The sequence below is a fragment of the Piliocolobus tephrosceles genome, chromosome 13, assembly GCF_002776525.5.
Source record: "Piliocolobus tephrosceles isolate RC106 chromosome 13, ASM277652v3, whole genome shotgun sequence".
Taxonomy (NCBI): domain Eukaryota; kingdom Metazoa; phylum Chordata; class Mammalia; order Primates; family Cercopithecidae; genus Piliocolobus; species Piliocolobus tephrosceles.
In genome coordinates, this window is record NC_045446.1 from 103,560,527 (window position 1) to 103,691,136 (window position 130,610).

At 41.9% G+C, this 130,610-nt stretch overlaps 2 protein-coding genes, 1 non-coding gene and 1 pseudogene across 15 annotated transcripts in view; 2 read left to right on the top strand and 2 right to left on the bottom strand.

Moving 5' to 3' along the window:
• Positions 1 to 9,333: 9,333 nt before the first annotated feature.
• USP28 (ubiquitin specific peptidase 28) lies at positions 9,334 to 89,698 on the bottom strand. 13 transcript variants are annotated; one of them, XM_023208268.1, is made up of 26 exons: positions 88,647 to 88,924; positions 68,037 to 68,114; positions 66,314 to 66,446; positions 55,786 to 55,891; positions 54,725 to 54,884; positions 48,414 to 48,500; positions 47,234 to 47,371; positions 45,747 to 45,820; positions 44,685 to 44,761; positions 43,028 to 43,176; positions 41,049 to 41,176; positions 37,324 to 37,419; positions 29,644 to 29,823; positions 27,180 to 27,388; positions 25,785 to 25,855; positions 23,876 to 24,104; positions 20,552 to 20,743; positions 19,476 to 19,615; positions 19,129 to 19,314; positions 17,677 to 17,772; positions 16,080 to 16,258; positions 15,882 to 15,960; positions 15,017 to 15,096; positions 14,382 to 14,505; positions 12,704 to 12,899; positions 9,334 to 10,898 (listed from the first exon to the last, which is right to left on the bottom strand). In XM_023208268.1, exons 1-26 carry the CDS (start codon positions 88,734 to 88,736, stop codon positions 10,723 to 10,725), a joined length of 3,453 nt encoding a protein of 1,150 aa, XP_023064036.1. In that variant the 5' UTR covers positions 88,737 to 88,924; the 3' UTR covers positions 9,334 to 10,722. The 13 variants fall into 13 exon arrangements, with proteins under 13 accessions (XP_023064036.1, XP_023064026.1, XP_023064025.1 ...); XM_023208258.2 differs by lacking the exons at positions 17,677 to 17,772; positions 19,129 to 19,314; positions 88,647 to 88,924 and adding an exon at positions 89,571 to 89,692; XM_023208257.1 differs by lacking the exons at positions 17,677 to 17,772; positions 19,129 to 19,314; positions 88,647 to 88,924 and adding an exon at positions 89,571 to 89,690 and having other exon boundaries at positions 44,685 to 44,764.
• On the top strand, positions 73,757 to 73,851 carry LOC111540372 (annotated as a pseudogene).
• Positions 79,685 to 79,744, bottom strand: LOC111540379. Its single transcript, XR_002730964.1, has one exon. It is a non-coding gene; the product is annotated as a U7 small nuclear RNA (small nuclear RNA).
• Positions 89,699 to 115,099: 25,401 nt separating the features above from the next.
• Positions 115,100 to 130,610, top strand: part of HTR3B (5-hydroxytryptamine receptor 3B) — a 39,405-nt gene continuing 23,894 nt past the window's right edge. The window contains exons 1-2 of the mRNA XM_023208053.1: positions 115,100 to 115,408; positions 119,709 to 119,869. Coding sequence (XP_023063821.1) covers positions 115,357 to 115,408; positions 119,709 to 119,869 — 213 coding nt within the window. The 5' untranslated portion in view covers positions 115,100 to 115,356. The remainder of the gene's footprint in view (positions 115,409 to 119,708; positions 119,870 to 130,610) is intronic.

Here is a 130,610-nt window from a genome sequence, read left to right on the forward strand (position 1 = left end):
TTACTGCTGGTCTGGGAACCACTGGCTGAGGCCTGAACTAAGGACAGGGGAGAAGCACTGAAACGAATGAGAGTGAATTTAGATTGAGACTAGCCTGGGCTCTTTCATACATGAAAATCATTCTGTTTTCCTACTCATACATGACAATAAACGTTCAAGATCTTTTAGATGCTATCAAGGAGAAAGAATGGGAAAGATCATTTTGAAAGTAATAGTGGGCCAGGCGCAGTGGCTCACACCTGTAATCCCAGCACTTTGGGAGGCCAAGGCAGGCAGATCACGAGGTCAAGAGATCGAGACCATCCTGGCCAACATGATGAAACCCTGTCGCTACTAAAAATACAAAAATTAGCTGGACTTGGTGGCAGACACCTGTAGTCCCAGCTACTTAGGAGGCTGAGGCAGGAGAATCGCTTGAACCCAGGAGGCAGAGGTTGCAGTGAGCTGAGCTAACACCACTGCACTCACTCCAGCCTGGGCGAGAGAGGAGGAAGAAGGGAGGAGGAGGAGGAGGAGGAGGAGAAGAAGAAGAAAGTAATAGTAAAAACAAAAACAAAGCTGTCAACTCACCATGTCCTATCAATCAAGTTCAGGTCAAGTTCAGGCCATTCAATAAGATGACTAAAGAAAAATATATCTAAAACAGGATGAGTCGATCTGGATTTTTTTTTTTTTTTTTTTTTTTTTTTAAGAGACAGGGTCTCACTCTGATGCCTAGTTGGAATGTAGTCATGCGATCATAGCTCACTGCAATCTTGAGCTCCTGGACTCAAGCGATCCTCCTGCCTCATCCTGTGATGTAGCTCAAACTACAAGCATGCACCATCACGCTCAGCCCAATCAGATCTGAAATACTGCAATTTTTGTATGAAGCATAAGCCCCAATCCCCTCAATAACACTGTCTTCTGTCACACTGGCTAGTATGAACACATCCACTTGCCAGAGGCCCATAACTCCCCGGATATCTTGATAATACACCCCAATTATTTAAAACCCACGTGTAGGCCCTATGACCACGTGTAGGTCAGGATAACCCTTAAAATTCTTGCCCAGATGATGAATTTCCCTGTGAGAACTGCATTTGCATCTGCATCTTTACACTGAGTCATTTCTATGTCTATTCTCTTCTTTAACCCTTAAAACACAGCCCCCAGGTAAATATTTTCGTTTTATAGATCAGAAAGAAAGGTTCAGCCAGTATTTGAACTCAGATCTGTCAGATTCCAATGTCACTGTTCTTTTCATGGAACCACATCTTATAAGACATACTGATTCAGTAATGACTTATCAGGAAAGCTGTAGAACTGCTTAACCTATAATGAGCTCTGGCTATTCCATAAGTAGAGACAGTCGAGATGACTTTGTGAATGACAATACTACTTTCAAGTCATCACTAGGGATTCTGCCTTGGCTGTTAAAATCTAAGTGCTAATTTGGGAAGATCATCTTCACCATGCAGTGAAACATCTAGCCCATCACCAGGACTCTAGATAGAAAACCAACCATCCCTCTATGAATTCTACTCATATCAGGACCAGCAAATATTTAATTTTGAGAGCTCACTATTGGCATTCCTGGGTACCACTTTTGTGCCAGCTTATCAATTCCAAGTCATCTAAATTCTTCAGATGGTTTCTAACCTCTACTTGTACTCAAAGTTAATATTCCTGCTCATTAATTATCATAATTTCTTGTCCTGCTGGGATAGCAGGGACAACCCAGGCTTATCTTCTTTTGAAAAGGAAAGAGGCCAGCTTTGTGCCTTGTTGGACCCATTCCTGGAATAGATTCTATTGTCCTGTCTATAAATGGCAATCAGATAACACAACAAGGAGATTGAGGGGTCATCATAAGTGGCCAACAACTTAATGGGCAATGAAGCAATCAAAGGTGCTGTTTTGCTTTGAGACAGAGTCTCACTCTGTCCCGACTAGAGTGCAGTGTTGTGATCTCAGCTCACTGCAGCCTCTGCCCTCCCAGGTTCAAGCGATTCTCCTGCCTCAGCCTCCCAAGTACTGGGATTACAGGCGCCCACTACCACACCTGGCTAATTTTTGTATTTTTAGTAGAGATGGGGTTTCACTGTGATGGCCAGACTGGTCTTGAACTCCTGACCTCAAGTGACCCACCCGACTCAGCCTCCCAAAGTGATGGGATTACAGGCGTGAGCCACCACACACAACCGAGGGTGCTAAAAGGAAGACATGGTAACATCCTTAAAATCTCTTAACTCTCACCTATGCTTGTGTACCTTTACTATACACAGACACACACACACACATCTCTCTTAAGCCAGTTCTACTCAGACTTATAGTAAATCAATGTGTCAGTTTATTGTTCAACAACTTAAAAAGAAGGTAGAGAATTTTTTTAAAGGTTCAGGAAAAAGCAATGTAATGATTGATTAGCTCAGAACTCCAACTTATGAGAAAACCTTAAGGAACTGATGAGTTTTTGGTAATTAAAGGAAAGGCTAACTGTACAGAAAATTATATATATATATTTCTATATCGCCACTAGAGTCAAGTTTAAAATGATGAATGTGCAGAAGATAAAAAGTATTAATTTAAAAGGTATGTAATCTTTTTTTTTTTTTTTTTTTTGAGATGGAGCCTTGCTCTATTGCCCAGGCTGGAGTGCAGTGGCGTGATCTCGGCTCACTGCAACCTCTGCCCCTCCAGGTTTAAGCAATTCTCTGCCTCAGCCTCGGAGTAGCTGGGATTACAGGTGCGTGCCACCATGCCCAGCTAATTTTTTTGTATTTTTAGTAGAGACGGGGTATCACCATCTTGGCCAGGCTGGTCTTGAACTCCTGACCTCGTGATCCACCTGCCTCGGCCTCCCAAAGTGCTGGGATTACAGGTGTGAGCCACTGCGCCCGGCCGGTATATAACCTTTAATCTATCATTGAAGGAGGTTCTACAGACCTTTTGTAAAACCAGAGTGTTGATAATGTAAAATCCGTTTTTTGTTTTCGTGTGTGTGTGTGTTTTTTTAGTAGGTATAAAAGTTCTATAGGCCAGGTATACTGGCTCATGCCTATAGTCCCAGCTTTTTAGGAGGCTGAAGCGGGAGGATCGCTTGAGCCCAGGAGGTCGACGCTGTAGTGAGCCATGACCATGCCACTGCATTCCAGCCTGGGTGACAGAGTGAGACAGTTTGAGAAAAGAAAAAAGTTATATGAATGAGTAGCTCTCAGCTGTGACTGTATATCAGAATCACCTGTGATACTTTCTAAACCATAAAAGCGTCAATGGCCCAGCCCAAGTCTAACAGCTCAGTGTCTATAGGGTTGAGGCCTTGGCAGCTGTGGTTTTTAAAGTGACACAGCTGATTCTGAATTGGAAGCCAAGGTTAACAACCACCACTGAAGAGTTTTTTATTAAAAATGCAGGAAAAAGGGCTGGGCGTGGTGGCTCACGCCTATAATCCCAGCACTCTGGGAAGCTGAGGCAGGTGGATCACGAGGTGAAGAGATCGAGACCATCCTGGCCAACCTGGTGAAACCCTGTCTCTACTAAAAATACAAAAATTAGCTGGGCGTGGTGGCATACGCCTGTAGTCCCAGCTACTCAGGAGACTGAGGCAGAAGAATCGCCTGAACCAGGGAGTTGAAGGTTGCAGTGAGTTGAGATCATGCCACTGCACTCCAGCCTGGGCGACAGAGCGAGACTCTGTCTCAATAATAATAATAATTTTAAAAAGCAGGAAAAAAAAACTTACAAAAGGCAAAAATAAACAAAGCTAATAATTACTTGAAAAGACTAATTAATAAACCCCTGAAAAGACTGACTGCAAAATACTGAAAGCAAAAAAGATACAAATCACCCAGTATCAGTAACAAAAGACAGATATTACTATACAGACCCTAATTAGAAATAAAAAGTCGGCCGGGTGTGGTGGCTTATGCCTGTAATCCCAGCATTGTGGGAGACCGAGGCGGGCAGATCACGAGGTCAACAGATCGAGACCATCCTGGCCAACATGGTGAAACTCTGTCTCTATTAAAAATACAAAAATTCACTGGGAATAGTGGTGCGCACCTGTAGTCCCAGCTGCTTAGGAGGCTGAGGCAGAAGAATCGCTGGAACCTGGGAGGCAGAGGTTGCAATGAGCCAAGACTGCAACACTGCACAATAAATAAATAAATAGTTACAAGATAAAATTATGAACTTCCTGTAAATAAAATTTTAATTTTAGATAAAATGGACACACTTCTAATAATTTTCCGAAACTGATACAAATAAGCAACCAGAAAGATCTGAAAACCCCACATATCTGAAAGAAACTACATCTATAATTAAAAGCATTCCCACAAACCAAAATGACAATTCCAGGCTCAGATGGCTTCAACAATGAATTCTTCCAATCAAGGAAGAAATAACCCTATTTTACCCACACTATTCCAGAGCACAGAAAACGAGACCACTTGCCAATGCATTCAATAAGGCCAGAATAATCTTGACACCAACACCTTAACAAGCACATTATAAGAAATGAAAATACAAGGTCAATCTGTCTTATGAATATTCATGCAAAAATCCACCTACATATAAGAAATATCATGGTCAAATTTACCTTATTCTGACAACACATGGCTAGTTTAACATTGGAGATCAAGAAATGTAATTCACACATTAACAGAACAAAGAACGAGACCTATGTAATCATTTTGATATACATACAAGCATTTGATAAAAATTCATGCTTAAAAAAAACTCAGCAAACTAGTAACAGAAGGAATCTTTTTCTACCTAGTAAGTGAAATTTACAACAAACCTACAGCATACTTTATGGTGAAATATTGAACTCCCCCCACCACCAGATAGTAGGGGACAAAGATGCCCACTTTTCACCATCTATATATTCAGCATCGTACCAAAGGTCCTAGTAAGTGTAATCAGGCAAGAAACATAAATAAAAATTGTAAGAATTTGAAATAAAAGTCATCATTCACAGATTACCTAATTATGTATAAAAACATCTTCTGAAGTCTATAAACTACTAAACATCAATTCACTTCTAGATATGAGAATAAAAATGCAATCTGAAAAATGACATTTACCAGAATGTCAAAACATAAAAAAACCCAGGCATAAATCCTTTGGAAGAGGTGGAAGACCTTTATATAAAAATTAAGAAAAAGCTTTAAAAAATAAGATACACCGGCCGGGTGCGGTGGCTCACGCCTGTAATCCCAGCACTTTGCGAGGCTGAGGCGGGCGGATCACAAGGTCAGGAGATTGAGACCATCCTGGCTAACCCTGTGAAACCCCGTCTCTACTAAAAATACAAAAAATTAGCCGGGCGCGGTGGCGGGCGCCTGTGGTCCCAGCTACTCCGGAGGCTGAGGCAGGAGAATGGCGTGAACCCGGGAGGCGGAGCTTGCAGTGAGCCGAGATCGCGCCAATGCACTCCAGCCTGGGCGACAGAGCGATACGCCATCTCAAAAAAACAACAACAAAAAAATAAGATACACCATGCAGATGTCAGTTTTTCCCAAATTATCTCGTCACTGTAAACTTAATAAAAAATAGCTGGAGATTTGTATGTGCACGTATGAAACTAACAAAATGATCCTAAAATGTATGCCAAAATGCAAAGGATCAAGAATAGCCAAGAGGCCAGCCTCAGTGGCTCAACGCCTGTAATCCTAGCACTTTGGGAGGCCTAGCTGGGAGGATCACTTGAGCCCAGGAGTTCAAGACCAGCCTGGGCAACATAGTAAGACCCCCATCTCTACAAAAAATACAAAAATTAACCAGGTGTTGTGGCAAGCTACTGTTGTCCCAGCTACTCAAGAGGCCTAGGTGTATCACTTGAATCTGGGAGGTCGAGGCTGCAGTGAACCATGATCACACCACTGCACTCCAGCCTGGGTGACGAGACCCTGTTCAAACAAACAAAAAATGAAGAGCCAACACAATCTTGAAGTACAAAACTGGAGGGAAGTTGTTTTACCAGAAATCAAGAAATAAAGACTTGTTACAAAGCTATACTAATTAAGAAAGTGTGAAGGCCGGGTACAGTGGCTCACGCCCGTAATCTTAGCACTTTGGGAGGCCAAGGTGGGCAGATCACCTGAGGTCAGGAGTTCAAGACCAGCCTGACCAGAATGGCAAAACCCCATCTCTACTAAAAATACAAAAATTGGCAAGGTGTAGTGGAGTGTGCCTGTAGTCCCAACTACTTGAGTAGGCTGAGGCAGGAGAATCACTTGAACCCTAAGGCAGAGCTCACAGTGAGCTGAGATCACATCCTGCACTCCAGCCTAGGTGACAGAGCAAGACTCTGCCTCGAAAAAAAAAAAAGTGTGATATTTGTACAAGCAGACAAATAGGATAATGGAACAGGCAAAAGAGCCCAGAAACAGAACCCTGTGAACACACCTGATATATGACAAAACTAGTAGCATTGCAAGGCACTGAAAAATGGACGATACTTTCAATAAACAGGGCTTTGTCAATCAACTATCAAAGGTGAAACTTGCCTTGGCATGGTGGCTCACACCTGTAATCCTAGCACTTTGGGAGGCCGAGGCGGGCAGATCACCTGAGGTCAGGAGTTCAAGACCAGCCTAGCCAACATGGTGAAACCCCGTCTCTACTAAAAATACAAAAAGTTGCTGGGCATAGTGGCGTGTGCCTATAATCCCAGCTACCTGGGAGACTGAGGCAGGAGAATCGCTGGAACCCAGGAGGCAAAGGCTGCAGTGAGCCGAGATTGTGTCACTGCACTCCAGCCTGGGCGACAGAGTGAGACTCTGTCTCAAAAAAAACAAAAAAGGTGAAACTTCCCAAAGGTAATGGAATATCTTTATGACCTTGGGTAATAATTTAAAGAGGACATTATAAACACTAACCATGAAAGAAAAGATGAATACATTCAAATATATTGATATCAAAAACTTATTTTCATCAAGACACCAAGAGTGAAAAGCCAGAGTGGAAGAAGATACATGCAATGCATACAACCAATAAGGACTCCATAGCTAGAAGATATAAAGAACTCCTATAAATCAATAGGTTAGAGACAATAAATCCAACAACAAAAATGAACAAAAGACCTAAATAGGTATTTTACAAAAAAACAATGACCAAAGGCCAGTAAGTACATAGAGAAGCTCGATGTTAGTATTCAGGAAGTGCACACCGAAACCACGAGATTATCACTGTGCACTTTCCTGAATGGCTACAATTAAAAATACTGATAAAACCAAATGTTGACAAGCATATGGAGCAACTGGAACTCATAAATCGATGGTGGGATCAAACTGGTATTACCATTTTGGCTACATGACCTGGTAATTTTACTTGTAGTTATACACCAACAGAAATGGATTCATGTGTGCAACAAGACATGTACAATGAATGTTCTTGGTAGGATTGTGCATTAGCAGCCAAAAATGGGGAGCTCAAAGGACAATAAATGGTGAATATGGTCATACAATGAAATCCAATAAACTGAGCAAGGAAAATGAATAAACAGCTACATGACTTCTGACACCATCCCTTCTATCCTACCTTTGCTACATTCCCAGCACTCCACTTGATCCTTGTCTCTTATTCACTAAATTGTTTTGTTATATGTTATCTACCTCATATGTTCTTGAAGTGGATAGGGTAAAGATGAGTTAGTATGCCTGCTAGTTCTTAAAGGAGCTAACAAATCCAAACAGAAGATGATTGCAATTCCAGTTAACCCAGTCTAAATCCAGTCTCAAGAGAATTTATGCTGAGATGAGGTATCCTGCTCAAACCCTTGAATCATTTTGGGTAAGGGTCACATCGGTTTCTTCTTCCCCATATCCTTATTCTTCTCAAGCTTTTAAAAAGGTAAAAACCAGGCCAGACACAGTGGCTCATGCCTGTAATCCCAGCACTTTGGGAGGCCAAGGCGAAGGGATCGCTTGAGCCCAGGAGTTTGAGACCTGCCTGGGCAACACAGCAAAACCCCATCTCCACTAAAAATACAAAAATTAGCGGGGTGTGATGGTGCACACCTGTAGTCTCAGTTACTTGGGAGGTTGAGGTGGAAGGATCATTTGAGCCCAGGAGGCGGAGGTTGCAGTGAGCTGAGACTATGCCACTCACTCCAGCCTGGGGGATAGAGTGAGACCCTGTCTGAAAAGAAAAAAAAAAAAAAGAAGAAGCTTAGCCTGACAGCTGTGAAAAAAACAAACAAACCAGTCTGAGACCTTAGTTTGTGGAGGCCTTTGGTTGTACCTAAAGGTAGCTGGCTACTGTTAGGAGTAAGAAACTATTCATCGTTCTCAGGACTCCCACTGGTGGATCCAAATGATACAGACTACTCAGCACCACACACTCCAAATGTCCACCTGTTCCTTTCTTGGCCAACTGTAGATTCCCAATAGCTGACCAGGAAATAACTACTGTGAAGAAGACACAAAATATTTTACATGACTACCAAGGGCAGTTGAGCAGTTGTTAAAAGCACAGGCTATGAAGTCAGACACACCAAGGATTAGTGTGTTAGTTCTACCACTTACAAGATCTATGACCTTGGATAAATCATGGTCCCTATCGTCATCCCAGGGTTAAGTAAAATAATTTAACTGAAGCACTGCACACAGGACTCAATATTGACAGGGATTAAAAAGTGAAAGGCAAATGGTGGTACACAGAACGTTAAACTGTAAAAGGTAATCAGTAAGAAAACTGATGAACTTCCCATGAAACAAATCTTTGCAACGAGTTTTAAAACACTAAAGCACCTCTGAGTATCTGTAAAACATGGCCTACCATTAATCAAAGTACAGTTTGATCCTTGAAAAACATAGGCTTGAACTACATGAGTCCACTTACATGAGGTTTTTTTCAACCAAACGCAGATCGAAAATAAGAGCATTCACAGGATGTGAAAACCCAAGCGTATGGAGGGTCAACTTTTCCTATATGTAGGTTCTGCAAAGCCAACTACAGAATTTGAGTATGCATGGATTTTGGTATATGCAGGGGTCCTGGAAGCAATTGCCAGTGTCTGCTGAGGGATGACTATATAAGAAACTCCATTTTAAGAAAACTGCTGTTTTTGCATTCTAAAATTTGACAAATTACAAAGTAGATGAGCTTACATGCAATGCAAATAGCCAATGAGATTAAAAAGTATCACTTACCAATAGGTGCTGCTCAAGAATTGACTGTTGCCTTTTATTTCAAACACTGGCACTTCAGTCCCCATCAAGTTTATCAATCCTTTAATCTACTTTTTGGTTTTAAAGAAGAAAAATTGGAACAAGACAAATACCAAGTACGTCCATTTCCCAAATGGAAAATACATATTTAAATAAAGACCATACTGCACACCAAAGGTAAAACAAATACTTTTATTGCACATTTATAAAATCTGCATAGTTGTATCAAGAGTTCTTCCCTTTCATGATTCCATTAATCTTTAAAATTTGGTTAAAACACAATATCCAATCAGAAGCCTTTTAAAAATGATCAGTGGGAAGTATTTTTCTCTACATATACATATATATAGTTTTGCATATGTATGCTGCTTTTTTCTTTCTTTCGTTTTTTTTTTTTTTTTTTTTTTTTTTAAACAAACCAATATCCCTTACTTTTAAGGGCAAAAAAGAAGGCCGGGTATGGTGGCTCATCCGCAATCCCAGACTTTGGGAGGCTGAGGCAGGCAGATCACTTGAGGCCAGGAGTTAGAGATCAGCCTGGCCAATATGGTGAAACCCCATCTCTACTAAAAATACAAAAATTAGCCAGGTGTGGTGGTGCACACCTGTAATTCCAGCTATTCGGGAGAGACTGAGGCACGAGAATCACTTGAGCCCAGGAGATGGGAGTTTGCAGTGAGCTGAGATTGCGCCACTGAACGCCAGCCTGGGCGACACAGTGAGACTGTCTCAGAAAAAAAAAAAAAAAAAGCAAAAAAGAGGAGGTGATCCAAAACAGTCTTTGGGCCAGCAGAAGCCTTATCAACTGTTTCTGACAATTTTTAGGTATTGGAAAATTTTACCTAAATGCCTAACAACTATTAATGCATGATCTTCAGTCAAATTACACAATGCTGTTCTGTCTAAAGTCCTTAATGCTTTCCTTTCTTTCACTGAGGACTGAGTATGAGGTTTTCTGGTTTATTTAAAAGACAGAAAAGAAAGGAGAGAGACAGGTCTCTTTTGACTTTTCAACATCTTACTGCCATGTGATCTTATATTCTACCCACATATAAAAGGGCGCAGTTCATCAGCAACCCATTTTGTCATCTCCTGTCAAGAGCCAGGCAAGGTTTGTATTTCTAATCTCTTACAGTTAAGAATTTTTAAATGTCATCTGTATTTGATAAAATAACTAGTAGATGTTCATCTGGTTCAGGTTCTCATGAATCATTCTTCTATTCTGCTGTCCAAAATATTTATGCCTGAAGGACAATTTTAAAGGTGGCAAGAGGCTTAGAAAAGCCTAACCATTGTTGTAGGTACAAGGCATTTCAGGTCTTCTGGCGTAATTCAACACCTTAATACACTGCTTTCTGCCTTTTCTAGTGAAATAGCTTTTATAATTTTGTACCTAAAAAGTGCAATTTTATTTTCAATCCTTCTTTACACATGCAGCATGGTTGGGGTCTGAATCGGAATCTTATGTGCCCACCTAATGCTCTTCCCAAGGTGAGCACTGTGACAACGAACTTCTGTGCAAGAGGCAGGCAGCCAGAAACCAAAATGGCCTTGAACATGTGGGAGCTTATTTCACTGTCACAGTTGAAACTCCTTGAATTGACTCCATGACAGCTGCAAATCGGCTACATAGGTCATAGGGAGAATTGGGTCGAATAGTTGGAGGCTCCTTCAAGACGATGATTTCTGCAGAAGGATCTAAAAGTCTGGGTAGAAACTCCCCTAGGCACAGCTGCAGATTTTCTGTGGAGGGAAAACAGATGGTTACATATACAGCTAAACAGATCTCTGAGTAAAGGTGAACAAGCCTGAAAGGCCTTCTATTAGCCCCTTACCTAACCTCAAACGTCAAAGCATTATCCTGGCCAGCTACTAATAAATGATTATTCCTTCAGGCCAAACCAGGAGCAAAGGCAAATAAACCAAACTTTAGCTCACTGCTTTAGGCCACCTGATGCTGGCAAAATAACACTATATAATTACTTAATTATGAAAGGGTCTTCTAACCAATTGTCTTCTTAAAATACAAGGAAGTAGATATGATACTCTAATACAGATATGATGGCAATATTTTCTTTCAAATGTTTACAATATATCCATGTATACACACGGTTTTAAATCAGGGGTGTACAATCTTTTGGCTTCCCTGGGCCACACATGAACCTCACTAACAATGGCTGACGAGCTTAAAAAAAAAAAAACTCATAATGCTTTAAGAAAGTTTACAAATTTGTCTTGGGCTTCAGGTTGGAGTCTAAATAAAAACTGAAGACAGTAAAGGGAAAGACATAGGAACTAGCTATTACAGAATTTTAAAATAAATACTATCAACTTAAACACTTGAACAAGTCAATGGAATATATATATATATATTTTTTAAGATAGGGTCTCACTCCATTGCCCAAGCTGGAGTGCAGTAGTATGATCTCGGGTCACTGTAGCCTCGGCCTCCCAGACTCATGCAATCCTCTCACCTCAGGCTCCTGAGTAGCTAGGACTACAGGTGCATACCACTATACCCAGCTAAGTTTTCATTTTTTGTAGAGGCAGGTTCTCACTATGTTGCCCAGGCTGGTCTCAAACTCCTGGGCTCAAGTGAGCCACCCACCTCGGCCTCCCAAAGTGCTGGGATTACAGGCGTTAGCCACTGTGCCCAGCCCCATCAATAGAATATCTTTATGTCAGTGAGAAACTAACAAAGAGGATTCATATCAGAATATATACCAATTTTCCAAGTCTACTGAACTCACCTAAAAACAACCAGCTTTAGGTTCCCTCCTCAAGAGGCTTTAAACAAGCAAGGATATTCCACTAACAAACTAATTTTGAAGTCATCATAGTTAATATGTTATATAACTTCAAGCCACAGAAAAATTTAGTAAAGGCTCCCTCCCATAACCATACTCTGCATGAATTTTTTTTTTTTTTTTAATGGAGTCTCATTCCATGGCCCAGGCTGGATTGCACTGGTGCTATCTCGGCTCACTGCAAACTCCGCCGCCCAGGTTCACGTCATTCTCCTGCCTCAGCCTCCCGAGTAGCTGGGATTACAGGCGCCCACCACCACACCTGGTTAATTTTTATATTTTTAGTAGAGACGGGGTTTCGCCTTGTTGGCCAGACTTGGTCTTGAACTCCTGGCCTCAAGTGATCTGCCCACCTCGGTCTCTCAAAGTGCTGGGATTACAGGTGTGAGCCACTGTGCCCAGTCAGATTTTGATTTTTCAATTATAAAAGAGTTCATCTTTTGGCACATGAGAGAGTAATGGAAGTCTGACATTCCTGGAGAGCAGTGACTTTTTTCAAACCAGGCTTGCTGGCTGCCCATGGAGGTGATTTGGCAGTCATGGGGAAGCTAAAGGGAGGTTAAGAGCGGCAGAGGCCTAGGCTCCCCCTCTTGTTTCAATAGAGCAGAACCATTTTTAATTTACTTATATGCTAAAAGGTTCCAATTCCTTAAAAAGGTTGGCAACCAGTGCTATCAAGTGAGAACACTGCAATTTCTAGAATTCTCAAAACCTTACAATACTATTAGCAAGAGCATATACCTGCAATATCTTGCCCAAGGTAAGAGCACCAATGGTTTCTCATGACCTCAATGGCATCCAGGTCATCCTTGGAAATGTCATTATTAATGATAAGGTGAATGCAGGGGATGATCAGTTCATTCATCACATTAATGCCCTCAGTTACAGAGTGATCATCATTTGTTTCAAAGAGAGAAGCTGCTTTGGCATTCAGCTCCTACAGATAAAAGGTAGAATTAGGTGGGGAAAAGTCTGAAAAAGATAAATATCTCTTTCATAACAGCCTAAACAAGAGGTTCCCAAACTTTACTGCACATTGGATGTACTTAGGGATCTTTAAAAACTACTGATGCCTGGTTCCCACTCCTGATATGCGGATTTAATGAGTGTTCAGATGACCGGGACACTGGGATTTTATGAAAGCTCCCAAAGTGATTCTAGTGCAGCAAAGTTTATAACCCACTGGCCTAAACTTGTAAGTCAAGGTCATGCTTAACACCTGTTTCAACCAAAGACCTGTTCACTGGTTCTCTATCTCCTCTGAGCATCAGAATCACCTGCAGAAGACACACTGCTGCCCAGGGTCCTTCTCAGGGATTCTGGTTTAATTGTCTAGGGAGAGGCCTGAGCTTCACGACTGTCTGCAAGCTCCCTATATGATTCTGATGCACACTAGGGGTTGGGATAATGGAAAGAGTCTAAATCCCTATTACTGCATTACTTCAGAAGCTGAGTAGGATATTCAAAATGTCAATCTATTTGGCAACTTAAAATATAAAAACATGGCTCTAATAAAATTCAGATCCATCAAATCAACAAGATCCCTTTTCAGTTTCAAAGTGGCCCTGCCACACCTATAATTAATACAGATGTCAAAGTATAAATCAGAAAATAAAGCTATTGAGTGTATGTCATGACTTAATCTCACCCATCCAGTATGAACAAGGTCAAGGCAGTGGTAGAAACATTGCCCTGACTTCTGTGAAGGGCAAATTTGCTGGGTACTGGTGAAAACACACACAAGCCCACAGTCTGAAGGCAGGCCACCTCTTTACAGCTCTCTGAAGGACACACATCACATAAACCCCTGGGGAGGCAAGGGGATGTAGGTCTGCCTTTCCATGTAGTTATACAGTGCAAATCAGGCCAGGAGAGTTAGTTTTCACTAGTATATGACAATGATGTTATCAAAACAGCAGGACCAATTCTTACAGTTCCTACCTTTATTTTTAAAAAATAGACTGTCTTAGAAGTCACTAAAACTTTCACCTACCAACTTAAACATGAACATGGAAAAAATGCTGCATTCCTTCCACACACATTTATTACATGCTTCCTACATGACAGGCACAGAGGAAATGGCTGAGTGAGAAAAGGATCTGTGCTCAAGTAATTTACAACCTAGTAGGAAAGCAATGTGATAAAATCTATAATGCAGGCATACATGAAGGGCACACAGAGGGATGAGTGATTCTCACCTTAACTTCTATCAGTTATCATTGAAGAAGAATGACATTCACTAAAAGTAACTGAAAAAACCTGTTCCAATGTAAAACTGTTCATGAGAATTTGGGCAGGGGGCGGGGAGGAATCTACAACCTGCTGAAGATATTCTGTTTTGAAAGCCGTATCTTTTCCTGGCTTCAAGGAGCAGAGGTAAACAACAAAAAAATCTTAAGGCTTTACAAACAGTACAAACCAGAAGGCATTTTCTTCGGTATAGAGCAATCACGGATTCCTTGACCCCCCGGCGGGGCCCCTTCATCAGCAGGGCGGCATTGCTCTGGTAGGCATACACCAGGTAGGAAAGTGCCTCTTGGTACCTTAGAAAAATGGGAGAAAAACAACAGCTGAGTGCTCTTTTACCAAAAGCTAGGGCTTAGACCTCACTTTTCCCCATTTCAAGAATCTACTTGGCTGCAATTATGAAAAAGTGAAGGGCCAAAGACTGTAGCCAGTCTCAGCTCTTCTACAAATTGGCCTAGCCATCCAAAGCAAATCATGAAACTTCCCTCAGTTTTTCCCATCTCTAAAACAAGGAGTGCTCACTAGGGTCCATGTCAACTCAAAAATTCATTTTCTGAGTTCATCTTCATTGATCACAAAGACAGTCTGGCACAATATATCTCTCAGCTAATACATCTCATTATGTGAAGGATGAAAAACCATGTGTGATGTTTAGAGCAAAACCGAAGCACTGGAAGAGAAGAGGCACACTAGTGTATGTGACAAGGGAGGTTATGCCTGGCTGTGACTCTTTAGTATTCCCAGGTAGGCATCTACAGAGAACAGCATCCTGACTGATAACCTTGGTAAAATAAAAGGCCAACATACTTTCCTTTTTGATAGAGTTCTAGGCCTGTTAGTAGATACACAGACACTTTTCGGAACAAACTATAATCTTCATGCCACTTCTGAAAAAGAATGACTACTATTAATAATAATGATCATAATAAATTGTTCGTGTCCTTTCCATCTAAGTTTTAGATTCATTACAAATATTTACTGAGCACATTTGGCTAGCCACAAAAATAACAAACAAAAGCTTTCAGATAAAAACCTACTCAACATTTAATATAAAAGTCTACCATTGACATTAATTTTCAATGTTCTGTTCCTTTCACTTGAGTAACAGAAGTACTTATTTCCTACGAGCTTTGGATTTTATCCTAACAGCTATGCCAAAGATATTCAGCTCTAACTTAAGTGAATGACCTCTTTAGGACTGGTAAAACCATCCAGATACTGAAAATATGGAAGGACACAGACATTTCTAGTCATACAGAGCAATGTTCAAGTTCAGTAAGTGTGGTGAATACACCTTGGGTGGTACATAACATTGTTTTACATAGGATGCGATTGAAAACATGTGTAGCTATGTATTTTAATGCATATTTTTAAAAATGTATCATTTAAAACAAACCAAAAGCATGATTTCAAGAATTTTACTGCCTAGGACAAGGCTAAAATAGGTATTTAAGGGAAGTGCTGATTCACTCTAACTGAAGAATGAAAATAAAGAGACCTACTATACTGAGGGCAAGAAAATATCATTTATCCATTCTTTACTACGATTTTTGGGGGAAAGTGGGAGAACAAGTCAGTTCATGATAGCACAAAATCGTTCATTTTGCCTCAGGTACCATTTACCTCAGGAATTAATGTTTTTGCTCTATAGACTTAAAAGAAAAGACTTTACCTTGTACTCTTCCATATTCATGTCATCTGGACCAATTTCCTTCAGTTTCGCTTGAGCCACCTTCATAATGCTGATTGATCTGTGTGGGACAAAGTTCAGAAAGCAATGAAAGGGCACAGGGCAAAACTTCCCCACCAGAGGAGTCGGTCTAGCCTGAGCCAGACCAAGGAGGGATTCACCTGAATATTCTCTTCTCACCTTTCATCATAGCTAAGATTTTTATCTGCAAACTGTTCCAGTAGGGTTCGTTCTACTACCCTTTTGGGTGCTTCATTTTGGAAAAAGTAGACAAGGACATGTTGAAGTCGAGGATCACTGTGAGAGGTGGGGGTCTCTTTGGCAAGCTGATAAAGCCTGGAGTATTCTTCGTGGAATGCCTATTAAGGGCAGAATCAATAGTTAGAAAATAGTGTGCTGTGGGCTTCTGCACTCAGAAACTGATGCCTTAGGAGCTAGGCAGTCTCTTAACTCTAAAAAAAGCAACTATGGAATCTTTAAGTTTCTTGCATTTCATAAGGGATGAAACTCTTTTAGCATTCTGGCACCAAAAGCATACTGTACTTTTTTTTTTTGTATGTGAGACAGGGTCTCACTTTGTCACCCAGGCTGGAGTGCAGAGGCATGATCACAGCTCACTGCAGCCCTGAACTCCTGGGCTCAGGTGATCCTCCCACCTCAGCCTCCCAAGTAGCTGGGACTACAGGCATACATCACCACGCACAGTTAATTTTTGTATTTTTTATAGAGATGGGGTTTCGCCATGTTGCCCAGGCTGGTCTTGAACTCCTGAGCTCAAGCAATCCACCCACCTTGGCCTCCCAAAGTGCTAGCATTACAGGCAATGAGCCACTGCGCCCAGCCTGCGGTACTCTTAAGAAACTCAGTTTTCTCATGAAGTTCTCAGAAAAACAAATATTTGGTTTTAATTTTTATAAAAGGAAGATCCTTGCGTGTCAATGACTTAAACTTTAAGCATCTATACAAATGCAATTTTACTCAAGTATTTTAAAAAACATGGCCTGCTTTGTTATGGCCTCAAAATCACAAAGGCACAATCTAACTCAGTGTTACTAACAGACAATTCCTAACAACAACGAAAAGCCCTCTAGGCTAGGTGTCACAGAGAATGCTACTGCTAGCCAAGGCTGGGTTAGGGTCAAGAGAAGAGAAGCGAACAGCTTGTTCATCAGTTGGACAGGAAAGGGAGTTTCATATCTCACTTCACAGAAGACTTTTTTTTATTTTTTGGAGACAGGGTCCCACTCTGTCACCCAGACTGGAATGTAGTGGCACAATCATGGTTCACTGCAGCCTTGAACACCTGGGCTTAAGTGATCCTCCTGCCTTAGCCTCCAAATTAGCTGGGACTACAGGCATGTGCTACCATGCCCCAGCTAATTTAAAAAAAAAAATTCCTTAGTAGAGATGGGGGGGGTCTCACTATGTTGACCAGGCTGGTTTTGAACTCCTAGCTTCAAGCAAGCCTCCTCCTGGGCCTCCCAAAGTGCTTAATTACAGGTGTGAGCCACTGTGCCGAGTCCTTTTTTTTTTTTTTTTAAGAGATGGGATCTCGTTATGTTGCCCAGGCTGGAGTGCAGTGGTGCAATCACAGTACATTTCAGCCTCCAACTCCTGGGCTCAAGTGAGCCTCTACTTCAGCTTCCTGAGTAGCTGGGACTACATGCACACACCACCACACCCAGCCTTAATCCCATTTTTTCCCTTCTTATAGAATTATTTCCCCAATATTATGATGCCTGTGTTGCAAGAATTAGAATTTTAAAAACAGAGATACCTTAATCAGCCCTGCTTCAGACCCATCTCGGTCAAAGGTCTGACGGGCTTTAGCTATGGCCAGGATGACCCCTTGCATGGCAGGGCTCAGCATCACCTACCACAAGGGGGCACAAAACACAGAGAGAAAGGAGAGAAAAAAGGTTCAGCAGAAGACTGTATGAAAGTAGGCTGAACAGAGTGCTAAAGGGCAGTAGAGCAGTGTGCTCTTTGGCCAACATGTATTGCAAGCTGTTTCACACACCCATTCCTATGTGCACCCACCGCCTCTGTCCTTCTATATAATATCAACACCCTGCCCAAGACAAGCTATTCCTACACTATATGTTCTAATTTAGTGGGATGAAGAAAGATGTATGCCTAAAATATCTCCCAATATGGCACTGCTGAAGAATTAAGTTATAGTTCTCAGAGGGGAGGTGTCTAAGGTCAGAATTCCAATTTAGTTCTGTACTTTGGGTGTATATCTTACACACACAAATACTTTAGTTTTACTAGGATGAACAATACATTTAAAAGAGTCTGGAAACTAGGGACTATAAAAATATGACTCCATAAAGTGAAAACTTTTCAAGGATTTTTTTTTGCGGGGGTGGGGAGACAGACTTTCGCTCTGTCACCTAGGCTGGAGTGCAATGGTGTGATCTCAGCTCACTGAAACCTCCACCTCCTGGATTCAAGTGGTTCTCCTGCCTCAGCCTCCCAAGTAGCTGGGATTACAGGTGCACACCACCACACCCAGTTAATTTTTGTATTTTTAGTAGACAGGTTTCACCATGTTGGCCAGGCTGGTCTTGAACTCCTGACCTCAAGTGATCCACCCACCTTGGCCTCCCAAAGGGCTGGGATTACAGGCGTGCGCCTCCATGCCCAGCCTTGTCAATGATTTTTTTTTTTTTTAAATACCCCACAGGAAAAAAATAGAAATCTGAGAGAGACAGAATTCATTACTGTTTACGTGCAGTGCAATTGAAGAGGAGACAGACAACAAATAACTTGGGGTTCTCTAGCTTCTTCCTAAAGCTTTAGAATTAAAAACAACTTTAATCCACATTTGTTCAGCTCACTGGACAACTGAAAAATTTATATCTGGAAGTAAAATAATAGACTAATATCCAGAAAAAAAAGATTCCCTACTTTAAATTAGAAGGCGATCTTTCATCCATAATACCAAAAATAGAGGTAAATTTTACTTTTCTGAGCAATCTAGACTCTGCAGTGGCCCCATTAAGTATAAGCCTGGGTAGATACACATATGCTAGGAGTGCTATACAATAGAAACACAGCTATCTTTTAAATAATGGTAACTAAGGTTAAAACCAAATAGCCTTTCTTGACAATCATTTGTTGCAATGAGAAAATATCAGCTATTGGCAGATACCTTAAAACAATCACAAGCGAAGGAAATATAAGACTGACAACAAATAGCTAAATCCTGCACTCATCTCTGTACCTCCTCATCATATCCATCTGCATCAGATCTAACCAGAATCCTTCCCACACTGGGAATCTCGACTTCAGAGACCTCAGAATTAGGCTGGGCAGTAGACTCTGCATCATTAGCCTTTGGGGGCTGTTCTGACTGCTCTGCAAGGTTTGTTTCCTGGGGCATGGGCTTCTTGGGTTCAGTTTCTTTAAGCTGTGGCAGCAGAGTTGGGAGAAAGAGTAAGAAAAAACAGGAGAAATAAAAAGGGGTTGGTTAAATGCAGCAGAGACACAGAATAACAGAAATGTGAGGAAACTGGCCATTGCTGCGGAAAGCCCGGCCCTCCTGAACTTGGACTTCCCAGTCATTCTCACCTCACTCAGTGCCGCTTCTACACCGCTCTTCTCATAGGCACGGGCTGTGTTTGCAATAGCCTGGGCAGTTTGCTCCTTTACAATCACAGCATGCTCAGATGACAAGCAGCGAACACCATGAGAAGAGGCTACTGAAGGCTCTGATAAAGAATTGTACAAAGGTCTTAGCATCTGACGATAAATAGTCTAGAACGCTCAGATAAAAAGCAAGCAAAATGGATACAGTTTAATATACAACCCTGTTAACATAGCTTTTTACAAAGCCTATGCAGATTTTCCCTAGAAATTAATAACTATAAGAAATGGCTACTTCAGCAAGAACTCTGATAAAGTCTGCAAATTTTGAACCCACAGATGAGTCTGTAAAATTTAATGCACTCCCAACTTTGTCACATTTGTACATATTAACAAAACTTTTTTTTTTTTTTTTTTTTTGAGACGGAGTCTCGCTCTGTCGCCCGGGCTGGAGTGCAGTGGCCAGATCTCAGCTCACTGCAAGCTCCGCCTCCTGGGTTCACGCCATTCTCCTGCCTCAGCCTCCGGAGTAGCTGGGACTACAGGCGCCTGCCACCTCGCCTGGCTAGTTTTTTGTATTTTTTTTTAGTAGAGACGGGGTTTCACCATGTTAGCCAGGATGGTCTCGATCTCCTGACCTCGTGATCCACCCGTCTCAGCCTCCCAAAGTGCTGGGATTACAGGCTTGAGCTACCACGCCCGGCCTCATTAACAAAACTTTCTACAAACAAGCATCTTTCAGGAAGATCACCTTTGGAGAATGGTTTTCATAAAGCCTACCTATTAATCCTATCATAGTTTCTCCCATAACCTGGGAAATAAGCAAAACTATATATACAGTGAAGGTCACAGGTAGTCTTTCTGATACTGCTTCTGTTCATCAGAAATCACATTTTAATGCCACAATTCATTCCATCAGGTTGTACCTGGCATACCAACTGTATATGAAATATACTGTGAAGACTGTGGCATCACCTAGCCAGCTGAAGGGTATAGGGCTGGCTAGGGGAGTACAGCATGAGACGTTACTGGATCACTGGCATAAATGCATTCTCAGATACCTTGCGATGTAGAGAAGTCCTGTGATGAGGAGTTGGTGGAGGACTCCATTTGAGGGATTTTGCAAGACTGCTCTTCTTCCCACTCCTCTACTTCCTGCTCAAACCGCCAGTTATCCTCCTGAATGTAATGCTTGAGTTCTACAGATAGGGCTTCTACTTCTGACATTTGATCTGATTCATTAGGGGCTGCCTCTGAGGAAAAGCAAAGATAAAATTAAAAGATCACAAGGAAACAAAGATCACAAGGAACCAAAACATCCTTTTTAGAAAAGAAGAAAGCAGTGTATTTCATCTTTATCCTACTCCTAACTAAAAACACATACACATATAATCCATCAGAAATGCAGGCTGAGTAACTCTTATCCAAAATGCTTGGGACTAGAAGTGTTTGGGATTTCAAAGTTTTTTTCAGATTTTAGAAAATCTGCACCATTAGTTACAGTTGAGCATCCCAAATCCGAAAATCCAACATCTGAAATTCAAAATGCTCCAATGAGCATTCCCTTTCAGTATCATGTAATAAAAAAGGCTTATAAAATTTTGTGGATTTTGGAGCATTTGGGATTTTGGATATTCACATGTGGCATGCTCAACCTGTATGGACAAAGTAAGGGCAACAATCGATAACAGTGCATGACATTTAGTAGGCACTCATTAAACATCTGCTAAGTGAATGAATAACACAGAATTAAAGATATGGAAAGTGGGCCGGGTGCAGTGGCTCATGCCTGTAATCCCAGCACTTTGAGAGGCCAAGGCAGGCAGATCACTTGAGGTAGGAGTTCAAGACCAGCCTGGCCAACATGGTGAAATCCTGTCGCTACTTAAAAAAAATAACAAAAATTAGCCAAGTATGGTGGCACATGCCTATAATCCCAGGTACTCAGGAGGCTGACATGGGAGAATCGCTTGAACCCGGGAGGCAGAGGTTGCAGTAAGCTGAGGTTGCATCACTGCACTCCAGCCTGGGAGAGACAGTGAGACTCCATCTCAAAAAAAAAAAAAAAAAAAAAAAAGAAGATTTGGAAACTGGTCACTGTCAATCACTGGATATACCAATCATTTCAGGGAAATTCAGAAAATCATTAGAGTCAATAAAAATTTCAAGCTAAACAGTTTTATCAATTTAACCACTGCATTTGGTTGATAAGAATGTCCATTTCAAAAAGGTTAGAGATGAATTTCAAGACATTTATACCATTAATTTTCACACAATTAAGTACTCTGAGAAAGCAATTTGATACAATGGTGAAATGGTCAATAATACCTGGCTTTAATGGCAAGGATATCAATGACATATTAAATTTCACTTTCTAACCCCGTGACCAAAACAATAATAATTTTTAAAAAGCCTATAGCAGATTAACACATTCACATACTGGTTGCCTTAGTCAGCCTTTTCACTAGGCAAATGACAGTTTCCACTTGTTTGTTTCTATAATATAAAAATAAACCATGCATGCAATAACAAGGCTCCTATATACCACCAATAGCTAGTATATTCAAGCAGCTATTCATTCCTTCACAGCATAAATACACAATTGTGACAATCACTTACTGTTCAATGATCATTCTCTCCATTCCCTAATCCTCAACCACACTAGCAAATCAGAAAGATAACATGCTATCTGGACAGAACATCTTACGTGTTTGTTTTTTTGAGACAGAGTCTCACTCTGTTGCCCAAGCTGGGTGCAGTGGCATGATCTCAGCTCACTGCAACCTTTGCCTCCCAGGTTCAAGGGATTCTCCTGCCTCAGTCTCCCTGGTAGCTGGAATTACAGGTGTACACAACCATGCCCGGCTAATTTTTGTATTTTTAGTAGACACAGGGTTTTACCATGTTGGCCAGGTAGGTCTTCAACTCCTGGCCTCAAGGGATCTGCGTGCCTCAGCCTCCCAAAGGGCTGGAATTACAGGCATGAGCCACTATACCCGGCCAACACTTTTATTCTTAACCTGTAAAAATAATGGTGTGAGTCACCATGCCAGGGCGATGTTTCCTTACTTATGCAACACAGTGAAGTCTGAATACTAAAAACAAAAGCTTTCTATTATCTCACTTGTAAAATGTTCATCATAAGACCTCTCATAAAGGATGTGAAAGAAAGAATAATGTAAATTGAAAACACCACAGAATTTGGAGAATTGTATTTGAATCTTGGGACTGCCATTTATTTACTGACTATGTGATTAGTCAACTTTAGAACCTCTTGGAACCTGTTATCCAGCTGGAAAATGAAGATAACAACATTTTCTAACTCCTTCCCTCCTTTTTACAGTTGTAAGTTCTTAGAGAAACAAAAGTTTGAAAGCATGCTTTAAGGAGTAAAGTACCAATATAAATGATAATTAGTATTGCTCTTTGCATGAGCAGTAGTACTATGAAAATTGTTACACTATTCAGGCAAATACACCTGTAAAATTTAGTTACTCTGGGCCAGGCTCAGTGGCCCACAACTCTAACCCCAGCACTTTGAGAGGCTGAAGCGGGTGGATCACCTGAGGTCAGGAGTTCAAGACCAGCCTGGCCAAGCTGGTGAAATAACATTTCTACTAAAAATACAAAAATTAGCTGGGCGTGGTGGTGGGCACCTGTAATTCCAGCTACTTGTGAGACTGAGGCAGGAGAACCACTTGAACCCGGCAGGCAGAGGCAGCAGTGAGCCGAGACTGTGCCACTGCACTCCAGGCTGGGCAACAGAGCAAGACTCTGTCTCAAAAAAAGAAAGAAAAAATTTAGTTATTCTCTAAAGGGTACAAAATATATGTACTATCAGCACCATAAGATGGGGCAAGAAAAAAAAATATTTCACTAAAAACACAACAACAACTAGAGAATTAAAGTCTATCTACGGGAGGAAAGTTGAGTAAATTTTAAAAATATGTATATTCCACACAATGAATTATTACATAGTTGTTAAACAGAATGAGTAGATCCTTTTTCTAAAAATATAGAGATTGCTAAATACTCAATTAATGAAAAAGGTTCAGAGTTGAATGGAAAAATAATCCCTTTAGGGAAAGCGGGGAGGGGCAGACACAGATAAATAGAATCTAGCATATGTATACAATGTGTCTTGAAGACTATATAAGAAACCTAACATTGTATACTTGCTGGGGAGTGGGACCTGTGGTCAAGGAAAGAAGTAGTAAAGCAAACTTGTTTTTCCTTTTCATTCCCTTTTATACTGTCTATATTTTTAAAATGTATTACTATATAATAGTAAGTTGTAAATTTTTTAAAAAGCAGTACAAGACTGTTCTTCTCCCTGAGCAGTACAGATTTTCCCCAATCTATAGATTCTGCCAAGATATTTTTACCTGCATTGAAGTAGGGTAGTTTGTCATTAATGTACATCAGACAGTAAGCACTAACATTTCTCAGGCCCCCATAGGAATCTCTTTCAACTTCTTCCCAGGAAGATTCAGTAACAGAGATGTCATTGTACTTGAGCCAGCTCTGTCGGGGTTGATTATAGATATAGGCCCAATAGTGTCCAGCATTTGCTTGTCCTTCATGAACAAGAACTGCATGCAAGCGATAAGGCACCTGTAAGTCAGAATGTACATTCTCCAGTCAGGTGAAGCAAAGTAATCTGATAAAGTTTAGGTTATTAAGAAATAACTACTTATGATGTGATTAATGTGGAGTTCATATTAAAACATCTTGTGGATTCAAGATGAAGTCAACAAAAACACAGCCTTGGAATTGATCAATTATGTCTCAGTTCCCAAATCTTGAAAACCAGATCGTTGAACTATATGACCTCTCTGAAGACTCTTTCAACTCTAAACTCCTCAGATCTAAAACCAAATATAACCTAAACATATGCATCCTTCTAATTCAAAACCCTGTTTATCTAAAAATAGAATCACCTTGACCACTCACACTGAAAGTGCTTAGCATATTTGGGACCTAAAAAGGTTAGCAGCTATTTTGTTCCAAGCCTATTTTATTTGGCACCAAAATTTAAGTTAACATATTTAACTCAGCCACATGCTTCTCAGAGTTAAGTGATCACTGATCGATAGTATCTGGAGTGAAGATCCTTTTAATGACATACTTATTTGTTACAAAATTTGAAAAGCACATTTGTATATTTCCAATATGGGGAAAATAAAGCAATGCTTAAATGCTAACTAAATACTGGTAAAAGAGATGAAAGTCGTCACAGAATCAAATTAAATTTACACTTACTTTGACCTATTTTAATTACTGGTGAAGATTTTTGAATTAATACAAAAGAAAAAATGGTGAAACCTGAGTTTTACACGGTGCATTCCTGTTAAGCAATGGGACTGTGCCTCAATGCAATTCTAGAAACAGGGTTCTCCTGCTACAGTCATTCTGCCCATTCCATTCATTCACACAGAAGACACTGAAAGTCCATGCCCCTAACTAGAATAGGTTCAGAGACACTCCTGGAGGCTCTCTTCCCCTCCATTCCCAGAATTTATTCTAACAAAAATTTCTGTGGATAGTAAGAAGTTCTGTCCTCTCTTTTGAAATTTATTATTATAGAAATAAAGCTTGAAAGCATGTTGTTAAATGAAAGATCTTGAAGAATCATGGAACTTTCATAAAGAAAGGATAACTGTTCTCTAGTTCAGTTTTTCCCACTGTACTACTTAAAGTACCATTTTGTGAGTAATTTTTATTAGTATCTGACAGCAAACCTTTCTAAAATATGAAAAAATTCCACGGGCAGAATTCAAACAAGTATGTGTTAGGTCCTGTTGTTGATAAAAGGTATACTGCTTTCTTTAGCCTAAAATAAGGCCGGGCGCGGTGGCTCAAGCCTGTAATCCCAGCACTTTGGGAGGCCGAGACGGGCGGATCATGAGGTCAGGAGATCGAGACCATCCTGGCTAACACGGTGAAACCCCGTCTCTACTAAAAATACAAAAAACTAGCTGGGCGAGGTGGTGGACGCCTGTAGTCCCAGCTACTCCGGAGGCTGAGGCAGGAGAATGGCGTGAACCCGGGAGGCGGAGCTTGCAGTGAGCTGAGATCCCGCCACTGCACTCCAGCCCAGGAGACACAGCAAGACTCCGTCTCAAAAAAAAAAAAAAATAAAGAAAGAAACACAACAACATCAATTTCTATCTTAAGTTTATTCTTGTATCTTAGGGGAATTCCCATTGGGTTTAAAAGAAAACTATCAAATTTTATTTTTGTATCTACCATTAGCACATGCCTTGACTACTTTCCCATCAATTTTCATTCTACCTGACGAAGGAGAGGATCGCAGTACATCTGTTCAATAGTCTGAGTAGTACTTGCAATACAATTCTTTAAATCTGTTTGGAAAAAGAAAAAAGCTTCATTAAAATGATCTCATTCTATGTCACACAGGCTACTTCAACTAAGCAAAGAATATTGCTAGGGTCCTAATTATTTCAGCTTCCCTCTAGGAACCACGAAGCAGTATACAGTTTTAAAGCAGCTAACTTTAAGCCTAACTTTAGGTTATGTTTATGTCCTAATGATTTCAGCTTCCCTCTAGGAACCACACAGTATACAGTTTTGAAGCAGCTAACTTTAAACCTAACTTTAGGTTATTAAGGCTTTTAGTTCAATATAATTATATTAAGGTTTTAAAAAATTATTTTTTATAATTGGCACCACAATTTCTAAAAGAGTAAGCTGTTTAGGAAAAGATTTTAATGGGTCACTTGGCTGTAAAATGTATGTCTCAGACAGGATCTGAAATGAGAAAGCAGAACAAAGGGTAAGGTTAAATTTCTCTGAATAGGAATCTGGGAAGAATCTGGAATTTCCATCATCTTTTTGTTCCCTAGACAAAAGGAGAAAGGAAGGGGGCTAGTCTGAGCAATATGGGCAATGAGGTCAAAGGGCTTTTTAAGAATACAATGCTGAATAATCCAATTTTACATTGTGCGTACTGCTCAAATACTCTGCCTCATTAACCTTCAGTAAAAGCATGCTTCATATAGAAAAGACTGAAGAGTAGAAGTCCAGCAAAGCTAAATGTTAAATCTGGGTCAACTTAAGCTAGAGTTCAGATAAACTACCACAGAGATAGAAATCAGCAGATGCAGAAAAATCTCAGCAAAGTTGATCATTTCCCAGAAATTTTGAGGGGGAGATCCTTCCACATCTGTATAATAGGGGTGTGTGAGCCAAGCTTACAGGGCACTAAAAGTGCAAAAGAAGTCACAATTACCATGTCAAAATTCAAAAGCACGGGCCAGGTGTGGTGGCTCACACCTGTAGTTCCAGCAATTTGGGAAGCCAAGGCGGGCAGATCAGTTTAGGTCAGTAGTTTAAGACCAGCCTGACCAACATGGTGCAACCCCGTCTCTACTAAAGAAAAAAAAAAAAACATCAGCCAGGTGTGGTGGTACATGCCTATAATCCCAGCTACTTGGGAGGCTGAGGCATGAAAATCGCCTGAACCCAGGAGGCGGAGGTTGCAGAGAGCTGAGATTGCACCACTGCACTCCAGCCTGGGTGACAGAGCGAGACTCCATCTGAGGGGGGGTGGGGGGGAATTCTGTAGCATGTACAGTAATGTCAGGAAGTGCACCAAGGTGCTTAACCTCCAAACAGTCAAAAAACAGAAAAGGCAAAGAGTAACTGACAAGTTTTAAAAGAGCCAACCTTGTATATCTTGTTCAATCTCACTCCTCCACCTCTGAAGACAGGTCTTAACAAAGTTTATCTCCTCATCTGTGACTGTTCGTGGAGCTGGCTGTGCAGGCATTTCCATGGAAGACCGAGAAGATGTCAGTGGTTTAGACTTGTGTAGAGAATCTTCAGGAGCGGAAAAGGTACTTTCAACATCCAGAGAAGAGTTTTCTGTACTTGTACTGAGGAAGACAAAAATCACGCTCAGATGATAATTTCCAAAAGATACCTTGGCCTAAATTATGTACTTTGGAAAGCAAGATGCTATATGAAAAAGTACAGGTATTCAGTGAGCATTAACCCTGTAAAGGTACGGAGCCAAGCTTTTTCTCTAAATACATCATCTCATGTACCACAACTGGCCTGTGAGGCAGATACTATTCTATCTCTATTTTGCCAACTGCAAGCCTAAGGTTTAAAGAAATTAAGCAACATGCCCAAGTTCACCAAGGTACAAGGTAATGAAAAGGAATCCAAAGCCAGTTCGGCCAGAGTCTTTAGCTCATGTTCTCTGACCACTGATTATTCCTTCTCATGAGGATGGGAAGAGAAGGAAAATAGAAGACTAGGCCTGCAAGAATCAAAGAATCAACTACAGAGTTTACAAGATGAAGCTAACTAAAGTGACACTATCCATCCAGGAACAAAATATACAGAAGCAAGAAAAAGGAAGCATCAGCTGAATATACAACTCATAGGAATACACACTAGGTGACATCTTGGGGAGTTCTGAGAGAAGGGCTTCAAGTCAAACAATCCTAGCTCTCCTACTTTAGCTAAATACCCAAGGAAAAGAGTACTTAGCCTCAGGTAAATAATATCTCAACTACAAAATATAAACGTTAAATTCTTTATGTCTTTATTGTAAACTAACAGAGAATAAAGCATACAAAGTAAATGCTAATTTCTCTATTAACCTATTGTCAGAGTAAAACTGCAGGTCGACAAACCAGCAGGAATATAAAATAAGTTTCTAACTGTAGTTAGGTTTCTCTTTTACACCAAAGCTCAAGAATATAAACTTCCTTTACTTTTTTTACTTTAAAAAAAAAACTCACTCCTGCCGGGCGCGGTGGCTCACGCCTGTAATCCCAGCACTTTGGGAGGCTGAGGCGGCTGGATCACAAGGTCAAGAGATCAAGACCATCCTGGCCAACATGGTGAAATCCCGTCTCTACTAAAAATACAAAAATCAGCGCACCTGTAGTCCCAGCTACTCAGGAGGCTGAGACAGGAGAATCGCATGAACCCAGAAGGCGGAGGTTGCAGTGAGCTGAGATCACGCCACTGCACTCCAGCCTGGCGATGGAGTGAGACTCCATCTCAAAAAAACAAAAACAAAAAACCCTCACTTCCTCTTCACTCTCTCACATGCACAAAATAATGGAGGAAATCTCTTTTTCCTAAGGTCCATATTTATGGAAAAATACGCCCAACAAGAGAATAGATATCTCAGTTTCAGAGGAGATTACACACATACACCTCCCTGTAATTTTTAAATCTAATACCAAGCACTATTATTTTAGTTGATTAAATAGCCTGCCAAACCACTTTTTAAAAATTAAAACTATTTACATTTCATAATGTACATAAAAAGATTCTATTTTTTAAAAAAGTGAAAAGTGAAAGAGCAGCCCCACTCCTATCCCCAGACTCATGTCACTCCTTAAAAGATAATCATTCTTGACATTTGGCATGTTCTATCCAAATAAGCATTTCTATGCATACATGGATGAATAAATATTAATACGTGGGGGAGGGGAGGATTGTTGGGGAGAATAGTTAAGATTTTTTGACAAAAAAGTCTAACTTTTTATTGAGTATTAGTGTTTTTATTAGTCAGGTAACACATATCAAATGTCTCAGCTACGTTTCATAGCTCCTCGAGGCAATAAAGATTGTTGCGCATGGCTGGATGGAATAAAATCAGAGGGCTCCTGTGACTTTCCCTCCCTCTGTCTTTACTAGAGAAGCCCCTCTAGGCTGTCCTCTTATTTCCATCCAGTTCTTTTTCAAGTATTAATTTTCTATTCAGGAATAAGCCTCCGTTTCCTTGATGTTTCCTAGTCATGCATATTTCAAGTGTGGGAGCATGAGATGTTTTGGAAGAGCAGGGCTTGAAGTTTCCTTTGAGAAAGGCCTTTAATGGCAGCTAGCTTGTAGTTTAAAATAAAGCATCACTGAGTGGAGCCTGAACACTATGCTGAACAGTTCGAGAAGCCTCTGAAATAACCCAACCATCCTATGGATAAGACAAATGCACTGGTGGGCCCACTCCCACCCAAGTGATAGTCAGCAAAACCCTTCCCTTTAAGACAAAGAGGTCACAGCTCCTGTGCTCTTATAGGTAAGTGTGAATCAGGTATAAAGATGGTGCATAGTTTAAATTATACCAGAAAAAACAATACATAGCATTAAAAAAAATTGTTTTCATTACCTTTCCTTGGATGTCTGGTCAGAAACCGGGCAGTGCACTGAAGAAAGTGGTAATGTCATGTGTGTGTCACTTTCAGGTGGACAGCTTTCTGAGGCAGGTTTTGTACTAGCAAATTCAATAACATATTTCAGCATGTCCGGGAGCGGGAACCGAGTTGGGCCTGAGCCATATTTCACATACCTAAGAGGCAAAGACATTGGTACTCTACTGCCCGAGTCTGTTTTGTATTTTAAGAGTCGCTGACAAAAGATCTGTTTAGCACACGGAGTCAATGGAAAGGCTTATTCCTAGAGGTTATACAATATTTAACAGGGTCCTCAATCTATAGGGTAAATATTCCCTAATTACAAAAGTAAAAATTGCCAACAATCTGAAGTTGTATATCTGGCAGGAAACATTTCGAATGGGCTCCCATTCAAAGTCATGCCGGTTACACTTTCTCATGAAGTCATATTACATTTAGGCTTTGATCATTTATTTATTTTTTGTTTTCATTTTGAGACAGAGTCTCCCTCTGTCGCCCAGGCTGGAGTACAGTGGCACGATCTCGGCTCACTGCAAGCTCCGCCTCCCGGGTTCATGCCATTCTCCTGCCTCAGCCTCCTGAGTAGCCGCCCGGCTACTGTTTTTGTATTTTTAGTAGAGACAGGGGTTCACTGTGTTAGCTAGGATGGTCTTGATCTCCTGACCTCGTGATCCATCTGCCTCAGCCTCCCAAAGTGCCAGGATTACAGGCGTGAGCCACCGTGCTGGGCTTTTCAATTTATTTTTGAGATGGAGTCTCGCTCTGTGGCCCACGTGGGAGTACAGTGGTACAATCTCAGCTCACTGCAACCTCTGCCTCCCAGGTTCAAGCAATTCTTCTGCTTCAGCCTCCTAAGTAGCTGGAATTACAGGTGCCTGTCACCTCATCCACCTAATTTTTGTATTTTTAGTAGAGAGAGGGTCTCACCATATTGGCCAGGCTGGTTTCAAACTCCTGACCTCAAGTAATCCACCTGCCTTGGCCTCCCAAAGTGCTGGTATTACAGGTGTGAGCCACCATGCCTGGCCAGCTTTGGTCATAAAAATAAATTGTTTCTTAAAGGAAAAGAAATGTATTACTAGTACCCAAATCTGAAAATAATTTTAGTGAACTAGTATCCAAGGTTTTTTTCTTTGCCGCCCTTTAGATTAACTACTTTACAATCAAGAAATGAAAGAAAGCAAGCCAAAAATAGGAAGTAGGTGTTGATAAAGGCCAGAGTTTAAGAAAGTGACAAATCTTTCCTCTGCAGGGTCCAAAGTACCCTATTAGTCATATACTGATTCAATGGCATGGGCCAGGCATAAATTACTGAAGATTTCTTTAGAGGGAGTAAACAATAAATACCAAATACTCTGCCATTACTAGAACATTATGTTAAACTCAGTAAAGAGATTTAGTTTAATGAACTTTAGAGTTCATTAAAGTAGAGAGTCTAAATGGTATGATAATCAACCTGACCTGTTGATACAGGTAACCCTACAATTCTGGGATTCCATTTTACAAGGGAAGAGGGTCACGTCACATTTTTCTTCTCTAAATAAAGTGAAATACAGAAACAGGTACAAAATTTAGAGAAAGAACACCATCTATTTCTATATTTAAAAAAATTATAAAATGAAAGTGGAAAATAAAGCACAATGCAACTCAAAGTCAACTACATGTTAGAGGGTAGACAGCAAAGGCACTTCATCTTCACTAATTTAAAGAAGAAAGAAAATTCAAATCTGCTAACTACGCAGAGTCACAGCTTTCATTTAAAAGGATCTTGGCTGGGCACAGCATCTCATGCCTGTAATCCCAACACGTTCAGAGGCTGAAGCAGGAGGATCACTTGAGGTCAGGAGGCTGGCCTGGGCAACACAGTGAGACCCTGTCTCTGTTTTTTAATTAAAAAAAATAAAAAATAAAAGGATCTCAAATGTATAAAAGTAGAAGAACCTTAAGAACTGTTTTATCCCTTCAGATCTATCTCCTTGCCTTCATTTCTCCCATTATCAGCTTATGTAAACTCTGATCTTTCAAATTTCATGACTTTTTTTTTGAGACAGAGTCCCCTTCTGTCGCTCAGGCTGGAATGCGGTGGTGCTATCTCGGCTCACTGCAAACTCCGTCTCCTGGGTTCATGCCATTCTCCTGCCTCAGCCTCCTGAGGAGCTGGGACTCTCACCACATCTAGCTAATTTTTTTGTATTTTTAGTAGAGATGGGGTTTCACCGTGTGAGCCAGGATAGTCTCGATCTCCTGACCTCATGATCCGCCCGCCTCAGCCTCCCAAAGTGCTGGGATTACAGGCATGAGTCACTGCACCTGGCAACTTTTAAGTCATCATTTTACAACTTTAATTCTTCCCAGGTTTGCTGCATTTTAATAGAATACTTACATTAAATCCCAGGAAAATTTTTTCTTTAAGAAACTTATCTTCAATTTTATGACATCATAATTCTCAGCTGGGCATGGTGACTCATGCCTGTAATCCCAGTACTTGGGGAGGCCAAGGTGGGTGGATGGCTTGAGGCCAAGGAGTTCAAGACCAGCCTGGGCAACATGACAAAACCCTGTCTCCACAAAAAACGAAAAAAATTAGCTAGGCATGATGGCACACTCCTGTAGTCCCAGCTCCTTAGGAGGCTGAGGCAGGAGGATTGCTTGAGCCTGGGAGGTTGAGACTGCAGTGAGCCAAGATCAAGCCACTGTGCTCCATCTACTGAATTCCTTTACACAACTTTCAGGACCAACTACTTCATACTATGTACACCTCTATCAGTTTAGTAGAATCAGAGCAAAGTGGTTTAAAAAAAAAGATGTCTATACTACATACAAGAATTAAATTTTCAAAAATATATCAAGGTTATCTTAAAGAAGAAGAAATAGTGAGCATTTTTATTTTTATTTTTGAAACAGAGTCTCATTTTGCCACCCAGGCTGGAGTGTAATGGCACAATCTCGGCTCACTGCAACCTCTGCCTCCTGGGTTCAAGCGATTGTCCTGCCTCAGCCTCCCAAGTAGCTGGGACTACAGGCATGTGGTGCCATGCCCAGCTAATTTTTATATTTTTAGTAGAGATGGGGTTTTGCTATGTCGGCCAGGCTGGTCTCGAACTCCTGATCGCAAGTGATCGACCCATCCCAGCCTCCCAAAGTGCTGGGATTACAGGCGTGAGCCACTGTGCCCAGCCAACATTTTTATTCTTAAACTGTAAAAGTAATGCATGTACCTGGTATGAAAATTCAAATACAAAAAAGTATAAAACAGACCATAAAAGTCATCTACCTCCATCTCAGTTCTACTACCTGACGGTATCCATTAACAGTTTCTTTTATATTTTCCCAGGACTGTGTCACACATATACAAGCAAATATGTATAACCTTAAAAAAAAAATCTGAAATTTACAATCATTTTATTTTTTCCATTATAAAAATGTATCAAGGGAATAATCAGAGTTTTTAGGGGCTTGGTTTACCAAGATAAAGACTAAAACCTTTTTTTTTTTTTTTGGAGACAGAGTTTCGCTCTTGTTGCCCAGGCTGGGGTGCAATGGCATGATCTCGGCTCACTGCAACCTCCACCTCCCGGGTTCAAGTGATTCTCCTGCCTCCGCCTCCCGAGTAGCTAGGATTACAGGCATGTGCTACCACGCTTGGCTAATTTTGCATTTTTAGTAGAGACGGGGTTTCACCATGTTGGTCAGGCTGGTCTGGAACTCCTGATCTCAAGTGATCCACTGTGCTTGGCCAGACTAAAAACCATTAGCCCATTTATGCCTAGTGTTCCATTACTGGAATGCTAAGCTTGTGGGAGTTATTTATATCCTACTGCTCAAGGTCATCGCCAAGGTCTTATTTTTCACACACAAAAAATTGCAGCCTCCAGCGTAAATGAGTTAGAAACACTTTACAAATTCTATTTTTTTATTTTTCATTTTTGTTTTGAGACAGAGTCTCACTCTGTCGCCCAGGCTGGAGTGCAGTGGCACAATCTCAGCTCACTGCAAGCTCCGCCTCCCGGGTTAACACCATTCTCCTGCCTCAGCCTCCTGTGTAGCTGGGACTACAGGCGCCCACCACCACACCCGGCTAATTTTTTGTATTTTAGTAGAGACGGGGTTTCACCTTGTTAGCCAGGATGGTCTCGATCTCCTGCCCTCATGATCCGCTCACCTCGGCCTACCAAAGTGCTGGGATCACAGGTGTGAGCCACCACACCGGGCCTTACAAATTCCTTTTTAACCTACCAACTGGGACCTACATGAAATAAATCCTCTATTACCTTAGGAAAGAGACTGCTTTCCTAAATCAGAAAAGCTGATTTCCAAGCTACTGTCTTACCTCCACTGCCTTAGAACCCTAAGGAGAACTAAACCTCACCTGCGATGGCACCTCTGGCAGTCAAGTAGGAAGAACGAGCAATGTCCTGAAACAGGCTAGATGCAGACTGTGATCCAAAAGCACAGGCTGTGTTAGGAATGGGACCACATAATTTATTATCAAACAAGGATACTTCTGAGAGTGAAAGAAGGTGCTGTTAATTATTCAAGAAGAAGAAGCACAAAATGAGCCATACAGCCACTCTAGTGATCAGGTACTTTGGGAAACTACATTTCCCAGTATGCCCTGTCCCTTGAAAGTCAAAATGCTTCACTGGCACAGAGCACCCTAGAACCTGGGGATAGCACCATGTAAGAGGTAAAAGATACAGGGCTGGTTCTGACATGGAGGTTTCCTCCTTCCATGGAACACTTAGCCAGACACAGGACACAACACCAGAGATGGAATTTCAATGGATATTAAATCTAAAGTAGAAATTTTCTCTTGCCAACATTTTTAGCTTCCAAAGATGTGGAGCTAGTTGAGATGTCCATTGGTCTACTTCCCTGTTTCTCCTGGTACTGCTTCTGACTCCCCATGTCACCAACATCCCCACTGCCACCAGTCTTTCGGAGAATTCTGGGCAAGTTGTTCTTCCCACTTGAGTTCAACCAATTTGTATAGATCCATGGTGGCCCGGGTGTCTTCCACAGAGGAATGCCTATTTTCCCAACCCAGATGTCCCAATTCAGCAGATTCTTGATGAGACGCTTCAAAGACAGGGTAACGTTCACCGTGCAATCAGCCTTCTAGTTGGGGAGAAGGGGATTAGGGGAATTGTCACTGGTGAGGCACTTCGGATGAAAGTACTGAAGGGCTTTGAAGTCATCATGAATGGCATGTCCACCACCATCTTCCCTGTATCTTCAAGATATGCCACGAGCAATCTTGAAAGAGCATGGCATTCACCATGTGCTGCTTCTGGACACCACTCCACCTGGTCTGGCAGTTCACAGTATGGCCGGGGAGGATGTACTCATCATGAAGCACATCTCCACTGTAGCTGACAGTGCTACATGGAACCAAGAAAGTAACATGCCCCTTGGGTCCTGTGTCCAGTACCTCACAGCCAACTGCCGCTATTCTTCCTTGGCAACTTCTGGGATGCTCCAGAGCATTTATTCTGAGTGAGTGTGGGTAGAGTTCTGTGGGGCGCTGACCTGAGAGGATTTGTTCTGTGGGCCTTTCTTCTGGGAGTGGGTTGGGTGGCTATTAATCTTTAGAAGGGCACCTCCAGCAAATCTACTTAGCTGCAACAGAATCAGCATTCTTTGAAGGGGCAGGGGACAGCCAAGACACTGCAGCTTTCCTGTCCAGGGACTCTTCTGACCCACTGCTGGAAGCAGCTGCCTTCTTTATTGGGAAGGGAGGGTCTTCCAAGTGACATCCACCCTAGGAGTTTCCTCTTTCTTTGGAGGTTCTGAGTGTAACTTGGGTGCCTTGCTAGTGGGCTGGTTCCTTTTATTCAGAAAGCCTCTCTGTTCCAAAAGTTGCCACTTCTTAACAAAATCTGGTGCTTGGCAGTTCCTTCTAATGCCTTTTTGAGAGCAGGTTCCACCAAATCCAGACTGATGAGTCAGGTAGACACGGGGACGGTAGGTGGTGAAGGGTGTGAGGGTGGGGTGGGGGAGTGGGGGAGTATGTTCCCTGGCCCCTCTGGCCTCCTGAAGGTACAACTCGAAGGTCTCATTTTATTTTAAAACAAAAGTATTATCATGCTAAGGAAAAGGCTCCCATACTCTATCTTGAAATCCAGAATACCCTGTTGTCCCCTGGTAAATTGGTACTTTTGAACTATAAAACATTGTTTCTTTTATGTTGTTGTGAAGAGATGGGGTCTCTTATGTTGTTGTGAAGAGATGGGGGCCAGGCGCGGTGGCTCACACCTGTAATCCCAGCACTTTGGGAGGCCGAGGCAGGTGGATCACGAGGTCAGGAGTTCAAGACCAGCCTGGCCAACATGGTGAAACCTTGTCTCTACTAAAAATACAAAATTAGCTAGGTAGGGTGGCACATGCCTATAATCCCAGCTACTCAGGAGGCTGAGGCAGGAGAATCACTTGAACCCAGGAGGCGGAGGCTGCAGTGAGCTGAGATCATGCCACTGCACTCCAACCTTGGAGACAAATCAAGACTCCATCTCAAAAAAAAAAAAAAAGAGAGGGAGAGAGAGAGAGAGAGAGACGGAGTCTCACTAAGTTGCACAGGCTGGTCTCAAACTCCTGAGCACAGGCAATCCTCTTGCCTCAGTCTCCCATATAGCTGGGATTATAGGCACATGATACCACATCCAGTTGATATGGTTGATTCTATAAAAATAATTTAAAATTTCCAGTCTTACAAAGTATCACTAAAACTTAAAGGTTTAGTAAAATACTGCCAGACTTAAGAGTCCTGAAAATCACTTCCAGTACAGTACTCGAGGAATGGGTTTTCAGCTTAAGTCTCTATTAAGACAAATGACTAGTCACAATATATCTTGTATAAGCTCTTCTGGAGTTAAGAGTGGAAGCTGCAGTGGTAGCGGTGGGGGTACAATGCAGGGTCATCTTAGGCCTGGTATGGAAAGTGTTGCCCTTCAGAGAAATTAATGGCCTAATAAGGGAGTAGGTGGAGGTGGGGTGGTCCTAGAAAGAAAACTGTTAAGTGGATAAAGGGAGGAGAAGCTATTGACTGTGTATGTGATCTCTTTCTTAAATGCAAAATCAACGGGATCTATCTAGACTAGAAAGAAATTAAATTGACTCCTAAGGAAATTACAGAAAATCATTCCACAGAAATAGTGTAAAATCAACAATCAAAAAAGTGAAAATTCCTCAGAAAGAGAAAGAACTCTGTATGCATCAGAAATATTAGCCCTTTTAATCAGCACTGCACTAGGTAGAAAAGCACTGTTTTTTATCTTTCTTAGATGCTTCAGAAACTGCTTTTCCAAAAGTGGACGGGACCATTGTGACACTTGCCTCTCTCATGTTTGTGAAGAAGATGGCAAGGGGAGTAGGAAAAAAGGCTATAAAATCAGAACTCAGGTTCTCCTCAGTACACTGCAGTAACTGTGTGGCTCTGGGTCACTTAAGTACTCTGGGACTGCTCTTTACCCCTATGAATAATACTAGCTGATCTTGAAGACTGCTTCACACTTAGACACAAAATTTTCTTAGCTATTTTATAAAATACTCTAGTTAATATTTAAATGTTGAGTTAATTTTTAAAGAACAACAAAGTATCTGTTTTTAATATTCTACTGTCTTTTACATTTCTAAGCATGCAGGTGTCCAAAACTCACCTTTCCAATTTTTGCTGCAGAATTTTTATTTCCTCCTTCAACTTTCGAATACACTCTCTCTTATTTCGAATAAGCTCCTTGCTCCTGTACATGTACCTAAGTAAATAATCCCACAAACACAATTTATATTTTAAAACATTAATGACATAAAGTCTCAATAAACTAAAGATTCAAGAAAACTTCTTCAATCAGATGTAAGGCACCTATGAAAAACATATGGCTGACATTATACCCAAAGGTAAGACTGATACATTCCCCCTAAGATCAGGAACAAGGATACCCACTCTTGCTACTTCTGTTATTCAACTGAAGATATAACCAATGCAATAAAGTAAGAAAAACAAACGAAAGGCATGCAGATAGTAAAGAATGAAGTAAAGCTGCCTTTTAGTTCCACATGATGTAAGTATCTATGCAAAAAATCTTAAGGAACCTAAAAAAATACATCAGAACTAATAAGTGAGGTTAGTAAAGTCAAAGGACACAAAGTCAAAATAAAAAAAAAGAAAAAAAAATCAACTGCTATTCTGTACACTTGTAAAGAACAAATGAAAAATTAAATTAAAAGCAGGAATTAGAGATACATTTAATCAAACATGTGCAAGACCTGTACACTAAAAATTACAAAACATTGTTGAGAGGTATTAATAAGGACTTAAATAAATCTCTATCAATTTATTTAATAAATGGAGCTAAACACTGTTCATGGATTGAAGGACTCAATATTATTTTTATTTTTGAGATGGAGTCTCACTCTTGTCGCCCAGGCTGGAGTGCAATGGCACGATCTTGGCTGACTGTAACCTCCGCCTCCCGGGTTCAAGCAATCCTCCTGCCCCAGCCTCCCAAGTAGCTGGAATTAACAGGTGCCCACCACCACGCCTGGCTAGTTTTTGTATTTTTTTTAGTAGAGATGGGGGTTTCACCATGCTGGTCAGGCTGGTCTCGAACTCCCTACCTCAGGTGATCTACCTGCCTCAGCCTCCCAAAGTGCTGGGATTACAGGCGTGAGCCACCATGTCCGGCTGAAGGACTTGATATTATTATTAAGATGTTGGACCAGGTGCAGTGGCTTACACCTGTAATCCCAGCACTTTGGGAGGCTGAGGCGGGCGGATCACCTGATGTCGGGAGTTCGAGACCAGCCTGACCAATGTGGGAGAAACACCATCCCTACTAAAAATACAAAATTAGCTGGGCGTAGTGGTACCATGCCTGTAATCCCAGCTACTTGGGAGGCTGAGGCAGGAGAATCACTTGAACCCGGGAGGCAGAGGTTGCAGTGAGCCAATATCACACCACTGCACTCCAGCCTGGGCAGCAAGAGCGAAACTGTCTCCAAAAAAAAAAAAGGATGTCAATTCTCCCCAAATTGATCCGTAAGTTCAAAACACCACCAAGCAAAATCCCAATAGCCACTGGGTAGAAAGTGACAAGCTGATAAAAATTTACATAGAAATGCAAAGGACCAGAATACGTAAAACAATTTTGAAAAAGAAGAACAAAGTTGGAGGATTCACACTATCTAATGTCAAGATTTACAATAAAGTCATAGTAATCAAAACAATATGGCACTGGCATTAGACCACTGGCATTAGACAGAACAGACTCCAGATACAGACCCCCACGTATATGTTCAATTAATTTTTGACAAAGTGCCAAGATAATTCGATGGGGGAAAAGGAAATATAAATCAAAGGAAAAATAAGATATTCCTACACACCCACTAGACGGCTAAAATTAGAAACACTTATAATTCCAAGCACTGGCAAGGATGTAGGGCAAATGGAGCCTCACACATTGCTAGAGGAAAACTGTATAGTCACTTTAGAAAATAGTTTGGAAACTTCTTATAATGTTAAATATACACTTTTCATAGAACCAAGCAATCCTACTCGTACATATTTTACCCAAGAGAACTAAAATCTATGCCAAGGATTATACATGGCAGCTTCATTCATAATAGCCTAAAACTCGATACATCACCAAATGGTGAATGAAAAAAAAACAGCATGGCAGTATATATTACAACAGAATAATACTCAGCAATAAAAAGGAGCAAATTACTTATATATAAACAACATGGGTGAATCGCAAAAACATTATCCTAGAGAAAGGACACAACCAGAACAGAGTACCTACTAAATATTAATGTTACTAATGCCACATTCTAGAAATGGTAACATTATAGGGTCCAAAAACATTAAGTGGTTGCCAGGACCTAGGGATGGAGAGAAGGGCATTGATCACAACGGGGCAAGGAAAACCTTTTGGGTGCTAGAAATGTCCTACATATTGACTGTGACGGTGGTTATTTGACTGTATATTTGTTAGAACTCACTGGTTATATGCCTAAAAATAAACCATGGGATAAGAATGACTACATAAAAAATAAGTAAAAGAGGCCAGGTACGGTGGCTCATGCTTATAACCCCAGCACTTTGGGAGGCGGAGGTAGGCAGATCACGAGGTGAGCAGATCCAGACCATCCTGGCCAACATGGTGAAACTCCGTCTCTACTAAAAATACAAAAGTTAGCCAGGTGTGGTGGCGCGTGCCTGTAATCCCAGCTATTCTGGAAGCTGAGGCAGGAGCATCGCTTGAACCCAGGAGGCAGAGGTTGCAGTGAGCCAAGATGTTGCCACTGCACTCCACCCTGGTGACACAGCAAGACTCTGTCTCAAGAAAAGAAAAGAAAAGAAAAGAAAAGAAAAGAAAAGAAAAGAAAAGAAAAGAAAAGAAAAGAAAAGAAAAGAAAAGAAAAACGCAAGCCACCACACCTCTCTTTTTTTTTTTTTTGGAGACAGGGTCTCACTCTGTCACCCAGGCTGGAGTGCAGTGACACAAACACGGCTCACTGCAGCCTCTACTTCCCAGGCTTAGGTTCAAGCAACTCTCCTGCCTTAGTCCCACCAAGGACCTGGGACTACAGGTGCACACCACTATACCCAGTTAATTTTATTTTATTTTTAAGAGACAGGATCTTTGTCATGTTGCCCAGGCTAGTCTTAAAACTCCTGAGCTCAAGTTATCTGCCCACCTTGTCCTCCCAAAGTGCTAGGATTACAGATGTGAGCCACCAAGTGGTCTCAACCAGACTTTTATAAAATTAAAATTCTAGGCTGGGCACGGTGGCTCACACCTGTAATACCAGCACTTTGGGAGGCTGAGGTGGGCAGATCACCTGAGGTCGGGAGTTCACAACCAGCCTGACCAACATGGAGAAACCCTGTCTCTACTAAAAATACAAAATTAGCTGGGCGTGGTGGCACATGCCTGTAATCCCAGCTATTCGGGAGGCTGAGGCAAGAGAATCACTTGAACCCGGGAGGCGGAGGTTATGGTGAGCCAAGATCACACCATTGCACTCCAGGCTGGGCAACAAGAGCAAAACTCTGTCTCAAAAAAAAAAAAAAAAAAATTAACAATCTATAATGTAAGTCTGCTAGGAGCCCCCCAACCCCCGGAATTCAGGTAGTTCCTACCCCCAAAAGAAGGAGGGCTTTCACCTAAAGTCTTGCTACTCAAATCATGGTCTGGAGATCAGAAGCAACAGGAGCACAACCCTGGGAGGTCTTAGAAAAAGGCAAAGACCCTCAACCTAGACTCACAGAATCCAAATTTGCATATTATCGTGACTCCCAGGTGATTCCTATGCATACTAAGTACATGCTCATCTCTACTGCTGCAATACATCAGGAAAAAAAAATTAGCCAAGAACTCACCTGTCCATATAAATAACCTGAGGAAATTCCAGCTTATTGTGAATTTTCTCTGGCTGCCCAAGGGACTGATTAAACTCAAATCTTGAGAGTTCAAAGGTCAACACTGGAGGTAGCTTTGTAAACCAACGCTAGTGTCAAGAGTAGAAATGTGAGAGAAAGAAAAATTAATTTTAGTAAATAACAATAGCCAGATTTAAAATATCCCTCATCAAACTTTCTTCCTTTGGTATAGAACTTATACTCAAGGCAAACTCATACTAGAACTTTTTTTTTATCCCAAACACTAAAGGGAATGAACACTTAGAATCTCATTCTCTTACAGAATATGGCTCAATATTCCTCAAGACTCCAAATTTACTAGCCAGTCAACAGAATTTTACTCAACCATCATCCTCATAATAAACCACCCTTGGATATGTGAACTGCACTAAGCATCCACACAACTCATTCATTACATCATCAGTTTCAAAAGAGATTTAAAAACTTAAGAAAACAGCCTAACTAAAGAATATGAAATTATGATCGAAGCAGCATGTAGCTAAAGAGACAACTCCATGGGCCAGCTAAAAAGACTCATATGTGTACATGTATTACATGCTGTTTTAGTCTGTTAACCATAATTTGAAACTCCTTTATGTGTACAAAGGAAATCTGAAATAGCCTCATGGTTTTACAATTTCTCAATTTCTAAGAAAAATCTCTGAATTTCAAAAATTTACAGAGGTCTCATAAAGAAGCCAGTCAAATCAACCTACGATGTTACTTGAGTTTCAAGGAAGGAAGGCACTGACATAAAAAAGACTTAACAGTCAGGGATTACAGGTGAGAAAAAGCTAAATCAGATTTGGCTTTTCTATTCAATTCACCTGTATGTCTGAGGTTCCTGTCAACAGCTTTAAAATGTTTCCTTTACCACAAGTGCAAGCAGCATTCCCTTCAGAGACCCTGTCAGCATAATGAGGTGAATTCAGACAGCCTGTGAGACCACCTCAGGGTGAACTCTAAATGAGCATGATGATTTTGTTGTTTTTGTTTAATTTTTATAGAATTCCCATCCTGGAATACAGGTCTTCACAGGCCTAAGTATAGCTGGTGAACATTCCCTCTTTTGTAAGAGGATGCACCAGGTTTGCACAGATGGTACAGATGACATAATTCCTCCATTAGGAATCAGTTATTTCCTTGAAAAGCCAGGGAGGCAGTAGCTCTCTGAGTTCCAACACTGCTCTACAGTGAATGTATTTTCATATGGCTCATGTTAGGCTCCCTATTTTAATTCAGGAAAGCTCCACTTTCTCCTATAGTAATTACTGAGTTGGACTCATATATAAGCCACAGTTTTGTCTCAAAACGTATGCTCAATGGAGAACAATCCCAACTGTATAGTGTTAAGAATTATGTTACAAATGCTATTCACTAATTCTTAACCCAACTGGAATACTGAGATGTTAACTACCCATGCTCTCCCTTTAACTTCCCCCCTTTCTTTCCAACCCAGAAAAAAAAAAAAAGATAAATAAATAAACAAATGAAAATTAAATTTTAAAAATGTTAAAAGCAAAGGCAGAATTTACAATTGAGCACAGTAAATACTATAACAGGGAAAATATTCTAAATGGCATACCATAGGAGTTAATCACTGTACTTTTACCCTCCGAAAATATGGAGGCAGTGGGTTCTCCCTACTCAGGTACAGGTAGGCTTCAACAGAAAGAGAGAAACTTGATCATACTTAAAACATCAGAAGCAGCATACAACCTTTACACGAGTAACTCAAATTCATAGTTTTAGTAAAAATTTCATTTATCAAAGTACTGATACTCACTGACTCACATCAACTGATGAGAGACTTATGACAAATTCAAGTTCTGCTAAGTGTAAAGTTACTTAATATGTGATGGGAAACTAGTCTGCCCAAAAGCTCACTCCTACTTAACTGGCTTTGTCACTGGCATAGCAAATAAAGATCTCCAACGTACCTCTTGTCCATACTTCACCGAGTGATCAGAGGGAAGAAGCTCAACATCACCCTCCACCATGGCCCCTTCCAAACACTCGTCTAAGTTGCGATAACCGTTTACCTGAAGAGGATACTGGCCAAAGGTCTCATTGTTACAAAAGGGTTTTCCTAGGCAAAGAGAGAGACTTTTTTAAAAAGACATCATTATGACTATCTAAAGCCTATCTTCTGGCTCCACCGAGACAACATTTTAAATTCAGCAACTTCCTGACAGCTTGTTAGAAATGCACTTAAGCCTTTATAGCAACCTCTAACGAGCCAGTCAATCCAGACACTGAACACTGACAACCAGTAACACTGGAAAAAGGCCATGGGCGTGGTGGCTTATGCCTGTAATCCCATCGCTTTGGGAGGCCAAGGTGGGAGGATCACTTGAGGCCAGGAGTTTAAGACCAGCCTGGAAAACACAGTGACACCCCTGTCTCTACAAAAAATAAAAATTATCCAGGTGCAGTAGCACATGCCTGAAGTCCTGGCTACTCAGGAGGATAAGGTAGGAGGATTTCTTGAGCCCAGAAGTCTAAGGTTACAGTAAGCTATGATGATGCCACTGTGCTACAACCTGGGCAACAGAGCAAGAACTTGTCTTTAAAAAAAAACTGCAAAAAGAAAGACAACCAGACATTATGTGCTTCCTAATCAAGGGTTTTCTCACCACCTGTGAATAGTCTTGCCAAAAAAAGCCTTACCTAACTCTAGTCAAATCTCTAGATCCAACTACCAATTTAGAAGAGGAGGAGTAGAGAGGAACATGGGGATATGTTAAAATAGGTTAAATATGTATCAGAGGACATGCAAACAGCAAAATTTCCGATTGTGGAAATGCTGCAGAACAAACAACCCAGTCTCTCCAAAAAATACATTTCAAGGAAAAAACGATGGAGAGGGTGCCTACAAATATTCAGTCATAAATGAATCACACACTGGGGTCCTGATTAAAACAAACTCTAAAAATAAATTTTTCTATTTTTTAAAAATTATGAAAACAAATTGGAAATCTGAACACTGACTAAATATTTGATAGTTTAAAATGCTATTTTTCAGAGTCATATTGGTACTGGGTTGTTTTAAAAAGAGTATCAGATTGGTAAGAGTGCGGTGGGATGGGGAATGACTGGCTGTGGACTAAGGCTGTATTCACGGAGGTTTTAAAATTACTCTATTTGAACGTATTCTAAATTCTCCATAATTAAAAATAAATTATGTGTCTAGCATGCAGCTTAGATAGATAAGCCTCCAGAGTGAAAAGTCTCTAGTCTAGAAAAACATTTTGGGCAGTCTCACTCAATAAAACCTTTTGAGATTCGGTATTATATTAGAATAAGCAACACAGAGAAAACTAAGTAAAATCACTATCTGACATTCATGTCAGATTTGGGCTGTGCAAGTATTAATATGATAAATCTCAGATAAAAATTGTGCACATTTTACAGATGAAGAGACTGAGGATCCAGAAGCTTCCACAGATTATCCACAGTTAAACAGAGGCAGAAACAATATTCAGACCTGGGTACTGCTGACTCTCAAGCCTTTTCACTGTACTGCCTCCTCAAAGGGACACAGGAATAAAGATATGATCACAGGTCTAGAATTAAAATTCAGAGCAGAGAATTTACCTTCACGAACCCCTTCAGTCAGGAAAGTACCATAGAACAGCTGCACCATTGGATTTTCAGATTTGTTCCTGGGACTGCTGCTTTTAGGAAAAGGAGACAATTCTGGATTGTTTGGATTAAGATATGTGCTACATAAAATCCAAGCATCATTCAAAAGCAAAATTAGTGCATTTTCATCAACCCCAAAGAGGCAGGTATGATCTAAATAAGTAACAATTAGTTCAGTTCAAATACTTCTTGAACACCTTCTTTCGAGCATTGTGCTAAACTCTGAAGACACAAAGACAAGAAGGTCCAATCCCTGGACTTAAGGAGCTTAAAGCCTAATAGCAGAGTCACAAATGCAGACAAATACAGGTATCTGTATGCTTTCAGTATATACATCTATATCCAATGATAGATGTATGCAAGGTATAGAAGTAGTATAAACGGTAAGAATGAACTCTGTTGCACAGATTTACAAATACAAAACATTTTTCTCTCTGATATAATAGAAATAAAAAGTTTCTTCTTACAAGTCCATCTCAAATTGCTAACTATGTTAAGTTGCTGTTTCCAAAACCATTTTATAATTACAATTCTTCTACCTAGAATTGAAACCATTTAAAACACAGATTTCTCAGAGGGATATCTATATCGTGCCCTAAATTTCACTTCTCTGAGTGACTGAAATGACTATAGCCTATACTCTACACATTCTAAGTAGACCTCAAAAGGGATCTTAAATTTAAGTATCCATATTATACCATCATGTTCGCAACAGAGGTTGATTTGACCTTTTTACAAATACATTTTATAGTACATGCTGAGTTTAATAAAGTTAACACTTATAGTCCTTTAGTTAGGGGGGAAAAAAAGCTGCAGGATTAGATGACTGCTACATCCTCAGAGGGGAAAGCTGAAGGTGACAGGGATACACGATGAGGACTACCTCAGTGGTTATCCCAGGAGGTGTGGTTAAAAACCAGCAATTTCTACTTAAGGAGAGTAACTTTCCAGCATATAATTCTCACTGCCCCACTGTGAGTTGGAAGGATGTACAAACAAACCCTCAACACTCACTTAACATTAACAGCTAGCTGGAATGCGTCCTCTAGCCAATCCAGGAGCTTGTGTGTGAATTCACTCACATCTTGCTATAAGAGAGGCACAAATTGCATAAAAGTTAGATGCAATACCAAGAGAAATTAAAATTTATCCGTATCCCACCAATGAATTAAGATTATACTACTATGAAAGCATTTCTTTTTTTCTTTTTGTTTTTTGTTTTGAGACAGGGTCCCTCTCTGTCACCCACACTGGAGTGCAGTGGCGCAATCTCAGCTCACTGCAGCCTCTTCCTCCCAGGTTCAAGCAATTCTCCTGCTTCAGCCTCCCAAGGAGCTGGGATTACAGGCACACACCACCACGCCCGGCTAATTTTTGTATTTTTAGTAGAGATAGGGTTTCACCATGTTGGCCAAGTTGGTCTTGAACTCCTGACCTCAAATGATCCACCTGCCTCGGCGTCACAAGTGCTGGGATTACAGGCATCAGCTATTGCACCCAGCCTGAAAGCATTTCTTTTTGGGGGCTGAATATCATGAAAACATAGGAACACTGAAACCCAGCTACTATACATAAAAAAGAAGGTACATTAAGCAACCTGTAAGTTGTAGCTAGAAGGAAGCTGGAACTCTACTACTTCCAGCCACATCTATTTATGACAAAGAAAGAAAAATAAACAAAATCTTCCAAGTAGGACTTTTTAAGAAAAAGGCCCAAGGAACTCCAGAACAATACAGAGATCTGAATAAAGAAAGAAAACTTTAACGTTTTGAGAATTTTGTAGAACTGTAGGACCTTCAAATAGAGAATGAAAACAAAATCGTATGAGGAAGAAGCTGATCTAATTAGTGACAGCTTTGTTTTCGTTTTTTAATTATTTTTTCAGAGACGGGGTCTCACTCTGTCACCCAGGCTGGAGTACAGTAGCACAATCACAGCTTATTGCAGCCTCAAACTCCTGGGTTTCAGGGATCTTCCTGACTCAGCCTCCCGAGTAGCTGGGACTACAGGCGCGTACCACCATGCCCGGCTATTTTTTAATAGGAGGTAGGGAAAGGAAAGTCTAGAAGAGAGAAGTTGCTGAGAAAAGCTCCTTCCTGAACTCAGATTTAGATAGTTTTAAAGCTACAATTTCCATCTGGACCATTCCAAGACAAAGGTGCAGACAAAGGACTACTTTTCTTGGTATCCCTTTTGTTACAGTTCATTGAGGTATTTTCCAATCTCCTCCTTTGCACGTCAATAGCCCCTGTATAATTCTACATTCTTTCTAATACTATTTCTTCTTCTCTTTAGAACTGCCAGACCCCGTGCAACACACGCACACTCTCACATGCTTTTTCTCTCACCACCTGTTCTGTAGGCAAAATAAAAGTCAGAAACGAGTGCCCACAGTCCTGCTTAGTCATGTTCACAGCTTGTTACGCAGCTGAAATAAAGCAGTACCACATTAATATTGACAAGGTGTGACTTCAAACTCAAGAATAAGGCTTCTTTTGTACCTGCTGTTCCTCAGATGATCGGAATGCTCCTTTTAATAGATCCAGGGCTGCAGATGGGTCTACAAATTTTCTATTTGATCCCATCATTAGAGCAAACAAATACTGAAGCTCTTGCATAAACATGATATTTCTCTTTTCCTGTAGAAAACAAAGCACATGTACTCTTACAACATCTCATTTAGAAAATCAGAATGTATAAAGAAAAAAAACATTTTCGTGAGCCGGGCACAGTGGCTCACACCTGTAATCCCAGCACTTTGGGAGGCCGAGGCAGGTGGATCATGAGGTCAGGAGATCGAGACCATCCTGGCTAACACAGTGAAACCCCGTCTCTACTAAAAATACAAAAAAAAAAAATTAGCCGAGCATGGTGGCAGACGCCTGTAGTCCCAGCTACTCGGGAGGCTGAGGCAGGAGAACTGCGTGAACCCAGGAGGCGGAGCTTGCAGTGAACCGGATTGGGCCACGGTACTCCAGCCTGGGCAACAAAGTGAGACTCCATTTCAAAAAGAAAAAAAGAAAAAAAAGAAAGGGGAAAAGTGGTCATTTAAGAAAAAAAAGTTTTCAATAATCATGCCCTCATTTACATTTACCTAGATCTAGGTCAAAGTCACAGGGCTATATATGTTACAGGGACTCTGGTAAGGACTGTACTCTAAACTGAAGAGTAACTATGTAGAAGCCAGAGAGACAGCACTGTTGGAAAAACAGAAATGTCCACTTTCTGAAGCTGCTGCCCTCCCTCTCATGGAGAAAACGCATTACGCTAAGGTGAAATCCTGGGAAGGGTTAAAATGCCGGGAGGAGGCTACAACCTTTGGCAAAAACAGAATAAAACAGACAAAGAAGGCTCAGGTCTCCTGCATCAGGGCATCTTTCCAGCATTACATCACCTGAGCAGCTCAGGAAGAGAAAGGATACAACAAGCACAACAGTATTTGGGGTCTCCCCACCCACATATTCTTGGAGCTGTTTTTCTCATTTTATTCCTACTTAATTTTACATTTTTGCATACCCTTATATGTTATCCCAAAAAAGGAAAACGAGCCATTTAGAAATGAAAACAAATATTAGCACAGGGCAAAGAATATGACGGGTATCAGCTTTAGGCAAAACTCTGGAAGCCTTAGGGATGAAAAGGACTAAATAACAGTGAAGAAATTCGTTGACACCAACTTACTGTGTGACTTCGACAATTTTCAAGTACATTTTGTGGCAGACTATAACTGAGAACAAGTCTTCGAAATTCAGGCAATTGAAAGAGAGACTGAAATAAAGAAAGAAAGGGATTCACAGCCTTTCCTGAAAATAACTGCAGCAACATATGTATTTTTCACTTTAAATATTTTATTTCATATTTAAAAGTATGTAAAACTATCAACCTGGTAATTCGACTTATGTTATTTCTAAAGAAATAATGGTTGTGCACAAAAAATTAGCTCAAAGAATATTAATACTTTAGGAAAAAATTGAAACAACCTAATGTCTAACAAAAGGAGCAGTTTTTGTTTTTTGTTTTGTTTTTGTAGAGACCAGGTCTCCCTATATTGCCCAGGCTGGTCTCAACCTCCTGAGCTCAAGCGATCTGCTGCTTTGGCCTCCCAAAGTGTTGGGATTACAGGCACAAGCCACCAAGCCCAGCCAAAAGCAGCAGTTTAAATACACTATACTGTGTTTACACAATAGACTATTAAGCAGTCACTGAAATAATACTGTAAAAAGTGTTTATAAAATGACCTACTATATAAAGTGAAAATGAAAAAAACAAGAGCTATGTGTATCAACATGGGTAAACCTCAAAACTACATTTTGAGTGATAAAAACTTACAGAAAAACAGTATTATACTGCTTATATTAAGTTTAACAACATGTAAAACAATATTACATATTGTTCAGGGATACATCCAAGTGTGGTTATGTCTGTGGGAAAGGGAAGATGTCACAACAGGAACTCAATAGAACAGAAATTTGTAACATTAACTTTTTAAGCCAGGTGGTTAGTATAGCAGTGTTTACTATTATCCACTCCTTGTCATAATATTGCATTTTTTAAAAGTTTAACAGCAGATGGTAGAACTGGAGAGAGGGATTCTTTTTATTATTTGCAAACCACATTTTTCTACTATGAATATCTTTCATAAGTTAATTTTCTTTAAAAATATCTCCTGTATGAATATATAACTCCTCATCCCAACACGCTCCTCAAATGAAAACCCTCTCAGGCCTGCACGGTGGAACTCTTGAAGAAGCATCCTAGGTAAATAATAGGCAAAACTTTGGAATTAGAACTAAATAAAACATCTTCTTGGTATTCCAAAAGCCCCAGGTATATTTCCTAATGTCATCCAAAGAATCCAAGTGTCGGTACCTGACTAGAGCCCATGTGCACCTCTCTGGCTTCCCTCACTCTAACACAAGCTGCGGTGGGATTCAGCCAACAGGGTGAGTGTTCACCTGGACTGGAGTGTAAACCCGGGTCATGTTGCACCCAAAGTTCTCTCCGGAACCAGGACTTGGCTGGTGAGCTCTATCCTCAGTCACTCTCTTCTCTTCCACCTCACCTGTCTACCTAACACACTTGCATTCCTACTCTGCTGGCTACCCTGTGACATTCTTGAGTTTCTATTCTGCTGTGAGAAAAATGGCTTTACATTCTCAGCCACTTAACTCCACCTCTTCACCATCACGAAAATCAGGCTTTGTCATTATTCTTAAAAACCACATTAGGCTGGAAGTGGTGGCTTATGCCTGTAATTCCAACACTTTGGAAGGCTGAGGCTGGCGGATCACCTGAGGTCAGGTTCGAGACCATCCTGACCAACATGGAGAAACCCCATCTCTACTAAAAATACAAAATTAGCCGGGCGTGGTGGCGTGCCTGTAGTCCCAGCTACTCGGGAGGCTGAGGCAGGAGAATCGTTTGAACCCGGGAGGCAGAGGTTGCGGTGAGCTGAGATTGTGCCATGGCACTCCAGCCTGGGCAACAGGAGTGAAACTCTATCTCAAAAAAAAAAAAAACACACACACACACCAAAAAACAAAAAAGATCAAAAAAAAAAATCACATTAAGTGTGCGCTAATACTATGCACATCTCCCAATTTATTCCCTATCCAACCGCTGCTGCTTCTGTGTTTTCTGCATCACTTCATTACATCCTCCTCCCCCAGTCACCAAAGTTTAGAACTGTAGAAAAATCCTTGAATCTTTCTCCTAGCCATTCACATCTAATAAATAACAACTCCTTTGGCTTCTGCTTCTAGGTGCTCTTTATAACCTAACTGCTTTCTCCCTATCGGCGCCCCATCAACTGCTCTAATCCAACTCCCATTGCTGCTCACTTGCACCACGGCACATGGTCTCTCTGCTTCCAGAACTTCCCTTCACCAACTCACACTTGCTCACAACTGCCACGCAGCTCCTTGTAACTACTTCGCTAATATGGCAAAAATAAAGCTCCCGATTCACTCAATACTGTCATCTTGGAACAGCTTTCCTCACTCTCCCAAGTCCTGACATCCTCCTAGGTGACTTCAGTCAATCTCTGAGGACATCCTATCAGTGCTGCCTTGAAAATATATCAAGAACCCCAACTCTTTTCTATTTCCAGGACTACCAGTCCAGTCCAAGTCACCATCACTCCCCATGGATGACAGCCATGGGTCTCTCCCCGTGCATCCTTGCCCCTCCATCCTTATCTCATCACAGGAGCCAGAGGGAGCCTCTTAGTATTTGAGCCAGAGTTGATCAGTCTGCCACTGGGGACCTTCAGTGACTCCCTGTCCACTCAGAACCTCCTCTCCAGTGACCCTCCCTTTACTCTTAGCATCCAGCCACTTGGACTCCAGCATGTTCCCTGAACACATCAAGCCCATTCCCACCATGAAGCCATTGGTCTATGTGTTCCTCTACCTGGAATGTTTTTTTATCCCAATAGATGCCTGGTTCACTCCCTTGCTAGTCTCACCCCCTTCCCCACCTCAGTGAGGCTCATCCAACACCACAGTCAATACTGCAACTTGTTCCCACCTCTCCTGCAGTTCTAATCTCTGTAACCTTGCTCTTTTTTCCACTGGACCAATCACAGTCTAATGTATTATTATACACATTTTATTTAGCTAGTTCATCATTCTGTTAGTTTTTAGTTTACTGTTCATTTTCTATCTCACCTCATGAGAATTTACATTCCATGTGGGCACAGCTGTCTTTGTTTTGTTCACTCCTATATCAAGGGCCTAGAACACTGCTAGACGTAGAACAGGTGTTCAATCGTTTGCTGAGGGAGCTCGCATGCATCCAGCCTGGAGATCTCTCGGCTTCTTGGGCATCCCATCTCTAGTGACACATTCCTCCACTCCATCTCTATCTACACCCACATCCCAGTCTGCACCCAAAATACGCCAAACACATGAAAGGTGTCAGTTCACAGATTACACGTTCAGAAAAGCTCACTCTGCAACCATTACACGTCTTCTTTGTGTCCGATTACCTGCAGGATAGATACCTGTTCTTTGACTTCAGCAGGGGCCCAAGCAAATTGATCTCTTTCCTGGCTCCCTAACAATCAGTTCCTTCCTATCGTCATTTCTTTCTCCATCTAGCATTGATGCTATGGTCTTAACTACCCTTCATTAAATTCACAGAGTGTCCTTTTGTCCTTTGATCACATATCCAGCAAATGCTCCAACTTAAATGAGTTGATTTTTCCATGTAAGAGGTTCAGAGTGCTGTCAAGAGAAGTCCAGATAGATACTGAGCATTCTGGTATCACAATACATTTAAAGTCAACAATTTCAAGCAGATCTTCAAATTTTTGGAAATCCTACTACAGTACTCTGGTGCCAATCGGTTCTCCCACCATCTCCAACAACTATTTCAAACTTTTACTCCCTTTAAAATCTGACTCTGTCACTTCTCCACTGTCTCAAAAAACAGCTGCTTATTTCACACAGGAAAAAAAAAAGACTAGACACTACTTCAACTCTAATTTGCAGTTATCATTTCTTCCTCCTCCCTTCCCATTACTCTCCTGCTCTTTTCCTTGTTAAGGCAAACCCCTCAGATATACTTTCTACGCTGTCTGCTCATGCTGTCCCAGAAGCCTTACTCAGGTATCCTCTGCATCTGCTGGCTCTTGTCCACCCTCCACAGGAGTGAAGGCTGAGGAAGGGGGTGAATCCAGGGAGTGTTCTCTTTCTCTCTCTCTCTTTTCAGACAGGAAAGAACTGACATGTTCCACATTATCTTCCTACATTCTATTCTCAACACAGATGCCAGTGATCCTTTTAAACTGGAAGTATGATCATATCACTTCTCTGCTCCAAACCTTCCAGTATATTCCTATTTCATCTGGAATTCCCAAATCCTCATCGTGACCACAAGCTGTCCCACTCCACCTCCACCACCTTTCCTATCCCACTGCTATCAGTTCTGGATCACTTCATCTTGGCTATTTGTTATTTCTCAGACACATTAAGCAAGCTCCTGAACCTCCGTCTGCTTATTTGCTGTTCATCGTCTCAAATGTTCCCTATGTAATTATATAGCTCATTCCCTGGCCACCTTCAGACCTCAGCTCAAATGCCTACCTCATCAGAAAAGCCATCCCTGACCCTCTGCCCTCTCCAGCTGAACCCTGTCCAGTCCCCCAGACTCACTCATTCATCTTTACACTTGTCACCTCCTGATGTTTTGTTTACTGTCTGTGCCACTCTTTCCAAAGTAAACCATGAGAGTATGAGCTTTGTTTTAGTCCCTGCTGTTTCCCCAGAGCCTGGATGCAGTGGATGTGTAGGAAGGGAGAATTCCATTTTTTAGCTTTAGTACCATGATGGAGAAGACTGTGGGGATGAGCGCCAAGGGTTGCCTTGGGGTTATGTAAGTTTAAGATGCCTGATCGATACTTCTAAAGAGCCACTACCCTTTAGTGAATTCACTCACTCCCTTGGTTTTATTGCTATCTATATGGTGCTGATTTCCAAAACTGTATCTGGAGCCCACTACTTTTTCTGAAGTACAAATTCATATAATTGTATGCCTACATGGTATCTCCTTAAACTCAACTCATTTAAGTTGGAGGATTTGCTGGGTATGTGATCAAAGGACAAAAGGGCACTCTGTGAATTTAATGAAGGGTAGTTAAGACCACAGCATACACAGGCACAGGCACCTCAGACTCGGCATATCTAAAACTGAGCTGATCGCAGGGCACAGTGACTCACGCCTCTAATCCCAGCATTTTGGGAGGCCAAGGCAGGCAGATCACAGGGTCAGGAGTTGGAAATCAGCCTGACCAACATGGTGAAACCCCGTCTCTACTAAAAATGCAAAAATTAGCCAGGCCTGGTGGTGCGTGCCTGTAGTCCCAGCTACTCGGAAGGTTGAGGCAAGAGGATCCCTTGAACCTGGGAGACAGAAATTGCAGTGAACTGAGATTGTGCCGTCTTGTCTCAGAAGAATAACTAATAAATATTTAAAATAAATTTAAAAAATGAAGACATTGGGCCAGGCGCGGTGGCTCATGCCTGAAATCCCAGCACTTTGGGAGGCTGAGAGGCAGGCGGATCACCTGAGGTCAGGAGTTCGAGACCAACCTGGCCAACATGGTGAAACCCTGTCTCTACTAAAAAATCAACCAAGTGGCTAGGCACAGTGGCTCACGCCTCTAATCCCAGCACTTTGGGAGGCCGAGGCAGGCAGATCATGGGGTCAGGAGTTGGAGACCAGCCTGACCACCATGGTGAAACCCTGTCTCTACTAAAAATAGAAAAATTAGCCAGGCCTGGTGGTGCATTCCAGCTACTCGGGAGGCTGAGGCAGGAGAATTGCTTAAACCTGGGAGGCAGAGGTTGCAGTGAGCTGAAATCACACCACTGCACTCTAGCCTGGGCAACAGAACAAGACGCTGTGTCAGAGAAAAACAAAACAAACAAACAAAAAAACCTGAACTGAAATCCACTTTTAACACACACCCAAATTATTCCTCTTCCAGGGTCAAATGGTACTATAATCCACCTGGCTACTGGAACTAGAAACCTCATAGTCTTACTCAACTACTGCAGGCATATCCTGTATCCAACTGCCCACCAATCCTGTAGATTTGATCTCCTCGGCGCCTCAAGAATGCATTCACTTCTCTCCTTCCATGATTTCTGCCACTTCTCTACTCCAGGTCACCACTGTGGCCTACCTGGATAGCTATGATAGCCTTCAACAACTGATTCCTTCTTACTCACTCTCACTGCTATAATATAGTATTCACTAAATGCTTATCCAAAACACCTATTCAATATATTTACAACCACAGCAGATTTCTTTTTAGTATTGCTCAACTTAGACATCAAAGCATCTAAATCCAAACACAATAATGCCAGAAAAACTCCCCAGTTTTAAATATCTGTTTTAATTTTTTGAAAGCTATGTTTCCACATTTCAGTTTAATAAATTACAAAGTTATTTCCAAAAGACACTGTTATCTCTTAAAAATATCATACCTGAATAACAGCACTAAACCAACATGTATTGCCAACATTTTTCAGCCCAACTGGCCAACCATCAACTCTCCTCCAGTCATTGGGATTGGGGTTTTCTCCCCAGACTTCACAGCGCTTTCTCTTTGAGCGTTTAGTTTCTGCAGAGGTTGCTTCATGCATCCTATATTGTGCAGCATGCCACACATCAAAAAAGAAAATAGTTAAAGAATAATACAGCATATGCAGGATGCTGTAACCTTTTGTGGATAATTCAAAATGCCAGAAAAAGTATTTACTGGATAATCCCTAGCTATATAAGGAACTGTGAGATTGTAACGCAACTGAAAAGCAAGATTTAAACATAGAAATGTTAATCCTTCCATAACAGACATTATTACTAATAAGGTCCATGATAGAACCGAGTTGAAATTCAAGACTATTTAAGGCTACCATATTAGAAATTTTAGATTTCAACACAGTGTACTATCTAAGACCTCACCATTGAAAAGGGCAGGAGAGACACTGCGCTAAAGATAAGAGCCTCCAAATTGCCCAGGACACAAAACACAGCGCTATGTTCCCTGAAATAAACATCTCAGCAGTGTGTGGGAATAAACATGTCCAGAAACGGAGAGGCCACCACTGGAACTGGATGTTGGTGAACAGTACCAAACAATCATCCAATTAGTACCAGTTCAAAAAAATAGATTCCTTGATCACTTATGAGACAGGGTAGCTGAATAACGCATTTAAAAATGTGCAACAGCATAACCCTCAAAGTTTTAAAAGAGAATATATATTTATCAGATACCTGGACTAGGTTGTTTTTAATTCACCCTAGCAACTGTGAACTGAAATACCTTGCACGCTTCTACTCAAAGACACAGGTTGCAATAAGACCCCTTTCAGTTTGGCTTTTTCAAAAGTGAACCAAAGAGTAAGCTAATGCGAATTCAAAATTTCTCCTAAAAGAAATTTCATTCAGGCGCTTAGCAGAACTATTCCTGAGTGGCATTCACAGAGCTATTGCCTTTGACATACACACAAATGTGGGGGCAAGGATTATAAGTTAAATCAATAACCTGTTAAGATCTCTTCCATCAGCTTGAATTTTGGGAGACTCCAATAGACTCAAAGCAATGGCAGCCTGAAGATCATCTTTGTTATCGTGAGTAAGGTCTATCACTTCTGTAAGATAAACAGAAATTTAATTAGTCTATATATAGGAAACATTGCCCTTCTGTGATACAAGAAAAAGCTAAAGACATACTCTCTAGCTTTCATTACAACAATTGCTCAACGTGTAACAATTTTATTACCCTACTGCATAGTCAAATGAGTAACTTCAGCTGCACTGTAACCTTAGACTAGCCCACAGTACAGAAATAACAAGCTGCAATAATCAAATGAATCAAATACCCTCTTCTGTATTCTCACTCCACAAAGTCAAAAGTAGATCCCATACATGTGGGTTAAATAGTCTCTATTATCACAAAACATCAGTCAAATATCAAACATCCAGGGAACAGATATTTTCAATTTCATACAAAATATTTCACAAACAAGGGACATACTCAACTAGTTAAGAAGAGTAAGAGAAAGAAAAAGTGAAACTCACACATGATACAAAATACTCACAGATACAAAATACCTAAACAAAATATTAGCAAATAGAACCCAATAATATACCAAAAAAGTTACACATTAAGATCAAGTTGAGTTTACTGCAGGAAAAAAAACTGAGCTAATACGAGATGGAGCAGTAAAATTCACTATCTTAACAATTAAAAGAAAAAAAGGTCATCTTAATAGATACAGAAAATGTATTTGATAACATTCAACTTTCTTTCAGGATAAAAACTGAAAGCCAACTAGGAAGAGAAAAAAATATCCTTAGGCTGAGAAAAAGTATCCCTGAGAAGCCCACAGAAAACTGTTATACTTAATGGAAAAACGTTAAGTACATTTGCTTTAAAATCAAGACTAAGACAAACACATCTGCTTTTATTCACCATGGTTCTGGAAGTTCTAGGCAGGCAGTAAGAAATTTTGGGCATGGTGGCTCACGCTTGTAATCCCAGCACTTTGGGAGGCCAAGATGGGAGGATCAGCTGAGGTCAGGAGTTTGAGACCAACCTGGCCAACATGGTGGCACCTCATCTCTACTAAAAATACAAAAAATTAGCTGGGTGTAGTTGCACGTGCCTCTAATTCCAGCCACTTGGGAGGCTGAGGCAGGAGAATTGCTTGAAACCAGGAGGCGGAGGTTGCAGTGAGTTGAGATTGTGTCACTGCACTCTAGCCTGGACAACAGAGTGAGACTCCATCTCTAAGAATACAAAGGTTGGAAAATAAGAAGCAAAACTGTCATAATTCACGGATAATAATCACCTACAAGGGAAACCCAAAATAATCCACAGCTACTCTGGGCACACTGCCTATGTGGTAGCCCTGTTTCACAGGAGCAGTTTAAAAAAACAAAAGTGGCTGGAAGCGGTGGCTCACGCCTATAATCCCAGCACTTTGGGAGGCCAAGGTGGGTGGATCACCTGAGGTCAGGAGTTCAAGACCAGCCTGACCAACAAAGAGAGACTCCCTCTCTACTTAAAATACAAAATTAGCCAGGCGCGGTGGTGCATGCCTGTAATCCCAGCTACTTGGGAGGCTGAGGAAGGAGGACCGCTTGAACCTGGGAGGCGGAGGCCACAGTGACCCAAGGTCATGCCATTGCACTCTCCCCTGGGCAACAAGAGCAAAACCTCCATCTCAAAACAAAAATTTTTTAAATTAAAAAGCACACACAAATATTACAAAACTGCAGTAATCAAGACTGCGTGCTGCTGGCCTAAGGAGACATATACATCAATGGAACAGAATTTATAGTCCAGAAATAAACTCTTAACATTCCTGGTCAATTGATTTTCGACCTAAGTACCAAGACAACTCAAGAGGGAAAGAATATCTTTTCAACAAATGGTGCTGTGACAACTGAACACCACATGCAAACGAATAAAGCTGAACTCCTACCTAGCCCCACATATAAAAATTAAGTCAAAATGGATCAAGTCCTCAAAATGAGAGCTAAAATATAAAACTCCTAGAGGACGACACAGGTGTAAATCTTCATGACCTTAGATTAGGCAACAAAATCTGAGATGACACCCAGAGCATAAGAAACCAAAGAAAAAATAGAATAAAAAATCTTTTGGGCTTCAAAAGACACCATCAAGAAGTAAAGAGACTGCTGGGCACAGTGGCTCACATCTGTAATCCCAGGACTTTGGGAGGCCTGGGCGGGTGGATCACTAGGTCAGGAGTTCGAGATCAGCCTGACAAAAACAGTGAAACCCCATCTCTACTAAAAATACAAAAAAATTAGCTAGGCATGGTGGCAGGTGCCTGTAATCTCAGTTACTCTGGAGGTTGAGGCAGGAGAATTGCTTGAACATGGGAGCCAGGAGGCAGAGGTTGCAGTGAGCTGAGATCGCACCACTGCACTCCAGCCTGGGCGACAGTGCGAGACTCGGTCTCAAAAAAAAGAAGTAAAGAGACAATTCACAGAAAGGGAGAAAATATTTGCAAAACATGCATCTGGTAAGAGATCTATACACAGAACATACAAAAAGAACTTCTGTAACCAAATGAGACACACAAAGAATGATTTCAAAAATGGGCAGAAAATATGAATTGACATTTCTCCAAAGAATGTACTAGATGACCAATAAGCATAAGATGCTCAACATCACTAATCATCGGAAAAATGCAAATCAAAACTACAATGAGATATCCTTTCACACCCATAGCGACAGCCATCAAAAAATAATATTAAGAAAATTGGCAAGGATATGGAGAAACTGGAACCTTTGTGCAGTGTTGGTGGGATTTCAAAATGGTGCAACTGGCCAGGGCGGTGGCTCACGCCTGTAATCCCAGCACTTTGAGAGGCCAAGGTGGGCAGATGGCTTGCGCTAAGGAGTTCAAGACCAGCCTGGGCAACGTGGCGAAATCTTGTCTCTAAAAAATTCAAAACACAAATAAAAAATAAAAAATAGCTGGGCATGGCGGTATGTGCCCATAGTCCCGGTTGCTTGGGAGGCTGGGGCGGGAGGATCACTTGAGCCTGGGATGTCTAGGCTGTAGTGAGCCCTGTTTGCACAACTGCACTCCAGCCTGGGTAACAGTGAGACTCTGTCTCAAAAAAAAAAAATAACAAACAAAACAAATAAATAAAATACGGCCAGGCATGGTGGCTCATGCCAGTAATTCTACACTCAGGGAGGCCGAGGCAGGTGGATCACTTCAGGTCAGGAGTTCGAGACCAGCCCGAGCAACATGGTAAAACACCGTCTCTACTAAAAATACAAAACTTAGCTAGGCGTGCTGGGACACACCTGTAGTCCCAGCTACACAGGAGGCTGAGGCATGAGAATCACTTGTACCCGGGAGGTGGAGGCTGCACTGAGCCAAGATTGTGCCACTGTGCTCCAACCTGGGCGACAGAGCAAGACCCTGTCTCAAATAAATAAATAAACAAACAAACAAATAAATAAATAAAAATAAATGGTACGACTACTGCAGAAAACAGTACGGAGGCTATTCAAAAACTTAAAAATAGAACAACCATATGACCCAGCAATCCTACTTCTGGGTATAGATCCAAAAGAATCTAAAGCAGGGTCTTTTTCTGAGACAGAGTCTCACTCTGTCACCCGTGCTGGAGTGCAGTGGCACAATCTCAGCTCACTGCAGCCTCAACCTCCAGGGCTCAAGGGATCTACTTGCTTCAGCCTCCCAGCTGGCTGGGACTACAGGCACACACCATCACACCTGGCTAATTTTTCTATCTTTTGTAGAGACAGGGATTCACCATGTGGCCCTGGCTGGTCTTGAACTCCTGAGCTCAAACTATCCACCTGCCTCAGCCTCCCAAAGTGCCGGGAGTACAGGTATAAGCTATGGTGCCCAGCCTAAAGTAGGGTCTTGTAGAGATATCTGTACATCCAAGTTCACAGCAACACTATTCACAAGAGCCAAGAGGTAGAAACAACCCAAATGTCCATTAATGAATGGATAAACAAAACATGGCATATACATACATACAAATGGAATATTACTCAGCCTTAAAAAGGAAAGAAATTTGAGGCATGCTGTAACATGAAGTCTGAAGACATTCTGTTAAGTGAAATAAGCCCACTGCAAAAGGACAGTGTATTTCTACTTATATGAGGTTCCTAGAAATTCAGAGAAAGAGTAGAATGGAGGAGAGAAAAAATGGGGGTTACTGTTCAATGCATACAAAGTAAATGAAATGTTCTGGAATGGATGGTGGTGATAGCTGCACAACAGTATGAATTTATTTAATACTTCTGAAATGTACATTTAAACAGTTAAGATGGTAAACTGTATGTTTTACCAAAAAAGACTGGAAAAAAGAAGAAATACTGTCACATGCTACAACATGGATGAAACTTATGACAGATATTATGCCAAATGAAATAAGCCAGTCACAAAAAGACAACCACTGTATGAGTCCACTTATATGAAGTATTTAAAGTAGTCAAACTCATAGAAACAGAAAGCAGAATGGTAGTTACCAGGGGCTGGGTATGGAGTTCAGATTTGCAATATGGTAACATTCTGGAAGTTGTTTCACAACAATTTGACTATTCTTAAGACTACTGAACTCTACATTTAAAAATGGATCAAGTATTTAAAAATCGAATATTTGTGATATCCTTAGATTTTATGTAATGTGTTTTTTACTAAAATAATAATTTCAAGTAATAAATTATCCAATTATCAGGCTGGGCACAGTGGCTCACGCCTGTAATCCCAGCACTTTGGGAGGCCGAGGCAGGCAGATCACTTGAGGTCAGGAGTTTGAGACCAGCCTGGTCAACATGGTGAAACCCCATCTCTACTAAAAATATAAAAATTAGATGGGTGTGGTGGTGTGTGCCTGTAATCCCAGCTACTCGGGAGGCTGAGGCAGGAGAATAGTTTATACCTGGGAGGCAAAGGTTGCAGTGAGCCAAGATCACGCCACTGCATTCCAGCCTGGGCGACAGAGTGAGCCTCCTTCTCAAAAATAAATAAATAAATAAATAAATAATCCAATTATCACTATAACTATTCCAATTATCATAATTATGATAGAATATTACCATTCGATTTCCATTACCATCTAGGTAATTTTACCTAGATGGTACCTAGATTGTTACCATTTAGGTAACAATCATTAATGGCTGCTGAAAATGCTAAGTGAGAAACTTCATAAAAGATGAATTACGCTGACAATACCTAAATACAGTTATGATTTTAACAACACAAAGAGGGCAACCAGAAATTATATGCTTCTCAATGTAACAAAATAGAAGATATATACACACCACCACCTATGACACAGTTGTGCCAGACAACCATCTGCATTTATAGGAAAGACATGAAAAAAATCCATTGAAAGATACCACAGTAATACAATTGCCAAACTCCAGAATGCGTGAAAATTGACATAACAAAGGACTTGATTTCTTTGGATATTAAGCTGCAAGAAAAGGGGGGGTGGATTTTATAAATAGAGTCTTAAAAAACACTTCAAACACTTAATGTTCTAATTTATTTGGATCATTGTTCTTACAAAAACTGCAAACACTGTTAATGAGATAACCAGGGAAATTTCTACATGGGGTATTTGATGATATTAAGGGATTATTTTTAGTGTGATAATGTTGCAGTTTTGAAAAATAAACAGTTCTCTTTTAGAAATGTTACCCAAAAAGCTAAACATAGAATTATCATATGACCTAGCAACTCTATTTCTAGGTATATATATACAAAAGAGCTGAAAACAGATACTCAGTGAAATAGACACTGGCTTTATCATGACAGGGATATTCACTCACTGAAAATGCCCATTACCCAGGTCATGCTGGTTAAGGACACCCTTCAGTGTGGACCCCTCATACAACATGACCATAGCAAAACTGACAAACAGTTCTGGAAGCCTCAATAGATTTGCTATCTTAACTTCCTCTCATGGGTCTTACAGATGCTAATAAAAAACAACAGGTTCATTAACAGGAAAATGGAAAAAGGCAGATGGGAAAGTCAAAGGACAAAGGTGGAAATGTTTAAAGGATTATTAAGGAAGTGAGCAAAGAAAACGCTGATGGGGTGAAACTAAGGGGAAAAAGAAAGTTTGAGGTAACACAGAATTGATACTGCAGATCAGTGGGGAATTACAGTCTTTCAATTAAACATACTGATTAAACATTTTAATACAGCACTACCAAAGGTGGCTGGACCAAAGGGAACTCTGCTGATGAACCAACATTAAAGGGCTTCAAACAAGTTTCTTGCATTTACCCCAGTTTGGAGAAACTTTATAAGCTGAAAGGCAGAGACCACAAAGAGAAAGATGACCAACAATTGTGTGGGGCAATGTTGAGGCAGGCTAATCAAGATAAAGACTGACAAACAGCCAAGAGTACTTTGGCTGAATCCCTTGCTGGGGACCCAAAGCCTTATGTACACCAGTGGTGAAGGGGTCAGGGTGTGGAGTAGAAACCTTTCTGGGCCTTCGTGACACAGAAGCACAATGCACTGTGATTCCAAAACCTGTTGATAAAGTCCTAAAGGAGGCTATACTTAGGAAAGTAAGGGTTGACGGAATTAGGACAAAATTTTATAGGCGAGTTGGTATATCTGAACCTGCTTCAATGTGAAGTGGTTCCATCTTTTCTACTTGATTGTATTACGGGGATGGATACTGTATCAGCCTGGAGCATGTTCCCTCTACCTACTCCTGTAAAACAGAAGGCATGCAAACTTGTCCTTCAAGCAATAATAATTAGACATGCTAAATGGGAACCAGAAAGATTCACTGAGCCTACACAATAGAGAATTGAAGCTGAAGTGCTGGTAGGGACAAACTGATTGTGGAGCGTTTACCAGGGCTTATGGTAAAAGCCTGTGAGTGCCTCCCAGAGACAACCACTGAGACTTTGGACTAGAGAAGTACCACTTGAGGAGCATTTATTACCTTGCTATGAGACATTAATTGAAGCTACCCTTATAACTGAGGACACAAAATCATCTTGAAACCTGAAATACTCACGCTGTCTTGTTGGGGGATGTCAGAGAAACACTTCAATGAGGATGGCAGTGCCCAAGAGAGCTCCATGATAAAATGGAAATGGTTTATACAGGATTTTGCTACCTGGAAAATTCAAGGAAGTCTTTGCATTCCCCAGGTAGCAGAGCCTCTTTTCCCCTAAGACTGACTCTGGAATTGTGTGAGGAGCTGCTGGATCCTACCCACACTTAAGACAGTTTCCCAACAAACACCTCTCAATAGACCAACAAAGAGCTGCTTGGTTTGCAGATGGTAGTTCCAAGGTGAATGGTTAACATCGTATTTGGAAGGAAGGTCGCCACTGGGATCAAAGAAGGTAAAAACAAATCAGCAGCGTGTGTTGATTGCATGCTGTTTTTCTAGCAGTGATGGAAGAACTGAACAGTGATAAAAGCCCCTGTGTTAGGCTTTTTACTCACTCACAAGCAGTGGACAGTGGCCACATGATCAGGCAGGAGAGCAATGGAAACCTGGCCTATTAAAGGGATGCCCATATGGGGCATGGCCCTATGGAAATTTGAAGGCTGCATTAAAGTAGGACATGTCGATGCCAATCAGAAGATATCCCTTAAGATGAGTTGATATGGGGGTACTGCAGCAGTGCAGAGATGGGCTGAGTCTAGACATGTTCCTTTTCCACCCTCTCAAGAACGAAATGCCAATAGAACTCTTCTGTCTGCCAGGAAGAGAAAGATACTGCTGACAGCTATGGGGAGATTCCATGGTGGCAAGGCCCTGAACACTGCTGGCCAGTGAGACTAATGCTGGTAACCCTAGAGGACTACAAATGGGTCCTGACAGGTATAGACACTGATTCTGAACTGGGCTTTACTATCCCAACAGACCATGCAAATGCTTTCAGTGCTAAAGAAAACCTGTAACAGAACCACTTAAAAATTTCCACCTTCCTGGGGTGAGCCCTTTGACTCTCCCCTCTGCCTTTCCCCATTCTTTTGTTAATTAACCTAATGTTTTTATTAGCATCTGTAAGACCCATGAGGGGAAGCTGAGGTAGCATTTCACATGAGTAGGAAGGATGACAATTTCCCAATCTAAGAAAACAAATTTGAGAGTAATGGTTACTCTCAAGCCCTGTTAAACAGAGTGTAAATAGGTAAAAAATTATTTTGGAAAAGACTGTCGTTACCTATAAAGTTGAAGATAAGCGTATCTTAATACCTACCAACTACATCACTAGATATATACACTAAAAAAACTCTTGCATACAAGGACAAGAAGCATGAATCCGAATAGCTCACAGCAGGCTTGAATAGCAAAAGCTTGAAAACAACCCCAAAGTCAATCAACAAATACATACAATGTGGTATATTCAGACCATGGAATATTACACACCAGTGAAAATGAATGAACTACAGTTGTAACCCTCAACATGGGTAAGTCTCAAAAAGAACAATGTTGACCGAAAAAAGTTGCAGTGTGTACCAAGAGAATATGAGAATACATGAGAATATTCACAAGCAGCATCATTCAGAATAGTTCAAAGCTGTTAACAGCCCAAATGTCCATTAACACCACCTCGCCTTCCTCCCAGGTTCCAGAAGGTTCTCCTTGGTCTCCTCCCAGAAGCCTCCTTGGCTTCCAGAGTCCCCGTTCTCCTGGCTTTTCCTGGGCACTCTTCACCACCCCAGACCTCTGAACACTGGCAGCAACCAGTGCTTAAGCTGCAGAACCTTTTATTTCTCCTATACCCACGCCCTTGGAGAGCTCCTCAGTCTCACAGCTTTACAGAGCATTTACAGGTTATGATTCCAAGTCCACCTACCTCCAGCCTGGACCTCTCCTCTGAACTGGGCACCTGGGTCTCCACCGTCTTGCTGACACTTCTGCCGTGAATGTCTAACAGGCATTTCAAATTTAGTATTCCCAAAACTGATCTCTTCATCTACCATCCCAAATCTGCTCCACCTACAGTGATTCCCATCTTGGTTAAGTGCAACTCCTTTCAGTTGCTTACAAAAAACAATTTAGTCACCTTTAACTCCTCCCTCTTTCACAACCCTACCTCCTCAGTAAGTAAATCCTACTGCCTTTACCTTAAAAATACTATATGCCGGAATGCCAGCACTGCTTACCCTCCACCACAGCAGCCTGGCCTGGGCTCCCTGATCTGACCCATGCTCGTCACTGCCCCCTGCCCCACATACTGTTCTCAACACCACAGTCAGAGTGGAAAATGGAAATCAGTTTATATCATTCCTTTACTCCAAACTCTTCAAAGGCTACCCACCTAACTCACAGCAAAAGCTAGTACCTAGGAAGGTTCTGAATGATCCACCTCCATCTCTTTCCATGGCCCCATCCCTTTCAGCCCTCCTCACTCTCTGAGCCTTACCCCTGGTCTCCTTGCAGTTTCCTGAGCAAGACAAGGTACACTCCCATCTTAGGGCTTCAAATGACTTACTCCCTCACCTCCCCTGCATGTTCTTAATTAAAAATCCATCCTGGCTGGGCACAGTGGCTCACACCTATAGTCCTAGCACTTTGTGAGGCTGAGGTGGGCGGATCACCTGAGGTCAGGAGTTCAAGACCAGCCTGGCCAACATGGTGAGACTCCGTCTCTATTAAAAATACAAACAATTAGCCAGGCGTAGTGGCGGGTGCCTGTAATCTCAGCTACTCAGGAGGTTGAGGCAGGAGAACTGCTTGAACCCAGGAGGCAGAGGTTCATGCGATTGCAGTCCAGCCTGGGTGACAAAGTGAGACTCCATCTTTTTAAAAAAAAAAAAAAAAAAAAAAGCACAGTCCATCCATTGGAAATCCAGTCCCCAGCCCTCTTTTTTTTTTTTTTTTTTTTTTCATTTCTTTCATTCGGTCCTTTTTCTCCATGGTATTTATCATATTCTAGTATATTATATAATTTATTTACTTGTTGAGCTTCTCCCACTAAAAAATAAACTACATGCAGGCAGGGATTCAAGAGTGTTTGGCACATAGTTGGTCCTCATTTAAATAAATGCTAAACAATGAGTAAATGAACAAATGAAACTTCTTCTCTTTTTTTGAGACCGAGTCTTGCTCTGTCGCCCAGGCTGGAGTGCAGTGGCGGGATCTCAGCTCACTGCAAGCTCCGCGTCCTGGGTTCATGCCATTCTCCTGCCACAGCCTCCCGAGTAGGTGGGACTACCGGTGCCCACCACCACGCCCAGCTAATTTTCTGTATTTTTACTAGAGACGGGGTTTCACTGTGTTAGCCAGGATGGTCTTGATCTCCGGACCTTGTGATCTGCCCGCCTCAGCCTCCCAAAGTGCTAGGATTACAGGCTTGAGCCACCGCGCCCAGCCGAAACTTTTTAAGTGCCTAGAATTGTGCCTGCCACATAGCAACAGCTCAGTAATAAGCTGTTATTACTATTATTTTCAAAAGGCTGATGTGATTGACAGGGAACTCACATAGACTTGGTTTCTTATTTTCTGCCAGTTCAGCAAAGGACCAAGACAGGATATATGGTACCTACTTGCTAATACTTCCTTGTTGGCAGCACTCCCTTCTACTTCAGATGGTTCTGTAGCAACAGTGTCTTGACTGGGCTCCTTAACTCTCTCATCAGTGAGAAGGCTGACTGCCTGAGTAATGTCACCATTACTGGCCTATGGGAGAAAAAGACAATACAAATTTCAAAAGTAATCATCATAGAATTTAAAACCAGTTTTGAGTATCAACTTTATTACCCTGGTGACACACTGAGTACTTTCAGGCATAATTCTAGGGTAGAATTATAAGACTATACTGGACAGGTCTAATGTGCTTGAAGCGTCGATCAAACGCCTCGTTACAGGAGTTTCCATGCTCTAATTCCCACAACACTCCAACAAAAGTGAAATCTCAATGGAGATTTGTTCCCATTGTTTCAGATACTACTACTCATGATTTCTCTGAACAGTCTAAAGCACGATGTGTCAAAAAAGGGGGTTGGCAATTAACACAGACATTCTAAATGAAGTCAGCCCTACAACAAAAATGCCAAGCAGGCCAGGCCCAGTGGCTCACGCCTGTAATCCCAGCACATCGGGACGCCAAAGCAGGCAGATCACTTGAGCCTAGGAATTGGAGACCAGCCTGAGCAACTTGGCAAAGCCCCGTCCCTACTAAAAATACAAAAACTAGCCAGGCATGAGTCCCAGCTACTGAGGTGGGAGGATCGCTTGAGCCCAGGAGGCAGAGGCTGCAGTGAGCCGAGATCATACCACTGCACTGCAGGCTGGGCAACCGAGTGAGATCCTGTCTCCTGTCTCAAAAAAAAAGCCAAGCAGTTACCTATTTTCTAGTGGTGATCCTTCTTGTTTTTAACGTTTTATGAGGAAACATTTCTAACATATATACCAGGAAAGGGAATAAGAGAACCCCCATGTACCCATCACTTATCTTCAACAATTACCTAGTCACTTAGTCATAACCTTTCTTATTTTCTCTAAACCTCCTATACTGTTTTAGATATTCTGAAGCAAATCCTAACCATCTTATCACTGGTCAACATTTCAGAATGTATCTTTTAAAAATATAACCCATGGCTGGGCACGGTGGCTCACACCTGTAATCCCAACACTTTGGGAGGCCAGGTCGGGCGGATCACTTGAGGTCAGGGGTTCAAGACCAGTCTGGCCAATATGGTGAAACTCTGTCTCTACTAAAGATACAAAAATTAGCCAGGTATGGTGGCACATGCCTGTAATCCCAGCTACTCGCGAGGCTGACTGAGGTGGGAGAATCACTTGAACACGGGAGGGAGAGGCTGCAGTGAGCCAAGATTGTGCTACTGCACTCCAACCTGGGCATCAGAGTGAGACTCCATCTCAAAAAACAAAACAAAACAAAAAAAACAGCTATTGTCACACCTTAAGAGTAACAACAGGTTTTTTCAGTATCAGATAACCAGTTCAAACTTCCCTGACTCAAATATCATTTAGTTTGCTGGTTTGGATAAGGAACCATAAGGCTTATACAGTGCAACTGGTTGATGTTTCTTAAATCTCCTTTACGCTGCAGGGTTACCCGAACCACAAATCTCCCTCAGCCCCTTATAATTTACATGTTGAAGATACTGGGTCAGTCATTTGACCTGTAGAGATTCTGTCCCCATATGCGCTTTAATTTGGGCACAGAAACAGCTTGAACTGACGTAACTATCACATAGACAGCTGCTTGAAAGCCTCTGGACTAGCAGAGATCTGGAAACCAACCTTCAGAGCTTCATGGAGAAAGGAAGGGTCCTGAATGCCTGTGATTTCTCTCAGTTGATTTAACAGCATTTGGCAGCTCTATATTTGCAAAACAACAACAACAAAAAAAAACCACAAATATGTCAGTCAGAAAGTAAACCTGGGTACATTTAAAGAATAACTTAAAGCATCTTGGATAAACAGGCCTGAGGCTTGCCCAGACTGGAATGCAGTGGCATGAGCTCACTGCAACCTCTGCCTCCTGGGTTCAAGCTATTCTCCTACCTCAGCCTCCCGAGTAGCTGGGATTATAGGCTCATGCCACCACGCCCAGTTAATTTTTAGTAGTGACAGGGTTTCACCTTGTTGGTCAGGCTGGTCTTCATCTCCTGACCTCGTGACCCACCCACCTAGGCCTCCCAAAGTCCGCTGGGATTACAGGTGTGGGCCAACACAAACAGCCCTTCATTTTTTTTACTCTAAACAACCAACAAGCTCCAAGTAACAACGTATTGGCTGTCAGAAATATTCTGAAATGCCAAATCTATTTCTCTTTTAAAAGTTCAATCATGGAAATTACCTTTGGTACTTATGAAAGAAATAGATGATAGTAAAATTACAAATATATAAAACATTTAAATGTAATGTTCTACCCTTAATGGACACTTAAAAGTTTCCCAGGTTTTTCTTTTGGTAGGCAGTACATTAAGTAGGTCATATAAGGAGTCCGGAGAATTTGCATGGATATAAAGATGTGCTATTTTAAGCTTTCCTGCACATGCCATTAGTGTGTATCACTTTTCACTGACAATAAGTTTCCAATCATGTAATTAACCAATGATAACACCAACATATTTAAAACTCTGTGTTTGATTACTTAAAAAGAAGTACAGCTAAAGCTAGAATTTTCTCGATTAAATAAAATATATAATTCCAAAGGGTATAAAGTATGAAATGTTTCCTCCTCATTAACCTAAAAGATGGAAAAACCTAAATTGTTAACTTCCAGCTAAGACAAAATCAGTTTACAACCCCTTCAGGCTTAACATCTTCACTCTATCATTTTATCCTGCTTTACACAAAGACAAAATACAAAACACCAATTTGCAAGTACAGCTCAATCTAAACAACTGGCTGGCCCAACTTGAGACACAATGATCTTTTAAGAGGAATGCTGAAAAGTAGTTCGAAATTAATTCAGCAACAAGAAATCTAATTTATACCATTCCTAAGATTACGCTTAAATTAAGTTAGTAATATGTCTCAGAGAGATAGTCTACATTTACTCCCAGCTATGATAGAAACAGTATCTTATGTTCTTCAACAGCTGTGGGCCCAATGCAACTCTAAAGTATTACACAACTAGAAATAATTAACTGAAACATCCCTCTAAAGTCCTGAAGAGGTCAGGCGTGGTGGCTCATGCCTGCAATCCCAGGACTTTGGGAAGACAGGGTGGGTGGATCACTTGAGGTCGGGAGTTCGAGACCAGCCTGACCAACATGGCCCCGTCTCTACTAAAAATACACATCAGTTGGGCATGGTGGCACATGCCTGTAATCCCAGCTACTCAGGAAGCTGGGGCAGGAGAATTGCTTGAACCCGGGAGGTGGAGGTTGCGGTGAGCCAAGATTGTGCCATTGCATTCCAGCCTGGGCAACAAGAGCACAACGCAGTCTCAATAAATAAATAAATAAATAAATAAAGTCCTCGAAGAAGCATCAACAGTCGTTCTGCTGTAGTCAGACTATAGTCATAGGCTACAAATGGAACCCTACCCTGCTGAGACCAGCAGACTTTCACGCTGTCAGTCTTGTCAAATCCAGTCACTGCCTGTGCACTGGGAGAGTGATTATCATACGAAAAGGTATCCAGATTCAGCCTAAGCAAAAACTAAAATCGCAAACATGTAATTTTTAGAAAAATTAAATACTAGTTTTATTGAAACTAATTCTAATTCCATTTGATTTTACTGTATAAAAGTGGTACGAATCTATGTATCTCACAAAAATCCCATGTAATTTTCCTTTTTTTTTTTTTTTTTGAGACGGAGTCTTGCTCTGTCGCCCAGGCTGGAGTGCAGTGGCTGGATCTCAGCTCACTGCAACCTCCGCCTCCTGGGTTCACGCCATTCTCCTGCCTCAGCCTCCCGAGTAGCTGGGACCACAGGCGCCGGCCACCTCGCCCGGCTAATTTTTTGTATTTTTTTTTAGTAGAGACGGGGTTTCACCATGTTAGCCAGGATGGTCTCGATCTCCTGGCCTCGTGATCCGCCGGTCTCGGCCTCCCAAAGTGCTGGGATTACAGGCTTGAGCCACCGCGCCCAGCCCGCACATAATTTTCTAAAAGATCAACATCAATGTACCCAAAAAAGGGTGGGATAATTGAGAGGGGGAATAAGTAGTACATTAATACCAAACTAGCATCAAGAAGGTAACAATGGGATAATTGCATCTTCATTGGGAATTATTCTGTATAAAAATTAACATTTATGATTCAGAGAAAATAATCCCAGTAAAAAGTAATAGCTAACATATACTGCTTACTTTTAGCCAGGTACTGCTATGAACACTTGGCATGTATGAACTAATTTAACTCACTGAACCCTCGTAACAGACCTGGGACATAGGTATTATGCCCATCCTACAAAAAGCTGAGGCACAGAGAGGTTAAGCAACTTTACACAAAGTTACTGCTGATAAGGGATGCACTATGCCATGCTGTATTTGAGAAGGCAAAAAGATAGGCAAGAATACCTATCTAGTGCAAAAAAAATGCAAACATCTTATTCTTGTATTTTTATTTATTTATTTATTTATTTATTTATTTATTTATTTATTTATTTATTTTTGAGACAGAGTCTCACTGTGTCGCCCAGGCTGGAGTGCAATGGTTCACTGCAACCTCCGCCTCCTGAGTTCGAGCAATTCTCCTGCCTCAGATTCCTGAGTAACTGGGACTACAGGCGCTGGCCACCACACCCGGCTAATTTTTTATATTTTTAGTACAAACGGGGTTTCACCATGCTGGCCAGGCTGGTCTCGAACTCCCAAGCTCAGGTGATCCACCTCAGGCGATCAGCCTCCCAAAGTGCTGGGATTACAGGCATGAACATGGCGCCTGGCCAGTTTTTACTTTTAATTAATTTATTTACTTCTCACTCTGTTGCCCAGGCTGAAGTCCAGTGGCGCGATCTGTGGCTCACTTCAACCTCCGCCTCCTCCTGCCTCAGCCTCCCAAAGTGCTAGGATTATAGGTGTTAGCCACCACACCCAGCCTATTTTTATATTTTGACCTTGATCTTTGCACCCTAACAAGTTTATTTTAAAATTTTGTTTGTCCTTATATAATCACAAGTTTCATCACTTAGTAGTGCAATCTGTTCTAAACCAGCTATCATCAGAAGTAGAGATGTAAATACTACATTTGACTAAATCTAAGGTGCCATCAGTTACAAACGAAGAAAGGAAAACTGTTGCCACTTAAACTATGACACAATGTCTTAATGGCAGTCCTGGGAGACATATACCACACTAACTTCTTAAATCTCTGAACTTTTTCATTTATGTTGAGAAATATAGCAATTTCCCCTGCTTCCAGGTGCACTGCCTGGCATGTGATAGGCAATTCTTTCACATGTTTCTCAGCAACAAAACTTAACACAGCATAATACATGTATAGTATCTTCCCTTCTGGGTTGCATAAAGCACTTGACTATAGCTCTGCAAGAAAATCTGAAACTGCAAACATTCCTCCAAAGGTAAATATTTTGCTTCATATAAAATCAAATTTATACCCTGCCATTCTGCTTCCATGCCTTGCTTCATATACAGGTTTTTTGGTTTTTTTGTTTTGTTTTCATTTCAATGTTGAATCACAGTGTAAATTTTTAAGTGACACATGCAATGGCAAGTAAACCATGTATTACTAACAGTACATATAACTTGACTGTCAACTGCTGTTATAACAATAGTAACAGCTATGACCAAGTTCATACAAGTGCAGACAACAACAACATCACATCTGCTACTTGGATGATAGTAAAAATGTTAAGAACATCTTGATGTCAGAGATCTCAGAATGCCAAATAAATGTGAATCAATGAAATACAGTATTCAAATACTAATTTACTAATTATTTACATTTGGCCTTGGATTAAAGTCAGTTATACTGTAATATTCCCATTTATCTTTCTCCATTTTGTAATAGGTAGCAGTGGACATTAATATATCTGGGATAACACATCAGGAAAGGAAAATAAATTCTTGAGTTTCCTTTTTTTTTGAGACAGGGTGTCGCTCTGTGGCCCAGGCTGGAGTACAGTGGCATGGTACGATCTTAGCTCACTGCAGCCTCGGCATCGCGGGCTCAGGTGACTCTCCCACCTCAGCCTCCCAAGTAGTTGGGACTACAGGTGCCCACCACCACGCCCAGCTAGTTTTCCTATTTTTAGTAGAGATGGGATTTCTCCATGTTGGCCAGGCTGGTCTCGAACTTCTGGCCTCAAGTGATCCACCTATCTCAGCCTCCCAAAGTACTGGGGTTACAGGCGTGAGCCACTGCACCTGGCCCAGTGACTTTTTTTTAAAGGCTACTGGGTAGAGATGACAACTATGTAAAATTATTTTGTATAGCTCCAAGAACAATGTTCTACATGGAAATTCAAATCCAAATTCCTCATCTTGCCATTCAAAGACCATTCCTGTTCTACCTTTTCTCCTCTCAGTTCCTTATTGCAAACTCATTCTCCCATGCATAGAGTGTTGCTCCTAGAATCACTTGTAACACCACCTACATTATTAAACTATGGTATGCCAACTACATTCAAGGGTTATATTTGTCTTACCTCCTCCATATGAAGTCCTTCTAAGAACTCTGGCCCATACTGTTCTCTCCCCTTTCTCATCTCCCATGTTAAGGAAATGAATAGGCCTGTGACTGAATGTGGCCACTGTCTTCACTTGGCATTCCTCATCATGCTATGCCATGCTATTCTATTCAATTCTATTCTATTCTGAGACGGAGTCTTGCTGTCACCGAGGCTGGAGCGCAGTGGTGTGATCTCAGCTAGCTGCAAACTCCACCTCTAGGGTTCAAGCGATTCTCCTGCCCGAGTCACCTGAGCAGCTGGGATTATAGGCGCCCACTAACACGTCCAGCTTAATTTTTGTATTTTTAGTAGAGATGAGGTTTCACTATGTTGCCCAGGCTGGTCTTAAAACTCCTTACCTCAAGTGATCCACCCACCTTGGCCTTCCAAAGTGCTGGGATAATAGGCATGAACCACAGGGCCAGACCTGTTCTCTAATTGTTTTAAATATGAAATTCTTGCCTCCTTTAAAGCAAGAATCGTGCAATACACTGCCTAATTGGAATCATCCATGGGACAGTGCTGATAATAATGACAACTAATATTTATTGAGTAACTACTTTAATTTTTTTTTCTTTTTGGAGATGGGGGTCTCGCTACGTTGACTGCAAGTGGCCTAACTGCTGGACTCAAAGGCTCCTCCCACCACAGCCTTCCAGGTTGCTGGGACTACAGGCACACATCACCATACCTGGCTGAACATTGGTCAGGAAACAGGTGCCTTTCGTGTATGTAATCCTAATAACAAAGGTGGGCATTGCACACATTAGGAAATTAAGGTTTACAAAACCTATTTATCATCAAATGACTAGAATTAAAAGCTAAATCAAAGATAGCTATAAAACACATAGCTATTAAAAGTCTAAGAGCTTGCTTGAGCAATACATTAAAATTGGAACAATACAGAGATTAGCATGGACCCTGTGCGAGAATAACATGCAAATTCATGAAGTGTTTCATAATTTAAAAATAAAAATAAAATGTAAAGAGTATGAATAACAAATTTCACATGCATTATTTATATACATACACAAATGCTATGACACGACCCAGTCTTGTAAAGATTTAGCTAAAGTTCTCAACAGAACCCACACTCCAAATCTTCATAAGTACTATATATATATATAAATTAATTTCACAGTAACGCTAAACCCATCAAGATCCTACCATATTACTAACTCACTTTTCCTGAACTTCACAGAAAGAGGATTTAAATATTAACCTCACTCTACCTTGCAATATGTAAAGTACACACCCAACAAGGAGACAAGACAAAGCCTGTACTCCTCTCACAATGAAGTCAAATAACTTGCAAGAGCCAACAGGTTTGCATTTCCTGAGTTAAATTCACAATGTTTTCACAAAACAAAAAGTACTCCCTTTTCTTGCCCAGAGGCAGTAAAGAAAGACAGGCAAACACAAATCTCTATTAGGAAGGAACTCATGCTTTTTGACCTCACTGCTACTCAATGGTTTTGATGCAATCCAGCCCACTTCTCAGAAAGGAGATTTTCTTACAGCAAAAATAATTCACCCACAATCAGCAATTAACAAGATTATTCAGAAACTAAAAACATTAAGCTATCAAGTTTTTGTAACAAACAATACCTGGCCTGATCCTACAGTAACTAAGTTAAAACTCTCTGATGAAATAATGCAAAATATTTCATTACTAATCGTTAAAACTCCTAATTTAGCATTGTGATGAGACGCTTTATAGGTTATTCCATTCCTTCAAACAGGGATGCTATTTTCATCATTCTGATGCACATATTTCCTGATCTCAATTGTCTAGTCTTACGAAGACATTTCTAAATTTACAACTAAGTAAATAATTAATAAATGTTCCCTTACTCCAAAGAACTACCAAGGTGTGCCTACTAAAATTCCTTCCAAAGTTAAAGATCTGGTTCGCAATTATAAAATAAAACTTAAGTACCCAAGGAAAGCCAAAAAAGAACAAAAGGAAACAAAACACCTGAAGAGTCAAAGAAAACATACAGCATCAACCCCAAAAACTCTGGCCAAGTGCGGTGGCTCATGCCGGTGATCCTAGCACTTTGGGAGGCAGAGGCAGGAGGATCACAAGGTCAGGAGTTAGAGACCAGCCTGGCCAATATGGTGAAACCCCGTCTCTACTTAAAAAAAAAAAAAAAAAAAAATATATATATATATAAATTCTCCAGGCATGGTGGTGAGCACCTGTAGTCCCAGCTACTCAGGAGGCTGAGGCAGGAGAACTGCTTGAACTTAGGAGGTGGAGCTTGCAGTGAGCCAAGATTGCGCCACTGCACTGCAGCCTGGGCAACAGAGCGAGACTCCAGTCTCAACAACAATAACAAAAAAGGCCGGCCTTGGTGGCTCACGCCTGTAACCCCAGCACTTTGGGAGGCCAAGGTGGGCGGATCATGAGGTTAGGAGATCGAGACCATTCTGGCTAACACGGTGAAACTCCGTCTCTACTAAAAACACACAAAATTAGCCAGGCGTGGTGGCAGGCACCTGTAGTCCCAGCTACTCGGGAGGCTGAGGCAGGAGAATGGCTTGAACCCAGGGACAGAGGTTGCAGTGAGCCGAGATCACGCCACTGCACTCCAGACTGGGCGACGGAGCGAGATTACGTCTCAAAAAAAAAAAAAAAAGAAAAAAAGAGAAAAAAACACCTCTGTCTGAACAACAAAGACAGTTGCTAACCTTTCCAACCTCCATAAAACAAGGAATGGCCCTTAAAAGCCCTGGGATTTTTTCAGTTTTTCTTCCAGCAACAATGTCATGCTGATCCAATTTTTTCATGGAATAGAAACCTAAAGTAGCTGTAACAATATAGCTATCTAAAAAAGACAAACAGCAGCTTTCTGCGGACACAGCTAAATTCCCTGAAATAGACTACTTAATAATTTTTGTGAATGATGCAAATGTCAGTACACGATGAAAATGCCTGTTTGAGTTTATCAATTGGCTTAAAGTTTTTAAAAACCATTAAAAGTGTTTAAAATTTGGCCACTGTTATATCATGTAAAGGGGTTTAAACTGGGACTTAAAAACAAGAAAAAAAAGGAACTAATCATTATTTACTTTTTAATTTTTTCCATCTCTTTCTTCACATGTACTAAGAAATTCCAATAGTACAAAAGGGTATAAAATGAAAAGGAAATCACCTTCCTCCCACCCTAGCTCTATTTCCCAGGGCTACTACCATTAACAGTTTCTGTTATCTTTCCAGAAATTGTCTATGCACATGAATATATTTTTTCATATGCTACGTAATGTCCTATGCCTTGCTTTTTCCTTATTTTAGGATATACTAAGAAAATATTTTTTCATTTCTTTGAATACATGTCCCAACTAAATATGAGAAATGAGGCTGAAAAACACATCGAACACATCACCAAAAATGAAGGAAAATACAATTTTTAACAACATATTGGTAGGGCTAATTGAAAAACTGGGAAAATATCAGAGAAAGATATGAGAAATCAAATTTATATGCTTATAGTTTTAGAAATGTAGCAATGATAAAATTTTAAGTTATTACTAGGTGGATGTTTGTGTATCGTTTCTATTTTTAATAAGTAACAGAGATAGCTGGGCATGGTGGCTCACGCCTGTAATCCCAGCACTTTGGGAGGCTGAGGTGGGTGGATCACCTAAGGTCAGGAGCTCGAGACCACCTTGGCCAACATGGTGAAACCCCATCTCTACTAAAAATACAAAAATTAGCTGCGTGTGTGTGGTGATGGGCGCCTGTAATCCCAGCTACTTGGGAGGCTGAGGCAGAAGGGCTTGAACCTAGGAGGCAGAGGTTGCAGTGAGCCGAGACTGCGCCACTGTACTCCAGTGTGAGCGACAAGAGCAAGACTCTGTCTCAAATAAATAAATAACAGAGATCAGAGAGGTGATGTGGGATTGGATTACAAAGGGTTCTAAATGTCAGGAAGAGTTTAGGTTTGATCTGATGAGCAACGGATAATCACTGCAGGTTCCTCAGCAGGGAAGATACATGAAGGAAGAAAAGGCATTTACGTGGATTAATCTAGCCCATGTGAACAACTGGTTCAACGTGGGATGACACTAGGAAAAGAAAGCTTGAGTTACAGTGCTACTGAGTAAACTAACTGTGATGAGAGAGACAGAATGCTGGTAGGCAAAACGTCATAGCAGGACATACTCTGAACATCTCAAAGAATGAAGAGAGACAGCTTAGTCATACATTTGCAATGGATGCCTAAGAGAATGCCCTTGCCAATAAGATAAAAGCAAACCAAACAATGTGATATAACACCCCAACAGAATGAAGGAGAAAAAAAAAAACAATGGTCACCTTGATTGATGCAGAAAAACATTTGACAAAATCCAACACACATTCATAATAAAAACCATCAGAAAACTAGGAACAAGAGGGAATTCCCTCAACATGATAAAGGGCCTTTATAAAAAACCAAGAGTTAACATCATATTCAATGGTGAAAGACTGAAAGCTTTACCTGTAAAATCAGGAACAAGACAAAGATGCCCACTTTCACCACTGCTATTCAACACTGCACTGAAAGTTTAAGCCAGAGCAATCAGGCAAGAATAAAAAATAAATGGCATCTAAATTGCAAAGGATAAAAAAGTAAAACTGTATTCACAAATGACGTGATCCTATATATACAAAATCCCAAAAAATCTGCAAAAAAGTTACCACAGCTGGTAAACAAATTCAGCAGCTTCAAGGTAAACATAAACAGGCAAAATTTAGCTGTGTTTCTATAAAACAGCAATAAGAAATCAAAAAGGAAATTAAGAAAACAATTACATTTATAATAGCATCCTAAAGAATAAAATACTTAGGAACAAATTTGACCAAAGCGGTAAAAAACCTGGGCTGGGTGCAGTGGCTTATGTCTGTAATCCCAGCACTATGGGAGGCCGAGGCAGGTTGATCAGAAGATCAGGAGATCGAGACCAGCCTGGCCAACATGGTGAAACCCTGTCTCTACAAAAAATACAAAAATTAGCCGGGCGTGGTGGCAGGTGCCTGTAATCCCAGCTACTTGGGAGACTGAGGCAGGAGAATCGCTTGAACCCAGGACGTGGAGGTTGTAGTGAGATTATGCCACTGCACTTCAGCCTGGGCAACAGAGCGAGACTCTGTCTTAAAAAAAGAAAAGAAAAGAAAAGAAAAGAAACCTGTATACTGAAAACTATAAAACACTGCCGAGGCTGGGTGCGATGGCTCACACCTGTAATCCCAGCACTTTGGGAGGCTGAGGCAGGCAGATTGCTTGAGTTGAAGTGTTCGAGACCAGCCTGAGCAACATGGTAAAACACCATCTCTACAAAAAACACAAAAATTAGTCAGGTGAGGCAGTGCGTGCCTGTAGTCCCAGCTTCTCAGAAGGCTGAAGTGGGAGGACTGCTTGAGCCCAGAAGATGGAAGTTGCAGTGAGCCAACATTGTGCCACCGCACTCCAGCCTGGCAAAAGAGTGAGACCCTGTCTCCAAAAAAAAAAAAAAAAAAAAAATTTGCCGGTCACAGTGGCTCATGCCTGTAATCTCAGCACTTTGAGAGGCTGAGGCAGGTGGATCACCTGAGGTCAAGAGTTTGAGACCAGCCTGGCCAACATGGTGAAACCCCATCTCTACTAAAAATACAAAAAATTAGCCAGGCATGGTGGAACGCGCCTGTAGTCCCACCTACTCAGGAGGCTGAGGCTGGAGAATCACTTGAACCCAAGAGGTGGAGGTTGCAGTGAGCCAAGATCTCACCACTGCATTCCAGCCTGGGCAACAGAGTGAGACTCTGCCTCAAAGAAAAACTTTTTTTAAAAATTGATGAAAGAAGTTAAAGACCTAAATAAATTGAAAAACCTCCAGGTTCATGAACTGGAAAACTGCACTAGTCAGAGTTCCCCAGAGAAACAGAAGGGAAAGGAGATAAATATAGGCGGTGAGATTTATTACAAGGAATTGGCTCACATGACTATGGAGACTGAGAAGTCTCAAGATCTGCAGTTAGCAAGCTGGAGAACCAGAAGACCAGCGGTGTAGTTTTAGTGTAAGCCTGAGGCCCAAGAACCAGGAGAGCTGAGTGTGTAAGTTCCAGTCTGAGTCTGAAGTCCTGCAAACCAAGAGAGCTGATGGTTGTCTAAGTTCCAGTGCCAGGACCGAGGAAGATCAATGTCCCAGCTCAAGCAGTCAGGCAAGCAAAGTTTCCTCTTAGCATTTTTGTTCTATTCAGGTCTTGATTGAATGAGGCCCACTACCCACATTAGGGAGTTCAAACTGCTCTACACAGTCTACTAATTCAATGTTAATCTCATCCAGAATCACTCTCATAGACACACCTAGAATGTTTGACCAAATGTCTGCATACCTCACGGCCCAATCAATTGACACATTAACTTAACCATCACGAAGACAGTATTTTTTTTTGAGATGGGGTCTCTCTCTGTCACCCAGGCTAGAGTGCATCTCAACCTCCACCCTATGAGCTCAAGCGTTCCTCCCTCCTCAGCCTCCCAAGTAGGTGGGAACACAGATGTGTGCCATCAAGCCCAACTAAGATTTTTTGTATTTTTGGTAAAGGTGGGGTTTCACCATGTTGCCCAGGCTTGTCTTGAACTCCTGAGCTCAAGTAATCTGCCCGTCTCGGCCTCTTCCCAAAGTGCTGGGATTACAGGCATGAGGCACTGCGTCTGGCCACAAAGACTTAATACTGTGAAGGTGGTAATACTACACAAAGCAATTCAAAAGTTCAATGTAATCCCTATCAAAATTCCAAAGGCCCTATGTGTGTGTGTGTGGAAGGGGGTTGGAGGGACCTCTAGTGAAAATCAGAAAACCTGCTAGACAAATTCTAAAAGCTGCAGTGCTTTGGCCTTTCTTGCAGAAATAGAAAAGCTGATCCTCAAATTCATACAGAATTTCAAAGGACCTGGAAGAACTAAAACAATATTGAAAAGAAGAACAAAGTTGGAGGACTCACACTTCTGATATCAAAACTTAGTATTAATCCAAAGCTATGGTTATCACAACAGTGTAGTACTGGCATAAGGACAGATATATAGACCAATAGAATAGAACTGAGAATCCAGAAATAAACTCATATCTACGGTCAATTGATTTTCAACAAGAGTGCCAAGACCACTTGATGGGGGAAAAACCATGTCTTCAACAAATGGTATTGGTACAACTGGATATCCACAGCAGAAGGATCACACTGGACCCCTACCTCACACAATACACAAAATTACTCAAAATGGATCGACAACCTAAATAAAGAACTAAAACTATAAAATTCTTAAAAGAGAACACAGAGATAAGTCTTCATGACCTTGGATGTGTCAATGGATTCTTAGATACGACACCAAAATCACAAGCAATGAAAGAAAAAAATAATAACACTTTTGAGCCAGGCATAGTGGTGTGCACTTGTAGTCCCAGCTACTTGGGACACTAAAGTGGGCTGAGGTACTTTTCTTCATCAAAGGGCATTATCAAGAAAGTGAAAAGACAACCGGTGTACAAATTCAAGAAATAAATACATACATCAAGAAATACAACAAGAAATATACAGTGCTGGTCGGGTACGGTTGGCTCATGCCTGTAATCCAAGCACTTTAGGAGGCCAAGGTGGATCACCTGAGGTCACGAGTTCAAGACCAGCCTGACCAACATGGTGAAATCCTGTCTCCACTAAAAATACAAATATTAGCCAGGCATGGTGATGCGTGCCTGTAATCCCAGCTTCTTGGGAGGCTGAGGCAAGAGAATCACTTGAACCCAAGAGGCGGAGGTTGCAGTGAACCGAGATCATGTCACTGCACTTCAGCCTGGGTGACAGAGCCAGACTCTGTCTCGAGAAAAAAAAAAAAAAAGAAATATATAGTGTACAAATTATGAAAAAAGTGAAAAGACAATGGGAGAAAATACTTTTAAATCCTTTTTCTGGTAAGGGTCTAGCATCTAGACAATATAAAGAACTCTCTTTGAACTCTCTTTAAGTCAACAACCAAAAAACAGACAACCCAATTCAAAAACGGGCAAAGAACTTAAAAAGGTATTTCTCCAAAGATATATAAATAGTCGATAAGTTTATGAAGACACTTAACATTAGCCACAACATTAACATGGCCAAATCAAAACCACAACGACATGCCACTTCACACCCATTAGGATGGCTATTATCAAACAAAAACAAAAAATAACAAGCGTTTTGATGAGGAAAGAGAAAAACTAGAACCCTTGTGTATTGCTGGTGGGAATATAAAACTTCCACAGCAACCCTGGAAAACAGTCTGGCAGTTCCTCAAGAAGTTAAACATAGAATTACCATAAGTCAACAATTCCTTCTAGGTATATACCCAGAAGAACAGAAAACAGGTACTCAAATATGAGTATATGAATATTCACAGCAGAACTATTCATAATAACCAAAAGGTGTAAATAACTCAAATGTCCATCAATGGAAGAATGCACAGGCAAAACAAGATCTATACATACAGTGGAATATTATTCAGTGATTAAAATGAAGAACTAATACATGCTACAACTTGAACAAATCTCAAAAACATTACAATAAATGACAGATGCCACACATAATAGATCACATATTGTATGATCCATTTAGATGAAATCTCTCTGGTAGGTAAATCTAGAGATAGAAAGTAGATTGGTATTGCCAGGGGTTGAGGGCAGTGGGGAATAGGGAGTGACTGCTTAATGGTTATAAAGTTTTCTTTGAGGGTAATGAAAATGTTCTAGAACTAGACAGAATTGGTGATTGCACAATATTGTGAATATACTAAATGTCACTGAACTTGTACACTTTAATTTTTTTTTTTTTTTTTTTTGGAGACACAGTTTCATTCTTGTCACCCAGGCTGGAGTGCAGTGGCGCGATCTCGGCTCACTGCAACCTCTGCCTCCCAGGTTCAAGTCTCAACCTCCCAAGCAGCTGGAATTACCGGTGCTCACCACCACATCTGGCTAATTTTTGTACTTTTAGTAGAGATGGGGTTTCACCATGTTGGCCAAGCTGGTCTTGAACTTCTGACCTCAGTGAGCCAACCGCTCCCAGCCCCACTTTAAAATAATTTTATGTTATACAAATTTTGCCTCAATTGAAAAAAAAAAAAAAATCACCTGGGTCCAGTGGCACACACCTGTAGTGGCAGCTCTGCAGCAGGCTGAGGCAGAAGGATCACTTGTGCCCAGGATTTTCAAACAGTAGTACACCACGATCATGCCTGTGAATAGCCACTGCACTCCAGCCTAAGCAATACAGCAAGACCCCAACTCTACGAAAAAACAAATGAATAAGGAAACCTGTATACATATCCCCATACAGGAAGGAAGGAAGGGAGGGAGCGGGGGAGGGAGGGGACACCAGAAAGTACTAACTTGGGCAAGAAGATTGAAAAAGAAAATGTTGTTTAGAAAGTGTTGTTTAGAAAACCTTCTTAGGGTTAAAGTGCCTACCAGCCATCATGTAGCATGTAGCTGGTACTTACTGAGGCAGATCTTTAGTTTGGTTTTGTGTGTCTGATATTTTGACCCCTGTTTTATGTAGAAAGCCTAGACGCTGGAAATAGTGCCATGCAGCCCAGACTTCAGCACATATCAGCCTCCTGGCAAATCTCAATCTTCCTCAGCATCAGTTTCCAGAATGGAAAATGAAGTACACCAAAAGCTTTGACAGCCCTGTATGACTATCAAATGAAGTACTGCAAACAGTAATTATTAGCAAAATGAAGAAATGTAAAATACTGGGACTTGCCTGTCCAACTAAACTCCTCTAGAGTTTACAGTAAAAATACTGATATCCTGTGTTATAGTTTTGGTTTTATTACTTACTCGCTGTGTCACTTTGCAAATTCTACTTCCTGGTCATACCAAATTTTATTTCTTAGAGTGCCTAAAAGGGTTCAATGAAAAGTTATTAAAATTATTAAAGTTATTAAAGTGCTTCATAGTCAAGTGCTAAGTCAGAAACTTTGGTTTTAGAAAGGCTTGTACTAAAGCTGGAGAAATGCTATGCTTCAGGTCAGAATGGCTTGAAGTCACAGCTCTACTACTTATAATTTAATCACGGTTGTAAGCTGCATTTCTCATCTGTAAGATAGAAGCAAACAGACTTCAGTTTAAAATCTCATACGAATAAAGAAAAAAAAAGAGCTAGGTACCCTGGCTTACGCCTGTAAATCCCAATACTTTGGGAGGTTCAGGCGGGAGGATCACTGGAGCTTGGGAGTTCAAAACCAGTCTGGGCAACATAAAGAGACCCCCATCTCTACAAAAACTAAAAATATTAGGTAGGCATGGTGGCACGTGTCTGTAGTCCCAGCTACTCAGGAAGCTGAGGTAGGAGAATTGCTTGGGCCCAGGAGGTTGAGGCTGCCATGAGCCATGACTGACCCACTGCACTACTCCAGCCTAGGTGACAGAGTAAGACCTTGTCTCAAAAAAAAAAGACAAAAGAAAGAAAAGGAATAAATCAATCTCACATGAGGCCCTTATAAGGCATACTAACATCTGAAGTCAGGCACGGTGGCTCATGCCTGTAATCCCAGCACTTCTGAAGGCTGAGGCCGGATGACTTGGTTCACAAGTTTGAGACCAGCCTGGGCAACACAGAGAGACCCCATCGCTACAAAAACTTTTAAAAGTAACCAGAGGCTGGGCGCAGTGGTTCATGCCTATAATCCCAGCACTTTGGGAGGCCAAGACAGGCAGATCACTTGAGGTCAACAGTTCAAGACCAGCCTGGCCAACATGGTAAAATCACATCTCTACTAAAAATACAAAAATTAGGCGTGGTGGCATGTGCCTGTAATCCCAGCTACTTGGGAGGCAGAGGCAGAGGCAGAAGAATCACTTGAACCCAGAAGGTGGAGGTTACAGTGAGCACTCCGGCCCGGGCAACAGAGGGAGATCTGTCTCAAAAAAACAAAATAAAATACAAGTAGCCAGGAGTGGTGGTGCATACCTGTGCTCCCAGCTACTCAAGAGTCTGAGAATTGCTTGGGTCTAGGAGGTCAAGGCTGCAGTGAGCCTTGATGGTGTCACCACACTCCAGCCTGGGTGACAGAGTGAAACCCTATCTCAAAAAACAAACAAGACGTCTCAGTTTCCTTATCAGTAATAAGATAATAGTTTACACCTTGCTGGGTTTTTGTAAATAAAAATGTACGGAAAAGTGCTTAGGGTGGCATATAGCATATGGCAGACACTAGTAATACAAGCGTACATTCCCATGCCTAGTATAACAACCCCAGGAAAATAAGTATGCAGCAAATGTTTATAGCCAAGGAGGTTGATATTCAAGCAGAACTGTTCAAAAAGCACGGGGAAACACGGTATAGAAGTCATATGCAACTCAGGATTAGAAATACAGACTTGGAGCCAGGCACGGTGGCTCATGAGTGTAATCCCAGCACTTTGGGAGGCTGAGGCGGGCAGATCACCTGGGGTCGGGAGTTGGAGACCAACCTGACAAGCATGGAGAAACCCTGTCTCTACTAAAAATACAAAATTAGCTGGGAGTGGTGGTGCATGCCTATAATCCCAGCCACTCAGGAGGCTGAAGCAAGAGAGTAGCTTGAACCCAGGAGGCGGAGGTTGTGGTGAGCCAAGATCGCGCCAATGCATTCCACCCTGGGCAACAAGAGCAAAACTCTGTCTCAAAAAAAAAAAAAAAAAAAGTATCAGCAAAAAAGTGGTAATGAGGGATCATAAAAGCATAAAATAATAAAAGTATGAGGGGGCCAGGTGTGGTGGCTCATGCCTGTACTCCCAACACTTTGGGAGGCCAAGGCAGGAGGACTGCTTGAGCCCAGGAGTTCAAGACCAGCCTGGGCAACATAGTAAGACCTCGTCTCTACAAAGAGAATAAAAAAGCAGCCAAGTGCGGTGGTGCAAGCCTGTGGTCCCAGCTACTCAGGAGGCTGAGGTGGGAGGATCGCTTGAGCCTAGGAGGTCAAGGCCACAGTGAGCTACAATCACATCGCTGCACTCCAGTTGGGTGACAGAGGGAGAGATCCTGCCTTGGCAAAGTAGGCTGCTGAGCAGATTCTGATTACATAAAACCACTCACTGCCTTTCAACCTAACCTGTTGCTGCCTAGTCACTCTCTCTGCAGGCTTCTGAACACTCAGCCACTTGCTGGAGCCCAGACTGGTCCACACAGCCATCTAATTATTGGGCTTTTGAGGAAGCTGTTATTGCCACCTTAAGTTCTGTAGCAGAATCTGGGAACCAACCTCCCTCAATCTCCTGTCAGCTAAGAGTTAGTCTTGCTCAGGTCTGTATTTTCCAAGTTTTGTATATTGAGTCTGAATACACTGTCACTGGAAAAATGTTTTAGAAATGAAACAGGTGGGGTTAGAAACTTTGTTCCAAAAGCAAACAAAAGGAGGAAGGTGGAGACAACAGCTGGACTGGGCAGTAGACGCTTTTGTTGCTGTTATTTGGTTTCAAGATAGAGGACAAGTGCATGGCAAAATGGAAAATGCAAATTCTATCCATATGCTTTTCAAAATGTAATATGCAAATGAATCACCCAAGAATCTTGTCAAAAGGCAGAAACTAACTGAATAGGTCTAGAGTGGGGATACAGGCAGTGGTATGCTGATTGGCAGTGTATTGGCTTGTTTCCTTGGTATAAATATTCCCACCCTGGCACAGTTATCAACATGAGGTCACTGAACACAGAGCTGGAAAGAGATGTACGAAATCAGCTGGAGAGGCAGAGCAAGCTGGCTCTAGCACACTCAACTCTGCATTTCTAAATCCTAGGGGATGTGAATGCTGCCGGTCTGTGGACCATAATGTGAGTAGCAAGGGAGAAGACAGTAAAGGTGACTAAGGAGAAGGGACATAATAGAAAGAGAAGAGAGATATCATCTAGATCAGAGTTTGTCAAGCTCAGCACTATTTTATACAATTTACACATAACTCTGTTTTGGGGGGCTTACTCCTGTACACTACAGGATGTTTAACAGCGTTCCTGGCTTCTACGCACTAGATTCCAGTAGCATCTTCCCTCTGGAGTCACAATCAGAGAAAGTCTCCAGACATTGCCAAATGCTTCCTAGATTACAAAACCTCTCCCTAGTAAAAACCATTAATCTAGGTTTATCTCTAAGAAATGAAAGTTGGAGGGGGGGGCGGGCGGAGGAAGGGAACCTTTTCCACCAAAATAAGAGAAAAGAGATGAGATGGAGTAGGGAGACAGGGACAAAACATGAGGCAGGGAGCTCTTTTTAGACATCAGCCAGTTCAGTCAAGTAGAAAAGAAGATTATCTATTTAGAAAGACTGTAGGGAGGACTGGAAGTTTAAAACATTAGGAGAGTTCTAGAAAAGGCATTACAAGAGTAGTGGAAAGTCTCTGATTCAGAGCAATGGGCCCATCAACTATGAGATAGGAAGAGGGGCACCTTGGGCTCTTGGGGTCCGAACTGCCTAGCTACAATTCCAACGTACCATATCCTCGCCGGGTGACCTTGGACAAATTACTTAACAAGCATAAGCCTTCTCACAGAAACTTCGTGGAGTTGTGTAAGTACTGAGAGAATGCTATGTTAAGTTCTGAGCACAGAGTCTGGCACATAGTGCATGCTCAGTTAGCATTAGCTATTACTATTACCAGCATTATTTTCCTTGGTAAGCTCTTGCTTCATTTTACTACTGATTTAATTTCTTTGATGAAACAGAACACACAGAGAGGTCTTGCCAGTAAGATGCTATTTGCCAGTAAGTCTTAAAAATACTGTTTGTATTTGGGGGCAGAGGGGCATGAGAGTTGTGGAACCAATCACTGACTTACTGATGTTTTAAAAATCAGTTAATGAGACAAAGTAAAAGGACATGAAAGGTCAATAAATCCAGAGAAAGCAAAAAGGGCACTAGATTTTCACTGAAACCGGTAGGTTTTTATAGCGCTTCAGCTGACATAAAGAATGTGTGATATGAACCCTCAGTACAGCTGCCAAGAATGACAGGTTTGTAAGAACCAAACCGACTTGAAGTTGTTTCTCCTGTAATAATAGTAAACTTTGCTGCTATAGAAGTCAAGAATTGATTGAAATACAGGAAGCTGTCAGTACATAATCTCTTTAGATATTCGAATACCAGTTTGCAGTCTGGGGGATTTAGCGAAATCACAAAGTGTCTACTCTCAGATTTGAGTCCATACTGAGTGCGTATTTCAAGAGTACTACATATTTCTCTCACTAAAATTCCTGGGAGGCCATAAAGGGTTTTGTCTGTCCTGTGTACAACTGACCAATAAGGGAAGGGAAGCAGTCTAGGCTTTAAATAGCTTCTGAGTGTCAGGGACGGATAGCTCTCCTCAACTAGAACAATGAAATATCCTTTAAGGGAAAGGTAGAATGCCTCAGAGAGTTCAAAGTAAAAGAATCCATTCTAACGTGAAACTTACCAAGATGAGGAAGAAGTTATTAAAATCTTTCCTGTAAGATGCAAAAGGTACTTTTCCTGTAAGTTCCTTCAACCTATCCTGATAACTTTAAGCTTATTAGCAAAAATAAAAGAGGCGAACATTATCAAGCATTCCAAGCTTAACAGCCTTCCGTATAGGGCAAATCACTGGGAAGAACAGTAAATGTCATCACTCTGCAGGTGGCCAGGAATCAGAGTACTCCAGCCAGCCACAGCCACTGGAGTTCCAAGCCTTCCCAAAATAGCTATGACTTACATACAAATGCTCATCAAGTAGCTCACACACAAACTCTCAAATGGAGAATGCTGAAATAGGGTCACTACTCAAACTGCGGCAGAGGTAAATGAAGATGCCACTGATTAATAGGCACATGGTCTTAAATGACTGAGCCACGACAAATTTAAATATGACTTCTCTCCCTTAAAATAGTCACTTCTCTAAATCAATATGATGGTCTCCAAACTAAAATTTTCCCATGTTTTTAAGTCACTGTGCTAAAAACAAATAGAACTGATCTCTGAAGCCAAACAGAGAAAAATCCTGACACATTTCAATAGGCACTTGTGAACATCGAACAATAACATTTCCATTAGAAATCAGTGCATGATACTTTCGTTTTGGAGTCCAGGACCTGGTAGTATATTTTTCTAACATGAGTTTTAAAAAGTGCATCCAGACTGGGGACGGTGGCTTACGCCTGTAATCCCAGCACTTTGGGAGGCCGAGGCGGGTGGATCACGAGGTCAAGAGATTGAGACTATCCTGACTAACACAGTGAAACCCCAACTCTACTAAAAATACAAAAAATTAGCTGGGCGTGGCGGCGAGCGCCTGTAGTCCCAGTTACTCGGGAGGCTGAGGCAGGAGAATCGCTTGAACCCGGGAGACGGAAGTTGCAGTGAGCCGAGATCGCGCCACTGCACTGCAGCCTGGGTGACAAAGTGAGACTCCGTCGGAAAAAAAAAAAAGTGCGTCCAGACTGGGCGCCGGTGGCTCACGCTTGTAATCCCAGCACTTTGGAAGGCCGAGGCGGCGAATCACCTGAGGTCGGGAGTTTGAGACCAGCCTGACCAATATGGTGAAACCCGGACTCTACTAAAAATACAAAAATTAGCCGGGCCGGCTGCGGGCGCCTGTAATCCCAGCTCCTCAGGAGGCTGAGGCGGAGGATGCAGTGAGCCGAGATCGCACCACTGCACTCCAGCCTAGGCAACAGAGGGAGACTCCGTCTCAAAAAAAAAAAAAAGTGCGTCCATGCTAACTACTACTGGCCTTCCAGACAAAAGAGTAAAAAGATATAAAAGGATTCTCACCTGAAGGCATCTATCTGCCAGCTTTGTATGACAAATATAAAGTTTCTCACTTCCAAACTCGTATTTGAATAACTGGCACAGATTTCCCATTTTGTCTTGAAAAAGTGCAGTACTTGAGGGGTGAGGAGGTGGTGTTAAGTTATAACATTCCGAAGTAACACTAGAAGACAAGCTCACATTGCCCACTTCCCAAGTTTCTTCATACAGACATTAGCTTTTCCCCCAAACCAGGGTTCTTTCACTCTCACCATCTTAACTCAGAAGTCCTTGTATTGATTTCAGTCTTCTTAGACATTGCGAACAGGAGAGCATTATCAGTAGACTTTCTATTCATCACGCTGCACCTCCCCCTTCTTAAAAATCTAGAGTGATGAATGCAATAATTGGGGAGGCTGCGCTGTTTTGTTTTCAAAGCAGGGTGGGGAGGGAGGGAAGTGGTGGTAACTGGGACCCCTGGTCTTACAGAAGACGGTGATAATTCCGGACTTTAAGTGAAATAACTTCGGTCTCCTTTAACCTTTTAAAAACGCCGCCATAAAACCGATTTAAAAGTCAAAGCAAAACAAAACAAAACCAACCAACGCTGCCGCTTTCGGAAGTTTCTCACCCCGGTCGGGGCCCAGGAGCGCTCACCTTACTGATCCCTGCGGCGGCGAACCCCACGTCCAGCCCTCTATATTTGGTTTTCCAAAATCTGGAAATCCCCCTGCAACTTAAGTTCGCCCACGGACGCGAAAATGCAGTCCTCAATCTCCGCGGCCCGAGCCCCGCAGAGCCCTCGGCCTTCTCACCCACGCTCGCGGGCGCACCCCCTGTCCCGCCCGGCCGGGACGCCCTCCGCAGCCCGCAGCCCCGCAGGCCCCGCACGCTCCCTTCAGGGCCTGGAGCCCGCCCCCAGCTCCCGCTCGCCGCCGCGGAGCCCACCGAGCTGTGGCCGTCGGCCGCGCCGGCCGCGTCGTCCTGCTGCAGCTCCGCAGTCATGGCCGAGGCGCCCAGCCGCGGGTCACCCGTCTCCCGCCGCTGCCACCGCCGGCCCAGCCTCTCAGGACTAGACCCCGCCCCCGCCCTCCACTCCGCTCCGTCCCGCCCCCGCCCTTCACTCCGCTCCGTCCCGCCCCCGCCCGCCGCGCGCGCAGGAGGCCCGGCCCACATGCCCGGCCCCCAGCATGCGCGCGCACGCAAGGCGCGCGGCCCAGAGCCGAACAGTTCCGCGTGCTCCCGCGCACGCCCGGCTGACCAGACGTCGGTCACGTGACCTCGGCCCCGCCTGTAGCTCTCGGTGGGCTTCGCATCCCGTGGAGGTTGCGGGCCGCGCTGCTAGTGCTCGGGAGCTCGATTTGCGAATCCTGGGAGCGGCGTTCCTGAGTCTTCTCCGCTCTCTGCCCTCAAAACCTCATTTCTAGGACTGACCTCCGGCTCCACTCTCCCTCCACGGGCGAATTAAAGCTGCTCCCCCGCCGTGGGAAACTGCCGAATGACCGTGGAATAAAGGATTTCCCACCAGCTTTGTGGCCATTTCCAACTCCAGTGACATGAAAAAGTGTTCACTATCTTGAAGGAGAGATGGAGGATGAATGCAGTCGCTTGTCTAAAGCTAACCAAACGGACCAAAGCCTCTGTTCATGGGTGCCCCGCGTGGTGCCCTTAACCCTGATGCTGTTAACCTGGGCATAATAGGAAAAATTGCAGTTTTTCCATTTTCGATTTTCAGAAGTTCAAACTAAAATTTTGTGTTACTTTGTTATGTTTGAGGCAGATATTTACGATTTCATATTAAAAGACCACGTGCTCCTATTGAATTGTTTTTTATTTGGTTGGTTGGTTTTGGGTTTTTTGTTTTGTTTTGTTTTTTTGTTTTTGAGACGGAGCCTCACTCTGTCGCCCAGGCTGGAGTGCATCCGCACGATCTTGGCTCACTGCAACTTACGCCTCCCAAGCTATTCTCCTGAGTAGCTGGGATTACAGGCACGCTCTACCACACCCAGGGTTTCACCATGTTGCCCAGGCTGGCCTCGAATTCCTGACCTCCCGTGGTCCGCCCGCCTCGGCCTCCCAAAGTGCTGGGATTACAGGCGAGAGCCACCGCGCCCGGCCTGAATTGGATTTTCAACAACTGTATGGGAATTGTGATTACTCAGCCATTTAAGATACAAATGTGTCATGATAGCAAACCCACTTGACAGCCTGCTGGGTGTCCCAAATCTGCGTAGAGGCTGAGTGTGGAAGGGCGTCTTTTAAGAGTAGCACTTACACGCTTGCCCTGGTCTGGTCTGGCTCTCAAGCTACACTTTAAGTGCGAATTTAACATAGACGGTGGCCTTTCCTATACTCCTGGCATTGTTATCGCTGGGATTGTTATGTTTCACCTGCAGGCCTCACTAGTCTGCATGCGGGCACAGTTTGTGACGAAAGGAAACAGGTACAGGTCAGGTGCAGCTCCCAGGAGAGGCCAGATTACTCTGGGGCCTGGACTAGGACTGCTGCTACTTCCACCACCTGGAGATACAGGGATCCCCTTCCCCTGGCAGATTAACTGGCAGATTAGCATGGTTGCAGTGATACTACCTTGGAATCTTCCACATTCAACGGGCTGTTTGTGTCTGCGGTTTGTAGGACATTTTATGTTTGTGGCTGTGCCGTTTTTCTTTTCCTCATGAGTGACTGTGTTTATGTTTATGGCCTCAACCTGGGTGTCATTGCAGAACAGGTTGATTTCAGATTGATGTTGGTTTTCTTTTTTGTTGTTGTTTTTGTTTTTTTGTTTTTTGAGAGAGTGTCTCGCTCTGTCATCCAGACTGAAATACAGTGGTGAGATCACGGCTCGCTGCAGCCTTGAATTCCTGGGCTCACACGGTCCAACTGCCTCAGCCTCTGAAGCAGCAGGGACTTTACGCGTGTGCCATGCCCAACTAATTTTTGTGTCTTTTTTTGTGGAGATGGGATCTCACTATGTTGCCCACGATGGTCTCAAACTTCTGGTCTCAAGCAGTCCTCCTGCCTTGGCCTCCCAAAATGTGGGGATTACAGACATGAGTCACCACACCCAGCCCACATGGATTTCTGAGTCTCGCTTATTTGCAGCATTGCCTATTTCTACACTGCTAGAATGCTTTATTTACCATGTCTCTGGAGCAAACCTTGTTTGTCTTTACACATGCGTTTTAGGAAATTGCATATTTATTGTGTGTAAGTGGTGTCAAAACCTATAACCCTTTGTATTAGTCTGTTCTCACATTGCTATAAAGAACTACCTGAGCCTGGGTAAGTTATGAAGAAAAGAGGTTTGACTCAGGGGCATAACAGGAAGCAAGACTGGGAGGCCTCAGGCATGGTAGAAGGCAAAGGGGAAGCAGGCATGTCTTCCCATGGCAGAGTAGGAGAGATAGAACAAAAGCAGAAGTCACACACACACACACACACACACACAGATCTCTTTTTTTTTTTTTTTTTTTTCTGAGACGGAGTCTCGCTGTCGCCCAGGCTGGAGTGCAGTGGCACAATCTCAGCTCACTGCAAGCTCCGCCTCCCGGGTTCCAGCCATTCTCCTGCCTCAGCCTCCTGAGTAGCTGGGACTACAGGTGCCCGCCACCTCGCCCGGCTAGTTTTTTGTATTTATTAGTAGAGACGGGGTTTCACTGTGTTAGCCAGGATGGTCTCGATCTCCTGACCTCATGATCCGCCCGTCTCGGCCTCCCAAAGTGCTGGGATTACAGGCTTGAGCCACTGCGCCCGGCCACACAAAGATCTCATGAGAACTCACTATCACAAGGAATGCATGGGAAAAATCCACCCCATAATCCAATTATGTCCCACCAGGTCCCTTCCCTGGCAAGTGGGATTACAATTTGACTTGAGATTTGGGTGGGGACACAGAGCCAAACCATACATATTACCCTTATTCATTAAAATTTTCTTTTTTTCTTTTTCTTTCTTTCTTTTTTTTTGAGACGGAGTATCACTGTCGACCAGGCTGGAGTGCAGTGGCATGATCTCAGTTCACTGAAACCTCTGCCTCCCGGGTTCAAGCAACTCTCCTGTGTCAGACTCCCCTGGGACTACAGGCACACACCACCATGCCTGGCTAATTTTTAGTAGAGTTGGGGTTTCACCATGTTGGCCAGGCTGGTCTCCAACTCCTGACCTCATGATCTACCTGCCTCTGCCTCCCAAAGTGCTGGGATTAGAGGCGTGAGTCACCACGCCCAGCCTTCATTAAAATTTTCTTAAAAGACCTGCAGACCTAGGAGAATCACAGTGGTTCATGCCTGTAATCCCAGCAGTTTAGGAGGCTGAGGTGGGCAGATCACATGAGCTCAGGAGTTGGAGACTAGCCTGGGCAATGTGGCAAAACCCCATCTATACAAGAAATACCAAAAAAAAAAAAAGTATTAGTCCATTTTCACGCTGCTGATGAAGACATACCCAAGACTGGGCAATTTACAGAGGAAAGAGGTTTAATTAGACTCACAGTTCCACATGACAGGGAAGGCCTCAGAATCGTGGCAGGAGGTGAAAGGCACTTCTTACATGGCAGCACCAAGAGAAAATGAAGAAGCAAAAGTGGAAACCTTTGATAAACCCATTGGATCTCATGAGACTTATTCACAATCACAAAAATAGCACAGGAAAGACTGGTCCTCATGATTCAGTTACCTCCCCATGAGTACCACCCACAAATACGTGGGAATTCTGGGAGATAAAATTCAAGTTGAGATTCGGATGAGGGCACAGTCAAACCATATCATTCCACCCCTGGCCCCTCAAAATTGCATGTCCTCACATTTCAAAACGAATCATGCCTTCCCAGCAGCCCCCCAAAGTCTTAACTCATTTCAGCATTAACCCAAAAGTCCGTAGTCCAAAGTCTCTTCTGAGACAAGGCAAGTCCTTTCTGCCTATAAGCCTGTAAAATCAAAAGCAAGCTAGTTACTTCCTAGATACAATGGGGGTACAGGTATTGGGTAAATACAGCAGTTCCAAATGGGAGAAATTGGCTAAAACAAAGGGGTTACAAGGCCAAAGGAAGTCCAAAATCCAGTGGGGCAGTCAAATTTTAAAGCTCTAAAATGATCTCCTTTGACTCCACCTCTCACATCTAGGTCACATTAATGCAAGAGGTGGGTTCCCATGGTCTTGGGCAGCTCTGCCCCTGTGGCTTTGCAGGGTACAGTCTCTCTCCCAGCTGCTTTCATGGGCTGGCATTGAGTGTCTGCAGCTTTTCTAGGCACACAGTACGGGCTGTCGATGGACCTACCATTCTGGGCTCTGGAGGACAGTGACCCTCTTCTCACAGCTCCACTAGGCGTGCCCCATTAGGGACTCTGTGTGGGGGCTCCAACCCCACATTTCCCTTCCACACTGCCCTAGCAGAGGTTGTCCATGAGCGCCCCACCCATGTGGCAAACTTTTGCCTGGGCATCCAGGTGTTTCCATACATCTGAAATCTAGACGGAGGTTCCCAAACCTAAATTCTTGTCTTCTGTGTACCCACAGGTTCAACTTGGAAGCTGCCAAGGCTTGGGGCTTCCATCCTCTGAAGCCACAGCCCGAGCTGTGCTTTGGCCCCTTTCAGCCATGTCTGGAGTATCTGGGACACAGGACAACAAGTCCCTAGGCTGTGTACTGCATGAGGACCCTGGGCCTGGCCCACAAAACCACTTTTTCCTCCTGGGCCTCCGGACTTGTGATGGGAGGGGCTACCGTGAAGGTCTCCAACATGGCCTGGAGACATTTTTCCCATGGTCTTGGGGATTCACATTAGGCTTCTTGCTACTTATGCAAATTTCTATAGCTGGCATGAATTTCTCCCCAGAAAATGGGTTTTTCTTTTCTTTTCTTTTTTTTTTTTTTTTTTTGAGGCGGAGTCTTGCTCTTGCTCTGTTACCCAGGCTGGAGTGCAGTGCAGTGGTGCTATCTCGGCTCACTGCAACCTCCGCCACCTGGGTTCAAGCCATTCTCCTGTCTCAGCCTTCTGAGTAGCTGGGACTACAGGAATCCACTACCAAGCCCAGCTAATTTTTGTATTTTTAGTAGAGACGGTGTTTCACCATGTTGACCAGGATGGTATTGATCTCTTGACCTCGTGATCCACCTGCCTTAGCCTCCCTAAGTGCTGAGGTTACAGGCACGAGCCACTGTGCTCAACCAGGTTTTTCTCTTTTCTATCACATTGTCAGAGTGCAAATTTTCCAAAATTTATGCTGTGTTTCCTTTCTAAAACTGAATGCTTTTAACAGCACCCAAGTCACCTTTTGAATGCTTTGCTGCTTAGAAATTTTTTCCACCAGATACCCTAAATTATCTCTCTTAATTTCAAAGTTCCATAGATCTCTAGGGCAGGGGCAAAATGCCACCAGGCTCTTTGCTAAAACATAACAGAAGTCACCTTTGCTCCAGTTCCCAACAAGTTCCTCATCTCCATCTAAGACCACCTCAGCCTGGACCTTATTGTTCATATCATTATCAGCATTTTCATCAGAGCCATTCAACAAGTGAGGTTGGGTGAAGGTACAGCCAAACCATATCAAAAAATTAGCCAGGTGCGGTGGCTCGTGCCTGTAGTCTCAGCTACTTGGGAGGCAAAGGGAGGGGAATCACCTGAGCCCAGGACGTTAAGGCTGCAGTGAGCCTAGATCACACCACTGTACTCCAGCCTGGGTGATGGATTGAGACCCTGTCTCAAAAAAAAAAAAAAAAAAAAAGACCACCAGACCTCCTATACCCTTATCTCTGAAAGAGATGTATACAGGTCCTTTGGTAAATTTAGACCCTGAGTTTTGATTAAACCTCTTTCTGCTGGATGGTTGTAAACGGGGCTCCAGATCTAATAAATATAATGAATTTGGGGCTAGATCTGCTAAATCCTGTTAGCCTCCTTTAACTTCCATTTGGTGCTGGACATGGTAATCAGTTAGACACACACTGTCCTACCACAACATTTAATGAGCAAGTCTACATCAGTGCTTGGTCATCAGTTGGCAAGTCTCACAGTGATCAAATATCAAAAGTGGATATCACAGAACATGTGCTGTCACCACAGAAAATCCCATCTCATTCCTCTTAAGGGCTTCTACATGAAGGCTCTAGAATAATTCTATTATTAGTCAATAATCATTTCAAGAGTATCCAGGGGAGAAAGTAATATTGATAAGAAGCAATAATAAACAATCGGTGTATTTAAACAGGGAATAATTTGCAGAGTATTTTCCCAAAGAGGAAATTGATTTTTTTTCTTTTCCTGGAAAACCTTTTGTCCCAATGCTAAGTTATTTTTATTTATTTATTTATTTTTCCCGAGACAGAGTCTTGCTCTATTGCCCAGAGCTGAAGTGCAGTGGCGTGATCTCGGCTCACTGCAACCTCCGCCTCCCGGGTTCAAGCGATTCTCCTACCTCAGACTCCCAAGTAGCTGGGATTACAGGCATGCACCACCATGCCCGGCTAATTTTTGTATTTTTAGTAGAGACGGGGTTTCACCATGTTGGCCAGGCTGGTCTTGAACTCCTCGCCTCAGCCTTCCAAAGTGCTGGGATTACAGGCATGAGCCACTGCACCCAGCCGATAAGTTATTTTTTGAGTCAATGGATTTCTCCTCTGATTTACTGCAAATCCAAAATATAATTTATATTATAATAAAATGATCTTGTTTGATTGAATTCTTGTGTGGATTGAGGAACTAAGTGACAATGAAGGGAAAATGTTAGGAAAAGAATAGAGAAAAGAAGAAATAAAGAAACATGTTTCTTCTCTGCTTCACTGTAAATGTTTTTTGCCAGTGGCTTTTGAGCAACTGGATTTGAAAGCCGCAGGCCATGACTGATTGACAGGAGTGACTGCTCTTTAAGCTATGGATTCCTTTCCAGGAATGATCTAGTCAGAAATGTCCCTAAGGGCCAGCTCCTCAGCAGCTAGGAAAATGGCCTTTGAGGGATAAAATACAGGTATTTCAGTAATAACCCCTAGATTAAAGAGTTTACTTTTAATTTTAACTTTTTTTTTGGTAGGGACAGTGTCTTGCCATGTTGCCTAGGTTAGTCCTGAACTCCTGGCCTCAAATGATCCTTCCACCTCTGCCTCCCAGAGTGCTGGAATTACAGGCATGAGCCACTGTGCCAGCCAAGTTTTAATTATTAAATTTAAAGAAAAAAACCTAAATATGCATTGCTCCAACTGGAAAGAGTAAAGAGTCACTTTTCCATCACTTTGAGGACACTACTGAATAAGCATACACATTCAGAGCAGATTCTGGGGATTGCCAGAGAGAGATTTCTTGGAACAAAAGTTTAACAAATGTGACACTTTTGTTTCATATGAGAAAAGTTATGACATATCTCTTGCCTTTTCTACCCATGTACACAGGTGTCTTATTCCATTTGTGTTGCTATAACAGAATGCCACAGACATGGTTACTTATAGAGAAAAGAAATTTATTTCTGACAGTTCTGGAAGCTTTTGTCCAAGGTTGAGGTGTTGGCATTCTGCAAGGGTCTTCTTGCTGAATCATCTCATGGCAGAAGGCAAAAATGAAAAGGAGCGCACGTGAAAGCAAGAGTGGGCAAGAGGGGGCTTACCCTGCTTTTATCGGAACCCACTGTTGTGAAAATGGCATTAATCCATTCATAAGGGCAGAACCCTCATGGCCTAATCACTGTCACTCGGGCTGGAGTGCAGTGGCCCAATCTCAGCTCACTGCAACCTCTGCCTGCCAGGCTCCAGTGAGGTTCCCACCTCAGCCTTCCAAGTGGCTGGGACCACAGGTGTGTGCCACCACATCTAGCTAATTTTTTTGTATTTTTTTGTACACACAGGGTTCACCATATTGCCCAGGTTGGTCTTGAACTCCTGGGCTCAAGCGACCCACCTGCCTTGGCCTCCCAAAGTGTTGGGATTACAGGTATGAACCACTGCACCCAGCCTTCCCATCTGGGTGGGCCACTGCACCCAGCCATTACCATCACAATGACAATTACATTTCAACCTGAGTTTTGGAGGAGACATTCAAACTATAGCAAGATGTTAGGGTCTCTGTGTTGGTTATCATAAAAACTAAAAATCTAGGCCAGGCATGGTGGCTCATGCCTGTAATCCCAGCACTTTGGAAGGCCGAGGCAAATGGATCACCTGAGGTCAGGAGTTTGAGACCAGTCTGGCCAACATGGCGAAACCCTGGCCAACATGGCGAAACCCTGTCTCTACTAAAAGCCCAAAAATTAGCCGGGCACAGTGGTGTGCACCTGTAATCCCAGCTACTAATGAGGCTGAGGCAGGAGAATCACTTGAACCCAGGAGGAGTAGGTTGCAGTAAGTGGAGATCATGCCATAACACTCCAGCATGGGCAACAAGAGTGAAACTCTGTCAAAAAAAAAACAACAAAAACTACCAAATGTATGACTTGAAGTACTGCTTATTGGAGGATTTTCCTTCACCACTGTCCTTGGGTGCCATATATACTTTGTCTAAGGATACAGTACATGTTTTGAACCAGAGACCACTCCTACGGTGCTATCTTCTCTAAAGCTAGAACACAAGGGTCTGGGAATGAAGGACTGAAAGTAGGAGTGGCTCATAAAAACAGAGTGAAAATAGTTTTGTTGGGCCAGGCACAGTGGCTCATGCCTATAGTCCCAGCACTTTGGGAGGCCGAGGCGGGCGGATCACGAGGTCAGGAGTTCGAGACCAGCCAGGCCAACATGGTGAAACTCTGTCTCTACTAAAAATACAAAAATTAGCTGGGCGTGGTGGCATGCACCTGTAGTCCCAGCTACTCGGGAGGCTGAGACAGGAGAATTGCTTGAACCTGGGATGCGGAGGTTGTAGTTAGCCAAGATCGCACCACCGCACTCCAGCCTGGGTGAGAGAGCAAGCAAAAAAATTTTTTAAAAAAAGATCCTAAATTATAAACAACCTACATGTGCATCAACAGGAGATCAGATAAACAAACTGTGTTGTATCCATATGATAAAATATCATTCAGCAATAAAAATAAATGAATTATTGATATATGTAACAACATGCTTGAATTTCAAAAACATTAAGTTGGGAGAAAGAAGTCTGATGTAAAAGGGTACATACTATATAATTCTATTATATGAAGCACTAAAATAGGAAAAGGACATGAAGGAACTTTTCAGAAATACTTTATATCTTGATTCGGGTGCTGGGGTGTTGGTTACATGAATGTATACATTTTTCAACACCCAACTGCTATGGTTTGAATGTGTCTCCCAAATTTTGTGTGTTGGAAACTTTATCCCCAAATTTACATGTTGATGATATTTGGAGGTGAAGCTTTTGAGAGGTCATTAGAATTCAATAAGGTTATCAGGGTGGAGCCTCCATGATGGTACTGGTGGCTATATATATATATATATATATTTTTTTTTTTTCTTCTTTTTTTTGAGACGGAGTCTCACTCTGTCACCTAGCCTGGAGTGCAGTGGTGCCATCTCAGCTTGCTGCAACCAGGTTCAAGCAATTCTCTGCCTCCACCTCCTGAGCAGCTGGGATTACAGGGGCCCACCACCACGCCCGGCTGATTTTTGTATTTTTAGTGGAGATGGGGTTTCACCATCTTGGCCAGGCTGGTCTTGAACTCCTGACTTCACGATCCACCCGCCTCAGCCTCCCAAAGTGCTGGGATTACAGGCGTGAGCCACCACACCTGGCCTAAAATGAGATCTTTAGTGTGGGCCCAAACCTGTTATGACTCATGCCCTTATACTATTATGACTCATGCCCTTATACAATTATGACTCATGCCCTTACACAGATTGGAGATTAGGACACAGAAAAAACCAATGGAGGGCAGCCGTGTGGGGACACAGTGAAAAGGCAGCCATCTGTAAGCCAATGAGAGAGGCCTCAGGAGAAACTAACTCTGCTGACACTTTGATCCTGGACTTCCAGTCTCCAGAACTGTGAGAAAATAAATTTCCATCATCTAAGCTACCAAATCTATGATAGAACAAAGTCTACTTTGTTATAGTAGCCTTAGTAGACTGAAATGTACATATTCTATTCAATAAGGCTAATGGTTGAATTTAACAACTATTCATTGAACACACGTTTTACTGTGCTAGATGCTGGCTGGATAATTAAGGCATGGCCTCTTTCCCTTAAATGCAGACAAACATGGTGGTAATGAATGATTCTGCACAGGCCACCAATGTACACACACTATCAGCTTATATTCCTCTACATACAGTCATGTGTCTTAACGACAGGGATATGTTCTGAGAGATATGTCGTTAGGCAACTTCATTGTTGTGTTAACATCAGAGAGCGCACTTACACAAACCTAGGTGGTACAGCCTACGACGCACATACGCTTTATGGTATAGCCTATTGCTCCTAGACTACAAACCTGTTCAGCATGTTATTACACTGAATACTGTAGGCAATTGTAAAACAGTGGCAAGTATTTGTATAGCTAAACATAGTAAAATATGGTATAGAAATAAAAAATGGTACACTTATACAGGGCAGCTTCATTATAATCACCTACATATTATGATAATCTCTTAACCGGACCCCTATTGTATATGTGGTCCGTTGACTGAAACATCCTTATGTGGTGCATGACTGTACTTTACCTAATGGAAAGATATTGTTTTGGTACAAATATCACACCTGGCCGAATTACCGTGGTTTTAACAAAATCTTTTTTTTTTCTTTTTGAGACAGTGTCGCTGTGTCACCCCAGGCTGGGGTGCAGTGGTGCAATCTCAGCTCACCGCAACTTCTACCTCCTGGGTTCAAGTGATTCTTCTGTTTCAGTCTCCCAAGTAGCTGGGATTACATGCCTGTGCCACCACACCTGGCTATGTTTTTTTTTTGAGACAGAGTCTCACTCTATCACCAGGCTGGAGTACAGTGGCACGATCTCAGCTCACTGCAACTTCCAACTTCCAGGTTCAAGTAATTCTCCTGCCTCAGCCTCCTGAGTAGCTGGGATTATAGGTGCGTACCACCACACCTGACTAATTTTTGTATTTTTAGTAGAGACAGGATTTCACCATGTTGGCCAGGATGGTCTCAATCTCTTGAACTCGTAATCCATCTGCCTCGGCCTCCCAAAGTGCTGGGATTACAGGCGTAAGGCACCATGCCCGGCCTTAATTTTTGTGTTTTTAGTAGAGACAGGGTTTCGCCATGTTGGACATGCTGTTCTCAAACTCCTGACCTCAGGTGATCTACCTGCCTTGGCCTTCCAAAGTGCTGGGATTACAGGCATGAGCCACCGCACCCGGCATAACAAAATCTTTTTAATTGTGAGTAACAGAAACCAGCACAATAGCTGTAAGTAAAATTGGAAGGGAATGTGATTTTTTTTTTTGGAGGCCACAGAGCAGCCTCATAGTATAGCTGAGCCACACAAACCGTGAAGCCAGTTCCGAGAGACTCATCAGAAATCAAAATTGCTCCTCTCTTTGAGGCCACATGTGACTTTTCATCCTTGGTCTCTCCATAGGCCTGTTTTCTTTTTTTCCTTCTTTCTTATTTTTTTTTTTAGATGGAGTCTCGCTCTGTCACCTAGGCTGGAGTGCAGTGGTATGATCTCGGCTCACTGCAACCTCCACCTCCCTGGTTCAAGCAATTCTCCTGCCTCAGCCTCCTGAGTAGCTGGGATTATAGGTGCGTACCACCACACCTGACTAATTTTTGTATTTTTAGTAGAGACGGGGTTTCACCATGTTGGTCAGGTTGGTCTCGAACTCCTGACCTTGTGATCTGCCTGCCTCAGCCTCTCAAAGTGCTGGAATTATAGGCGTGAGCCCATAGGCCTGTTTTCTTTGCATTTTCTGTAGCCAATGTTATTTGTTTCTCTGTCGAAATGGTGGAAATTGGCATCATCCCAGCCCTGGGTCTACAACACTTCTTATTTCACAGCTACAGCACTGTTAATCAACTGGCTAGTGACTTACTGTCCTGGTTCCAAGTTTTGAGAAAGAGTCTAGTGGTCCGTTTGGACCAGGTGTTCACCCCTTATCCTATTTTCTTTCATCAGAGGAGGCCGAATAACAGTACATACATGGCCAATGAAGCTGGAGAAAAAGAAAATTCTCAAAGAAGGGAATTATTAATGGGGCAGGCGTCCCAAAAAGTTCCTTTTACAAGCATCAAAATTGAATAGTAATGGAATGAAAGGAAATTCATTCCATCCATCAGCTAGTGAATCTATTTATTTGCATTGATTTCGACTTGTGGCTTTCAAACCTAGTTGCACATTAGATTTACCTAAGGAGTTTCAAACACATGTCAGAGCCTGGGTCCCATCTTATACCATAATGTCAGAATCTATAGAGGTGGGACCCAGGTCACTTAAAAATACCAGATGAACCTCATGTGCTGCCATGCTTGCAGATTACTTGCTTAGACATCACACCAGTATAACTTAGACTTCAGATTTTTAAATTTCATATTTTATTCTTAAAATATGTGGTCAAGATAGGAACCATGTGGCTCTGCTAAAATTATGGCAAAGTCACCAACAACTATTTGGGGAAAGAGCTTTTTCCAGGAGGCGTAATATTTTTTTTTCTTCCTTTGAGATGGAATTTGCACTGTTGCCCAGGCTGGAGTACAGTGGTGTGATCTTGGCTCACCACAACCTCCACCTGCTGGGCTTAAGCAATTCTCCTGCCTCAGCCTCCCAAGTAGCTAGGACTACATGCAGGCGCCACCATGCCTGGTTAATTTTTGTATTTTTAGTAGAGATGGGATTTCACCATGTTGGCCAGGCTGGTATCGAATTCGTGACCTCAAGTGATCCGCCTGCCTTGGTCTCCCAAAGTGCTGGGATTACAAGTGTGAGCCACCGTGCCTGGCCAGGAGGAGTAATATTAATTTGAAAAAATCAATGCCGGGTGCAGTAGCTGACTCCTGTAATTCCGGCACTTTGGGAGGCCGAGACGGACAGAGCACAAGGTCAGGAGTTTGAGACCAACCTGACCAACTTGGTGAAATCTCGTCTCTACTAAAAATACAAAATTTAGCTGGGAATGGTGGCTCGCACCTGTAATCCCAGCTACTCAGGAGGCTGGGGCAGGAGAATCGCTTGAACCTGGGAGCGGGAGGTTGCAGTGAGCCGAGATCGTGCCTTTGCACTCCAGCCTGGGTGACGGAGTGAGACTTCATCTTGAAAAAGAAAAAAAAAAGCAATAAACCAGCTTGGCCAACATGACAAAACCCCATCTCTACTAAAAAATACAAAAATTAGCCAGGTGTGGTGGTTACGATCCCAAGGATGCCTGTGATCCCAGCTACTCGGGAGGCCGAAGCAGGAGAATTGCTTGAATCCGGGAGGCGGAGGTTGCAGTGGGCCCAGATCGCACTACTGCCCTCCAGCCTGGGTAAGAGACTGAGACTCCGTTTAAAAAAAAAAAAAAAAAAAAAAAAAAAAAGCAACACAACACAGAAATCAGCCAGGTGGGGTGGCATGCATCTGTAATCCCAGCACTTTGGGATGCTGAGGTGGGAGGATCACTTGAGGCTAGGAGTTGGAAACCAGCCTGACCAACATGGTAAAACCCCGTCTCTACTAAAAATACAAAAATTAGCCAGGTATGGTGGTGGGTGCTTGTAATCCCAGCTACTCAGGAGGCTGAGGCCTGAGAATCGCTAGAACTGGGAGGCAGAGTTTGCAGTGAGTGGAGATCGCGCCACTGTACTCCAACCTGGGTGACACAGTGAGACGCTTTGTTGTTGTTGTTGTTGTTGTTGTTGTTGAGACGGAGTCTCGCTCTGTCGCCCAGGCTGGAGTGCAGTGGCGTGATCTCAGCTCACTGCAAACTCTGCCTCCCGGGTTCATGCCCTGGAGGGTGTGCTCAGCCTCCCGAGTAGCTGGGACTACAGGCACCGGCAACCACGCCCAGCCAATTTTTTTGCATTTTTGGTAGAGACAGGGTTTCACCATCTCAGCCAGGATTGTCTCTATCTGGGATTACAAGCGTGAGCCACCGTGCCCGACCCAGAGTGAGACTCTTGTCTCAAAAAAGAAAAATAAAATAAAAATTTTAACTATTTTTCTGTATGTTTGGGCTCTGCAAAGTTAATCATCAGGTTCCTGGAAATTTAATTGTCTTCTTTTTTATTTATTTTAATTTTACTTATTTATTATTATTATTTTTTGAGACGGAGTCTTGCTCTGTCATCCAGGCTGGAGTGCAGTGGCACGATTGCGGTTCATTGAACCCTCCGCCTCCTGGGTTCAAGCGATTCTCCTGCCTCAGCCTCCCAAGTAGCTGGGACTACAAGCGCAGTCACCATGCCCGGCTAATTCTTGTATTTTTACTAGAGACGGAGTTTCACCATGTTGGTCAGGCTGGTCTCTTGACCTCGTGATCTGCCCGCCTTGGCATCCCAAAGTGCTGGGATGACAGGCGTGAGCCACCCCACCCGGCCTATTATTTTTTTTGAGACCAAGTCTTGCTCCGTTGCCCAGGTTGGAGTGGAGTGGCACAATCTCAGTTCACTGCAGCTTCCACCTCCTGGGTTCAAATGATCCTTGTGCCTCAGCCTCCCCAGTAGCTGGGATTACAAACGCATGCCACCATGCCCAGCTAATTTTGTGGTTTTTTTTGGTAGAGACAGGGTTTCGAGACCGAGCATGGTGGCTCACATCTGTAATTCCAGCAGTTTGGGGGGCTGAGGCAAGTGGATCACTTGAGGTCAGGAGTTCGAGACCAGCCTGGCCAAATGGCAAAACCCCATCTCTACTAAAAATAAAAAACTTAGCAGGACATGGTGGCAGAAGCCTGTAATTCCAACTACTTGGAAGGCTGACACGTGAGAATTGCTTGAACCCAGGAGGTGGAGGCTGCAGTGAGCTGAGATTGCTCCATTGCACACTAGCCTGGGTGACAGAGCGAGACTCTGTCTCAGAAAGAAAAAAAAAAAAAAAGAAATTAAAAAAAAAAGAGAGACAGGGTTTCACCATATTAACCAGGCTGGTCTCGAACTTCTGACCTCAAGTGATCCGCCTGCCTCTGTCTCTCAAACTGCTGGGATTATAGGCGTGATACCATGATGCCTGGCCTTCATTGTCTTCTGAAGGAATAAGAAACTTAGTGCCTCCCATGTGTCTGTGCTCTTTCTGAAACAGAAACTGTTAGTCTGCCCAGGAAAAGACCAGGAAATATCTGGGAGTTCACTCCCTGTTCTCAGCCAACAGCTGACAGGTGGGAGTGAGAGTGTGCAGGCTAGCTTCCTTTGTGTGGCTTTCACCGTCAAGTTTCCCTGAGGGTTCAAGCTGAAACCACCCTCCCCTTTCCCAATTTCTATTGGGAGTATTTCTTTCTTTTTTCTTTTCTTTTTTTTTTTTTTTGAGACGGAGTCTCGCTCTATGGCCCAGGCTGGAGTGCAGTGGCACAATCTCAGCTCACTGCAAACTCGGCCTCCTGGGTTCGCGCCATTCTCCTGCCTCAGCCTCCTGAGAAGCTGGGACTACTAGGCGCCCATCACCGCACCTGGATAATTTTCTTTTTTATTTTTAGTAGAGATGAGGTTTCACCATGTTAGCCAGGATGGTCTCAATCTCCTGACCTCGTGATCTGCCTGCTTCCGCCTCCCAAAGTGCCGGGATTACAGGTGTGAGCCACCGCGCCCAGCCTACTGGGAGTATTTCTAAAATAGATTGCTTGTACACAAAGCCTTATTATAGGTATGTTTCAGGGAAACCCAATCTAAGACAGTCAGCGTTACAGAGTTTTATCCCCCTTGTCAATATTAAAATTTGATATGGGTTTTATTTTTTTAAAGTTTTAATTAAATTTTTATTTGACCAAGAAAACATTGTCTAGAATTGTCTAACATTTAAAATCCACTTAAACAAAGCAGATTACAACCTTCAAGCATCACAATTATTCAGCCAGAATAAGACCAGCCTTACTCTACTCGAAGAAGACGCAAACAGTCCCTCTGGGGTCCTATCTTCATAGTAAATCCCTCATATGGCTTTTAATAATATTGTTTATAACTTTTCAGATATGGAGAAGACTTATTCCCATTCTTAGGAAGACAGTAGGAAAGTTACACTGTAACTTTCACCCGTTTACCCTCTTGCCACCCAGCTGAATATCAGTACTCAGCACAAATGCCATTTGTGAAAAGTTACTGAGGCTGGGCATGATGGCTCACACCTGTGATTCCAACAATTTGAGAGGCTAAGGCATCTCAGTTGAGCCCAGGAGTTCAAGACTAGCCTAGGCAACATAGGTAAACAAAAATAAATAAATAATAATTTTAAAAAATTAGCCAAGCATGGTGATACTTACTTGTAGTCCTAGCTACTCGGGAGGCTGAAGTGGGAGGATCACTTGAGCCCAGGAGGTCAAGGCTGAAGTGAGCTATGATCACACCACTGCACTCTAGCCTGGGTAACAGAGTGAGACATTGTCTCAGAAAAAAGAAAAAGAAAAAAAGAAGTTACTGAGTCAGTTTCTCAGGAAACTTGGGAACTCCTAGGGACCAAGAGTTTGGAAGAATTACAGTAAGGAGGTAGGAAGAAGGAACTGGCCGGTCATAAGCGGTGTGAAAACAGATCGAATGGGTTAGTGTGGATTGCTGCTGGTGCACGCAAAGAGGAGAATTTACAGCAAAGACAAATAGTGGTGACATGAATAGAGGCATGACATGACTTTGAAATCATCTGAAAGTGCACTGTATGATAAAACTCAAAATGAGTTACTTACGGTTTTCTGCAGCTGTGCAGAATTGGTTGAGACAGGCACGACAGCCACCACAAGGTGGTGCTCTGACTATATTCACAGCCACCAACTCGAATTTCCTCAGCGCTTTACAGTTCCCCACTCTGCTCTGTCTTTTTGGGCTCTAACTAGGGGTCTGTCACACTCCAGCCATACTCAGCCAGCCTATTATTAGTGCCAAGCCTTCCTCCTGGCGCAATGACAGTGTAAATTTCAGCAATGGCAGAAGGGAGACAAATACAGCTGTTGTGCATTTTAGAATAATTGCTGTAGGACATTTGGAGACAGATTTATAATAACAGCACTTATACAGACTTATACAATATTTCACTTTCCTATTTTATCCCCGCTGAACACTCTGCATCACGAACTTTTGAATTCTTTCAACTCATGTGAGTCTAGTATTAACTTCCCCTAATTTTACAAAGTGAGGCTTGCACCCTCCCCTACGACCCCATTCCCAGAAGGCACCATGCACTCTCATCTCAACCTCCAGCCCTTTCATGTGCAATTGCTTCTGCTGGGAGCTCTGTTCACCCTCTCCCCACCCAGCTGAATATCAGTACTCAGCACAAATGCCATTTGTGAAAGCCTCCACCTACTCCCACTCCAAGTCTGGGCTTCTTTCTTTGCCTGGGTCTTCTCCAGTTCATCCATCTAGAGGCATTTCTCTCAATGATTTCTTATCTCCTCACCTCCAGCCCACCTCTCCTGAGCTTTCTTATCCGTAGACTGTCAATGTCTATCACAATTTCCTACATACTGAGTGGATGAATGAATGAATAAATAAATAAAGTTCTAAAAGATCAAAGATCTTTCTTCATCTTGAGTCATAGTAGAGATGGAAATATCCAGAGATTTACACCTGAACCAGAACATCTCACTGGCTGCAGTAATTGACTGCCTCTCCCCAGAAAATGCCTAAATGGAAACGTTGGGGGCCCTGCAGTGAGCCACAGTTCAGGGGAGATCCCCCAGTGCTGGCAGAGCAAGACTTCAAGGCCCATAATCTGTGCAGAAGGTCTGAACAACATAGTGTACAGGGTAAGATTGTCTGCCATATATTGTAGTCTCACTAAGTGGTTTCTTGGAACTGATGTCATTGGGAGCATAAACAGAAGCAGCAAGCTTCTGTGTTCGTCCAAGTTCCTTCCACCTTCTATTTTCCTCTAGCTTTTGGGGGACATCTTACCCCCAAGGACTGTAAAATCTCTGAACTTGGGGTACCCTCTGAGTGAGTCAAAGGGACCCATGATCTACCTGCACCGGTGTCTCATGTTTGTCTTTTGCAGTGATTACTCCCTGGTTCTGGAGCAAACCAAATAAAGGCAATCTTGCTGCAAAACTAAGTTGTCATTCTCACCCATCTTTTGTGAAACGGGTGGTGAGTGTATCTCGTCTTGGATGTGGTTGTGAAAAGGCTGGATTCTTCTTGGCATCATTTTTCTGGCATAAGCCAGAATTCTTTTCTGTTCATTTGTTAATTCTTTCTTCCCTGTTTTCCTCTCATCTTTCTGGAACACTCGGTGAACATTCACTAGGTGCCAAGCTCTACGATGGAGATATAAAGCTGAACAACACAACATTGCTCCACCTTCAAGGTATTCACCAAATTCTAGAGAGACAGAAAAGTGAACAAATACTCATGACACACCTGAATAAGTACTGTAATGTAGGAATATATGAGGCCTTGTAAGATCAAGGGAGTGGCCACAGCATGTAGTTAGCTGTTTTGAAACCAGCTGATGGGAGGGGTCCTGGTGGGAGTGTTTGCTGATTTCCATGTGACAAATTTTCTCATTATGACTTCTTTCCTTCCTTCCTTCTTTCCTTCCTTCCTTCCTTCCTTCCTTCCTTCCTTCCTTCCTTCCTTCCCTCTTTTGAGGCAGAGTCTCACTCTGTTGCCAAGGCTAGTGTACAGGGGCACAATCACAGCTCACAGCAGCCTTGACCTCCCCGAGCTCAGGTGATCCTCCCACCTCAGCCTCCCCACTAGCTGGGGCTACAGGCATGCACCACGATGCCCAGCAATTTTTTTGTAGTTTTCATAGACACAGGGTTTCAATATGTTACCCAGGCTGGTATTGAACTCCTGGGCTCAAGTGATCTGCCCGAGTTGGACTTCCACAGTGCTGGGATTACAGGCGTGAACCACTGCTCCTGGCTGATTTCAAGTTACTAACCGATATCACCAGAAACAAATAAAATAAACAATGTTTTTTGTTTTTTGTTTTTTTTGAGAGGGAGTCTCGCGCTGTTGCCCAGGCGATCTCGGCTCACTGCAAGCTCCGCCTCCCGGATTCCCGCCATTCTCCTGCCTCAGCCTCCTGAGTAGCTGAGACTACAGGCACCCGCCACCTCGTCCAGCTAATTTTTTGTATTTTTAGTAGAGACGGGGTTTCACCATGTTAGCCAGGATGGTCTCAAACTCCTGACCTTGTGATCCGCCCGCCTCAACCTCCCAAAGTGCTGGGATTACAGATGGGAGCCACCGCGCCCGGCAACAATGGTTTTTTTGATCAGTGAGAGCTGGCTCCAGCACGTGACTGTGATTTCAGCCTTGTGAGACCCTGAGGAGATCCATTCATTCTGTTCCTGGACTTTTGACCTACAGGACTGTGAGTTACTAGATGAGTGCTATTTTAAGCCCATAAATTTGTGGTAATTTTTTATGCAGCCATAGGAAACTAACTCAATGCTGGTTAAACCCTCCTTGCAGATGTGAAAACTAAGGCTTAGAAGCAGTAAGGAGTTTGACCAAGGCCATGAGCATCTAGCAAGTGATGAAGCTAGGATGCACAATGAGATAAGTCTGACGCCAAGGCCTGGGACCTTATATCTTATGTTCTATGAACGCCCATAGAACACCATGACACATAAACCACAAAAGGCCAGAACCATGAGGGACTCCATTCCCTTGTTTATTTGTTGACTTTTTAGGGGCCATAAAATGTGCATTATTATTAAAAATGAAATTCTAAGCTAGAGGAAAATCGAATGCTGAGTATGTCTTTGGACTTGAAGTGCCACCTCTGTGGTTAGCTTGATATTAATTTCAGAGGAAAACACTGTGAAGTAACAGAAATTTCTCATTAAATGTTTGCGTTTGGCTGGAATGTCCATTTCTGCTTTTTTCCTCCAGCCTGACCAGATGTGCTCAGAAAATTTGGTTCCCCGAATATGTACATCTGTCAAAATTCCTGTCAATTTTAGCATGACTGCCAAGGGAGTGAACAAAGAGAGTTAGCGATTAACTTCAAAGAACTTTGTTGGAGAGGAATAAAGATATTTAAGGCCTATTTTGTGAACTAATTGCATTTGCATATTTATGGGATTTACTGATATAGCAGTAATTAAAAACTATTTAGTAGTCTTAAAGGACGCATAACTCAGTTGCTGTTTGCATAATAAACACTTCCTTATTATGTTTGCATAATAAACCCTCTCCCCTTGCTTCTTCCAAAAGACATCGGTCGATCTAATAGGTGCCATATCTTACTTGAAAATAATGGAGAAATGCAGTGCAAAGGCTCATGGGGATGTGAAGTGGGGACTTCTAAAAGAAATATATTTTCAGGTACTTTCTTAATGATGGGCTTGGCCTGAATTTCTATAAGAGAATCACAGATTCAAATCTCAGAGTAAGTCTTTGTTTCCTTTACCCAAGTAATGCTACTTAAGAAGTTCAAATACTGTTGGGTGAGGTGGCTTACACCTGTAATCTCAAAACTTTGGGAGGCCAAGGTGGGTGGATCACCTGATGTCAGGAGTTCGAGACTAGCCTGGTGAAACCCTGTCTCTACTAAAAATACAAAAATTAGCTGGGTGTGGTGGCACACATCTGTAGTCCCAGCTACTTGGGAGGCTGAGGCAGGAGAATCACTTGAACTTGGGAGACAGAGATTGCAGTGAGCTGAGATCACATCACTGCACTCCAGCCTGGACAACAGTGCGAGACTCCATCTCAACAAAAAAAAAAAAAAAAAAAAGAAGTCCAAATGCCTAGCCCCTCATGATTCCAAATTTTGACTTAAATATACTAATCTGCTGGAAAAGCTGGAATGAAACTCACCCCCACACTCATCCTTCCAAGGATGATGTCTGGGGAGTTAGCAGAAACAATGCAGATAAAAAGATTTCTCTGGGTGGATGTATTAGTCTGTTCTCACACTGCTATACAGGCATACCTGAAACTGGGTATTTTATTTTATTTTATTTTATTTTTTGAGACAGAGTTTTGCTCTTGTTGCCCAGGCTGGAGTACAATGGCACAATCTCGGCTCACTGAAACCTCTGCCTTCCGGGTTCAAGCGATTCTCCTGCCTCAGCCTCCTAAGTAGCTGGGATTACAGGCATGGGCCACCATGCCCTGCTAATTTTGTATTTTTAGTAGAGATGGGGTTTCACCATGTTGGTCAGGCTGGTCTCAACCTCCTGACCTCAGGTGATTCACGAGACTGGGTAATTTATAAAGAAAGTAGTTTAACTGACCCACAGTTCTGCATGGCTGGGGAGGCCTCAGGAAACTTACAATCATAGTGGAAGGGGAAGGGGAAGCAAGGCAATATATTTTATGGTGGAGAGAGGAAGGAAGAGAGAGAGAGAGAGTGAGAGAGAAAGAGAGAGAGAGAGAAGGGGGAAGCACCACACTTTTAAACCATCAGATCTCATGAGAACTCAGTATCATGAGAACAGCAAGGGCGAAATCTGCCCCCATGATCCAATAACCTCTCACCAGGCCTCTCTCCTCTGACACATGGGGATTGAAATTTGAGATGAGATTTGGGTGGGGACATAGAGCCAAACCATATTAGTGGATGAAAAATGCTGTATGTAAGAATAGTGAGGAGGGACCATTTTCACGAAACATTAAAGGGCGGGGAGAGGAGCAATACCAAACCTAAAAGTACCAAGTATTAGCCGAGTATGGTGGTGCATGCCTATATTCCTAGCTACTGGGAAGGCCAAGGCGGGAGGATCACTTGAGCTCAGGAGATCAAGACCAGCCTGGGCAACATACTGAGCCTTCATCTCTACTAAAAAGAGAAGAAATTAGCCAGGTTGTGGTGGCACACACATATACCCCCAGCTATGGGAGGCTGGGGTGGGAGGATTGCTTGAGGCTGGGAGATGGAGGCTACAGTGAGCCATGATCACACCACTGCATTCCAGCCTGGGTAACAGAGTGAGACCCTGCCTCTTGAAAGAAAAAAAAAAAAAAGAGCTAAAAGTACTGAGTAAACAAAGTCCAGACAGGGCACTAAGGTTAGAAAAAGAAAGATCTAAGCCAGCTGACAGTACAGAGCAAGGCTGTCAAGGAAAGATCAGGAAGCATTGTATATAAACGACTTTGAAGACAAGTCACTCACACAAAATCATTCCCATCTTGACAGAATTCATCAGCCAGTAAAGAGCCATAATGGGCGGGATTACTAGACTGTTGTTAAGTTAGCTAATCAAAGTCGTAATGTACGTGTATTACACATCATTAGCAATGGCCTTCTAGTAACAGATGGGCATATGAGAAAGTGCAAAGAAAAGGGAGGGAAGCTTGTCCCCAGAAGGTTTGACTTAGAGTCATAGCTTACTAAAATACGTGGCAAGAATGCAATATCCATCGTCGCCTCAATTACACCTTTGCATAAAGGGATGCTTCTGCATTGCTTTCCCGTAAAAAGTGCTACCTATGTAGCTATGTTGCCTGTAGCTTGCCTTTCTCTTGTCCTAATTCATTCCATAAGTAGAAACTGACAATTCAAAGAACTGATAGGAAGAGCTGAGACTTTGAGGGCCAGATCAGTCCTCTATGATCTTGTCTCTTAATGAAGCCCCATTTATCTGCTCACCCTCTCTAAAGGGTATTTCTCAGATAAACTTTCCATAACTGTGTACCAAAGTTCCTCCACCAAGTTGCATTTAAGTTTCTCATTCTTCTGAAATATTTTCAAATGTATAGCAGAAGTGGAGGGATAGTAGAAAGAATTCCCCCAGATCCCCACAATCATGTGAGAATAAGTTAGCAACATGATGTGCCCTATTTTTTTTTTTTTTTCTTTGAGACAGAGTCTCATTCTATTGCCCAGGCTGAAGAGCAGTGGCGTGATCTTGGCTCATTGCAACCTCTGCCTTCTGGGTTCACACGATTCTCATGCCTCAGCCTCCCGAGTAGCTGGAGTTACAGGCATGTGCCACCGTGCCCAGCTAATTTTTGTATTTTTAGTAGAGACAGGGTTTCACCATATTGGCCAGGCTGGCCTTGAACTCCTGGCTTCAGGTGATCCACCCACCTAGGTCTCCTAAAGTGTTGAGATTACAGGCATGAGTCACTGTGTACAATCTTCCTTCATTCTTGAATACTTAGTGTGCTGGTCTTACAAACAAGGACATTATTTTGCATAATCTCGATACAATTAAAATCAGGAGACCAACATTGCTACATTGCCACATTACTACCATCTAATCCACATACCTCGTTTGAGTTTCAATTCTTCCCGAAATGTTCTTCATAACAAAAGGATCCAATTCAGAATCAGATATCGCACTTGTGTCTCTTTAGTCTCCTTTTGTTTGATAGGTTCCTCAGTCTTTCTTCAAATTTTATAACTTTGGCACTTTTGTGTGTGTACGTGTTTTTGTTTTTGAGACAGGGTCTATCTGTATTGCCCAGGCTGGAGTGCAGTGGCACAATAACAGCTCACTGTAGCCTCTATCTCCTGAGCTCAAGTGATCCTCCTGCCTCAGCCTCCCAAGTAGCTGGGACTACAGGAGTCTACCACCACATTAAACTAATTTTTTATTTTTTTGTGTGGAGACAGGGTATCCTTATGTAGCCTAGGCTGGTCTCAAACTCCTGGGCTCAAGCAGTCCTCTCACTTCAGCATCCCAAAGTACTGGGATTACAGGTGTGAGCCGTTGCGCCTGGCTCACCTTGGCACATTTGAAAATGCCTGCTGTTTTGTTTGTCCCGTGGTACAGCATTGTCTGATCTAGTGTTTCCTCCTGAATAGATTCAAGTTACGAATTTTGGGCAAGACTATACCAGAAGAGCTATGGATGCTAGGTGAGCTTGTTACTATCGGGGTGTCATTCTCCTAGGCTGCTAAGTGGACAGAGCTAGGGAATATATGTATATATGAACATGTGTAAACACACATTACATTTGTATTTATTTCTTTTCTTTTCCTTTTTTTTTTTTTTTTTTCATTTTTTTTTGAGACAGAGTCTCCCTCTGTCTCCCAGGCTGGAGTGCAGTGGCGCCATCTTGGTTCATGGCAACCTCTGCTTCCCAGTGCAAACAATTCTCCTGCCTTGCCTCCCGAGTAGCTGAGATTCCAGGCATGTGCCACCATGTCCAGCTAATTTTTGTAGTTTTAGTAGCGATGGGGTTTCACCATGTTGGTCAGACTAGTCTCAAACTCCTGACCTCAAGTCATCCACTGGCCTCGGCCTTCCAAAGTGCTGGATTGCAGGCGTGAGCCACCGTGCCCAGTGTATTTGCATTTATTTATGTATTTAGCGAATGTACTGAAAACCATGGGTTCACACTGATACCTCCAAAACCAAGTCAACACCACAGGGTTATCCTAGTTTTCTCTCTTTCTATATATACTGCTCCCTTCACCAATGATAGGAAAGCAATTAGGCTACATTTTATTGGTAGATGAAAATTAGGTGGAGCACTTCATGGACTCTAAACAAGGGACTGAGTGATGAGGAGATTTGGAATCAAATATATACTTTCTCCCCTTCATTTGGCTCAGTGAAAATTTACATCAAAATCTGCCTCTATAATCTCATTTTTAATAAAAAAGCAGGCAGATTGGAAATGGTATCGTTTTTTCTTTCTAGAGCATTTTAGGGGGGAGTCTAGAAATGGAAAATAGTGTTATTGTATAGAATTATGCACCTTTTTTTTTTTTTTTTTTGAGACGGAGTCTGGCTCTGTCACCCAGGCTGGAGTGCTGTGGCCGGATCTCAGCTCACTGCAAGCTCCGCCTCCCGGGTTCACGCCATTCTCCTGCCTCAGCCTCCCGAGTAGCTGGGACTACAGGCGCCGCCACCTCGCCCGGCTAGTTTTTTGTATTTTTTAGTAGAGACGGGGTTTCACCGCATTAGCCAGGATGGTCTCGATCTCCTGACCTCGTGATCCGCCCGTCTTGGCCTCCCAAAGTGCTGGGATTACAGGCTTGAGCCACCGCGCCCGGCCTCACCTTTTTCCTTAGTAATGAAGAATGAATGGGTATTCAATCAGAAAGTGAAAAAAAAACTTTTATTAAATGATGTTGAACTTTAAAAGTTTTCATCTTTAATAAGCCTAGAAGCATCCTTACTAGAAGGTTACTTTCTGAATTGTGAACAATGAAAATTTGAGAAGCCCTCCTGTTTATCAAAAATCAATGTTTCTTTTAATTAACGGGGCTTAGGAAAAACAAAAAGCACTTTTCCATTGCATTGTTTGCAGTTGTTCTTCATTAGATAATACCAGGTTTCCATTAGTCTTGTGTAATTCAAGAGCCCAAGAACCATTGTCAAATGCTGAAGATGTTACCGCATAAGTCTGATTTAGAACAGCTATTTGGATTTCAATTATTAATGAAATTAGTGTCCTGAATGTCAGCAAGAGCACTGCCTTAGGTAAAGGCTGTAAAGGAAATCATATTAGTGTGGAATTTCCTCTCCTTAGGGACTCCTCTTAGATTACATTATTCACTTAGCTATCTCCTGTCAGGAAAATGGAAATGTTAGCCACAGTTTGATTCTGGGGCAGAACCAAAGGGAGAAGTTAAGGGATTTCATCATGGCATCAATTCCAAAACATTTGCATGGTGCTGGTATTGCCTTTTGTCCCACCGAGTGTTTACAAAATAGCACCAGTGAGGATAGCATGAACTGGCAAATGGAGAAGGAGGAGAACAGAGTGGAGAGGAACCCTGTTAGGAAAAATTGAGCGGCATTCCATCTGGTAGGCAAGTTTGCATTGCTCCTTTTTAGGATCTGCCTAGGAATGTTGGCACGCGTGATGGCTCCCCTGTGGGCCTGCATCCTGGTGGCTGCAGGTGAGTCCTTTTCATGATTTTACTAGGCATTAAGGATTAACTCTCAGAAGATAGAGACAACATTTTTGTACACTGTGCCGTAGAACTTCTCAGGCGTGTTTGCTTCTATTCATCATCTGTAAAATGCCAGTCCTGTGAAGCTACATTGAAAACAATGATTTGTTTCTGACTTTGTTCCTGTGATTGCAAATACACACACATAGAGCATTAGACTGTGGGGCTTTTTACACGTAGCTGAAAATATGCTCTGAAATGTTATAATTGCTTGATAAATCTCTGCTTTTCTAGAAATCAAGCTCTCTACAGCTTGATTGAGAGTTTGGGGCATTCTTTTTCAGATTTGCTCTTATGTGTGGATAATATGTTTTTATTATCCAAAATAGTCTTGGCTTCATTATCAGCTGTTAGCAGCCCAGAGAAAAAGTCCGTTAGATTTGTCATGGCTACAGACATAGGTATATCATTTTGGTATTAGAGGCCTTAACATCTCGCCTTACAAAATCTATGTAGGTGATGAGTATGTCTCTAAAGACAGGCACTGTAAACTTGCAAGTTTTGAATTTACAATTCCTCTTAAAAGTAATTTAGAAGTTAATTTTTTTTTCTAAATTTCTAGAACTATACTTCCACGGCACCAGTATTAACTCTATTGAATTGAATCATTTTAGTTAGGATACAATTGATTCTTAGCACACGTGCACAAATCAAGAATTTATGATTATGGTGGTGTTTTGCAATACCCCGCTTTCTTGAGGTTTCTCCTAGAGCTCATATCTGAATTCTGAAGTTTTAGAATGTAACTGGAAGTGGAATGAGTCAATTACAGAGATGAGTTAGAAATTTGGTAGCCAGGAAGCTGGAAATGATTTTTTTATTGGGTAGAGAAGAAAAATAGCCACTTATCAGTAAAGTATGAAAATCTTGGATGTTGAACATAAAGGATAAAAGCATATCTTAATGGTAAAAAATAAAAACAGAGGAAATGTCATTAAATGCCAAATGGGTTTCTTAGCAGAAAATAATTGTGAGCATTAAACTAAGATAAAATAGAAAAATGAAGGTAAGAAAACAGACTAAGTTCTTAACAATATCTCTCTAAAGTTTTGTATCATGCATGATTTTTGTTCTAAATGTAGCAGAAATAAGTGTTTTAATAGTGCCTGACAACCAGTGCTTTACCATAAATCATTCCGAGGATACTTGTTGCAGAAAGATCTGCCCTGTGGAATTTTACTGGGTTTTACTATATTTACTTTACATATTTTACTGTATTTACAAATCAAGGTAATTTGCAAATGTAAGAGCACTGAACCAATCCCAGGGGTCAGTGTGTTGGCATAGAAGGAGGCCTGAACAAGGAGAGCCAGCTAATTCCTGCTTCACTGCTCACCAGCCACATAACCCTGGGAAGTCAATTAATCTCTTAGAGACTCAGTTTTCCTGTAAGTTAACTTTATTTTGGGTATTCATGACAATCAAATAAGACAGCATTGTTAAATTGTAAGGTGCAATGCAAATGTAAGATATTATTAACTGAAAACACATACAGAAAATACCACTGGCTATTTCTGTCCAATAATATTCTCCACATAACATGTCAGTCTTCTTTTTGAAAGGTTACTTGCTGTTGTTCCTAATATTCTGAGGGAGCCAGGTTACACTTAATCATGTAGTGTCATGATCAAGAGCTTGGGCTTCAAAACCAGTCCAGCTGTGTGTAAATATCACTCCCTTCGCTTGCAAGCTTCATGACCTTGGGCAGTGCTAACCTCACTATGCCAATAGCCCCTCACCTGCAGGAATAGTCCACTTCTCATAGATCTGTAGAGTACCTGTCTCATAAGTTTGTTGGGAACGTTGAAGGAGATCATTCATGTGAGGGCTTAGCCTGGTGCCTGGCATACAGTTAGCATTCAATTAGTGTTCGGAATTCAATACATAAATCTCATTTCCTTTTAACCTCTCAGATATATGTGTAACTCTCTTAAAATCCTAGAGATACATAGCAACTAAAGCAAGAATAGCGCTTTCCATCAAAGTACCCTGAACACTTTAAGATAGGTGCATGGGAGAGTAAGTCATTAAAACAAGGAAAACAAAGGAATAATTGTATTGTGTTCTTATCTTCTTCTTTTTCAATCTCTCTTCACCTACAAGTGCTTCATAGGACAGTCCCTAACACATTCTACTTTCCAGAAATCTTACAAGCGAATTATTTGAAGCTGATTATTAGCATTCAAGAAGGCAGTTTTGGCGAGGAATCTTTTCTGGGTCTGTTGATAGCTTCCATCAGTGTCTGTTGAAACGTCACTGAACTGTGAGTCATTTAGTGCTTGTGTGAATGTCACATTAGCTTTCAAGGGGCATAATTTACTGTTAATTAATGGTCACTTAAATCCTTAATCTCTCTCCTGTAATTGATCTTTCTCCTCAGGCAAATTTGCATTCATAGTAGAAATGTAATTTATTATTTCTTCCCATCTTAAACAAAGAACTCTTTCCCCTTTTGGTTTATTTAAATGTGTTTCCATTTGCTTATTATTCTTCTCCTTTCAGCGCTTGATTCTCTTTTGTTCCTAGTCCTAGCTTCCAGAACTTTCTCTTTTTAACCAAGACTTTGACCCATTCTAGAAAACATGGGTTTATCCATAGGGAACCTGTGGATTGGTTCCTAGACAAGATCGCAGAGGGGAATTTGAGTCTTTGTGAGCAGACGGTGTGGGGAACACATACAAAATTATGTTTTAATGCTGTCTCAGGTAGTTTCCTATATTGAAACATGCTCATTTCGGTGTTTCCCCAACTGAGACTTGAATTGGGAGCTTCCAAGCGAGGTAAACGTGAAGCTGCCCACAGCAAAGTTGGCAGGAAAAGCACTGGGCCAGCTTTGCTTTGTGCTTCTGACTTCCCTCCCCTGGGGTACACCAGCAAGAAATGTTCTCAGGTAGAGAGATTCACAGCACACTTTTTGACAATAACAGCTCACAAAAACCCTACAAATGATGTCTGATGCAAGCCACCCACCTTAGTCCTGCACGCCTGAATAGCTAACGCCATTTTAGGCATCTTCTTGGGTGAATAGTTGGGGAGTTAAAATGCTCATTAGATTCCCATTTCCGACGGTAATGAAAGCGTACATAGAACTGCCCACAAGGAGTCTGGCATTGCACCTCCAGCATTGTTGTTAGCATTTTGGTCACACTGACATTGTTAAATCATAGAAATTGCTGCCTGTGGCGGCAAGTGACATGACATCATTCATAAAGAAATGGGTATAAACGGGATTGTCGCACAGGGAGAAGCGATCTCATTTACAGTTTCCTGCTGGATCCCTCATACCTTCGGCAGCTCATCAAAATAACCATCAAAACCACTGAGAGCCCAGGCAAATTCACACGCAGGACACTACAGAGAGATTTCACTCACGCAGTTTGTCAGGAGGTGTGCAATTTGCTTCGGTCCAATGGCTGAGTGAAGCATTGAATCCCCTAAGGGCTGGCAAAGCTGGTGAACAAAATATCTTTCTGCAATTCAGAGAAAGCCCTCACAAATTTGTCACTTCCAATTGCTGGTGCTCATTTCTCTTGCTTCCTTTCCTCTGGCCTCCCTGGCCTCGACACCAATCACAGCTCCTCTGCAAATCAAGATTTTTGGGTCAGAAGAAATGGTTGTTCCCTGGAACCAGAGAGAATTTTCTCAAAACAAAGATCTCATTTTCTGACAAGTGCATTTTATTTAGGGACAGATGAAATGAGAAAAGAGATTTTTGAGGAGAAAAGTACAAATTTGGGCTCCCGTTAATCCCATTATCTAGAAATCTATACAAGTTTTTGGGGTTAATGGGTTTGTTCATGTTTTTTTTTTGCTAGATTTTTCTATCGAATTTTTTAATTACAAATGAAAAATCAAAAGAAAAACCAAGGCGGGAGTTAAGTTTTGGCTAAGTGTGTAGGTGGTTTTTTTCTAGATGCTAGGAGAGGATGATACAGGAATAAAGAAATTATTCTGTCTCCAAAATGCAGGCTTGTTGTAAAATGAAATTGTAGGTACAGTTTTGCAGACTTGGAGATGGCGTTGATTTACTTGTTTTTACAATGAGATTTCTCCGTTGGGCACTTAGGCCATCAGCTTACTTTAAGCGTTTGCCAAAGGCCGCACCAACTGGCTGTGAATTGATGCAGAATTTGGTGAGCTGAAAGCTATATTCTAGTAACAGCCACCGAGTCCTGAACAGTCTGAAACCTCCTAAAGAAACCAAGCCCCTCTTACTTTATCTTCACAATGATAGTTTCTTTTCCAGGAATTCTAGCCACAGATACACATCATCCCCGGGATTCTGCTCTGTATCATCTCAGCAAGCAACTATTACAGAACTATCATAAAGAAGTGAGGCCAGTTTACAACTGGACCAATGCCACCACAGTCTACCTGGACCTGTTTGTCCATGCTATATTGGATGTGGTAAGGACCATCTTGCCCCTTCCTATTCTTGTTAACGTCTTTTAAAACAGTCTGCAGTTCATGCAGGAGCCTCGGAGAGGTCATATTCTCGAGACTGTAGTTGAACTGGCAGGGAAGTTGTGCCAGATTCATTTTAGCAGTTAGGTAAAATATTCATTAGGCAGATCATGCTTTCTAGCCCCCAGTAGACACTGTGAAGGGCAAATCGTCTAGATCATGGAATTAAGATGTTTTAAGAATTGTGAAACTGGGTGTGGTGGCTCATGCCTTAATCCCAGCACATTGGAAGGCCAAGGTAGGCAGATCACTTGAGCACACCAGTTGGAGACTAGGCTAGGCAGCATGGTGAAACCCTGTCTGTACATAAAATACGCAAACTGGCCAGGCGTGGTGGTGCATATCTGTAGTCACAGCTACTCAAGAGGCTGAAGAGGGAGGATAGCTTGAGCTTGGGAGGTTGAGGCAGCAGTGAGCCATGATCATGCCACTGCACTGCAGCCTGGGTGGCAGAGCCAGACCTTGTCTCCAAAAAAAAAAGAAAATATATATATATGTGTGTGTGTGTGTGTGTGTGTGTAGACATATATATGTATATATACACAGTGGTCATAGATCACAGTACATATTGTATGAATATTGCTGAAACCAAAAATAGTAATAGGTATTTTATCCTGTGGTTCACATTTGTTAATGATAATAACAGATTTAAGAGGAGATTCACTACTTATTGCTTGAAATTTAAAAGAGAGAAAAGTGCCTTGTTATCTTGAGTTTATTAGGGGGCTTTTGCATCTAAAGCGTTTGCTAAGGATGTTGGGGAGAATTTGTTTATTAAAGCATCCTTTTTCTCCTGTATCTGAAAGATAGGCTGTGGGAATGAAATGAACCCTGTAAAGTAGTTGGCAGAGTTCTTAGGAAGCCATCAGCAAGCGATGGTCCTGATGGTTAGCACCTCTTCCTCTTCCTCCTCTTTTCTAATTACAAAATCTTCGATTTCAATTGGTTCCAGAGTCATTTTGATTTCTCTCTCCCTTTTTTTTTTTTTTTTTTTTTTTTTTTGAGATGGATTCTCTCTTTGTCACCCAGGCTGGAGTCCAATGGCACGATCTCGGCTCACTGCAACCTTCGCCTCCCAGGTTCAAGTGATTCTCCTGCCTTAGCCTCCCTAGTAGCTGGGATTACAGGCATGCACCACCACACCTGGCTAATTTTTGTATTTTTAGTAGAGACGGGGTTTCACCTGTTGGTCAGGCTGGTTTCGAACTCCTGACCTCAAGTGATCCTCCTACCTTGGCCTCCCAAAGTGCTGGAATTACAGGTGTGAGCCACTGTGCCCAGCGATTTCTCTTAAAAACAGACTTTACCGAGCTCATTTTGTTAAAGTAATTTAATCATTGTTTTTCCATTTACTTCTCAAAAATTGTTTTCTAATTGAGGTGAAATATACATACATGGAAATACACAGATCTTAAGTGTACAAGCTGACGAGTGTTGCTAATTACGTATACCCATATAACATACATTTATTTATTTAGAGACAGAATCTGGCTCTGTCACCCAGGCTGGAGTGCAGTGGCATGATCTCGGCTCACTGCAACCTCTGCCTCCCGGGTTCAAGGGATTCTCCTGCCTCAGCCTCCCGAGTAGCTGGGATTACAAGCATGCAGCACCACGCCCAACTAATTTTGTATTTTTAGTAGAGATGGGATTTTACTACGTTGGTCAGACTAGTCTCGAACTCCTGACCTCAAATGATCTGCCCGCCTTGGCCTCCCAAAGTGCTGGGATTACAGGTGTGAGCCACCATGACCAGCTATTTATTTATTTTTTGAGATGGAGTCTCACTCTGTTGCCCAGGCTGGAGTGCAGTGTCTCCATCTTGGCTCACTGCAACCTCTGCCTCCCAGGGTCAAGCCATTCTCCTGCCTTGTCCTCCTGAGTAGCTGGGATTACAGGTACCTGCCACTACACCCAGCTCATTTTTATATTTTTTAGTAGAGACAGGGTTCCATCATGTTGGCCAGTCTGGTGTTGAACTCCCGACCTCGAGTGATCCGGCTGCCTCAGCCTCCCAAAAGTGCTGAGATTACAGGCGTGAGTCACTGTGCCCAGCCATATAACCCATATCTCTATCAAGAGATCAAAGATACCCTAAAAGGTCCCTTATTCCCTTCCTAGACCATCCCCATCCTCTTCACCCACAGAGACAAATACTCTTCTGATTATTTCTTTCAGCAGTAATTAGTTTTGCCGGTTGTAGAATTCCATGTGAATTAAATTTTATTGTGGGTATTTGATTGTGTCTGACTTTTACACTCGGCATTTTGCGGTTCACTTGTGCTGTTGTGTGTATTAGTAGTTTATTTATTTTTCTTAATAAGTAGTATTCAGTTATGGCTATATCATGATTTGTTTATCCATTCTCCTGTTGATAGGCATTTGGGTTGTTTCTAATTTTAGGATAGTACGAATAAAGCTGCTAAGAATTTTCTTGTACAAGTCTTTTTGCGTATATGTTTCTATTTCTTTTAAGTAAAACCTAGAAGTTCTATGACTGGGTCACAGGATGGTGTACACTTAGTGAGAAACTGCCATACTGATTTGCAAAGTGGTTGTGCATTTTACACTTCCACCAGTAAGCTATGAGAGTTCCTATTGCTACACATACCCACCAATATTTAGTGTTACCCGTCTTTTTAATTTTAGTCATTCTGGTAAATGACTAGAATTTCATTGAGGTTTTATTAAAATTTCCCTAATGACTAATGATTTTGAGCTCTTTTTCATGTGTTTATTGACTACTTATAGATCTTTCTTTGTGAAGTGCCCATTTAAGCCTTCTCTTATTTTAAAAATTGGGTCATTGGTTTTTTTGTTTTTTTAATATTATTATAGATTTATAGAAGCTATTTATACATTCTAGGCACAAGTCTTTTGTTAGATATGTATTGTATTATACATACTACCTCCTATATTATTATATAATATGTAGTTATATCATTATTATAATAACATATAATATAATAATTATATAATACATACACATATTATATAATAAATGTTTATTCCCAGTCTGTGTCTTGGCTATTCACTTTCTTAATGGGTCTTACAATGAATAGAAATTTTCAAATTTGCTGATGTTTGTTATGGTTCGAATGTGTCCCCAAAATTTCTTTCTTTCTTTTCTTTTTTTTTGAGACAAAGTCTTGCTCTTCTCCCCTAGGCTGGAGCGCAATGGTGCGATCTCAGCTCACTGCAACCTCTACCTCCCAGGTTCAAGTGATTGTGCTGCCTCAGCCTCCCGAGTAGCTGGGATTACAGGCGCCTGCCACCATGCCCCGCTAATTTTTTATTTTTGTATTTTTAGTAGAGATGGAGTTTCACCATGTTAACCAGGCTGGTCTCAAACTCCTGACCTCAGGTGATCCGCCCACCTCGGCCTCCCAAAGTGCTGGGATTACAGGTGTGAGCCACCATGCTTGGCCTTTTTTTTTTTTTTTTTTTTAATTTTTTATTTTTAGACAACATCTGTCTCTGTCACCCAGGCTGGAGTACAATGACGCAATCTCAGCTCACCATAACCTCCGCCTCCCGGGTTCAGGCAATTCTCCAGCCTCAGCCTCCCGAGTAGCTGGGACTACAGGCATGTGCCATCACACCTGGCTAATTTTTCTATTTTTGGTAGAGACAAGGGTTTCGCCATGTTGGCCAGGCTGGTCTCAAACTCCTGACCTCAGGTGATCCATCTGCCTTGGCCTCCCAAAGTGCTGGGATTACAGGCGTAAGCCACCACACCCGGCCTCCAAAATTTCATCTGCAAATTCATATGTTGATGGTATTTGGAGGTGGGGCCCTTTGAAGGTAATTAGGATGGTGGCTATATAAGAAGAGGGAGAGAAAGCTGACCTGACATGCTCTTGACCTCTTGCTGTGAGATGCCCTCCTCCATGTCATGATGCAGTGAGGAGGCCCTGATCAGATGCAGCTCCTTGAGCTTGAACTTTCCAGCCTCCAGAACTGCAAAAAATATTTTTTTAAAAATAAATTACACAGTCTCAGGTTTTCAGATATAGGAACAAAAAATGGACTGAGACAGAGTCCATTTTAATGAACTGTTTTTAAAATTTTTTTAATTAAAAAATTTTTTTAAAATTATACTTTAAGTTCTAGGGTACATGTGCACAACGTGCAGGTTTTTTACATATGTATACTTGTGCCATGTTGGTGTGCTGCACCCATCAACTTGTCAGCACCCATCAACTCGTCGTTTACATCAGGTATAACTCCCAATGCCATCCTTCCCCACCCCCCATAATAGGCCCCGGTGTGTGATGTTCCCCTTTCTGAGTCCAAGTGATCTCATTGTTCAATTCCCACCTATAAGTGAGAACATGTGGTGTTTGGTTTTCTGTTCTTGCGATAGTTTGCTGAGAATGAGTCCATTTTAATGAACTGTTTTTTAAATTTTTAAAAAAATTTTAAAAAGTTTTAAAAATTAAATTAAATTAATTTTGTTTTTTTAAGACAGTCTTGCTCTGTCACTCAGGCTGGGGTCCAGGGTACAATCTCAGCTCACTGCCACCTCCACCTCCTAGCTTCAGGCAATTCTCGTGCGTCAGCCTCCCAAGTCGCTGAGATTACAGGTGTGTACCACCACACCTGGCTAATTTTTGTATTGAATTTTATTTTCTAATTAATATATATTACATGTTTATTGATGAGGGGCATTAGACTCTAGTCTTCTCATCTGGTTTTGGTATCAGGATTGTGTTGGCCTTCTAAAACAGAATTGTTGAGAATTGTTTCCTTCTCAGTTTTCTGAAGGCATTGTGTAATGTGAATGTTTTTTCTTCCTTAATGTCTGATAGAATTTATGAGTAAAATTATAGGGGTCTGGCGCTTTCTTTGTGAGAAGGTAGTCAAATGCAAATTCAACTTTATTTACACATATTCAATTTTTTCTTGTGTCAGTTTTGTTAATTTGTATTTTTAAGGAATTTGTCTCTTTCATCCAGTTCGTCAAATTTATTGACTTAGTTGTTCATTTTTTTCTATTATTTTCATGCCCATAGGATCTCTAGTGATATGGCTTTTGTGTCTCATATTGGTAATTTGTGTTTTCTCATATTTTCCCTTGACTCATCTTGTCATAGTTTTACCAATTTCATTTTTTTCAAAGAACCAACTTTGGGCTTTGTCATTTTTTGTGTGTGTTTGTTTTGTTTTATTTTGCTTTGAGACAGGGTCTCACTCTGTTACTTAGGCTGGAGTGCAGTGGCGTGATCACTGCTCACTGCAGCCTCAACCTCCCATGCTCTTTAGATATCTTTACATATTTCATTTCTTCTACTTACTTTCTTTGTGTTTTTGAGACAGAGGCAAGAGACAGACAGAGTCTCTGGGACCCAGTAATCTGATTTTTTTTCTCCTCTAGTTTTGGCTTATACAGAATATTATATAAATTGAATTATATGTTATTTTACCTTTTGTGCATGACTTCTTTCACTTAGCATGGTGCCTTTGAGATTTATCCATATCATTGCATAACTCAGTAGTAGTATTTTATTGTACAGATGCACTACAATTTATCTGTTTACCAGTTGTTGGACACACGAATTGTTTCCATTTGGGGGCAATTATGAATAAGGCCACTATAAACACTTGCATATGTTTTTCTTTCTCTTGGATACATGCTTAGGTATAGTATTGGTTACTTGTATGATGGATCTGTTTAATTTTATAAGAAACTGTCCAGCTGTTTTCCAAAGTGGCTGTTATCATTTTGCATGTCACTCACAATGTGTGAGAGCTTCAGTTTCTCCACATAATCATTATTCCTTGACATTGTCAATCTTTAATTTTTTTTTTTTTTCTGTAGACAGAATCTTGCTGTTGTCGCCCAGGCTGGAGTGCAGTGGTGTGATCTTGGCTCACTGCAACCTCTGTCTCCTGGGTTCAAGTGGTTCCCCTGCCTCAGCCTCCTGAGTAGCTGGGATTACAGGCACTCACCACCATGCCCAGCTAATTTTGGTACTTTTAGTAGAGATGGTTTCGCCATGTTGGTCAGGCTGGTCTTGAACTCCTGACCTCAGGTGATCTACCTGCCTTGAGCTTCTGAAGTGGTGGGATTACAGGCATGAGCAATGGCGCAGGGCCCAATCTTTAAAATTTTAACCGTTGTAGTAGGTTTGCAGTAGTATCTCAATGTAGTTTTTAATTTTTATTTCCCTAACATTTGAACATGTTGAACATTTTTTCACGTGCTCATTTGCCAATCGCCAACTGTATATCTTCGGTAATATGTCTGCTCAAATCTTTTATTTATTTGTAAAGTTCGGTTGTTTATTATTTTATTATCAGGTTACAAGAGTTATTTATATACTCTGAGCTTATTTCTAGACTCTTCTATTCAACTAATCTGGATGTTTGTCTTTCTACTGTTTTGATTACTGTAGCATTGTGGAAGTCTTGAAATAAGATAATGTGAACTTCTAATCTTGTTCTTCTTTTTAAAAATTGTTTTAACTTTTCTAGGTTGTTTGCATTTCTATATAAACTTAGAGTTGACTCATCAATGTCTATTTTTAAAAACTTCTGGAATTTTGATTGGTACTGCATTGAATCTATAGATAAATTTGAGGAGAATTGACATCTTAACAATATTGAGTTATCCAGTCCATACATGCAGTGTATCTCTCTGTTTAGTTCTTTAACTTCTTTTATTAATGTTTCATCATTTTTAGTGTTTTGCATACATTTGGTTAAATTTATTCCTAAGTATTTCACATTTTTGTTATTATAAATGGTATTTTAAATTTGAATCTAGTTGTTTGTTGCTAGCATACAAAAACACAGATGATTTCTATATATTGGTTTGGGAGTCTGTGACCCTGACATCTCTTTTTCGTTTAAGAGGCTTTTTTTTTTTGAAAGATTCTTTCAGATTTTCTGTGTAGAAAATCATCTTGTCTGTGAGGAAAAACAGTTTTACTTCTTTCTTTCCAATCTTTATACCTTTGTTTTCTTCTAGTGTCTTGTTACCCTGACTAGGACCTCCAGTACAATGTTGAACAGAATGTTATACTGCTCTATAAATATTAATTCAATAAATGTGGTTGATAGTGGTGTTGAAATACTTTTTTTTTTTTTTTTGAGATGAAGTCTCATTCTTGTCCCCCAGGCTGGAGTGCAGAGGCAGGATCTCAGATCGCTACAAACTCCGCCTCCCGGGTTCAAGTGATTCTCCTGCCTCAGCCTCCCAAGAAGCTAGAATTACAGGTGCTCACCACCACATCTGGCTAATTTTTGTATTTTTAGTAGAGATGGGGTTTCACCATATTGACCAGGCTGGTCTTGAACTGTTGACCTCAAGTGATCTGCCTGTCTTGGCCTCCGAAAGTGTTGGGATTACAGGCATGAACCATTGCGACCAGCCAATCTATGCATTTTAGTGGAAATGTTTAGCTCATTTGCCAATACCATCTTGTTATTTGTTTTCTAGTTGTCTCATCTGTTCTATTCCTCATATCCTACTTTATTTTCCATAATTTTAAAATTTTTAATAAATATTAAAAATAATAACATATTTAAAATATTTTAAATGTTGGATTATAGTTCCTCTATTAGCTTTTTAGCGATCCATCTTTGTATTTTTTTTTAGACTTTGCCTTAGGAATTTCCATATTCATCATTAGCTTATTGCAGTGTACTTAGAATTAATATTTTGACACTTCACATAAAATGTATGAAACTTACAACAGTAAAATTCCACTTATCTGCCCCACTTCTTTTGTGCTACTTTTATCTTCAATTTTACATTTACATACAAAATATACCCACAAAATGATGTTATTATTTTAAGGTAATCTGTTACAATAATTTAATGATTCATTTTCAAATTATTTTAATAGAGATGTTTTTCTATGTTACTATCTTAGTGCTAGCAGTGAATCAGAATCTTTTATTTTTTTTTGGACTGAGAATTAGGCATTTAAATCAATGAAAAAATAAATGTGAAACTTAAGAGTACAAGGTCTAGGCCTGGCGCGGTGGCTCACGCCTGTAATCCCACCACTTTGGGAGGCTGAGGCAGGCGGATAACCTGAAGTCAGGAGTTCGAGACCAGCCTCAACATGGAGAAACCCCGTCTCTACTAGAAAAATACAAAATTATCCGGGTGTGGTGGTGCATGCCTGTAATCCCAGCTACTCGGGAGGCTGAGGCAGGAGAATTGCTTGAACCTGGGAGGTGGAGGTTGCAATGAGCTGACATTGCGCCACTGCACTCCAGCCTGGGCAACAAGAATGAAACTCCATCTCAAAAAAAAAAAAAAACCAAAAAGAGTACAAAGTTTAAATTTTTTTCCTTTTTACTGATACAGGTTACTTTGGTGTCATTTTTCCCCAACTTAGATAAACCCCTAATCAATTGTTTCGTTGTAAATAGGACTATTTAAATGGTACCCCCCCAAAATTCCTTTTTATTATTATTTTATTTTTGTTTTTATTTTTACTTTTTTTAAAATGGAGTTTCTCTCTTGTTGCCCAGGTTGGAATACAACGGCGTGATCTTGGCTCACCATAACCTCTGCCTCCTGGGTTCAAGCGATTCTCCTACCTCAGCCTCCCAAGTAGCTGGGATTATAAGCATGTGCTACCACTCCAGGCTAATTTTGTATTTTTGTAGAGACAGGGTTTCACCATGTTGGCCATGCTGGTCTCAAACTCCTGACCTCAGGTGATCCGCCCGCCTCGGCTCCCAAAGTGCTGGGATTACAGGCGTGAGCCACCGCGGCTGGCTCAGAATTCCCTCTTTTAAGCAACAAATTGCACTTTTCCCAGTTTTGTTTGTTTGTTTTTTGAGATGGAGTCTCACTCTGTCACCCAGGATGCAGTGCAGTGGTGTGATCTCGGCTCACTGTAACCTCCGCCTCCTGGGTTCAAACAATTCTCCTGCCTCAGTCTCCCAAGTAGCTAGGATTGCAGGCACCTACCACCATGTACAGCTAACTTGTATTTTTAGTAGAGACAGGGTTTCACTATGTTGGCCAGGCTGGTCTCAAACTCCTGACATTGAGTGATCCACCCGCCTTGGCCTCCCAAAGTGCTGTGATTACAGGCATGAGCTACTGTGTGTATACTGTGTGTATGGCCATATTTTCCCAATTATCCTATTAAGTAAGAGTGCCAGCCCTAAGATCTTAGAAAATATTGTTTAATTAAATACCAGGAAATACCTCTTACTAAAAAGCCTAGTCTTAAACAGCTTGAATAGAAAACTTCTTCAAGTTTTTTTTTTTTTTTTTTTTTTTTTGTGAGACAGAATCTTGCTCTGTTGCCAGGCTGGAGTGCAGTGGTGCGATCTCGGCTCACTGCAAACTCTGCTTCCTGGGTTCAAGCGATTTTCCTGCCTCAGCCTCCCAAGTAGCTGGGATTACAGGTGCCCACCACCATACCTGGCTAATTTTTGTATTTTTAGTACAGATGGGGTTTCACCACGTTGGCCAGGCTGGTCTTGAACTCCTGACTTCAAGTGATCCACCCACCTCAGCCTCCCAAAGTGGTGGGATTACAGGCTTGAGCCATCACGTTCAGTTCATCTTTTTCCTTTCTGATTTCGTGTTTTTAATTATTTTTTATTTTCTATTTTTTTTTGAGACAGAGCCTCACTCTGTCGCCCAGGGTGGAGTACAGTGGCACAATCTCGGCTCACTGCAACCTTGGCCTCCCAGGTTCCAGTGATTCTCCTGGCTCAGCCTCCCAAGTAGCTGGGATTACAGGTGCCCACCACCACACCTGGCTAATTTTTGTACTTTTAGTAGAGACAGGGTTTCACCATATTGGCTAGGCTGGTCTGGAACTCCTGACCTTGTGATCTGCCTGCCTCGGCCTCCCAAAGTGCTAGGATTACAAGTGTGAGCCACTGTGCCCAGCCCCTTCATATTTATTAAGATAAAGAAAATTGCGGGCCAGGCATGGTGGCAGGCATCTGCAGTCCCAGATACTCGGGAGGCTGAGGCAGGAGAATTGCTTGAACCCAGGAGGCAGAGATTGCAGTAAGCTGAGATCGCTCCACTGCACTCCAGCTTGGCGACAGAGCGAGACTCCGTCTCAAAAAAAAAGACGATTGATTAAGCTTTTCTTTAGAGGTTTATTTGGAGATAAATGGAAAAGGTGTAAAGTATTTATATTAATATTTTCCCTTGGAACAAGTGTATCAAATTGAAAATACTTTTCTCTTTCTTCCTACCCTGACCAAAGAAAGTAAAATCAGATTCCTTATGGTAGGTAAGGAGAACACCATTATCTTTTTAAAGATGTGAGATTTCCCCACCAAGGTTGTTTGTTATTAGACTATGTTAGATATGTCATCATATTGAATATGGCAAATTTTCTTACAGAAATCTGAAAAAAAAATTTATATTCTATCCCTCTAGTTTTATCCCTGTCTACCATCTTATGTTATCTTCTCCAGGTTCTCAGTACAACAGTGAACCTGGACCCCTGGTTGTTTCCTGCCTGTAAGTCATTCATTCTGCTATTTCCCCCACCAAATGTCTTTCTCTTCATTCTCCATCTGCAAAATACTGTAGTCCTTCAAATCTCAGCTCTTAAAATAAATTTTCCTCATTTCTCTAAGGTGAGAGCATTTCCTTTAAATCCACTTAAGTCTGTGTGGATTTTCTTTTGCTTTCTTTTCTTTTCTTTTCTTTTCTTTTCTTTTCTTTTCTTTTCTTTTCTTT

What these genes read in the sequence shown, in the direction of transcription:
- USP28 (XM_023208268.1), bottom strand. Translation starts at nt 88,736, where the DNA reads ATGGGAAATCTGTGCCAGTTATTCAAATACGAGTTTGGAAGTGAGAAA. An exon ending in GATGGAAGAGATCTTAACAG is followed by an intron (nt 54,885 to 55,785) that starts GTTATTGATTTA and finishes TGCACAATATAG; the next exon opens with GATGCATGAAGCAACCTCTG. An exon ending in CGGTGAAGTATGGACAAGAG is followed by an intron (nt 41,177 to 43,027) that starts GTACGTTGGAGA and finishes TCTTGACACTAG; the next exon opens with CGTTGGTTTACAAAGCTACC.